Source organism: Camelina sativa, chromosome 17 (assembly GCF_030686135.1).
Source record: "Camelina sativa cultivar CO46 ecotype springtype chromosome 17, ASM3068613v1".
NCBI lineage: Eukaryota > Viridiplantae > Streptophyta > Magnoliopsida > Brassicales > Brassicaceae > Camelina > Camelina sativa.
Genome location: NC_141896.1, coordinates 34365213 through 34496189, shown reverse-complemented (window position 1 = coordinate 34496189; position 130977 = coordinate 34365213). Strand labels below are relative to the sequence as shown.

Sequence of the window (130977 nt, the reverse complement as noted above, 5' to 3'; positions counted from 1 at the left end):
AAAATTTCATACTTTATATTAAATAGAACCCTAACTACACTACAAATGGAAAGATAACAAAAACTGGTTCCACTAGAATTTGTAAATGCTTATCAACACTATTTAAACCAAAATATACATAAAAGATGTATGTACAAATCCCAAAGAAAAAGTACAAAATTATTGTAGCTTTGGAGCTTTCGCTTCTGTTCTGGAGTCTTTTGATTCATTTAAAATAACCAGTGACATTTTTGTCTCTCATTTGTCAGCAGTAAATACGTTAGCTATAGGCTCTTCCATCAACATGGAACCTCAATGAATTTGATTTCACCCACTTGCCTCTTTGTTGAAAATATTTTCTGATATTTTCACAAACATTAATTAACTAGAATTCTATATATTCTTTATCTAGGAAGAGTCTCTCCTCTCTCCCCCTCCACTCTCCTCATCCATAGTTCTCGCCAAAAAGGTGTGACAATTTATTTATATTTTCTTATTAATTCTTTAACAATAAATATAGAGCTATTTAATAAAATTACCATGAACAGTAATTTTTTAAAAGAAACTGCCACATTACCCATTTTTCCATAAGTGCCACAACATTCATTTAAAAACACATTTATAGCTTTGCATCAAAATGTGTTTTCACTTGCACGCCCAAGAATAAAAAGCAATGGGAAAACAATTATTTCACGTGAAGGAGAAGGGAAAAGGGAAAAAAAACTCAAGCACATCTTTTTGTCTTCTCATTCATCTTTTTCCGCGTTCATTTTTTTCTCCGTGTTTTTGGTTTTCTCTGAGAAATTTTCAACAATATTAAATTAATTTTAACTTATCTATAAAATTATGGTATATTTCATTCTCTCTTTTATGAAATATTGTGCAAAATAATGAGGACAAGTGAAAAAAATAAATAAAAAAGTAATAATATAGAGAGGAAAGAGAAAGAGTTCATGCTCGTGCATTCAGCTGCAAAAATCCAAGCTTTTCTCCAAAGACAAACTTGTCAATCATTCTCGCTGCAAAAACTAGTTTATGGCATTTTTAAATAGAATTTAATAATGTGGCATTTTTTAAAAGTTTTTTACAAAAGTATCATTTTGGGATAAAAGCCTTTTATTTATTCTCTTTGGAAGTGTTTGAACCATAAAATTTCATACTTTATATTATATAGAACCCTAACTACACTACAAATAGAATGATAACAAAAACTGGTTCCACTAGAATTTGTAAATGCTTATCAACACTATTTAAACCAAAATATACATAAAAGATGTATGTACAAATCCCAAAGAAAAAGTACAAAATTATTGTAGCTTTGGAGCTTTCGCTTCTGTTGTGGAGTCTTTTGATTCATTTAAAATAACCAGTGACATTTTTGTCTCTCATTTGTCAGCAGTAAATACGTTAGCTATAGGCTCTTCCATCAACATGGAATCTCAATGAATTTGATTTCACCCACTTGCCTCTTTGTTGAAAATATTTTCTGATATTTTCACAAACATTAATTAACTAGAATTCTATATATTCTTTATCTAGGAAGAGTCTCTCCTCTCTCCCCCTCCACTCTCCTCATCCATAGTTCTCGCCAAAAAGGTGTGACAATTTATTTATATTTTCTTATTAATTCTTTAACAATAAATATAGAGCGATTTAATAAAATTACCATGAACAGTAATTTTTTAAAAGAAACTGCCACATTACCCATTTTCCATGAGTGCCACAACATTCATTTAAAAACACATTTATAGCTTTGCATCAAAATGTGTTTTCACTTGCACGCCCAAGAATAAAAAGCAATGGGAAAACAATTATTTCACGTGAAGGAGAAGGGAAAAGGGAAAAAAAAAACTCAAGCACATCTTTTTGTCTTCTCATTCATCTTTTTCCGCGTTCATTTTTTTCTCCGTGTTTTTGGTTTTCTCTGAGAAACTTTCTACAATATTAAATTAATTTTAACTTATCTATAAAATTATGGTATATTTCATTCTCTCTTTTATGAAATATTGTGCAAAATAATGAGGACAAGTGAAAAAAATAAATAAAAAAGTAATAATATAGAGAGGAAAGAGAAAAAAGAGTTCATGCTCGTGCATTCAGCTGCAAAAATCCAAGCTTTTCTCCAAAGACAAACTCGTCAATCATTCTCGCTGCAAAAACTAGTTTATGGCATTTTTAAATAGAATTTAATAATGTGGCATTTTTTAAAAGTTTTTTACAAAAGTATCATTTTGGGATAAAATCCTTTTATTTATTCTCTTTGGAAATGTTTGAACCATAAAATTTCATACTTTATATTATATAGAACCCTAACTACACTACAAATGGAAAGATAACAAAAACTGGTTCCACTAGAATTTGTAAATGCTTATCAACACTATTTAAACCAAACTATACATAAAAGATGTATGTACAAGTCCCAAAGAAAAAATACAAAATTATTGTAGCTTTGGAGCTTTCGCTTCTATTGTGGAGTCTTTTGATTCTTTTAAAACAACCAGTGACATTTTTGTCTCTCATTTGTCAGCAGTAAATACGTTAGCTATAGGCTCTTCCATCAACATGGAACCTCAATGAATTTGATTTCACCCACTTGCCTCTTTGTTGAAAATATTTTCTGATATTTTCACAAACATTAATTAACTAGAGTTCTATATATTCTTTATCTAGGAAGAGTCTCTCCACTCTCCCCCTCCACTCTCCTCATTCATAGTTCTCGCCAAAAAGGTGTGACAATTTATTTATATTTTCTTATTAATTCTTTAACAATAAATATAGAGCTATTTAATAAAATTACCATGAACAGTAATTTTTTAAAAGAAACTGCCACATTACCCATTTTTTCATGAGTGCCACAACATTCATTTAAAAACACATTTATAGCTTTGCATCAAAATGTGTTTTCACTTGCACGCCCAAGAATAAAAAGCAATGGGAAAAAAAACTCAAGCACATCTTTTTGTCTTCTCATTCATCTTTTTCCGCGTTCATTTTTTCTCTGTGTTTTTGGTTTTCTTTGAGAAACTTTCTACAATATTAAATTAATTTTAACTTATCTATAAAATTATGGTATATTTCATTCTCTCTTTTATGAAATATTGTGCAAAATAATGAGGACAAGTGAAAAAATAAATAAAAAAGTAATAATATAGAGAGGAAAGAGAAAGAGTTCATGCTCGTGCATTCAGCTGCAAAAATCCAAGCTTTTCTCCAAAGACAAACTTGTCAATCATTCTCGCTGCAAAAACTAGTTTATGGCATTTTTAAATAGAATTTAATAATGTGGAATTTTTTAAAAGTTTTTTACAAAAGTATCATTTTGGGATAAAATCCTTTTATTTATTCTCTTTGGAAGTGTTTGAACCATAAAATTTCATACTTTATATTATATAGAATCCTAACTACACTACAAATGGAAAGATAACAAAAACTGGTTCCACTAGAATTTGTAAATGCTTATCAACACTATTTAAACCAAAATATACATAAAAGATGTATGTACAAATCCCAAAGAAAAAGTACAAAATTATTGTAGCTTTGGAGCTTTCGCTTCTGTTGTGGAGTCTTTTGATTCATTTAACATAACCAGTGACATTTTTGTCTCTCATTTGTCAGCAGTAAATACGTTAGCTATAGGCTCTTCCATCAACATGGAACCTCAATGAATTTGATTTCAGCCACTTGCCTCTTTGTTGAAAATATTTTCTGATATTTTCACAAACATTAATTAACTAGAGTTCTATATATTCTTTATCTAGGAAGAGTCTCTCCTCTCTCCCCCTCCACTCTCCTCATCCATAGTTCTCGCCAAAAAGATGTGACAATGTATTTATATTTTCTTATTAATTCTTTAACAATAAATATAGAGCTATTTAATAAAATTACCATGAACAGTAATTTTTTAAAAGAAACTGCCACATTACCCATTTTTCCATAAGTGCCACAACATTCATTTAAAAACACATTTATAGCTTTGCATCAAAATGTGTTTTCACTTGCACGCCCAAGAATAAAAAGCAATGGGAAAACAATTATTTCACGTGAAGGAGAAGGGAAAAGGGAAAAAAAACTCAAGCACATCTTTTTGTCTTCTCATTCATCTTTTTCCGCGTTCATTTTTTTCTCCGTGTTTTTGGTTTTCTCTGAGAAATTTTCAACAATATTAAATTAATTTTAACTTATCTATAAAATTATGGTATATTTCATTCTCTCTTTTATGAAATATTGTGCAAAATAATGAGGACAAGTGAAAAAAATAAATAAAAAAGTAATAATATAGAGAGGAAAGAGAAAAAAGAGTTCATGCTCGTGCATTCAGCTGCAAAAATCCAAGCTTTTCTCCAAAGACAAACTCGTCAATCATTCTGCTGCAAAAACTAGTTTATGGCATTTTTAATTAGAATTTAATAATGTGGTATTTTTTAAAAGTTTTTTACAAAAGTATCATTTTGGGATAAAATCCTTTTATTTATTCTCTTTGGAAGTGTTTGAACCATAAAATTTCATACTTTATATTATATAGAACCCTAACTACACTACAAATGGAAAGATAACAAAAACTGGTTCCACTAGAATTTGTAAATGCTTATCAACACTATTTAAACCAAAATATACATAAAAGATGTATGTACAAATCCCAAAGAAAAAGTACAAAATTATTGTAGCTTTGGAGCTTTCGCTTCTGTTGTGGAGTCTTTTGATTCTATTAAAGCAACCAAAGACATTTTTGTCTCTCATTTGTCAGCAGTAAATACGTTAGCTATAGGCTCTTCCATCAACATGGAACCTCAATGAATTTGATTTCACCCACTTGCTTCTTTGTTGAAAATATTTTCTGATATTTTCACAAACATTAATTACCTAGAGTTCTATATATTCTTAATTTAGGAAGAGTCTCTCATCTCTCCCCTCCACTCTCCTCATCCATAGTTCTCGCCAAAAAGGTGTGATAATTAATTTATATTTTTTTATTCATTATTTAATAATAAATATAGAGTTATTTAATAAAATTACCATGAACAGTAAAAAATTTAAAAGAAACTGCCACATTACCCATTTTTTCCATGAGTGCCACAACATTCATTTAAAAACACATTTATAGCCTTGCATCAAAATGTATTTTCACTTGCACGCCCAAGAATAAAAAGCAATGGGAAAACAATTATTTCACGTGAAGGAGAATGGAAAAGGGAAAAAAACTCAAGCATATATTTTTGTCTTCTCACTCATCTTTTTCCGCTTTCATTTTTTTCTCCGTATTTTTGGTTTTCTCTGAAAAACTTTCTACAATATTAAATTAATTTTAACTTATCTATAAAATTGTGGTATATTCATTCTCTCTTTTATGAAATATTGTGCAGAATAATGAGGACAAGTGAAAAAAAAAAAAGTAATAATATAGAGAGGAAAGAGAAAAATAGAGTTCATGCTCGTGCATTCAGCTGCAAAAATTCAAGATTTTCTCCAAAGACAAACTCGTCAATCATTCTCGCTGTAAAAGCTAGTTTATGGCATTTTTAAATAGAATTTAATAATGTGGCATTTTTTAAAAGTTTTTTACAAATGTATCATTTTGGGATAAAATCATTTTATTTATTCTCTTTGGAAGTGTTTGAACAATAAAATTCTATACTTTATGTTATAGAGAACCCTAACTACACTACAAATGGAAAGATAACAAAACTAGTTCTACTAGAATTTGTAAATGCCCATCAACACTATTTAAAACAAAATACACGTAAAATATGTATGTACAAGTCCCAAAGAAAAAGTACAAAATTATTGTAGCTTTGGAGCTTTCGCTTCTGTTGTGGAGTAGTTTGATTCTTTTAAAGCAATCAGTGACATTTTTGTTTCTCATTTGTAAGCATTAAATACGTTAGCTATAGACTCTTACATCAACATGGAATCTCAATGAATTTGATTTCACCCACTTGCCTCTTTGTTGAAAATCTTTTCTGATATTTTCACAAACATTAATTAACTAGAGTTCTATATATTGTTTATTTAGGAAGAGTCTCTCCACTCTCCTTTTCCACTCTCCTCATCCACAGTTCTCGCCAAAAAGGTGTGACAATTAATTTATATTTTCTTATTCATTCTTTAACAATATATAAATAGCTATTTAATAAAAATACCATGAACAATAAAATTTTTATAAGAAACTGCCACATTACCCATTTTTTTCCATGAGTGCCACAACATTCATTTGAAAATACATTTATAGCCTTGCATCAAAATTTGTTTTCACATGCACGCCCAAGAAGAAAAAGCAATGGGAAAACAATTATTTCACGTGAAAGAGAAGGGAAAAGGGAAAAAAAACTCAAGCACATCTTTTTGTCTTCTCACTTATCTTTTTCCGCTTTCATTTTTTTCTCTGTGTTTTTGGTTTTTCTCTGAGAGACTTTCTACAATATTAAATTAATTTTAACTTATCTATAAAATTGTGGTATATTTCATTCCCTCTTTTATGAAATATTGTGGCAAAATAATGAGGACAAAGAAAATAAAATTAATAAATAAAGTAATAATATAGAGATTTTAGTTTTTCTCTGAGAAACTTTGTATAATATTAAATTAATTTTAACTTATCTATAAAGTTGTGGTATATTTCATTCCATCTTTTCTAAAATATTGCGGCAAAATAATGAGAACAAGTGAAAATAAAATAAATAAATAAAGAAATAATATAGAGAGGAAAGAGGAAAAAAAGTTCATGCTCGTGCATTCAGCTGCAAAAATCCAAGATTTTCTCCAAAGGCAAACTCGTCAATCATTGTCGCCGCAAAAGCTAGTTTATGGCATTTTTTTTATAGAATTTAATAATGTGGCATTTTTTAAAAGTTTTTTACAAAAGTGGCATTTGGGAATAAAATCCATTTATTTATTCTCTTTGGAAGTGTTTGAACCATAAAATTTCATACTTTATGTTATAGAGAACCCTAACTACACTACAAATGGAAAGATAACAAAACTGGTTCCACTAGAATTTGTAAATGCTCATCAATACTATTTAAAACAAAATACACATAAAAGATATATGTACAAGTTCTTAAGAAAAAGTACAAAATTATTGTAGCTTTGGAGCTTTCGCTTCTTTTGTGGAGTCTTTTGATTCTTTTAAAGCAACCAGTGACATTTTTGTTTCTCATTTGTAAGCAGTAAATACGTTAGTTATAGACTCTTCCATCAACATGGAACCTCAATAAATTTGATTTCACCCACTTGCCTCTTTGTTGAAAATCTTTTCTGATATTTTCACAAACATGAATTAACTAGAGTTCTATATATTGTTTATCTAGGAAAAGTCTCTCCACTCTCTTCCTCCACTCTTCTCATCCACAGTTCTCGCCAAAAAGGTGTGACAACTAATTTATATTTTCTTATTAATTCTTTAACAATATATATATAGCTATTAATAAAAATACCATGAACAGTAAATTTATTTAAAGAAACTGCCACATTACCCATTTTTTTCCATGAGTGCCACAACATTCATTTGAAAATACATTTATAGCCTTGCATCAAAATGTGTTTTCACTTGCACGCCCAAGAAGAAAAAGCAATAGGAAAACAATTATTTCACGTGAGGGAGAAGGGAAAAGGGAAAAAAAACTCAAGCACATCTTTTTGTCTTCTCACTTATCTTTTTCCGCTTTCATTTTTTTCTCTGTGTTTTTCGTTTTTCTCTGAGAAACTTTCTATAATATTATATTAATTTTAACTTATCTATAAAATTGTGGTATATTTCATTCCCTCTTTTATGAAATATTGTGGCAAATGAGGACAAAGAAAATAAAATTAATAAATAAAGTATAATATAGAGATTTTAGTTTTTCACTGAGAAACTTTCTATAATATTAAATTAATTTTAACTTATCTATAAAATTGTGGTATATTTCATTCCCTCTTTTCTGAAATATTGTGGCAAAATAATGAGAACAAGTGAAAATAAAATAAATAAATAAAGTAATAATATAGAGAGGAAAGAGGAAAAAAAGTTCATGCTCGTGCATTCAGCTGCAAAAATCCAAGATTTTCTCCAAAGGCAAACTCGTCAATCATTGTCGCTGCAAAAGCTAGTTTATGGCATTTTTTTATAGAATTTAATAATGTGGCATTTTTTAAAAGTTTTTTACAAAAGTGGCATTTGGGGATAAAATCCATTTATTTATTCTCTTTGGAAGTGTTTGAACCATAAAATTCCATACTTTATGTTATAGAGAACCCTAACTACACTACAGATGGGAAGATAACAAAACTGGTTCCACTAGAATTTGTAAATGCTCATCAATACTGTTTAAAACAAAATACACATAAAAGATGTATGTACAAGTCCTTAAAAAAAAGTACAAAATTATTGTAGCTTTGGAGCTTTCGCTTCTTTTGTGGAGTCTTTTGATTCTTTTAAAGCAACCAGTGACATTTTTGTTTCTCATTTGTAAGCAGTAAATACGTTAGTTATAGACTCTTCCATCAACATGGAACCTCAATGAATTTGATTTCACCCACTTGCCTCTTTGTTGAAAATCTTTTCTGATATTTTCACAAACATGAATTAACTAGAGTTCTATATATTGTTTATCTAGGAAGAGTCTCTCCACTCTCTTCATCCACTCTTCTCATCCAGAGTTCTCGCCAAAAAGGTGTGACAACTAATTTATATTTTCTTATTCATTCTTTAACAATATATATATAGCTATTTAATAAAAATACTATGAACAGTAAATTTTTTAAAAGAAACTGCCACATTACCCATTTTTTTTCATGAGTGCCACAACATTCATTTAAAAAAACATTTATATCCTTGCATCAAAATATGTCTTCACTTGGACGCCCAAGAATAAAAAGCAATGGGAAAACAATTATTTCACGTGAAGGAGAAGGGAAAAGAAAAAAAAAAAACTCAAGCACATATTTTTATCTTCTCACTCATCTTTTTCCGCTTTCCATTTTTTTCTATGTTTTTGGTTTTCTCTGAAAAAATTTCTACAATATTAAATTAATTTTAACTTATCTATAAAATTGTGATATATTTCATTCTCTCTTTTATGAAATATTGTGGCAAATTAATAAGGACAAGTGAAAAAAAGAAAATAAAAAAGTAATAATATAGAGAGGAAAGAGAAAAAAGAGTTTATGCTCGTGCATTCAGCTGCAAAAATCCAAGATTTTCTCCAAAGACAAATTCGTCAATCATTCTCGCTGCAAAATTTAGTTTATGGCATTTTTAAATAGAATTTAATAATGTGGCATTTTTTTAAAGTTTTTTACAAAAGTGGCATTTTAGGATAAAATTCCTTTATTTATTCTCTTTGGAAGTGTTTGAACCATAAAATTCCATACTTTATGTTATAGAGAACTCTAACTACACTACAAATGGAAAGATAACAAAATTGGTTCCACTAGAACATGTAAATGATCATCAACACTGTTTGAAAGAAAATACACATAAAAGATGTATGTACAAGTCCCAAAGAAAAAGTACAAAATTATTGTAGCTTTGGAGCTTTCGCTTCTGTTGTTGAGTCTTTTGATTCTTTTAAAGCAACCAGTGACATTTTTGTCTCTCATTTGTTAGCAGTAAATACGTTAGCTATAGGCTCTCCCATCAACATGGAAACTCAATGAATTTGATTTCACCCACTTGCCTATTTGTGGAAAATCTTTTCTGATATTTTCACAAACATTAATTAACTAGAGTTCTATATATTTTTTATTTAGAAAGAGTCTCTCCATTCTCCTCCTCCACTCTCCTCATCCACAGTTCTCGCCAAAAAAGTGTGACAATTATTTTATATTTTCTTATTCATTCTTTAACAATATATATAGAGCTATTTAATAAAAATACCATGAACAATAATTTTTTTTAAGAAACTGCTACATTACCCATTTTTTTCCATGAATGCCACAACATTCATTTAAAAAAACATTTATAGCCTTGCATCAAAATGTGTCTTCACTTGCATGCTCAAAAATAAAAAGCAATGGGAAAACAATTATTTCACGTGAAGGAGAAGAGAAAAGAGAAAAAAAAACTCAAGCACATCTTTTTGTCTTCTCACTCATCTTTTTCCGCTTTCCTTTTCTTCTTTGTGTTTTTGGTTTTCTCTGAAAACCTTTTTACAATATTAAATTAATTTTAACTTATCTATAAAATTGTGGTATATTTCATTCTCTCTTTTATGAAATATTATGGCAAAATAATGAGGACAAGAAAAAAAAAGAAAATAAAAAAGTCATAATGTGGCATTCACCTACAAAATTTCAAGATTTTCTCCAAAGACAATTTCATCAATCATTCTTGCTGCAAAAGCTAGTTTATGGCATTTTTAATAGAATTTAATAATGTGGCCTCTTTTGAAAGTTTTTTACAAAAGTGGTATTTTTGGATAAAATCCCTTTATTTATTCTTTTTGGAAGTGTTAGAACCATAAAATTTCATACTTTATGTTATAAAGAACCCTAACTACACTACAAATGGAAAGATAACAAAATTGGTTCCAATAGAATTTGTAAATGCTCGTCAACACTATTTAAAACAAAATACACATAAAAGATGTATGTACAAGTCTCAAAGAAAAAGTACAAAATTATTGTAGCTTTGGAGCTTTCGCTTCTGTTGTGGAATCTTTTGATTCTTTTAATGCAACCAGTGAAATTTGTGTCTCTTATTTGTCAACAGTAAATACATTAGCTATAGGGTCTTCCATCTGTTGGAACTGTACTTTTGACAACATGGCTATAGCCAACTTTCCGGTGACTTTTCTGGTGACGTCCGTCATCGGAATGACCGGTTTAAAGACTCTTTGGATTCCTTGTAATGAGCACTATAACATAGTGTAGTTACTTGTCAAAATCGAAGTTATAATGAATGAGAAATTAATCTCCAAAGTGGTTAGCTTGAAAGCTTATAACTATAAAGCTTTGCGTTTGTTCCACGTTGGAAGATTGGAAAGTTTTCCCACTAATATATATTATTATGGGATGAGGATATTACGTTGCATGGACCGGACTTGGTTTAATATTTTGGAGTAAATTTATTTGCAACTTATATTACATTTCATGTTACGTATGTCGCATGTAATATTCAAAAATTTTATTTGCAAAGTCAAATTGAGTTTGTTGTGTTTAAAAACAAAAAAAGTCAATGTCTTATCAACTCAAACGGAAGAATAAGTCGCTCCGGAGATCTCGCCAACGTGTGAGACTTGATCGCATCTCTCCTCTCCTCAACTTCCCAAGATATCAGTCCACGAGCCCAAATTTTGTGGAGAGCATCTCGTCCTCTCCATATAAATACATAGCTCTCTCGTTTCATTATTTTCACGCTTGCGGAGAAGCAAAACACTCTGAAACAAAATCCAACTCTCTTTCACTACAAAAATGTAAGTGTTATCGTCAAGGGTGTATCGTTTGCGCCAACGTTCGTTTGAGTCCGTAATCAAGCATTGTGATACGGTCTCGTCTTGGTTGTATCCTGGGATCCATGTACTCGTTAAACTGCCACACTGCGAGAGCTACTTTGGGTTAAGGAAAGAGATCATATCTCGCCTCCGAGAATCTGCTTCTTCTCCTTTCTTTTATCGTTTTACATAGGTGTTATAATCGTTATCTCATATTTGGATTTTCGCGGTCCTACAGTCTTAACCCAAAGTAAAGATTCGTTTTCTATATATAGTTTAAAACGGATCTTACAACGCAAACAGTTGATAACGATTAATGCCGTATTGTAAGCGATGTTTAAACGTTTTATGTGAAGGCCTTCGGGTGTGTTTCGCAAAAACGCTTCAAGATTCTTGAGATTTTAAAACAGTTTCCATGAAGACCATGCATGTGGTAGTTTCGTGAAACAATTTTTTCGAGCAATCAACAATTGGTTTTTCTACAATAGCTTTAGTGTAGACGTTGTATACGTACTATAAAGCTATCTACAGAAAATAATTAATTTTAGCAAATTAAATTAATTTAATTATTCAATTATTTAATTGCTAACTCTTGATTAATAATTATATTTGTTCACAAATATTGACATATTTTTGTCTTTTATGAACAGATGACTAACGGTGTTGAAAACAACAACAACAGAGGTGCTGAGAAACTTCGTGAGTCGACAACCCGACCCGGGAATGGTCCACCACCTGCTCCTCTCCTTCCAACCGAGCTGAAACCGAGCATCCCGAGCTCTGCAGTGACGCCCAACAAGTTTGATGGCACAAACTTTGAATCGTGGCAACAAAAGATGCACTTCTTCTTGTGTACACTCAACCTGCATAAGTTTCTCACCGAGGATGCTCCGACACTGCCTGTTGATAACAACGACGTGCATGCGTTGGCAAGTGTTGATGCATGGCATCACTCAGACTACTTGTGCAAAAATGCCATCCTTGTGAACATGGAGGAAAAACTGTTCAAATAATGTTGATTATGGTGTTGTTTTGATCAGATGTTGTTATGGAAATGGTTTATATATTGCATTGTCCTTCAAAATAGATATTAAATCTGAAAACTCACATCCATGTTCCAAACATCTCCAATCCAAACATAATACAAACATCTTTCAGTACCAAAAACCACCCAAACATGAACCAAGTAACAACATCCACAGAAAAAAAATCTAAAAGAGACAATATGGTTTGGCTTCGCTCTTCAAACATGCAACTAAATCTACTCCCATTGACTACTCCTTTGTGTAAGTGTGATTGATTCTGGTCCCTGTGATCCATGAGTAGTCTTCTTTTTATTCTTACTCTTCTTTGTTTTCTTAGTTTTCTTTATCTTCTTCTCCACAGGTGCTTGAGAAGATGATCCAATAGTCTTCTTTCTCTTCTTACTCTTCTTACTCTTCTTCTCCATATGTGCTTGAGATGATGAGCCAAAATGCTTAAACAGAAAACAATACACTTAGAAACAGACCAAGTATAAGCAGATATTTAGACATTTAGAAACATACCTCAGCAAACAAAGTAATACTCATCTGAATTCTGTTTAATCTTCTTAGTCTTCCTAGCCTTCTTCTCCTTTGGGATTTTTTACAACCAGCTGCATTATGTCCTGCTTCACCACATGATTTACAATGCATTGTCCTTCCTTTCCTTCCTAGTTTGAGTATGTCACCTTTTGCTTATGCTTCTTTTTCTTTGGTGACACTAGTGCACCTTTGATTCGCTTAAAAGTCTTCTTTTGCCCTTTCTTTTTCCCTGGTTGAATTGGGTATGGTGGTGCCGTTAATAAGACATAGTCATTGGTCATCCAATACTTCTTTCCTCTAACTGGCTCAGGTCCTATACCTCACCTTTTCTCTAATAAGACATAGTCAATGGTCATCTAATATTTCGCCATGTAAAATTTGTCTACCACTAGGAAAAATAGATCTAATGTTGTTGGAAATGATTCTAAATCTTGTCGCCTTCTTGAAATCCACATACTTGATAATTTTGGCAAAGATTCTCTATGATCGTTTACAAAGATCCAATGTCTTCTCATCCATTGTTGTTTCCATAACGTATTATGTTTCCAGTGTCTCCAGAAACTACTTAGAAGTCTAGCCAACCAAATAAAATCCAATTGGAATTGTGGATTTGGCCAATATTGAAAAGCATTGACAGTTGAAAGGAACAACATGACAAATCCTTCATCTTCTTCTCCACCAAGTATTTGACCAAAAGGGTTCTGGACGCATTCATGACTTGACTTGTTTACACACGTGACCAGCTTTCTACATTTTTCATCTCCTTTGAAGGTCTTGGTTCTCTCACGGATGATTTCATGAGTAGGACCATCATACAATACTTTTGCAGAAACATCGTTAATATGAATAACAAGATCCATCAACACCATCTCCAGAAAATAGAGGGCACAGTTTTCAACAAAGATTGTTAACCACTTATGGACAGAGAGATAGAAGCCCATGTCCATCGGGTAGAGAATTAAGCAACACTTGTAAATAAGATCCTGCCATTGTTTCACTCCACCATCTCCAGTCTCGAGATTAGATAATCCCAGATACCAGATGTAACGCCCCAACCGCCACCTCTTAGTGAGTCCCATGTCCAATCCCAGTCCATGGGCTCACCTTCCTTAATGGGCCTCACGTCCTCTCACTAGGACCGTGAGCACATCAATATCTGACGGTCGCTTTGCTACGTCTGGGAGGCTTTAAAGACTTGTTACCGTCCCTACAAATCACCACATGATATTTCCCTGTGTTTTGTCCTCACAAGCACAATTCCGACATTCACTTCCCGGAAGGTCACCCATCCTGAGACTACTCCAGCTCAAGCACGCTTAACTCTGGAGTTTTCTCAGGACCCTTGACCGAAAAAATAAGTGCACTTTGGTGACGTAGGTGGCCAAATCAATTCTTTTAAAACTCTCCGCAAGTCTCTGAAACCGGGATGTCACACCAGATCTGGGTTTAAGAAACCTGTTTCAATTTAGAGACATTGACATTAGAGGCAATCACACGATTATGGCGCGATCGATAAGTATCAAACTTGAAACTATGGAAGCCGCTTGGAAAATTCTTCACCGGAATGGCGCCGACACTGTTTTGATACCTTCGTCGGATTGTGGTCGGAAAATAACTCACTCGATAAGAGAGGAGGACAATGAACCATTGAAAACTCCATATCGATCCATGTAATTTGAGAATCATCTTGCTAGATTGTTGATTATCAATTTAGAGAACAAGAAATAAAACAGGAAATAAAACAGGAAATAAAGAGAAAAAGAAGCTGACCGACGCTAGAAAAACTGGCGCCGGTCGGAATCAGAAGAGACGAAGGAAAGAGATTGTTTAAAGGGAAATCGCTGGTTGAATCGCTACTGGCAAGAGAAAACCGTTTTTTACACGAGTATACATGTTTACATATTTTTGTAGGAAAATTCATAGAAAAACGACATGTTTTCTTGTAGTGCATATTATATATTACTATTAAACACATGTCATATTTGGTGTCGATCTTTGTAGTTTTTTTATTTATTTAATGTTTTTTTTAGGTGTATAAGTTTTTTCAAAATGTTTGATTTGTCATTATATATTGTATATATTTTCAGTGACTATTATACTTCACGAAACTTAGATTAGTACCATTAACGTTAATTCATGGTGCACAACATTAATTTCAATCATAGTCTTCTATTTTTTTAAATTATTTTTTGACTTTTAGATCACAATATTAGTTAAAACAATAACTTCATAAGCTTTTTTCATACCACAACTAATATAAAATTATTCTCCCAATTATGTCTCTTCTACTTATTATTTTGTAAAATAAATAAAAAAATGATTTCCGTAGTTAAGGACAATCTATGATGTTAATGAAAAACCAAAATAGACTATTATTTTTTAGATAAATTTACAAATATTTGTCTGTTTCCATCATTTTATTTTTCAACGTGTTTTTTTTTAATTTGATTTTGACTAACTCAATTAACACCATAATTTTTGTTATAGGGCGAGACTTATAGAATCAGAACAAAGAACTTCAAAGAAAATAAGAACAGGATATAAAAGAATAACTCTCTTTTATTAATCTTTAGGAAACTCTCTCAAAACCTAAAACTCTCTCTTGTTCTCTCTCAAACTCATACATAATGCAATATCTCTGCATCTCCTTTTATATAAAACCTTTGACAATATTCTCTTAATAAAAACAGGAAAACTAACTTATTCTAGATATCTCCTAGAACTCCAATATGTATATTTAGCTTTTCTCCTAAATATACTTTTCTTGGGCTTCAAGCTATTTCAAGCTTAACCCAACATTCTCCCTCTTAAGCTTGAAATCTTCTTCACTCATATCCTTCAAGCCAATGAGCTCCCTCATTTCTTTATGCTTAATCCTTCCACGTGTTTTTGTTAAGATGTCCGCCCTTTGCTCTTCTCCAGGAACATGCTCAAATTCAATTTGTCCATTCTCAACACATTCTCTTATGAAATGGTACCTTGTGTGTATGTGTTTGCTTCGGCCATGGAAAACAGGGTTCTTGGTGAGGGCAATTGCTGACTCATTATCGATATGGATAAGAACCTTTTGTCGTGGTAACTCGGTGATCTCGCTGAGCAAATCTTGTAGCCATATCGCCTGTTTTGCCGCCTCTGTAGCTGCCATAAACTCAGCCTCACATGATGACAATGCAACCGTCTCTTGTTTCTGAGAACACCAAGAAATCAAACTCCCTCCAAGGTAGAATACATGGCCGGTTGTGCTCTTACCATCATCTGGGTCCACATTATGACTACTATCACTAAAACCAAACAGTTTTGGAACTGTGGAAATGGATCTTGTGAACTTGAGTCCTAATATCATCGTTCCCTGCACATACCTTAAAACTTGCTTCATCGCCGCTCCATGGGATTCCTTAGGATTATGCATATATCGACTTAGTACTCCTACACTGTAAGACAATTCTGGTCTAGTGTGAAGCAGATAGCAAAGACATCCCACAATTTGTCTATATCTCGTGGCGTCAATGTCTTTCTCCTTCAAAGCTTTTGACAGTTTGAGTCCAGCCTCCATAGGTGTATGCGTCAAGTTACACTTTGACATTCCAGCTTCCTCTAGGATTTTAGATGCATATCGCCTTTGACTCAATGTTATTTCATCTCTGTTTTGGCATACTTCAATCCCTAGATAATAAGTCAACTTACCAAGGTCACTCATATCAAACCTCGATGACATCTCTTTCTTGAAACCTTCTATAGCCTCGACATTGGTTCCCGACACAAAGAGATCGTCAACATAAACCGCAACCAGAAGAGTATCTCGATTCACCTTTCTCCGATAAACCGAAGGTTCCTTTGAACAGTGTTTGAACTGAAGCTCATAGAGAACCTGATTCAGCTTATCATTCCACGCTCTCGGAGCCTACTTGAGTCCATATAATGCTTTGTTGAGTCTATAGACTTTTTCTTCACTTCCTTTTACAACAAAACCCTCCGGTTGCTTTACATAAACAGTCTCCTTTAAATTTCCATGAAGAAACGCCGTCTTAACGTCTAAGTGATGGATTTCCCACCCATTTGCCGCTGAAAGACTGATGAGGAGCTGTATTGTCTCAATTCTTGCCACCGGAGCAAAAACATCTTCATAGTCGACCCCATATCTTTGTACGTATCCTTTCGACAAGTCTAGCTTTGTATTTATTGATGCTTCCGTCGAAATTCCTCTTCAACTTAAAAACCCATTTTAAACCTATTGGTTTTGCTCCTTGTGGAAGCTCAACAAGATCCCATGTATGATTCTTTGTGATCGAATGAATCTCATCTTCACACGCACACATCCATTGCTCCGATTCTCTTGCTTTTTCGAAGTTATAGGGTTCATTGTTGAGACACATTAACAGATGTTCTCCTTCTTCCTCGGCAAGTAACACATAGTCACTGAGATACTTGGGTCTACGTGTCTCTCTGTGTGACCTTCTCAGATCAACTACTCCTTGATCCTCATCCTCACTACCATCGACCATCGTCTCTACTCTCTGTAGCATCTTCTTCGATACTTCCAATCTCTCTTGTAACCACAGTCTCTGTTTGGTCATTGTTATCTGCGGTTCTACCTGCTTCATCAATTACTGCTTCTCGACGGACTTGTTATGTTTCTTGAATGTCGTGGTTCCCATAAACTCCAAAACTGATCGTAAACTCTCCAGCTTTATTCTCCTCAGCCATGTTTTGATTCCAGTTCCACCCCTTTGTTTCATCAAAAATAACATCACGGCTTACCACTATTCTCCGGTTTTGTGGATCATACATCCTATAAGCCTTTGATCCTGGTTCCGTACCCAAAGAGACCAACATTCGCGTTCTACCACAAGTTCCTTTTGTAGCATGGACTTCATAGTTTCATAGTTTATGTGACCCAACCTCGCATGCCATCTACTTGAATCACTTGTTGTCACAGAATAAAGACACATTGGATCCTTAATCGCCATTGTTACCTTGTAAAGACGATTTCTTGATCTCACTGCCTTGATTAGCAACTTTCCATCTTGATCATGCATAGTTAAGTTGTCACCTATCATTTGTATGCCACATCCACACTCAATAGCTTGTCCAAGACTAACAATGTTAAATTTCAACCCCAGAATGAAATACACATTGGTCATTGTTCGTAGCTCTCCATTCCTATCAACAAATTCAATCGACCCCTTTCCTTTGATGTCTATTCGAGAGTCATCACCAAATCTCACTTTTCCCCAAACAGATGTGTCTAGTTTCGAGAAATATCTTTGGTCCCCAGTCATATGGTTGCTAGCTCCATTGTCTAGGTACCACGTATTTTCGTCTGCACTATTCGTTTCATACTTGCTTGGCACAACCTTCTCTTCATTGAGATATACTACCTCGTGTATCATAAGTTCGTCGGCTTCCCTTGTGCTCTTGTTATCACTCTCTTGTGCTTCTTGAAGTTTCAGCATTCGATCAGGACAATTAGAGGCAAAGTGACCAGCCTTATCACACCGATATCAAACTATTCTTGAAATATCTCGTCCTCCATTATAGCGTCCTCGACCTCTTCCTCTACCGTAAAACCGTCCTCCTCGTCCTCTGCCTCTATACTCTCGAGTGAACTCACGCTGCTCATGAGGTGATTGAGATTCCATGTTAGCGTACATCAGTTTACCCTGTTCTTCTTGAGCTTCCTCTTCTTTAGCGATGCGTTCTTCATAGGTTTTGAGACGTCCAACAATGTCTTCGAAGCTAGTGTTCTTAAGGTCCAAAACTTGTTCAAGCGAGGCAATGATATGTATATATTTTTTGCGGGGAAGACCCTTCAAGAATTTCTTAACAAGATTATGTTCCTCAATATCCTCTCCAAGTGATGCCGATTTTGAAGAGATTTCAGATAACTTGCCAGCAAAGTCATCGATAGTCTCGGTATCCTTCATCTTCAATCGATCGAACTCAGCCATCAAAGTCTGCAACCTTGCCTCCTTAACACGTTCTGCTCCCATGTGCCTTGCTTTAATGGCTTCCCACACCTTCTTCGCCGAGTCTAGCTCTCCTACTTGTAGAATAAGTGCCTCCGGGATTGACTGGAACAACAAGGCTGTGGCCATGTTATTCTGATCAACATCTCCTGTTGGATCTTCGATAATATCCCAGACCTTATGAACTTTAAGTAGGATCTTCTTGCGCATAACCCATACCGTGTAGTTGGTAGAGGTTAGCATAGGACACTTGATCGAAGGTGAACTTCCTTCCTTTAGGCTTGCCGTCGCCGTGTTTGATGCATCCACAATTTCTCCCATGATGTCTTACGAAAACTTTTGTAGCTCTGATACCAAATATAGAATCAGAACAAAGAACTTCAAAGAAAATAAGAACAGAATATAAAAGAATAACTCTCTTTTATTAATCTTTAGGAAACTCTCTCAAAACCTAAAGCTCTCTCTTGTTCTCTCTCAAACTCATACATAATGCAATATCTCTGCATCTCCTTTTATATCTAATATATTAAAGGAGAAGTCGAGAGGGCTCACAGCCAATCTCACAAAATTTGACCTCTCCTGCCCTTAATGAAAATTACCCCTGAAAAATTTTCGGACAAGCTTTTGTTCTCTATTTAGGTTGTTGAAACGCACCACATTCATCCTCAGACTTAAGATTACTAATTTGCCATTAATGAGAATCAATATTGGACCTTTTTACCCTTTTTAAGTCTTCATTTAAAATAAAATAAAAACAAAAATTAAAAAAAAAACGAATTTTGTTTTACAAAATCGGAAATCTAATATATTTACACAATATCTCTTTTTTAAAAAAATAGAAGATAAATATTAGAATATATTACGAATATTTGTTTAAAGAAAATTTCTATTTTTAAAATATTAAAATGGTAAAGATAATTATGACGATTTTCCTTCTAAGCTATATATATAGAGGCTCAGCCAAAACAGTAGAAGTCGGATTCATTAAGCTAAACATATATTTTGAGATTATAATGTTTCTTTTGTATTATTTTGGTTCTAATGAATCAACTTTACTATTGTGTGATTTTGATTTTTTTTTTCATGTTGATGTACTATCCATATGCTTTGGTGCTTTGCATGATTAATTTTTATGCTGCTATAATTTTTAATTATTATGTTGAATCATATCAAAAGTTTTACTCATTTTGTACTGTTTGGCTGTGTTTTAGGTTTACCTGCCATGGACCATGGATGGTTTTTTGTATATCAAAAACAAGATTGGATGAACAAGTTGATGAAGCAAGCAAAAAAATCAAATCGGTAAAGTATTTTTAAGAATTGTATTTTTTTTATATAGTGGTGATTGTTATTCAATTTTATTCTCTTGGTTAAACATGATCATATTTTTATTCCATGATTTTTTATTCTACAAGAAAATAAGCAAAGACAACTTTTGACAATTTTATATGATTCATCTCATACTAATTTTTATGTTTTTTTTTGTAGTGGTTGTTTGGAAAGCAAGATCAAGCAATCATAGACTTTGTCTATGGATTCTCCATCTTTAAAAAATATAGGTTGTATTATTTTCTATATTTTGTTTTGTAGTTTAGTAATTTGAAATAAAATTTTATATGTAACCTAATACATATTTTTTTGTTTCAGTTGAATTCATCGATGATCATTGATCATAATTGTGGATCTACAAAACTGAATATAATGAAATTCAGGTATTAATTTTTACTAATCTGAATCTTCATTTTTTAAAAATAATTTTGTTGCTAATGTTGTTTTTGTAATAATTATAGTTGCAGAAAAATTATGGTGGATTCTGTTCATAACAAATTTATGGTAATTTTTAAAAAACTTGGATTTCTCTCTATTTACAAATAGATTTAAATTATAATTCTATTTATATGTAACCTATTACATAATTTTTTTTTTGTTTCAGTTGAATTCATGGATGATCATTGATCATAATTGTGGATCTACAAAATTGAATATAATGAAATTGAGGTATTAATTTTTGCTAACCGAATCCTTAATTTTTTAAAATAATATTGTTGCTAATATTTTTTGTAATGATTATAGTTGCACAAAAATTATGGTGGATTCTATTCATAAAACAATTATGGTAATTTTCTAAAAACTTTGATTTCTTTCTATTTACAAATAAATTAAATATTTTTTTATGATTAATATTTAAATAAATATTTGTGACTAATATTTGTGACGGTTTGATTTGGATAGAAGGAATTGAAAATCTTGAGAGGATATACTACAAATATCCATTTAATTTGATGATATGACACAATCTTTTGTGATCTCGACAAAATCTCATAGGATTGATGTAAATCTACGGAAACCCCATGTTATTCCGGCTAGATACTCTATCACCAAAAGGAGGAACAAAGATTCTAAATAAGACAAAAGGTCCTGACAATTAAAATTTATATATATTGAAAATATAAATGAGTAATTTTAACAAATGATTTTTCTTTCACTTTAAAAAATAAACTGTTTAAAAAAAACGAATTATTATTTTTTAAAAGAAAATTAGAAAATCTCAAAAATAAAATAATCAAATCCCATTTTAAATTATTAAAAATGGAAAATAAATACTATTTTTGAAGATTAAATTATAGCTTTTCTTTTAGTTAATTCTTTTCCATTTACATTTTTGTTGGAATCCTTTTTAGCCTTATAATTAATTTACTTTTTGGTTTGTTAAATTAGTTGAACTATTATTTAAAAATATATTTGCCCACACAAATTTATAAAAGAATTGAATTAGTGATATATTTGACCACAAAAAAGTTTAGACAATAATTCTTTTTAAAAAAGTTTTTTCCGGCACAAGTTAAATTGTTATTTGGTTAATTGAATGTAATTTATTTTCGCAAAACAAAAATATAAATAAGTGTTTAACTTTACTGTTGTAGGTCTAATGTTGACACATGCTCAGATTGAAAATATATGTTTAACTGAAATAGAATTGATGTTGTGATCGAATGAAACGTCTCTTACGGCGTTTGAGAAAATGTCTAAACCAGATAATAGTATGATGAACACAGGTGTAAATAGGCTTATCGCAGATGAGAGAGTATATAAGCCTTATAAACAACAGGAATTGTACAATTAGTTGTTATCTATGCTAACTGAGGAGCAAAGACGTGTTTATGAAGAAATCATTCACTCTGTGAATCACGATAAATGTGGTATGTTTTCTGTTCATGGATTTGGTGGTACTGAAAAACTTTCTTGTGGACTATTCTTAGTGCTGATATAAAGTCTAAAGGTAATATTGTTCTGAATGTTGCTTCAAGTGGTATAGCTGCTTTGCTTTTGGAAGGTGGTAGAACGGCTCATTCAAGATTTGGTATTCCAATCAATCTTAATGAATATTCTGTGTGTACTATCGTTGCCGAATCGGATCTTGCTGACTTAATTAGAGAAGCAAAGCTCATAATATGGATATTGAAGTAATAATTTTAAGAAATACTAATATTAAATATATATCTAAAATTCCATCTTTAATTTTTTATTTACAGGTGAAGAGAGCCGATATCTTAGGTCTGATAGTATTGAAACGTCAGATACAAGTGCTCATGATAATATGATCTACACTCAGAAATTTCTAAACAGTATACAAGTTTATGGATTGTCAAGCCATGTTTTAACGTTGAAAATAGGAGCACCTTCATGTTGCTAAGGAATATAGATCCTAAGGGAGGTTTGTGTAACGGTACAAGGTTAATTATTACTCAGATGGCCAATCATGTAATCGAAGCAAGAATCGTGACAGGAAAAAAAGTTGGTTATAGAGTACTTATCCCTAGGATGTATGTTAGTCCACCTGATGCAAAGTTTCCCTTACGTATGAGGCGACGACAATTTCATGTTACTGTGGTGTTTGCAATTATTATAAACAAAAGTCAAGGTCAGACGCTAGAACATGTTGGATTGTTTTTACCGAAACCGGTTTTCACACATGAAGAGCTTTATGTTGCCTTCTCTCGAGTCACAACCAGAAAAGAATTCAAGGTGTTAATTACAGATAAAGATGGAAAATGCCAGAATAAAACTTTTAATGTTGTTTTCAAAGAGGTATTTGAGACTGTAATGATGGTTTGTAGTTGGATAATTGTTTTGGATATTTAGACTTGAATTATATTTCTTCTCTTAAATATAGTGATTTTTAATATCTTTAACATTACCTCTATTTTATAGTCAGATATAGACTTTCACATTGGAGAAAACCATTTTCTAATTTAGACTTATTCTATACTATAAAATAATAGATAAATACACTGTAGATGGTCTAAGAACATATTATTTAAAATTTTCACATGATTATATTTTATTTGGTTTCAACAATGTTGTTTGAAAACATATAATTGTTAGCTGTATCATAAAGTGTATATATAATTTTACATCATATCTATTAACTACAAACTTTACCTTTAATCTGTAATTATATATACTAGAATTTCAGCACATACGTTATCGTACGGGAAAATGAAAATTTAAAATGACTAACTTTATGGTAATTCTTTAACTGTATAGTATAAAAATTCATAAATAATGACTAAGATTAATCAACCAAATAGTTAAAAAAAATATTAATTGTATATATAAAATGAAAAATTGATTCAGTGAAAATAAGAGAATAATGTTAAACATATATAAATCTAAGTTTACTGAATCATACTCAGATAATCAATTTTGAAAGATATTAACATTAAAAGAAATTAATCATTATTCTATCAAAATTTATAAAAAATAATAAGAGAATCAGGGAGAAAGAGCTACAGCTGCAACAAACTAAATTGACTAAAAAGATAAATCTATAAAAAATTAGAAATCACAATTAATTACCTAAATTAATACTTGGAAGATCAATACAGGTAGATGGAAAACGACACCAAATAAAAGTTAGATGAATAAATCAATAAATAAAACAACTCAAAAAAATTTAACTAAAATGAGTGAATCAATGTTGATTAATAAATTGAAAGAAAATAATACTTATAAATTTTAAATTTGGAGGTGTTAAACAATACTCAAAGAACAAAAACTCTTTTCAAAGTCCTTAATATATATATGTCCATAATAAATGTGAACATTGAAAGTTGTGAATACAGCGAAAAAACACAATTGTTGGATCAAAATATTACAACTTTAAAGATCATTAATAAATCTAAACGGTTAGATGAGATAACAAAAACAATCTTATCCCTTATATTTAAATTGACACCTAAAAGTGAGTTTCCTATAATATATAAACATATAAATTTATAAAAAAAATTAGGAATCACAATCAATTACCTAGATTAATAATTGGAAGAGATAATTGATGCATGAATAAATGGAAAACGACACCAAACAAAAGTTATATGAAGGAATCAATAAATAAAACAATCCAAATTTTAACAAAGATGAGTGAATCATGTTGATTAATAAATTAAAAGAAAATAATACTTATAATTTTTAAAACTTGGAGGTGTGAAATAATACTCAAAGAACAAAAACTCTTTTCAAAGTCCATAAAAATCTGTATATATATAAAAACAAAAAGGTGTGAAAACAAAGAGGTGTGAAACAAAAAGGTGTAAAACAAAAGATGCGAAAACTAACAAGTGCAAAGATTGAAAGCTAGGGTACGACGAAGAAACACAATTATTGGATTAAAATATTGCAACTTTATATAAACAAAAAGGTATAAAACAAAAAGGTGTGAAACCTAACGGGTGCCAACATGGAAAATTGGGGATGCGACGAAGAAACACAATTGTTAGATCGAAACTTTGCAACTTTTGAGATCATTAACAAAGGGTGAGATAATTAATAATACTCAAAGAACAAAAACTATTTTCAAAGTCCATAAAGATATGTATATATATATATAAAACAAAGACGTGTGAAGACAAATAGGTGTGAAACAAAAAGCTGTGAAACAAAATGATGCGAAAACTAACAAATGGAAACATTGAAAGGTAAGGGTATGACGAAGTAACAGAATTGTTGGATCAAAACATTGCAACTTTATATAAACAAAGAGGTGTAAAACAAAAAGGTGTGAAAACTAACGGGTGCCAACATGAAACGTTGGGGGTGCGATGAAGAAACACAATTGTTGGATCAAAACTTTGCAAATTTTGAGATCATTAACAAAGGGTGAGATCAATAATGATACTCAAAGAACAAAATTGTTGGATCACAATGGTTGGATCACAACTTTGCAAATTTTGAGATCATTAACAAAGGGTGAGAGGTGTGAAACAAAAAGGTGTGAAACAAAAAGGTGAAAAAACTAACAAGTGCAAACATTGCAAGCTAGGGGTACGACGAAGAAACACAATTGTTGGATCAAAACATTACAACTATATATAAACATATAGGTGCAAAACAAAAAGGTGTGAAAACTAACAGGTGCCTACATGGAAAGTTGGGGTGCGACAAAGAAACACAATTGTTGGATCAAAACTTTGCAACTTTTGAGATCATTAACAAAGGGTGAGATCATTAATAATACTCAAAGAACAAAAACTCTTTTCAAATTCCATAAAAATTTGTATATACATAAAAACAAAAAGGTGTGAAAATAAAGAAGTGTGAAACAAAAAAGTGTGAAAACTAACAAGTGCAAACATTGAAAGCTAGGGGTACGAGAAGAAACCAATTTTTGGATCAAAACATTGCAACTTTATATAAACAAAATTATAAACAAAGAGGTGTAAAACAAAATTTTGTGAAAACTAACGGGTGCCAACATGGAAAGCTGGGGGTGCGACAAAGAAACATAATTTTTGGATCAAAACTTTGCAAATTTTAAGATCATTAACAAAGGGTGAGATCATTAATAATACTCAAAGAACAATTTTTTTTCTATCAAAGTCCATATAATTCTGTATATATATAAAAACGAAAAAGTGTGAAAACAAAGAGGTGTGAAACAAAAAGGTGTGAAACAAAAAGATGTGAATACTAACAAGAGCAAAAACTAACAAGTACAAACAATAAAAGGTAGGGGTACGACGTAGAAACACAATTGTTGGATCAAAACATTGTAACTTTTTATAAACAAAGAGGTGTAAAACAAAAAAGTGTGAAAACTAATGTGTCCCAACATGGAAAGCTGGGTGTGCGTTGAAGAAACACAATTGTTAGATCGAAAGTTTGAAATTTTTGAGATCATTAACAAAGGGTGAGATCATTAATAATAGTCAAAGAAAAAAACTCTTTTCAAAGTACTTACAACTCTGTATATACATAAAAACAAAAAAGTGTGAAAACAAAGAGGTGTGAAACAAAAAGGTGCGAAAACTAACAAGTGCAAACATTGAAAGCTAGGGGTACGACAAAGAAACACAATTGTTGGATTAAAACATTGCAACTTTATATAAACCAAAAGGTGTAAAACAAAAAGATGTGAAAACTAACGGGTGCCAACATGGAAAACTGAGGGTGCGACGAAGAAACACAATTGATGGATCGAAATTTTGTTAATTTTGAGATCATTAACAAAGGATGAGAACACTAATAATACTCAAAGAACAAAATATTTTCAAAGTCCATAAAAATTTGTATATATATAAAAATAAAGAGGTGAAAAAAAGGTGTGAAACAAAAAAGTACAAAAACTAACAAGTGCAAACATTGAAAGCTAAGGGTATGACAAAGAAACACAGTTGTTGGATCAAAACATTGCAACTTTATATAAACAAAGAGGTGTAAAACAAAAATGTGTGAAAACTAACGGGTGCCAACATGGAAGTTGGGGGTGCGACGAAGAAACACAATTGTTGAATCGAAACTTTACAAATTTTGAGATCATTAACAAATGGTGAGATCATTAATAATACTCAAAGAACAAAAACTCTTTTCAAAGTCCATAAAAATATATATATAAATATAAACAAAAAGGTGTGAAAACAAAGAGTTGTGAAACAAAAATGTGTTAAACAAAAAGGTGCAAAAACTAACAAGTGCTAACATGGAAAGTTGGAGGAGTGTCGAAAAACACAAATTTTGGATCGAAACTTTACAACTTTTGATATATATCGTAGAAGAATAAATCATCCCATCTCTTTCGGTAAGTGTTTTGTTAATTAATTTAATATTGATATGGTACAATCTATGAGTATAGTTAATTGTAACTTTGTGTTCGGGAATCTATAATCTTTATAGGATTTGTTGTAACTTTGTGTATTGGCCCCTCCCTTAGAAAAGTATGAATAAACTTTTACAAAATGTAGATTTGCAACACTTTGGAAAACTAAATTCTATCTTTTCCCCAAATTAGATGTTTGTGGGTGTATAGTAGATGTGGAAGATAAAAGAAGACCTTAGAGTGCCATTAAACGTAATGAATTTGTTTTCACGTTGTTGAATTTCAGGTAAAAGACATTTACTCTACCTTTAGGACAGTTACGTTTTAAAATTGTCTCTATTAAGATTTTTTTATTAATTTGATAAACATGTAGGAATGAAACTGTGAAGTGTCGTGTCAAAGATAACTACGCTTATGAATTCATGTCTAAATGGCAATCACACAGGTGCCATCTCATATACAAATCCGAACCTGAGTCTTGTGTAATGCGGTTTGTGAAAGTCGGAGAATATGAAGGTATGTAACATAAAATAGTTCTGATATAATCATCATAAGGTAACCAATATATTCACTCTGCAAATGTTTATAGGTGCACCATGTACCGAAACCACATTGGCCTCTTCGAAAATCTTTATCAACCACAGTTCGAAAGACTGGTAAGAGTTGATTATGTAAAAATAATTTTATACACTTTATATATGATTATGTATGATGTTAAAATATTTTTGTTTCAGACACTTAATATATTTACAGGTCTGAGTTTGCTGGACGTTATTACATAAACCATGTAATGGAGCATCAAAGTGAGAGCTCGGAGACTCAGTCTTAAAGAATGGACACAGAAATGAAGATACAGTGGCTTCATGAACTTTTTGTATATGCAAACTTTAGTATAATTTTGAATGTTTGTAGTACCAATCACAATGGTCTAAACGAATGTATATTTATGGGTTGCTTAAAATATTATTTTAATGGTCTAAACAAAATTACATATTATATTGTCTCAAATTATTATATTAAGGTAATTAAAATTAACCGTAACAATTGTATTTGGCTCATTTAAAACTTTGTTACGGTCAATTTGGGCTTAAACTTTATAAATAGACTTTAAAATTTCAATTAAACTTTAAAAGTGAACTTTAAATTTTCAATTTATATTTTGCATATGTAGAGTAATACTATAAATAAACATTTTAATAACTATTCATTTTATTATTTTAAAAAGTAAAAAAAAAATATTTAATACAAAACTTACAAAAAAATAATATATGCCTGAACATATGAATATAAAAAATTTAAAAAATTAAACAATTTTAAAATATAATAAAATTTTGATTCAACATTTTAAAAAATTAAATTAATTTTTTTTTTCCTATTCAGTTCCTGCCCGCACAAGCGTGCGGGTAACTCACCTAGTAAAACATTAGACAATATTCTCTTAATCAAAATAGGAAAACTAACTTATTCTAGATATCTCCTAGAACTCCAATATGTATATTTAGCTTTTCTCCTAAATATACTTTTCTTGGGCTTCAAGCTATTTCAAGCTTAACCCAACAAGACTATAATTTATGAAACTGATATATCTAAAAATGGTACTGAACCAAATCAAAGAAAGAATTCTATACACAATTTTATTCAATATATGTCCTCTGGAGTGATTTAACAACTCTTACAATTAGAAATATGATATTTTCGTCCAATTAAATTATTTTATAAAATCCTTCTAATGAATTTGTCGATGTCAATATCTGTGTTAACATAAGCTGATGTGTATTATATATTTGAATTTGATTGGATTATCCTTTATACTATAGCACAAGTCACAATGTCACAGGACCAATCATCTTAACATTTTATTCAAAAAGTAATAATAACAAAAAGATTTTTACCTAATTCCTTTTCAGTTTCAGAGAACACGTACGACTTCTTGTTTATATGAAAAGGAAAATCTTAACTTTTGATAGAAATACCTAAAATTTCTCATCACTACTTTCACGATCTCTCTAGAAGACTAGAAGTCGATCGGTTTTCTATTAATTTAATTCCAAACTGAGAAAATGCTGCACATTCTTACTTCTAACATGTATTGTCGACTTCACCATTCTTGTATTTTCACTTCTTATGGATATGTAATTTGTGAGGCTCTCTCCCATTAAAGAAAATGTTTCAGGTAAAAAGTCATGCTATTTTTTTATAGTTGATACTTGATATTATTCAATATTCATCATCAGTTTGTTTATTTTTGTTTGTTTTAATTTTGTAGGATGTCAATTCCTTAGGAATTTAACGATTGTAGTATAAAGAAAAAACACTCAAATTCATCCATGTTTTTGCGTTTCTCAATGTTTTTTTTTTTTAAATGATGGAGGAGATGCAGATGGAAGAAATTAAGGTAGTACTAACTATGTTTACCTTTTAGTAATAATCTATAGGTAACAGCTTCAACGTTATACTCTTATGGGTCCAAGTGTATTGGTGCAAAGCTAAATAATATATGCTTGCTTCAATGTTTGAGAAGTGAGAGCATCTGACTTGACAGTTAGCCCTGTACATCGTCTGACCAAGGTGACAGCTCGTCACACCCTAACCACAGCCATGGACATGACAAGCTAGGCTGGTTTCTTATTGTTATTTTTTTATTTTTATAAGTTCCCGCTGCATGTTTCAGATTGCTGAAATGTATCAAGCACCAGAGCACACAATCAACCAAGCAACCAAGGCAAAGGTGAAGACGGTTGAACCAACTGTGATTCGTTGTCAGAGCATATTTCCTCGGATGTTCTGCATTGTTCCTGGATAGCTAATGATTCACATTTGCGTGTCTTGTAAAACTGTTTCTAGATTAAGTTAGTTAATAGGAGGTTCCGGACAAAACTTCTGTTTCATTGCCAGTGTTAACCCATTGTTAAGGGGGTTTACCAAGAAAGTAGTGAGTAGGACTCGAGAAGCAGCAGACAGTCTGATGTGATGAGTCAGTTCCAAGTCTTGAGGAAGATGATTATCTTTCTTCTGATTCTGATATTGAATCTTAACGCAAGACAAAAGAGTTCACAAATCTATCTTAAGAGAATCTATGCACTAACTGTCATGATATATATCATTGGTGAAGAGCCGAAGGAAGGATGAATGATCTTTACACCAAGGAACCAGTAGTCTCGATACAAGGATCAGCTTATTCAGATAAGCCCAATCTCTCAAAGTATTAGCAACCAAGCGAGCCTTTACAAGCAATTCCCAATTTACTATCAGAATAGCTAAGTTTCATATAAAAAATGAAGAAATTTACAAGCAATTCCAGGGTTATTCAAGATCATACCACAACTCTTATATATCTGAATCTTTCATATAACAACAAAACATAACAAGTTGAAGCCATACATCAAAGAAAAAGAGACAGGTAAGCTTCTCTAAATCGAGAACTTTTCTTGTATCTTTTCAGCAACTACAAAGCTCTCCAATTGTTTTTATGTCCGGGAACGAATCTTGTCGATTTGAGATTTCGCGGAGTCAAGCTGTTTCTGCGCAGAGGTTTTCGCTTTCTCAGATGTAGTGAGGAAGAAGAGGTTGCAATTCTTCTGGTAGACGCGTCGAGAAGAAGAGAGACTGCTCAATTCATCCAACGAAACCTCTTGTCTCTTTATCTCCTTCTCTAGTTCGAATTCGCGACCAGAAGAGGACGATGAACTAGTCGCCATTGTTTTTTCTTCCGGGTGCGGCTGCGAGGGGACTGCGAGACTAATTTTGTTCTTTTAGGTTTCTAGAATAATAAATCGTAAGATTATAAATGCCACGTCGGACAATGTTTTTATTATATTGAATTATTGATGATGATATTCACAACATCCCACATCGGAAGAAACGTATGAGAGGAGAGGTTTTGTTCGGGTATAAATAAAGAGGGTTTGAGATGTTTAAAACTCATCTTTGCGCTTGGGGCAATGACGCAGCTTATGAGGTTCTAACCGAGGCGCGTCTATTGCTGGTTGAAAACTATTTCCAAACCCCCTCCTGGGCCTAAGCTTGTCTTGGGCCTTCGAGAATTTCTGGAAGGGCTCCCTTCGGGGTAAAGACCTACAATACTCTAGTTTAAAATCTTTTTGTTCTATTAATGTTTTTGTTCTGAAGTTAGCCTATTTATGTTTCTTACCCTCTGGTATTGTGGGTTTCTTAGATCGGTGTCGTTGAGGTTAATTATACTGGTATTTATTTAGTTAATTATAGGGTTGCCGCTATATTTTCTAACCCATACCTTTCATCTCTTTAGAATACATCCCAAACTTAATCCACTCTACATAAAACAACATGTACTTTTAAAAACATCTAAAACAGTACCCCTCTAATTGAGATAGAAAATAACGATCACTAAACCCGATTAAACCAACTAATCACGATTACACGTTTGACTCAAAACACATGATATATGAGAAGACGATAAATAACAATTAGAGGAAGAATCAGAACATTAGCTAGTGTGTGATCTTTGATCTAACAATAAGTGAATCTCAGTGGATTTGAAGAAGATAAACACTATAGTAGCCAGATCTGAGATCTTGATCTAACTACTAAGTATAGTCCAGTACCGATTGTCTTATGATTTTATCATTGGTACTGGGCTGTAATTAGTAGTTAGATCAAGATCTCAGATCTGGCTACTATAGTGTTTATTTTCTTCAAATCCACTGAGATTCACTTATTATTAGATCAAGATCACACTAGCTAGTGTTCTGATTCTTCCTCTAATTGTTGTTTGTAGAACAAAATTTATTTATTTTAGTTACAGTCAACAAAACATAAGAAAAAAAACACAAAAGCACCTTAATTATACTATTTATATATCAGAATAACATGAAGCAAATCTAATTTTTCCCACACCAAGACTCGCATAACATCAATGGTAAACAAAAAAAAGAAAAGAAAAAATCACTATAACTATTACAAACAGAGTATATTTTGTTTAGTATATTATTAACTCAAGCTGGCTGCTCCACTTTGTTTTCTCGCTCCTTGCAGGCGAAGAAGCTTATATTATTAATTTGAACTTCAACATGCATTATATATCGGATAAAATATGTACTAAATTTTTTATTAAATTAAAATAATATAAATTAAATAGGTATGAGATTTAGTATAAAATGTATATTTGTTGTGTAAGATATATATATATATATATATATATATATATATTACAAGAAAAATGATTAAATTACCTTTTTGCTTAAAAATAGAAAAGGGTTAAGGAAATTAGACAAGTAATTTATATAATATTACAATTAAGAAAATAATGCATTTAATTATTAATTCTAAATACTCATCTCTATATCTAAACAAATAAAGCAAATAACTGTCTAATATTTTTTTAAGATAATAAAAAAGGAGAAAAAAGAAAAAAACTAAAAAAAAAAAAAAAAATTGTTTATATATCCGATCTTCAATCTCTTTTTCTCCGGCTTGTGATTCTTTGATCTTTAATCTTCTTTTATATTCAACCTCTGATTGTTCTTCTTCTTCTATTGATTCTACATCTATGGACAGTAGTCCTGGTCCATCTGTGAGTATTTCCCCTTACAATGGTAAATTTTTTTAAAATTTTTTTGTCTTTTATAGGTAGTCGGATTTTGTTTTATATGAAAGGGGTGTACTAGGATTTTTTTAATTGTGCACTTAAATTGAACTATTTGCCATGGTAGTTGTCAAAATCAAGGATTTGAACTATTATCAATCAATATTATATTTCTAAACTTCCAAATAATATTATTTTGTCACACAAAATTTTCATTACAATATTTTGAAATAACCTGCCATACTTTAATACCTAGTATTTATAAAAGATTAAGATAAATGAGTTTAGCAAAAGAATTTAGTTATTATTTTTAACTAATTATATATATCTTGTAAGAAATTGATATGAAATTTTAAACTAGGCAACAATTTTATTGTATATTCAAATATAATATATTAATATCCAACACTTAAAAAATAAATTACAGAATCTTCAATAAAAATTTCAAATATAATTATAATTAGATCTAATATCACTAACCTTTGACCAAAAATACAAATAAAAACTAATTAACTTTAACAAAATACTTAACTTTCCAATTTTTGTTTCTTATGTTTTAATCTATATATAAAAGACATTACATTGAAAGATAACTACAATTTTATATAATAAAATTAATGTTAAATAGCTTATATTATTAATTTGAATTTCAACATGCATTCTACATTGGATAAAATATGTACTAAATCTTTTATTAGATGACAATAATATAAATTAAATAGGTATGAGATATAGTATAAATTGTATTTTTTGTTGTGAAGAGATATATATATATATATATATATATATATATATATTTATTTATTACAAGAAAAATGATTAAATTACCTTTTTGCTTAAAAATGGTTAAATAAAGAAATTAGACAAGTAATTTATATAATATCATAATTAAGAAAATAATGCATTTAATTATTAATTCTAAATACTGACCAACGAGCCAAAGTCTTCTAGACTCACTGTACAGGACTGGTGTTTTCAGGAATCCACTGCACCACTGTACGCCATCTAAGCAAACTGAAGTAGAGGTTCAGTTCCAGGAACACCATTATTACAAATTTGTTCCAAAAATCGTACGTCTAAGCAATTGATTGGTACTCCTACGTGTAATGAAGGGGTCTAACGCATGAAACGGTGCTATAGAGTTTTCCCAACATTTTTTGATACTGACACAAAAAAAATTCATTCAGCATAGAGTACATATATAAACAATCCAAAGAGGTGTTGTTTCTTATCCGAGTTTCAAGAGGCTACAAACAAACAAATGGACAAGAATAAGGAATAGAGCTGGGTTTGAAACGTGGGATTAGTGCCTCAGGTAAGAGCAAACGCGGGTTTCACCTCCCTTGACACCTCCGCAAACGCTTTAACCAGAAAGTTTCTCACATGGTGCAAGAATGACAAAGGAGAAAAAATGAAACAAACAAATCGGAGATGTAGAAAGAACGGTGATCCCGTCTTGGAAACGCTTTGTTTTTTTTTTTCTTGGCTTAGAAGCATTTTCTGTGGACAATGCCTGGACCAGCCTCATCATACTCAGCCTTAGAAATCCACATCTGATTAAACACAAAAAAAACAACCAATAAGAGGACTTTTCTACATTTAAATCAACCGAGTGCGGGAGGAAGCTAAAAATGAGAAATGGCAGTCCCCAAATTTTACCTGCTGGAAAGTGCTGAGAGAAGCAAGGATGGATCCACCGATCCAGACACTGTACTTCCTCTCGGGTGGTGCCACGACCTTAATCTTCATGCTGCTTGGGGCAAGAGCTGTGATCTCTTTGCTCATACGGTCTGCAATACCTGAGAACATAGTTGTACCACCACTGAGCACAATGTTACCGTAAAGGTCCTTCCTGATATCCACATCACACTTCATGATCGAGTTGTAAGTTGTCTCGTGGATCCCTGCAGCTTCCATTCCCACAAATGATGGCTGGAAAAGGACTTCTGGGCACCTGAATCTCTCAGCACCGATCGTGATCACTTGTCCATCGGGTAATTCATAGTTCTGCTCGATGGAGGAGCTGGTTTTTGAGGTCTCCATCTCTTGCTCATAGTCCACAGCAACAAAGGAAAGCTTCTCTTTGATGTCTCTCACGATTTCCCGTTCTGCTGTTGTGGTGAACATGTAACCTCTCTCGGTAAGGATCTTCATAAGGTAATCAGTGAGGTCACGACCAGCAAGGTCAAGACGAAGGATAGCATGTGGAAGAGAGAAACCCTCGTAGATTGGCACAGTGTGAGACACACCATCACCAGAGTCCAACACAATACCTAAAGAAAATCATATTTCACTGTGATCAATATAACAAAATGATTAAAAAAAAAACAGACAACAAAAACTAAATCAATAATGTACTAACCGGTTGTACGACCACTGGCGTAAAGGGATAGAACAGCTTGAATGGCGACATACATAGCTGGAGAATTGAAGGTCTCGAACATGATCTGAGTCATCTTCTCTCTGTTGGCTTTTGGGTTAAGAGGAGCCTCGGTAAGCAGAACCGGGTGCTCTTCAGGAGCAATACGGAGCTCATTGTAGAAAGTGTGATGCCAAATCTTTTCCATATCATCCCAGTTGCTAACAACACCATGCTCAATCGGGTATTTCAATGTGAGGATACCTCTTTTGGATTGTGCTTCATCACCAACATATGCATCTTTCTGATTCATCCCAACCATGACACCGTGATGTCTAGGTCGACCAACAACACTGGGGAAAACCGCCCTGGGAGCATCATCTCCAGCAAAACCAGCCTGTACCAAAGAGTATTGTATAATCCACAAAACTTAACAAAAAGTGAGAGAATCCACAAAACCTGAAAAGTAAAGGAACGGAATCAACTAACCTTGACCATTCCAGTACCATTGTCGCAGACAATGGGTTGAATATCATCAGCATCGGCCATGGTTTATGAACTGCAATAAAAAAGAGGCAAAAGCTTGATTAATCAAAGACAGGATTCACAATCTGTGTAAGATTCAGTTCAGTGTAACTATCTTTCATCATTAACATCATCATAAAAGCAGATTTGAAGAATCCATACTCATCGGATGATAAAATTGCAAGGATTCAGGTATCAGATGATCAATAGGTTTCTTCATCGTCAAAGTAAAATCAACAGATTCCGAAGTCAAACTTCAACAAACATTTCAAATTTCAGATTTCTATAGACAAAAGGAAGTCAAAAGAATCCGGATCCGAAGCAAAATACAACAAGTAAATCAACTAAGATGAAGTCAAACACCAATCGTTGAGCTAATCGGAGCCAAGATCAAAACATTTTCCAATAGTTTGACCGATCTAAACTCCAACCAAAAATCAAATCCGAAGTAACTTCGAATCGTAATCGAGATCCAACACAACAAGGAGCAAGTAGTAGATCGGAGGATTCATTTACCTTAAATCGGAGGAGAAGATCGAGAGATCGAGGAAGAAACAAGAACCAATACGATGAGGATCTGGCTCACTCTCTCTGTCTCTAATCACCGGAAAGTACAACGGCCGATGAAGAGCTGAAGACGACGAAACAATTCAAAGAGGGGAGAAGTATAATGTGTTATTTCAACTATTTATATAGTCGGGCTTTATCTGGAAAAAAAAAACAATTTTATTTTTGGAGAAAAAAAAAACAAATCATTTCGACCATAAAGAAAAAAAAAATAATAATAAAAAAAAAAAGATAACATGACCTGGCTGTTAGACAGCCTTTTAATTAAGAATTTTTGGAAAGTGTTTGAGAAATATTATGAACCGTTGGATTTATCAGATTGACTGTGATGATAGGGCTTATGTGACAGCTTCATTAATGCATATTCCAATTCTCAAGTCGGCGAGTCGAGGAGACAACGACGATGGTCATGTTTTGGTTGTTTTGGTAATAGAATAATTCTTGATTTCAACAAATATGATTACTATATTGAAAAAAGAGAATTGTTTCTTTTTCTTTATTTTTTCTCTGAAAGAATTAAACAACTTTTTTGATTTTTTTTTTTTTTAAAGACAAACAAATAAAAGAATTGTGCCACTGCCATGTTATATTTTGTGTCCAAGACTCACATCCTCTAAAACATAATTCATACTTTATATATATATATATATATATATATATATATATAGTTTTGTTGTAATTTGTAAACGTAGTTTTAAATAAATAATTTTTTTTTTTTTTGCACATGGTCAAGTTATAAAATGTAAGACACCTGAAAAAAAAAATGAATTGATCCATAACGTTATACGCATATGAAGGCAGTATATGTGGGTGCTACTAATCCACCACAACTTGCTTATTAGTAAATTGAATAGACTAATTTTGATAAATACGAAATGATACGAAATTTTGACCAAGAAAATAAAATAAAATTAGAAAACTGATTAAAAACAATACTGATATAAGAAGTTTGAATTTGATAGCAAAACATCGCGTCCCATGCCATCAGCTGGCCTGATCACATATTGTTATATATATATATATATGTGATTTCATCTTTTTGTCACAAGAAATATAATACAATAGTAAGAATTCACAAATGGTTTATCTCTAATGATTTCTAACCAGCAACACATCAACATGTCAACATAAGAAAGAAAAAAAAACGAATTCTTCTGATGCGAGCGTTTCTTGCAAGGATGTATGCTTTGTTCGTTTCAAAAACTACGCTGACGTCCCGGAATAAATAAAATGCCTACCTCTCCAAGTTACCTATGCTCTATAGAAAGGAAAAGGCCAATCATGAATCATCCATTCTTGAAATCATTTTTATTAAATCTTGTGAGTTGTTAATCAATAGTAATAAAATGCATGGTTGAAAGAATGGTGATGTCTGATGTCTTTTAGACACCACAAAGCCATATATCAAACTATGAAGTTCGAGATATAGAGGTGAAAGACTCTGATAGCTTTCTTGAAGTCCTGAGAAGTCTTGTACCATTATGTATTGTAGAATCTAGCCTACATGCCACATGGATTAGAGATAATATATGTTTTCATAAAAGATTAAACGCACCATTTAAAATGATAGGGTAATATTAGTAGATAGCACAAATATGGAGTAAAATAAACAAAATACTACAACAACATTTTTTCATAGAAAAATATCATAGGGCCCACGTTTTTCTTGGAGTAAAAAGACATAATCACCATTTTTTGTTTTAGTGTTAGATAGAAAGAGTGAAAGATTTGGTGAAATTTTTTAAAATAGCATGTAATATTTATATTTTCCATGTTATAGTGAACTAAATAGCGTTTAATTGTAAATCCAAACCGAAATATAATCTCGTTTTAATTGTAAAATCTAAACTCTAACCATCTCATTTGTGAATCCAAACTGACATATAATTTCATTCTAATTGTAAAATCTAAACTTTAACCATCTAATTGTGAACCCAAACCGACATATAATTTCATTCTAATTGTAAAATCTAAACCCTAATCATCTCATTTGTGAATCCAAACCGACATATAATTTTGTTCTAATTGTAAAATCTAAACCTTAACCATTTCATTTGTGAACCCAAACCGACATATAATTTCGTTCTAAGAAAATGACATGTTTTTTTTTGTTTTTGTTAAGAAAATAAGTAATTGTGGTATTTTAAACAAATAACATGTAATATATAATGGGTATAAAAGTAATTGTACATGAAAAGAGAGAATACACTCTGACAAACACTGTACAATTGTGGTATTTTATTATGTTGTGTTTTTGTGCTATCTAATGCATATTCCCAAAATGATATCACATTCTTATATATATTGGCAAAAATACATCACTTTATACAGGTTTGTGACTTTTATCACAATGTTTTTGTATGTATTTATGTTTCACAAAAAGTATAGTTTTGTATTTACAAAACTTTAGCTGCACATCTATTATTCAAGATTAGTCTTCTGCTAATCAAACTTAAACATGTGTTAGATAAAAGTATATATAAAAGAAATTTTAAATTATAAACAATACTTATAAATTATAACAAAACAGATTTATATATCTATATAGTATCATCATATGTTATTTATTTTAATTACAAACACAGATTATTAAATTATTTGATAACATAATTTATTTTGCCAACAGCTACAACATTATTAATCGTCATATTCTTTAAAAGTTAGGCATGCATTGCATATACTCGAATATATAAAGTTGATTAGCCTAAAACAAGACAAAGCGGTACACGTCAGATAGACGAGGCAATACTGGCTAACCTATGTGGCGTATTTTGTCTTGGCTTTTCAGTTTTAAGACATTACACACAAAAGAAAAAAGAAAAAAGTTTGTTGGGTAAAATACCCACTATTATAAAATTTGGGATAATTGAATATATGAACAAATAAATGTGTTCTTATTTTAATTTTAAAATATTTAATTAAAGCACACATTTTTTGTTTGGTTAAGTTATGTATAAAATCATATACCATATTGTGTTATCACACGAAATTTTCATAACAAATCCTTAACTAAAACCCCAAGTTTTTTTTTTTTTTGTTTTTGGTTTCAAAATCTAGTATGTTGGTCCACTAACCGGAACAAACCGATTAAAAACCGGAAAAAGGAGCTGTCAACAGGATAGAAAACTCTAAAGTCAACTTTATGATCCACCTGAACCGCACATGCCGAGAGGAAAGTTGTGTTGTACTTGTACCTTAAAGGAGTAAGAACGTTGTGCCCCATGATCATGAACCTACTTCTAATTCACATTGCTCATGTCATTAAATTGCGACTCTAATTGATATTTGATACAATAATAGATATATGTTGTATGACAGGCCACGTTATGATACTTTTCTTCTTAAATTCATAAATTGGTTTAATAAGTTTATTTTTCCTTATTTGGTTGTAAATATTTTCTGGTTGTGGCTCACCACATTCATTATGCCCGAATATAGGTCATGATAAGTCACATTACCATCAAAATCATTCTTGTCCTAATGAATTCTGAAATCAGTCATTATGTTCTTACATGGTTAACATGGTGAATATGGAAGAGTCGAGTTCATTTAATTTTTTTAGTGATTTACCTATGTGATATTGCGTATACGAAAAAATTGGAATAACACAAAATTTTATATGAAAAATTGAGTTCATTCAAATATAGTCAATTATATTAGGTTGAATAACCCCACCCACATGGCCACATTAACCAACATGAGCCGAAATATTAATCAGATTTTTTCAATTAAAAACGAAAAGTTGAAAATTCTGGGCTTTGGTGGGCTACAGACTAGGCTATATATATATATATATATAAATAAGCCCAAACAAACCTGACCCGGATTAGAAACTATGGATGATCCGATAACTCAATACTGAAATCATTGGCGCCAACAAAGTGAACATTGCAACTTCGTCGTCTTCAGAAGAATCTGAGGTCTTCGTCTTCGTCAATGAGTGCGGTAAGAACTTTCCCCTTTTACACATACTTTAGTACTCTGGGTAATTTGTTCACAGCTTCGCTTGAATTTCGTATGACATTGTTCTCGAAAATTTTATCTCTTAAATTGAGATTCACTCCCACACTGTTCTGAATGAAGCGAAACTTTATATATATATATATATATATATTTTTTTTTTTTTCAATTTTATTTGCTACTGTTCGCTTCATGTTCATTGTCTAATCCGAGAAGATTAATTTAATTTGGTTGAAGTGAAACGATTCCCGATTTGTTGGTATCACTATCTAGGGTTTTCAATTTAGTCCGTACCACTATACTCCTTGTTTTGTCTTAGTTTTGCTAAATCATTTCAACTCCAGATTCCAAATCTATTTACTGATCTTGGCATGTGACAATACTGGTTGTTAAATTATTGTGGTCACTCTCAGTTCCCTTTTATCATTCTCTTCATGTGAATCAGTATAACATCAAACCACCCCTTTTTAGTATTAATTTGATTTGACCATATTATGGTGGATTCGTGCTCGGACCCTCCTTACATTCGCTTTATACCGTTTGTTACAATATAGCGAGTGGAAGAGGTCGTCGAACTATTGTTTGTATGGGAAACTCTACATGTCAGGTTCCAAAATATCTGTCTTGTGTTGTGTGTAAACTGGTCTATTTTAGTGGACCTTTCAGGTTTGTGCAGCGTTTTAGTTCTTCCTCTGTGTTGTTTAGTGAGTTTTTTTTAGTTATCAGTAAAGTTCTGAAGTAATGTTACATGTCTTCAGCTCTTTATAATCCATTTTTCATGAATTTGGTTTAGTGAAACTGATCTTGGTACTTGACAAAGCACATATGCTGGTTGTTGATTTATATTGGCCACTTGAGTTTCTTTTATCATTTTCATCATGTGATCAGTATAACATCGAACCACCCCTTTTAGTATTATTTGATTTGACCATATGGTGGATTTGTGCTCAGACCCCTCCCATTCGCTTTATGCCGTTTGTTATAGTACTTGTGACCTCTCTTTTTTCTTAAATCTACCACTTGTTTTTCCTTTCGGTGGATTGGATTAGTGCATGTTTCTCTCATTTGTGGGCCTTGACATTTTTTTTCTCTGGGGCTTCGCGTTGTCACAGTTCTATATGGCCTGATTATCATCATATACTACAACTTATATGTGAAGACTCTTCTACTTCTGGAAGGGTACATGATAATATTATAAGCTTTATATAAAAGGGCAGTAATCCTTTTGATAATCAGTAAAAATAAGCTAGTGGCAGAGCATATAACTTTTATAAACCTTGAAACTTCTTAATGGTAAAGATTAAGACATTTCTATTAGTTGACTAAGTGTATTGCCCACCTCCACTAGACTATTGCTTTAAGGCGTTTTAAGTGATTTTCCTTCTCATCATCCTGTACATTGGAGTTTTGAATTGTTTATGTTTTCCGTTTTCCAATGTGAGTTTTTGCAGATCTAAGAAAAATTTGCCGTTATCTAACACTTTTTCATTGGCTTGTAACTTTGAAATATAAACATTTAGGAGTTCAAGATATGAAGAAAGTAACAATTTTCGTAATATTTACAACTTTACATTGGAAATGCTAAACTTGTTTTTTAAGTGTAGACCGCCTGTGATCTCAACTAGTTCTACTTACATAGTGGTTTAATTCGGTTTGAAACATAATTGCTACAATATCTAGGTGACTAGTTCACCTAAAACAGCGTAGCCATCTCTCCGGTTGTAGTGGTGCTATTTGCACAATGATGCTGTCTTGTGGTGGTTGAGTGGAGTTTAACGAGCTTGTTTGGCTGCAATCGGCGATCTTCTCGCATGTTTGGATGAGGCAGTGCCTGCAGGTGGGACAGGACGAGTGTGAACTAAGCCACTTGTCTATACACCGGACGTGGAATCCATGGTGGCATGTTGGCAGCAGCTTCACACGCTCTTCGGAAACAAACTCTGAGAGACATATGGCACACTCGGTATCTAGACCAGGCAGATTCAGTTCAGTAGAGTAACTTACTGTCTGGAAACTCTTCAAGGCTTTTCGTTTGACTCCTGTGTTTGTCAAGCGAACAGATTGGTTGTCACCAGCTTCGGATGGTACTAAATTGGAGCACCTCAAGGCACATCTTATTATAGAATTGAGTCCAAGTGAGCAAACGAGTGCACATAAGAGGACTGATAGGACCATAACAACATTTGCATCAAAGTTGTTATCACCTACATATGGGGATGGTGCCGGAGTTGGTGACTGATCACGGGAATGAGATAGTAGTTTTCTTGAATAAGAACTTCCAAGAATTTCTTGAAAGATCTCAGTTGGTTTCATGGTGGGAATGGAAATGGTAGTTGACATGGTAACTTAGTTTTAAGATAGATGATGGGTGGCTTTCTGGGTTTCCGTTGGAGCTTGTTTATATAGAGAAATGTTTGGAGGTTGTTTATATAGAGGAAAGGTAAAGTTTCAATTTTTAGATATTTTAATGAGGAATTGTTTCTTTTCTTATTTCATTTGTTTTCTTCTTTAAATTATGGTTGGATGAATAACTATAAAGATCAAGCTCATATTAAGGACCTTTACCTTTAGTGTCTAATATTATTAAATCATTTATAGTGTTAATATGCTTTGCTATAGAAAATGGGTCCATCATACCAGTTGCTGCAATAGTAGTGCCATGTGGCTGTGGCCTTAGCAAATCAAATCTCCTAGAATTGCTTCCAGGGACCCATGAGCTTTTTCACTGGAGCAGCCAAGAACTTTCCCCATCTTAGCAGCATTCAGATAATAATATCTCCTGGCTCATTTTACTGAGATCTCAATCTGTCTTGGTATTGAGGCTTCTATTATATGTTTTATTCTTCTGTTTGGAGAGTTTATCAAACTATGCCACAAACATTAGATTCTGTTGTGGTTTTGAAGAATACCTTGTTTTGTGAGGCTTCTTTTGAACTTCCTGTTCCTTTTTAGTTATGCAGGGTCAAGTCTTCCTTAGATAGTTCTGTCCCAGTGATATCTGTATTTTAGCTACAAAGAATTTGGCTCGGTTTCAGGCATCACCCTGATGTAGTGTTTCATATAGGAAAGTAAGCAAGGTTAGATTTACCTTTTTTTGTTTTCTTTTTCTTTTGTGCTATTTTTTAACAGTGGTGGATCTTAAAAGCTTTGTTAAGTTTTGTGCGGTCTTGAAGGTGTACGGAAGAAATATTTCCATCTAGTGAATTCTACTTATGTTAGGGGAACAGGAATCCACCCCATCTGTAGTAACTCAAGTTGTCCATAAGAGTAGCCAAAAGGACAAAGCCTCTCCCAATCAATCTTGTTAAAGGCTACTTTTATCAAGAAAGATCACTTTCATAGCATTAGTATCCACCTCCTGCTTTTTTTTTTACTAAACAGTTTTTCTCTCTTTATCTTTACATAACTTTGTTTTAAAATCAGAGGTAAAGCAATTGGTCCCACGGCTGAGCAAATAAAAAATGATTCTTTTTTGTTTGCTTTATCAGTTATCGTCTTTCATTGGTTGCAAATTGCGAGGGAAATCTACATGAATCTAGTATCAAATGTTTTTCTTGTAGCTCCAAATCAAAGCAAGATTCTCCGAAAGTTGCTTTTGTAGAACAGTTATTTTTTTCTTGCTACTTTCCTAATAGCTGGTTTAGTGAAACATTAGATTGGCGAAGATTGTGTATCTTTGGGATAAAAAGTTGATGTTACATAGTAGGAGATGCCTCTTTTCTATCTTTTCTCACCGGTCTTATTCGGAAATGGATTCCTTTTTTATTTTGTCTGTGCCATTAGGTTACATATAACTGGTACCTTCTTTAAAGCAAATCAACTTTACTTTTGTTGTGTGCTAAATTGATTCGTTTGCATGGAATATCTTAGTTTGATACTCATATCACTTTTTGATTGATTTTTTGTTTTGTTTTTCAGGACTACAAAACTGCAGGGGTAACATGAATGAAGGTGTGGAAATTGAACAGAATAGAAAGAAACATATCAAGGTCATCACGCGACTTAAGGTGAAATAACACAACTTGATGCATTCATTATGAGAGAATGGTTTGGATCCAATGGGGTTTAAGGGGCATGGGAAAAGTTTCAGGAACATTATAATTAAAAAGTTCTGTTTTGCTAGAAACTGGAAATACTGAAGCACAGAGCTTTAGTCCTGTCTCTTAATCATTTATCTACCATTATTGACTTTCTTTGGTGGAACCTATTCTTTAATCATTTACTCGTCAATGCCATTTCTCAGTGTTCATCTTTTAGTGCACTTTTGGTTAGATATATATTTTTTCATCGTTCCTACTAAATATCTAATAGATATGTGTTAACTGTTAACTAAACATATGTTAAGTAAATATCTATTTGTTCATCGTTCCTAGTAACTATTCATTTACTAAATATCTGTAAAGTGTAAAGTAAAATATTTATTTGTTCATCTTTCGTAATAAAGAATTCTTTTTCTGTTTAGTAAATATCTATTTGTTCATCGTTCCTGCTAATATCTTTTTATCATTTTTTGTTTGTCTTGATCATGGTATGTGTGTCCGTGTGGATCGGTTTTGAGGCATATAGATAGATTAAGTGGGTCGTGTCAAGTGGATAGATGTATTTTTTGTTCATGAACTTCGTGCATTTGTCACTATCAAGAATACATGGGATAAGGTCTGGAGCGTAGTTGCATCTCGTAGACTACACTTGGCATTCGTGATCGGGAAACCATTTATTCTGTCTAGTGACTTTTTTGGTTCATTGTACTGATATGACACATAAGAATATATGACTAGCACTTATCAATCTTTGGTTCTAGTCTTATAGATAAATCTTGATGTTTTTTGGATAAGATTGCAAATTCACATTCCACTGTAAAAATAACTTTGCAAAGAACAGTTTGGTGAACTCGTGAGACATATTCTCTCTATATACACTTTGCTACATGCAAAAAAAGAAAGACATAAAAAAATTAGAAGTATCCTTTGGAACCCTCTATGTCATAAGACATAATTTGTGATCAGATGTAAAAATCTCCTATCTAACTAAAAAGCACAAATTCTGAATTTATGATGGTTCCTGGCTTTCTTGGCATCTAGTTGATTTCTCTAAAAGTGTTTACTCTTCCTTCAGGTTCGAGAGGAGCAATCCTGACAATTACACTCTCTATGACACTCTCTATGGGTGCTGCCGCAACTGAATCAGCTTGGCTGAAGTCACCTAATATCTTTTGGCATGTGTCAACCAGACAGTGTCTGCAATTCGGACATGTTAAATGATGTTGAAGCCACTTGTCTATGCAACGAACATGGAACCCGTGGTTGCACTTGGGGAGCAGCCTGAGCTGTTCACCGGAAACAAAATCTGACAAACAAATGACACACTCTTCGCCAACCCCCGGCAGGTTCATCTCAGGTGAGTAGCTCACAACTGGAAACATTTTAAGAGCTTTCTTCTTGATTCCTTTGTTTGATGAACGTCGTCTTGCTGAAAGACTGGCTATAGGCTCAGAGATCATGTAACGTGAAGAACGTCTGGATGCACAGTGAATGATGTAATGTAGCCCGAGGCAGCAGATGATGCCACAAACGAGGACTGAGAGAAGCATCAAGACATGCCCACTGAGGTTGTTCTCATGGGTTATGAGTGGAGATGGTGCAACCGCAAACGCTTGTTGAGTGTTGTGGTCAAATGGGTTGTGGAGAAGCAGCTTTCTAGAGACAAAACTGCCGAGGAATTGTTCTTGGAAGGCTTGAGCTGAAGAAGGTAACTCTGTTGCAGACATTTTTTACTCTTTGAAAGAGCTTAAGATCAAAGTCTATTCTATATGCTTTGCTTGGCTTTGTTTGCTTATTGCTTCTTAAAGGTTTGAGGAATTCAAAGTGGTCTTATATATAGCTTGAGATGCTTATTGATTACTGAGTGGGGGCAGAATTTTATAATTGGACACTATAATTTTTGTTTATAAAAAATGGGTTTTGTTCTTCTTTTCTTTTTTTGTCCAATGAGACTTGGGACCCAGAATGAGGTTATTTAAATTCAAAAATCATTGAGTGCTGATTGTGCCATTGGCTCATAGTTCCTACAACCCCCAGATGCTTGTGTAGGTAGGTACTATCACTTTTCCAACGTTGAATTTGGAAATCATTTATTTATGTCTCACTTTAAATTAGGAAAATTTTCTATTTTTTTTTTTGTTATATCATTTTTGTCTTCTGTTGATTCTTGATAAGCTAGATTTTAATTTACTTTCATTAATATATGATCTTGAGTTTGGGGAAAACATGCAAATTCTGTTTAGTAATTCCAAACATGCAAGTATCTAAATGTCTGCATATAAATGGTTCTCTTGAGGTAAAAAAGAACATGAAAAACAATGACAACTCGAATATTTTTGGGAATACTCAAGTAAGAGTTTTGCTGCATATAGTCTTGTCTTTAATCATCTATGTATCCATTATTATTTTCACTCTATGACTTTCTTTATTCATTTACTCTTGAACGCCAATTCTCAGTGTTCGTCTTTCGGTGAACTTAAGTATTCATAGTTCCTACTAATATCTACTAAATATCTGTTAAGTATCTATTTATTCATCGTTCCTACTAAATATCTGTTGAGTAAATATCTATTTTTGTTCATTGTGCAAGGATGAATAGGCACAGCCTATTGTGTACAGCTCTTTTGCTTTTTAACGGTATGTCGACGAAACTTTCTCCATTATTTTATTAGCACTGTTCTGAATTATAACTACGATATTTCTTATATTACAAAAAGGTTAGACATGAATCTATCTTACTGATCGATGTCTTTAGTCCAACAAGTGGCCCGGGATTTTCTTAAAGCACTAAGATAGTCTTTTAAAACATTATCTTCCAACGCATCTCATTTGTCCTCTAGTGCTTCTGTCTTTAATCACTGTTGTTACTTTTAACGCTGTTAATAGTAGAGCATATAGTAATGGGACTTGAATGGTAGCGGAAATCTGAACATCTTTTGTTTTAATAACATCTTAACATCTGTTGATGTCCTACGGTTGTTCCAGAGTAGTTTATTGAAAGCAGAGTTATAGATTGTTGAGAGAGTAGTTTAAACCATTAGTTGTTGCAGTAAGGTCATTACTTATGCTAAATCTGCGATTTATCGCCGAGAAAGTTGTACTTAAAAAATAATTTGTTGTAGTTTTCACAATCTCAATAGCATATTTACCAGATATTATCTGATACCATCTGATATTCCTCAGATACGTGTAATGGACATATGTTACCTGTAAACCACAGTCTTCTGTTATTAACCAATAACTCTTATTTTTTGTGGACATCCGCAATTTTTATTAAGCTTCCTTTTTTTTAAGTGGGGCTGTGCTTATTAATTGAACTTTTCAACACTTGATGTACATCTTATCCAATCAGAAATGCCTAGGATCTTAAGCCCTATCTGCAGCATCATTTGTTTATAACATGTGTTTTGTTTTGATAACCTTGTTTGTGACATGTTGCTCCCTTTTTTTTTTTTTTAACTGTAGGATCTCCAAAATCTCGTAGTTAGAACATGTGGTCCTTACCTCAATCAATATTAGTTATTTTTTAACAATAGGTTCTTGATACCAACTTGTTTAGCTGGTTGTGAATCACCCAGTGATCAGGATTCCGAGTTTGGTATTTGGTGAAAATCGATGAAAATAACTAAGATATCAACTGGTATATATAAATATCCCTATATCTAGTTGAACACTTCATGTATTCATTTTTTATTTTATCTGCACTATTTTTTTTTCTTGTCATAGAGATAGAATCCAGTTAGGCCAACTTTGTAGTTTTTCTTCTGTTTTCACACTACGAGATAGCACTGATACTGTACAATACCCAAGATGTGCGCTTGTTGTGGAGAAAAAAAGAATTATAAAGTATATTACATTAGACAGAACATCACTATGATACGATACAAACTTTAGTACCAATATGATAAGATAAAGTGTGAGTGAATTTTGAGGCATCAAAATATATCAACCCTCAGATGGAGAGGCTTGTGATGAGAATCATTTGGAAGTTTAACCGTGTTTGGTTTAACAATGGTGAAGGATTTCTCACTTATCTTACTTCACACCCTCTTTTTAGATTTTGGTGTGGGACTTATGGGGATGGATTCTCTCGACCAGGATGGTAACTACAGATCAACTCTACATTTTTGTCAGTGTACCATGGCATAGATATGTCTGGTGTCGAAGTTAGATCCCATAAGATGGGTACATGACTGGTGGTTGAGCAACTAGGAAGACAAAGTTTACTGTAACTGAACTTGATATCTTACAAAACTATACATACCCCCAAAGTAGCTTTCAGGTCCGAATTTTACCCAGAAACTTAGGTTGGTTGGGTCCGTGTTCCTACGGCAGAGTAGATTTCGTTATCATTGTCGGGAAGGATCATATGAAATGTTATTTGCTATCTCGGTGACTCATGTGTGTTGATCGATTTTGAGTTATATGGGTTGTGTCAAGTAGATACATTCATTTTTTGTTCACCAACTTTGTGCATTTTTCTGTATTAAGCGTACACGTGATGAGGTCTGGTCTGTAAATGCATCTTCTATAGGCTAGACACTGCTTCTGTGCATAAACCTTGGCATTCATTACTTGTTGAGGTCTGGTCTGGTCTGAAACCATTGGTTCTGTCTAGTGACTTTTTTGGTTCTCTGTAGTGATTGATTATAACTCATAAGAATATGACTAGCACTTATCAAGCTTTGGTTGTAGATGATTCTTAATGTTTTTGGATAAGAATGCATAATTCACATTCCACCGTAAAAGATAACTTTGCCAAAAGAACTTTGTTGAACTCGTGAGATGCTATTGGAAAGTGAGATATATCATATATTCTCTCTGTATACACTTAATGCTACAGGCAAAAAAGGACATTAGAAAATTAGAAGTATCCTATGATTTTTTTCTATTTTAGGAAACCCTTCTATGGCTAAAGACATAAATTTTGCTCAAGAGTATAATATCTCCTATCTAACTGCTGACAAATTCTTAATTGATCATGTTTTCTACCTTTCTTACAATCTAGCTGCTTTCTCTAAAAGGGTTTTCTCTACTTTCAGGTTCTAGAAGACCAACCCTGACAATTACACTCTCTGTGGGTGCTGTCGCAACTGAATCAGCTTGGCTGAAGTCACCTAAAATCTTTTGGCATGTCTCATCCAGACAGTGTCTGCATTTGGGACAAGTCAAATGATGTTTAAGCCACTTTTCTATGCAACGAATATGGAACCCGTGGTTGCACTTGGGGAGCAGCCTGAGTTGTTCACCAGAAACAAAATCCGACAAACAAATGACACACTCTTCGCCAACCCCCGGCAGGTTCATCTTAGGTGAGTAACTCACAATTGGAAACATTTTAAGAGCTTTCTTCTTGATTCCTTTGTTTGATGAGCCTCGTGGTGTTGAAAGACTAGATATAGGCTCAGAGATCATGAAACTTGAAGAACGTGTGAATGCACAACGAATAATGTAATGTAACCCAAGGCAACATATGATGCCACAGATGAGGACTGAGAGAAGCATCAGAACATTTCGTCTGAGATTGTTCTCATCGGTTATGAGAGGAGATGGTGCAACTGCCAAGTCTCGTTGAGAGTTGTGGTCAAATGGGTTGTGCAGAAGAAGCTTTCTAGAGACATAACCGCCAAGTAATTGTTCTTGGAAGGATTGAGCTGAAGCAGGTAACTCATTTGCAGACATTTTTTTATTCTTTGACAAAAGCTTTAAATCAAAATGTCCTCTCTCTGCTTTGCTTTGCTTTGTTTGGTTATTGCTTCTTAAAGTTTTGGGGAATTCAAAGTGGTCTTTATATATAGCTTGAGAATGTTACTGGTTAATTAGTGGGGACAGGAGAATTTTATAATTGGACACTAATAATTTTTGTTCTAAAAAGTGAGTTTTCTTCTTCTTTTCAAATGAGAGTTGGCAGTATTTGGGACCCAGAAAGAGCTTATCCAATTCCATTAAACTTTGAGTGCTGATTGTGCCGTTGGCCCAGACCACCTCCTACCACAAGATGCTTGTCTTGGGAAATTGATTATGAAATTAGTTCTTTTGTTGTCACTTTATGTTAAAAACTCTGTTTAATATTTTGTCTTTGTGTTGATTCTTGATAAGATTGATTTCTGTTTACATATATTATAATATGTTTTTAAGTTTGTTATTCATTCTTTTTATATATTCCCAAGTAGCTACATGGCTGCATATAAATGGTTCTGTTGAGGTGAAATAACGAGACTTGGTGAGAATACTCAAGTAATAGTTTTGTTGGATGCTATCATGATGTAGAAATGGTTTGGACCCAATTGGTTTTAATCCTGAGAAAAGTTTCAGGAACATTACACTTTGCCTAGAAAGTTGAAATACTGAAACAAAGAGCTTCATCATTATTGACTTTCTTTGGTGGAACCTACTATTTAATCATTCATTCTCCAATGTTTGTTCTCAGTGTTCATCTTTTAAAGAACTTTTACGTAAATTTCTATTTATTCATCGTTCCTGCTAAATATCTTTTTCTTTGTTCGGTTTTGACAATGTAGGGAATCTTATTTTTGAGAATGAATAGGCACAGCTTATTGTGTACAGTTCTTTTGCTTTATAACGGTATGTTCTCTAATTTTATTATTAGCACAGCTCTGAATTATAGCTACTATGTATTATATTAGAAAAAGTGTAGACATGAATCTTATCATACTGATTGAGGTCTTTAGTCCAACAAGTGGCCCGGATTTCTTAAAGCACTAAGATAGTATTTCTAAACATTATCTTCCAAAGCTATCATTGTCCTCTAGTGCTTTTGTTTTTACACTGTCTTACTTTTTAACTCTTGTTAATAGTAGAGTAGATAGTTCTCACCCAGCAAAAGAACATTATAATAATTGCAAATAGGAATTTAACTGGCAGCAGAAGTTTGAACATCTTTAGTACCTTTACTATGATTATTTGGTAAATTGTATTGATGTCCTACGGTTGTTCCAGTAGTAGTTTTATGGCAAATTTCTAGAAAGCCTCAAAATTGTTGAGAGAGTTGAAGAATTTAGACTAGTAGCTTTAGCTTTTTTAGTAAGGGCATTACTTAAGCTAGATCCGCAATTTATCACGAATAAAGTTGTACTTAAGAGTTAAGAATCACTTTATAGCAGTTTTTACACTCTCAATGGCATATTATTGGATATGATCGCATATCCCGCAGATGCTTAATGGAGATATGCTACCTGTTAACCACAGTCTTATGTTATTAACCAATAACCCTTCCTTTTTGTGCACGGCCTCACTCACTATTAAATTGAACTTTTCTACACATTATTTGTGTCTCATCCAATCAGAAATGCCTAGGATCTTAAGCCTTATGTAAACCATCATTTTTTATGGCTTGTCTTTTGTTTCGATAACCTTGTAATATGACTTGTCTTTTTTGTTTGATAACCTTGTTTATGACATGTTGCTCCCTTTTAAATTACAGGATCTACTAAATCTCATAGTTCATGCGGTCCTTTAACTAAATCAGTTATTCGTAGTTTTTTTTTTTAGAATGGGTTGTGGATTCGGACTTTGATATCTTGAGAATCTATGAAAATGACTATGATATCAAGTGGTATATCAAGTTGATCACTCCATATATTTGCACCATTTTATTTATCACAGAGATAAAAGTAGCCTTATCTCGGTTCATTTATCATATGACAATATCTTCCACTAGGTAGTGTGCATACCCACAATGAACACCTGTTGTGGAGAAAAGTAATAGAGTGAGTATACTAGATCTAAACAGAAGATTCACCACAAACTGAGACAAACTTGAGTACCAATTTGATAAATGTCAGAGTAGAGTAAATTTTGAGGCATTAACCATAAAGAGTAGAGTAGGAGACGCATGTGATGACAATAATTGGATGTTTATCCCCACTTAGATTTTTTTTTTTTTTTTGTGACCTGTGGGTATGGATTCTCTCAACTGGGATGGTATCTACAGATCACCTCTAAATCTTCGATAGTATATTGTGGCATAGGTATGTTCGGTGTCAAGGCTATATCCCATAGGATTTGGTTTATCACTTGACTGGCAATCTTACAAGACTGTGTTCCTAGCTTTTAGTTCTGAATTTAGCTTTTGGTTGGTTTTAGTTATTGTGGGTTGGGTCCATATCACTTTCCTCTGGTAATGATGGTTTTTTCTTTATCATTACGGTGAAGAATCCTCTGGTTTAATCTATCTTGATGACCCATGTGTGGATTGGTTTTTAGGCATATAGGTAGTGTTTTAAGTGGGTCGAGTCAAGTGGATAATGCATTGTGTTTCACCAACTTTGTATATTTATCACTATCAAGCATACACGCGACCAGGTCTACGTCGTATATGGTATATGCATCTCTTAGATAAAACACTACTTCACACAATCCTTGGCATTCATTACCAGAAACCATTTTATTCTGAGTAATGATTGTGACACTTGAGAATATATGACTGGCACTTATTAGTCTTTGGTTATAGTTGCTTCTTAATGTTTTTGGAATAGAAAGCATAATTCACATTCCACTGTAAAACATATCTTTGCAAAAAGAACTTTGATGAACTCGTGAGATATATTCTCTCTGTATACACTTTGTGTTACAGGCAAAAACGAAAGACATAAAAAAATTGAGTTATCCTGAGTGATTTGTTTTTTTCTCAAGTGGCTAAAGACATGATTTGTGATCAGATCTAAAAATCTCCTACCTAACTAAAAAAGCACAAATTCTGAACTTTTGATGGTTTCTGCCTCACTTGGCATCTAGCTGCTTTCTCTTAAAGTGTTTACTCTTCCTTCAGGTTCTAGAGGAGCAATCCTGACGATAACGCTCTCTGTTGGTACTGCTACCACTTGATCAGCTTGGCTGAAGTCACCTAAGATCTTTTGGCATGTCTCAACCAGACAGTGTCTGCATTTGGGACAAGTCAAATGATGTTGAAGCCACTTGTCAATGCAACGAACATGGAAACCATGGTGGCACTTAGGGAGCATCCTAATCTGTTCACCGGAAACAAAATCTGACAAACAAATGACACACTCTTCACCAAGCCCTGGCAAGTTCATCTCAGGTGAGTAACTCACAACTGGGAACATCCTAAGAGCTTTCTTCTTGATTCCTTTGTCTGATGAATCTCGTGATGTTGAAAAACCAGAGATCGGATCGGAGATCATGAAACTTGAAGTACGTCTGAATGCACAACGAATGATGTAATGTAACCCGAGGCAACAGATGATGCCGCAGATGAGGACTGAGAGAAGCATCAGGACATTCCCACTGAGGTTGTTCTCATGGGAATTGAGAGCAGATGGTGCAACCGCAAAGGCTCGTTCAGTGTTGTGGTCAAATGGGTTGTGGAGAAGTAGCTTTCTAGAGACAAAACCGGCAAGGGATTGCTCTTGGAAGGCTTGAGCTGAAGAAGAAGGTAACTCATTTGCAGACATATTTTACTCTTTGATGAGCTTTGGACCAAAGTCTCTTCTTTATGCTTTGCTTAGCTTTGTCAGGTTCTTTTGCTTCTTAAAGTTTTGGGGAATTCAATGTGGTCTTATATACAACATGAGATGCTCACTGATTAGTGAGTGGGGACTGAGAATTTAATAATGGGAGACTAATAATTTTTGTTCAAGAAAGTGCGTTTCTTATCATTTTTTTTCCCAAGTGAGTCTTGAGAGCTTATCCAATTTCATGAATCCTTGAGTGCTTATTGTGACATTTGGCCCATACCTCTCCAACCACAAGATGCTTGTGTAGGGACTCTTCACTTTTCCAACATTGAATTTTAAAACACTACTTTTTGTCTCACTTTAAATTGGGAAAAACTTTGTTTTATCATGTTTGTCTTGTGTTGATTCTTCATAAGCTGCATTTTATTTTATCTCCATTATTCAATGTTTTTAGTTTATTTACTTTTGATTTTTGTTTGTTATTTTTTGCCAAGGGGAAGATTTTATTGTATCTTCTTCACAGTTTAATGCTTTGCCGACAATATGTGGTGTTGTAAAGCAGTCTTTGTGCTTTAGCATTCGTCTTTCTTTGTTCTTTCCATGTGTATATGTTTTTCTTTTGATAAAGGGTTTCCATGTGTATATGTTTTCTTGCTTGATAATTCAGTTTAGAACGTGTAATGTTTTGGTACTTCATTGGAAGAAAAAAAATGCTAGATCCTTCTATTCTTCTGAGTATTCTTAGCTTATAATGATCTCCTAAGCGAAACTTACAAGAGAAATTTTAATAAAATAACAATAGATTATGTATAGTACATTAGTGAAAATCATATCTATAAGATCTTACACACAAAAAAAAAAAAAATCAAAATTAAATTTCTATTTTTAATTTATGAAATTGTGTATTTAAGTGTAGACCAAGAAAATAAAGTTACTAAAAGAATAAGAACTCATAACAAAAAAAAATAAAAATATAATATAGAGAAAAAGTTGTTTTTGGTAAGAAAGATATTAGGAAAAGAAGATAGTTTTTCTCACAACAAAATCTTTCTCTAGAAATAGGGATATGTTGTGATTTCATAGACAATCAAGTCTTGTAAAAGAACATGATCGTTACAACATGTATTGTAATTTCAGCTTGAAATAAGAAGAAATCTTATATGTTGAAAGAACATCATCGATACATCTGTATTATGTTTTCTTGATTTCTTAACATCGATCGAATTGTCCTAGTTTTTATTGGATTTATGAGATGTAATGTAACTATCAGATCATAAGATCTTTGTGGCTTTTTCGATATGTTTACTAAACTATTATTCTCTAGGTAATATTTGGAAGATCTATTTTTCCTATTTTGTTATTTCCGAAGCATCTAACTGTCTGCATATAAATGGTTCTGTTGTTTGTTTAAATGTTCTTTTTTTCTTGGTCGGCGTTTGTTTATTTTTGTGTACCTTTCAAAAGGAGAGGAACGTGCGTGTATATGTATAACTTATACGTCTGGATTTGAACTTTGTCGCTTTCTTCTCCTAAATCTCCACAACCTTAACAATAAGTCCCATGTTTCTTAGTTTTTTTTTATGCTACTTTATTTATATTTCATGATCATTTTGAATATTATAAAATTCTTAAAATATATATTTTTGGAATTTATCTCGGAGGGCTTCTGTCCTATCCTATGGCAGATTATATAATCCTTGGAAATTATTAGGAAGTTCCAATCCAACTTAGAGTTACATCTTGCAAAAAACAATTGAAAGTAAGTCTCTCTTCACTTGAAAAAAAAAAAATACTAAAGCTAGCTTTGACTAAAAAGAATCATAAATCGCTACTTGTCAAGTTTAACAGTTGAACTATTTGGAAATAGTGGAACAATGGAACATAGTAAGGAGGACTTATAGTTCGGTTTTCGATAGTATTATTGCGAAATTCTGAGAGTAAATCATTTTAGTATATGGATACATCTTTGTGAAAAGTTATATTTATATGCATACTAGAAGTTATCCCGTGCTACACACGGATTTAGCTTACATTGTTTTTGAATTTTAGTAATTTGGATATTATAGTTCTTTTATTTGTTTACTCAGCAATTGTTATTTTAATAATTTTTAAAATATACTGATCATTTCAATTTTTTTTGGGCTCTTTTGTTTAGTGTTAGTTGAATTTTCCTTTTATATATAGTATTAGAGTATTTCAACATGTGGAGAAATTTTTGATTACATAGTAGTGTGTTTATTGTGTTTTATCTCTTTAGACTTTCAACACATATTAAGCATTCTCCATCTTTTTATTTTCTCTCTTGCATTTGCACAAATTATATTACCACTGACATCTACAAAAACATGAAATTTTGGAATATAACTTACATGAATACAATATAAATATGAAATTTAGGTAAACAACAATGCACTTAATAAATATATTTTACCAGCTAATTTTCGGTGAGGTAAAAAATGCAATCACATCCCTCAATATAATTTATTCTTTATACATTCTAATACAAATTAAAATTGTTTTTACGAAATTTTAATAATGAAAATGAATCCAAGTAAATAAAGTTATAGAAAATTACTCAAAATTTGGTTGAGTATAAAAATGCAATAGTTTTGTTCCATCGCCGAAATGGATTTTTAGATCTGTCTATTTAGCTTTATCATAAATGCAATTGAATAAAACAAATATTTATTTTGTCGTAGCTACTTAGAATAAAAACCACATAATATTATAATATCAAATGTCATAATAAAAAAGTTTCTTAGGAAGTAAAATATTAATGTGAAAGTGGAAAATGTTATGAGAATTTTTGTTGATCTTTTCTTTTTAAGATGGTTAATTCTAAAGCTATTTGATACTAAGATTCCTAAAAATATATGATACCAATATACAATTAGCATATATTACTCAAAACTATAGAAGTCAAATTAATTAGTAAAGAAAAATGCAACTCATATCATGCTATGATATAAAAAGACATCACAATCTTAACAACATGATTTTTAAGCATATGATAGTAACATTACAAACTAAATTTACAATGCAGAGACTCATATGCATCGTCTAATAAGAAAAAGTTTTAGTCTACTTTACAAACTGTTAATTGTAATATAGCAAATTTAAAATGCTACTAATAATCTTAATATAGTGATAATAATGCACTATTATAGAGAGACAAATAATAACAAAAGAAAAAAGCATTATTGTATGTGCCTCCTCTAAGATGGTACCGGCAAAGACATCATTTACAAAATCGCTATCGAAATGAAATAATAGCGTTTTTTCGTGTGCTAAAAATACACATATTTTTTGTAGTGATGTTGAACATACTAAATCATGATAGTTCATTTTTTCATGATGTAGTAGTATTAACATAACCAACAAACACGACAACCCTAGAGTAAATATAAAATATGGTTCAAGGCCCAGACTGAGGCTCAACCCATATGGTAAACAAATGAAGCCAAGCATTAGGGCATCAAATTTTTTGGACCATACTTTAGACCAAATGTTTTTTTTGTCTTTTATGTAGAAAAAAAAAATTATAAGTTCAGTTATTATTAGATTTTTTTAATAAGTTCAAGTTTTATATAAGAAAAACATATATTTTTTATGTAGATATATCCAATTTATAGATGAAGTTTGTTAGGTTTATATAAAAAACTATTTCGTCTTTTGAACTGTTGGTGAATGAGCATTAGATTAATGTTAATTAAACCATTTTTTGATGAATTTTAAAGTAAATTTTAATTTAGAAAAAAAAATTTGAAACTCTAATAAAAAATTTTCTATATTCGAAGAGTGTTAAAACAATAATGAGTTATTAGGCGATATAATTTTTATTTTTATATAAATATTTAAATAAATATGAAAACATTGAAAAGACAAAAAAAATGTGAGCAAGCAAAACAAACATATTTCGGTTTATGGACTTAGAAACTATCTTATGAAAATAATTTTTTATATTATATTCTTATAATTTTATTTACGATAATGAAAATGGTTTTTTAAAAAACAAATTGGCATATATCATCCAAAATTGCCGGACTGTTCCATGGAGATTAGGAAATACATACATAAACACTTTAATGAATAAGTAAATTTGTCAAACATTCTCACATTATATTTTTCTGATGTAGTTTTAATGCAAACAACAAAAATGATAATCTGCAACAAAACAATTAAAATTATTCAAGAATACGTATTGAAATATGGAAAGATATATAAAAATAATAAAATTCTTCATAGGAACCTAATGACTGAAATTAAATAATCATGACTGAAAAAATTCTCTTAAAATGAAAGTAATTAGGGACTGAAATTTAATTTTATGGAAAACGGATTGAATTCTAATATTATGGAAAACTAATTGGTAATATCTAATGGGAAATAAATGAGTAAGCAATTATCAAATTACTTACATAAAATATCCCACCATTAGATTATATAAGATTAAAGGCCAGAAACTAAACCCAATAATAGAAACCCAGAAATTTAAATTTGAGTCAGAAATTTATGAATTTTGTTTTTGTCAATAAAAGATCAGCTCAAACGAGCCAATTGGGTGGAAAATTGTTTACAAACAAAACATGGTGCGAAGAGGTACGCGCTTGGCGTGCCAGAGAAATTTATGAATTTATAAGAGAATTTTGAGAACATGTAAACATCTACAATCTAACATAATTTAGATTCCTTTATTGCTTATGAATTATTTATAAGATTGAAACCCATAAATAATTTTTTTACATAATTTAGAATCCGTTCTTGCCCGTGAATCATACATAAGATTGAAACATATTTTTATAATTTCAAAATAACTTATAATTAGATTGTTCTTAGGATGAAACCATAAACTGATAAATGGTGGGTTTAGATTGGAAGAGGCCTAATTGAAAAAGGGAAGAAGAAAATGTTAAGAGTTTTTTTTTTTTTTTTTTTATAGGCTTTTAGTGAATTAGGTCCAATGTTTTTTATAGGCTGTTAAGAGTTTTAATGCAAACGCCAATGTTTTTTTTTAAAACCTTTTTATTATTATAAATAAAATTATAAAAAATATAAAAAATTATTTTTATTATTTCCATATTGTAGTTCGTTTTGCTTGCTCACATTTTACATTATATTTTTCTGATGTAGTTTTAATGCAAACAACAAAAATGATAATCTGCAACAAAACAATTAAAATTATTCAAGAATACGTATTGAAATATGGAAAGATATATAAAAATAATAAAATTCTTCATAGGAACCTAATGACTGAAATTAAATAATCATGACTGAAAAAATTCTCTTAAAATGAAAGTAATTAGGGACTGAAATTTAATTTTATGGAAAACGGATTGAATTCTAATATTATGGAAAACTAATTGGTAATATCTAATGGGAAATAAATGAGTAAGCAATTATCAAATTACTTACATAAAATATCCCACCATTAGATTATATAAGATTAAAGGCCAGAAACTAAACCCAATAATAGAAACCCAGAAATTTAAATTTGAGTCAGAAATTTATGAATTTTGTTTTTGTCAATAAAAGATCAGCTCAAACGAGCCAATTGGGTGGAAAATTGTTTACAAACAAAACATGGTGCGAAGAGGTACGCGCTTGGCGTGCCAGAGAAATTTATGAATTTATAAGAGAATTTTGAGAACATGTAAACATCTACAATCTAACATAATTTAGATTCCTTTATTGCTTATGAATTATTTATAAGATTGAAACCCATAAATAATTTTTTTACATAATTTAGAATCCGTTCTTGCCCGTGAATCATACATAAGATTGAAACATATTTTTATAATTTCAAAATAACTTATAATTAGATTGTTCTTAGGATGAAACCATAAACTGATAAATGGTGGGTTTAGATTGGAAGAGGCCTAATTGAAAAAGGGAAGAAGAAAATGTTAAGAGTTTTTTTTTTTTTTTTTTTATAGGCTTTTAGTGAATTAGGTCCAAAGTATAAATGAATTTTGTTAATTAGATCCAAACAACAAAAATGTACAGGTGTCAGATAGATAATAGGCCAAGTGTCATTTTTTTAGCAAAAGTTGAGAAAAACCTTATCATATTATATAAGATATATCATTTAGTGGAGGTCGGAATAATGCATATCACTTTTAACCAAGATTATATTTGTCACACACTAAATTTTGATTACTAAGCAAACTAATGCATACGCTTTTTCAATTAAAAACTATATACTAGATGGAAATGATTAGTGATTGAAAGACTTGGAGCTAGTGTTAACGAAATTTGTGGACAATAATTAGCCTACCAAAGGAGAACAAGTATGGGATCCTTCTTCTTTTTTAACTCTCCTTTACACTTTTTTTTTGCACTTTCAATTATTTTAATTAGTGATAATGTAGTAAAGCTATAAGAAATATTTAACTTCTACATTGATGCGCCGTGACAAGCTAAATCCTGGTATTTGTTACCTCCATCGTAGAATAGAATCGTCATAAAGATTTTGAATCTCACATAACCACATGTTTTAATTGTCATACACATAAGTAACGATCAACTTGTTGAAAACTACTCTCAAAAGAAGAAGACCACATACTTAGAATAGTACTTGTTGATCTTGTTTCCCTTGTTTTATTTTTATCTTCAAAATTTGAACTTCTTCGTTTTATTTTCTTTTTATTGTTTCTTCTTAGAGGTTTTTTTTCTCTTATTTTATTTATGAACTCCTCACTTCTTAAATACTTTAATTACCCTATGACTTGTGATTACACTATAACTTCTCAAAGAAAAAAGAAAAAAAATTCTTTCTGCATAATTTTTTCTCTTCTAGCACCAAACATTTCAAGGTGATGACTCTATTTTTTCCATAGATTCACAACTGTTGATATGAGAAACAACAATTTAATGAATTCGAATAAGAAACAAGATCTGGACAGACTTTCGGTTGAAATCGATAAAAACAAAGAAGAATGACGAACTGGATTTGTATTGATTTAATCTGTCGTACTTAGTAAAAATTATATGTGTGCTTTCTTAATCAACACTCAAATATTTAAACAGAAAATGGAGAATGTCTAACTTTAAATCGACATGTGTTGCCTAACTTTATTGCTTCAAATCAATCAGCTTTTGTGAAGGACAGGTTGTTAATGGAGAATGTCTTGCTGGCATCGGAAGTAGTCAAGGATTACCACAAAGACTCTGTTTTCCCTCGGTGTGCTATGAAAATCAACATCTCAAAAGCTTTTGATTCTGTACAATGGGATTTTCTTCTGAATGTGCTTAAGGCATTGCATTTTCCGGCTACTTTTGTTCATTGGGTCGAGTTATGTATCACAACGACATCTTTTTCCGTTAAAGTGAATGGGGAATTAGCGGGTTTTTTCAGAGTAAGCGAGGATTAAGACAGGTTTGTTCCCTCTCTCCTTACTTATTTGTTATATGCATGAATGTCTTGTTTGCCTTGCTGGATAAAGCTGCGGTTGAGCGGCGGATTGGTTATCACCCTAAATGTCAGCGTATTCAGCTCACTCACTTATGTTTTGCTGATGATCTGATGGTTTTTGTGGATGGACAAAAGTCTTCAGAGGAGGGGATTCTTCGAATTTTTAATGAGTTTGCTGCTATATCATGTCTCCGGATCAGTGTGGAGAAATCCACTCTCTATATGGCTGGGATCTTTGACCAACACCGTATAGACATCCTACAACACTTCCCTTTTGCACAAGGTCACCTGCCAGTCCGATATTTAGGCTTGCCTCTGCTTACTAAGCAAATGTCTCTCGCGGACTGTCTTCCGCTTTTGGAAAATCTACGCTCGCGAATGTCTTCTTGGCGTACACGCCACCTCTCCTTTGCGGGCCGCCTACAGCTACTCCGTTCTGTCATTGCCGGCACCTTGAACTTCTGGATATCCGCTTATCGCCTCCCCAATGAATGTATCAAGGCCTGCAAAAAACTCTGTTCTTCATTCCTCAGGTCAGGACCAGAGCTTAATGCAAAAAAAGCAAAGGTCTCTTGGATGGATGTCTGCAAACCATTTGATGAGGGGGGACTTGGCCTGCAATCTCTCCATGTAGCTAATAAAGTGAGTTGCCTTAAGCTTATCTGGCGGATACTGTCGGGGAAGGAGTCTCTCTAGAGTCGATGGGTCTCAGAAATGCTGCTCAAGCGCCAGTATTTTTGGGAGATAAAATCCACTACCATACAGGGCTCCTGGATGTGGAGGAAGCTTTTGAAATACAGGCACTTGGCTCAACAGTTCTACAAGGTCGACGTGTATAGCGGTCAATCCACATCATTCTGGTACGATAATTGGAGTCACTTGGGGTGCCTCTATGATGTTATGGGGTCTTGTGGACGTATTGCACTTGGTATCTCACCTCAGGCAAAGGTTCCGTCAGTCAAGGCAAGTCACCGACAGAGAAATCATCGCTACACTACTTTGAATGATATTGAGGCCCTCATAGCCAACTTTGTACTTGTCGAGGCTCCTGATATTTCCTTATGGAAGGGGTCCCAAGATGTTTTTCAAGAGGATTTCAGTACCAAGGACACCTCAGTTCATGTCCGTAACCCACAGCAGAAAGTAAGTTGGAGCAGTGGAGTTTGGTTTGCCAAGGCAACACCAAAATACTCTTTCATTACCTGGTTGGCAGTTAGAAATCGACTATCGACTGGTGATCGTGTTGGTCGCTGGAACACAACTCACAACGTTGACTGCGTCTTCTGTGGTGCAGCAGAATCCCGGAATCACCTCTTTTTCTCTTGTTCATATACAAGCTCTGTTTGGTCAGCCTTGCTCGCTCAGTTTCTCGACCATCAATTCACAACAGACTGGAACCAACTCCTCACTCTGCTCAATAACCCCAACTACACGAGGCACCGTATATTCATCTTACGGTACTGGTTTCAATCTGCAATCTATCATGTCTGGCAGGAGCAAAACAAGAGGCGGCATGGGGAGCAACAAACTTCCTCTACTCAGCTGGTAAAGATCATTGACAAAACCATTCGGAACAGATTTATTGCCATTCGCAATCAGGGTGACTACTCCTATGATGATGGCTTGGCACTGTGGCTTGCTGCGCATCCATAACCCTCTCTATCTTTAAACTGAAGTTTCCATTTCACTATTCAGCAACAATTGATTAATAGTCCACAGTCATTGTAAAACAGTCTTTTGAGTTTGAATTAATTTTACATTCAATTCAAAAAAAAAGAAAATGACTTCGAAACTATCTCCTCAATCTCCTCCGAAGATCTCGGCCCGTGATCACGAGATCTTCTCTCAGACTTGACTCGGCGTCTCCCCTATCCGATCCTTCTTCTTGGGCTCGTAGCAGGCCCATTACCATAAGAGACAATTATTCTTTACTGGGCTTCTCCTACTGGCCTTGTGATCGTCGAAACCCAACACCAACAACAACCTTACCAATTTGTGAATGTATGGTTTGATTAGTAATTTATATTATGGCATAATGACGTAGCCCAGCTAATAGCGGAATAACGTTTTCTAGCTAACATCATATACGACTGTTTTATAATTATTTTCATGTGCTAACTATCTAGAAATATTCTTCAATCAAGATATACTCAGATTTTTTATAGATGCGGGTCCTACAGATTAACGTAGTTGCTTTTTTTAATTGTTTTCGTTTACTTTTTCAACATATTACTTATATAATATATTTAGATTAGTTTAAATTTTAAATAATGAAGAGGGTTAGATCATGATATAAACTGATTTTTTCCTTTTGTCGATAAAAATTTATCAAAATCATAACAGGTATCAAAAGTATAGTGTTTCCAATTTACATAAGTTAATGTTTATATTTTTAACTTAATCCGTATTAATAGAATTTATATATATATATATATATATATATATATATATATATATATATAAAATAAGAATACATTTATTCATATATCAACTCACAAAATCTCAATCTTATAATAAAGATATTTTTATCAATTAGAATAAAAACCTATTTTCGTCAATAGTATTAATAAAGCAATTATTCATAACAAAAGTATTAGATTATAACATATGGTATTTGAATAAATAGAAATCCAATCTTTCTTATACAAAATTTTAACCTTAATTTTTCAAAAACATCTACACAAAATATTTTATTAGAAAATAATAATTAATAATTTTGACCAATCATAATATTAGTTTTCCTTAAATATTTATTTTGAATCATTCAAAATAAAAATAAATATAATAATCCACAGAAAACTATTAAACCCCCGCTGTCTAAACAGTGCAGCCATGCATGTTACAAATTTTTGTAACAAATTTTTTACAATTGATTTTCTAAAAGATTTCGCCCATTCACAGATTAATTCAAAATTTGAGAGAATTTGATATATATAATTTAATATAATGAGATGATTAAAAAATGGACTAAATTCTCTTTCATAGGAGAGGTAATATATTGTCTTGTCACACTAATCAAAACATATCTATACTTTACGGGTTAACTTATTTGATACTTATAAATATTCAAATTTTATGATTTTGCACTGAGCTTGATGAGTTTTAGTAACAGTGATATTTTGTTATACTCCATTTTACCTCCCACTCATATAATTTTTATTCACTTTAATTCATTTTTACGTTGACTCAATACCGCTACAATTAGTAAATCGGATCACGCGTAAATAAGGGTTTTCTTGATTCTACCAATTATAAAAAATTTAAACAATTATACCCAAAAGCTAATAATGGTAAGTCGTTAAGTTTATTGTACCGACTATAGTCGAAATCGGAGTATGAAACTAAGTAAATTAAATTTATAAATTATAAAATACGTAGAATAAATCAAATAAAGATACTACTATTATTTTGTAACTAATAAATCAAAATTTACGTAAATAATTTCCTGCACTGCACAGTGCGGGTTATCATCTAGTGTAGAAGTAAAAAGTTATCATGAAATGAGTGCATATTTGTAGTTTATGCTATATTGCAGCTTATGCATATGTGTAGATATAATTTTTCTTTTTATTAATATATATATGATTTTCAAGTATCTAAGAACAAAAGAACTTGAAGAATAAGAACACCTCTCTTATTATTGATTTAGAAAACTCTCTCAAAAACTAAATCTCTCTCTCAAGTCTTATGGAACACCTCTCCATAGACTCCTATATTTATAGGTTTTAACTTTTCCTAAACCCTATTAGAATTAACATATTACAACTTATTAATCTTATGAACTTTTCCTTTTTCCTATCCTATATCTTTTGACAATTTCCTAGGAGATAGCTTCTTCCACAAGTTGGAATCATCCAACAAAATATTCCTAAATGAAGTTTATGTTTGTCTTTCCAAACAAGAATGGTTAACTTCTCTCATGTATTTGCTCAAACACACTCGCACGATCACACATTTGAAATAATATAACAAATTAAAGGAGAGTATTGTCTAATATAGTTGTCATTTTGATCCTGGCATACCACTAGACTTTTTTTGAGCTCTCACGGAGTATATACGATCACTTCTAAAACACGCTCAAACGATCACACTCTTCTTGCAATAAACCAACGTTGGATACGAGTACGACACTACTACGTACATTGTCATATTAAACATTTGTATAAGATCTCCACTTTTTCTTAGGCACTTTGTAAAAAGGACATCATGATAATGATTTATATAACAGAGAAGGATTTTGTGGTGAGAAAAATTATGTTCTTTTTCTAATATCTTTCTCACCACATAATTTTCCTCTAAATTATATATATTCATTATCATGCACTTTTTATTCTTATAGATATGAGTTCTTGTTTTTTAGCTAACTTTCTTTTCTTGTCCTACACTTAAAGATAAAATTTCATATATTAAAAATTGAACTTTGATATTGAAAAGTTGTGTGTAAGATCTTATAAACATATACTTAGTCGTGATACTTAATTAAGGGTTTATCTATCTTAGATAAAACAATATTGTCTAACGCCAAACATAATAAAACGATATAAGTCATGCACTCTTATAGACCTCCTGTTCTCCAGTTTGAGCACTAGCTATCAAGTATCAACTACCTTTCGACATTAGATACTTTACTGTAAGTATCGATTTATTCGAACGTAGACTACTTAGTTTAGAGACAACTGAACTGAAACGATTCAGATTTATTCTTTGGTACATCACGAAACAAGCTCATAATAATTTTATAATAACTTAGAAATATCTAAGAGTATGTTATACAACGAAAATACTTGGGTTCACTTTATGAGTGAACCCTTTTGTTCACCTTTTTTTTTCAACCAATCAGATTATGTCACCTAATAAATAGAAAATAATTTTTTTTTCTATTTTTAAAAAACTAATTATAAATTTTGATTTGCAATTTTATATGTCGGTTTAAGTTTATAAATAGAGTTTATATTTTACAATTAAATGATATGATATATCAATTTGAGTTTATGAAGAAGAATTATGGTTTAGTTTGGGTTTATAAATTAGAAAAAGATTAGAGTTTAGATTTATAATTAAACAAAATTAAAATGATGGTTTAGGTTTGGTTTTATAACTAAATTAAAGAGGGGAGAGGTAAGGGTTTAGATTTTATAATTAAACAAAATTATATGTTGATTTGGACTAACATATTAGAATTAGAGTTTAGATTTTACAATTAAAATAGATTATTATATGTCAGTTTGGGTTGACAATTGAAAATTAGATTTTAGATTTATAACTAACCGAAGTTACATATTGGTTTGAGTTTATAAAGGAGAATTAAGGTTTTAGAGTATCTAAAGCATAATACATTGGAGAAACTTTTAGAGTACCACCTTGAAAATAGTTTAATTTAATTTATTCAGTTGATGACACGTGTTAATTATCAATAACATATTATTTCTCAATATCTATCTTATTTATTTATTTAAAATTTTCAATGTCTATTAAAAAATTTCGTGTATATTTTCTTTATTTATGTGTAAATACTATATCATAAACTAATTTAAATTCAAGATTGGTATTATTTATATCCATTTTTACAAATAATATAAAAAAGAAAAATTCTGAATTAAAAGCAATACTAATATTGATCTATTTAATTATTATTAGCGTTTGACATATCTAATTCGACTAATAGAATAAAGGAATAGATTTTAAAAATTACTGTTGGACAAGTAGAATAACTCTAGTAAAATAATTAGAGCTAAGAAAAAAAACTTAAGCAAAAATAAATGAAGAAGCCTAACGAGTTGGCCACCCCACGTTTTGTTCTTGCCAACTGTGCTAAATTGTATAAATTCATATTTTTATATTAATGAAATCTATATATCCCAAAGATCATCTAGATTTAGTTTAATTCAACCGTGAATAGTTTTTTAAAGAAGAATAAACACTAACCTTGATCTATTGCTTGATTAGGCTTGATGATGGATTCAAGTCTCCAAATGATTTTCTCTTTGATATATCATGGTTTTTAGGTGTTTTTAGTCATGATATAGGTCTTAATTATAGAGTTTTTTTTGTTATTTTTAGAGTCTTTTGAGTCTTTATAGGATTTAGCATGGATGAAAGCATAATAGAGTTAAATATGAAGATTTGGAGCTTAATCAAGCATCGAGGCTGAGCTGCAGAAGTTGGAAGACATTGTTAGAAGAGTGCATCGATCGACACAACATATGCATCGATCGATGCTAGGCCAAAGTCAAAATCGGAAGTTTTCTTCACAAGTTTTGAAGATTTACAAAGCTGCCCCAAAGTTTTCCCTATTTGCATCATTAGTCCCTGGCCGTGTTTAGGAATATAAATAGGATTTTTATGGTCATTGTTAAGACCTAAGCTTTATTTTTCCCTGCAACTTTTGAGAGCAAAACCCTGAGAGATTTTTAGAGAGCTTTTGGAGAGAAGAATCAAGACTCCTTCAGAGAAGATTCAGAACTCTTTTTCTTCTTCTTTTAATCTCTTAATGCTATCTATTTTATTCATGATTTGTGTTCTTACAATTATGTCTCAGTAGATCTGCTTGTTAGGTTTAGGGTTTCTCATTAGGGATTTCATGGATTGTTAGATTGATTAATTGTTTAGGATTCATTATCTTTCTTGTTCTTCACCATAAGTTGTTCTTAATGCTAGATCTTTGATTAGCCATCTGGATTTAGATATTAGGATTATTGATTGATATGAGAATATAATTGATTTTCCTGATAAAACCTTTGGTAAGCAAAATTACTTTTTGCAAAGAGATTTGAATTATTGATTTTGTGAACTTATCTAAACATGATTTTATTGCTGGTTTTTAACTTGAATTTTGCAAAGAGATTTGGATTTTCTGGTTTTAAAACTTAGATAATATTTGCAGTGAGAACTGATTTATTTATAATTGTGTTTAGAGTTCAAGAATGGTGCTTAATTGTTGAATCCTGCTTGTTTAATTAATTGATCTAATTTTCCATGATTTCCTGAGAATTTCCCTAGGTCTTGCGTTTTTAATTCCTGAATTTACAACACCTTTTAATTCTGTTTCTGCATTGTTTTTAAATTAATATTTTGATTTAGCATAATTAAAAGATTCATATTGTGTGAACTAGAGTATCTGTGGATTCGATCCCTAGAGTATTACAACTGCAAGGCTGTTAGTACCATAGGGTATTACAATTTGAGCATATCAAATTTTTGGCGCCGTTGCTGGGGACTCTTTTGATTCACCATTAGATTAAAGTCTTTGATTTTGTCTAGATTTTTATTTTTCTGTTTTACTCACACGCTTTTGTTTCTTTTCTCTTGTGTGTTTCAGGTACATGCCTAAGCCTAGCACCAGGAAAAATCCTACTAGTCTAGTTGTGAAGCTTACAAACCAAGAGTTAGGACAACTAGAGCGTGCAAACACAAAAGCAGCCAAATCAGTGAAGATGGTCAAAACACTCATATTGAGACCTGATGAGGCTGGAGTTTTGAGGGATCAAGAGGGTCATGCGTACAACGAGCAAGGGCAGAAACTTGATGCTGAAGGACGAGTTATTCAGGAAGAAATCGTCGTGGTTGAGGATGATGCACGTGGCGTCAAGCTACGCAACGACGGCATCGATCGACACAACCAAGAAGGCGTCGACCGACGCAACATTGGCGTCGATCGATGCAATGCCAGAGCCGTGGAAGGTCACAATCCGGTTAGATGGAACAACAATGGAGAGCTTGTCAAGACTCTTGCAGACTTAAACAGGATAGACTTGTTCTATGAGAACCGATCTGCAATTGTCCCTCCTCTATTCCCAAGGAACGATTTTGAGCTGAAGCCTGCCTACTTTGCTCTTGTTGGACAAAGACCATTCCAGAACTTGCCACATGAGAAGCCTCTAGACCACATTGAGCACTTCGAGGACATAGTTACAAGCATCAAGGCTAATGGAGTCACTGAAGACTATTTATATTGCAAGCTTTTCCCCTACTCTCTTGCTGGGGAAGCTTCTCATTGGCTAAGGCAACTCAAACTAGGATCTCTGACAACTTGGCATGACATCAAGGTGGCATTCTTGAACTACTTCTATGATGATGCCATGTCTGATGAGCTGAGGATCAAACTCTCTACCTTTAGACAAGGACCTGCTGAATCTTACAAAGCTGCTTGGGTGAGGTTTAAGGAATACCAGAGAGATTGTCCGCATCATGGGTTCTCAGAAGTGCAGTTGATCAGTATCTTCTTTAGCGGGATTGACTGGAGGTATCAGATGGATTTGGATGCTGCTAGTGATGGGAACTTCAAGACAAGGTACCCACATGACGCTGAGAAGTTGATAGAAAGGCTAGCATCAAGCAACAGTACCAAGAATGCGGATTTAGAAAGGAAAAGAGCACATGAGGGTTATGATTCGAATCAGCTAGCTTCAGTTTATGCCAAACTGATTCAGTGCACAATCTTCTTGTTGGAAAGAAGTCAGTCCACTTTGCTGAAGATGTTGAGGTTTTTGAGCCATAGCAGCAGAATGTAGAAGAAGATGTCAATTTTTTGTATGGAGCTGGATATCAGAAACAAAAATTAGGCAACCAGCAGGGCAGCAGACCTTACAATGGGAACTCTTCAAGCTACACTCCTAAGCCGGATTACCAGAAGCAACAACAGAACACCGGCTTTACAAGGACCTATGGTAATTCTTCTTATCAGTCTCCACCTCCACAGACTTCTGAGAGTCGAATGGAGGCCATGCTTGATCAGATTCTTCAAGGACAAGAGCAGTTGACAGTGACATTCAATGGGAAGATTGATAATGTCTACAATGAGCTGACTGGGAAATTTGAAGCTCTAAACACTCATGTCAAGAAGCTAGAGAATCAAGTAATTCAGACTGCTGGGTCTGTTAAAAGACAAGAGGAACTTCTTTCTAGAAGAACTGAGAACCCCAACCATGCTTGTAATGCGATTTTGGTGAAGGAAGTAGATGATGATACGGTAGTGGATGTTGCATCGACCGATGCAGCTGCAAAGCATCGATCGATGCAACCCTCAGTGGTCGTAGAAGAGTTGACTTTGCGAGACAGTATCGACCGATGCAATTCAAGTATCGACCGATGCAATGTCCAGGCCGAGAAGGAAGTTACGAAAGCTCCAATTCCAGTTGCTGAGAGAGTGTACAAGCCTAAGGTTCCTTTTCCCAAGCCTAGGAGATCCAAACAAGAGATTGAAGAAGCTAGATGCAAAGCTATGATGGACAAGGTAATGATTGAGATGCCTTTGATTGATGCAGTCAAGTTTTCTCCTGGGATTAAGCGATATGTGAAGAGAATGGTCACCAATGGTTTGAGTCCTGAGGAAGGAGCACTGCTTACAAAGGATGTCAGCTCAATTCTGTTGAAGCAGCCTCCACAGAGCAAGAAGGATAAGAAGCAGGAGGTGGTTGTCTCTAAAGAAGTAAGTGCAGTGATTCAGAGTAGGATTGCAGAGAAGTTACCAGATCCTGGAAGTTTTGTGTTAGATTGCTCTATCTCCAAAGGAAGGTTTCGTCACTCTCTTTGTGATCTTGGCTCTAGTATTAACTTGATGCCACATTCTGTTGCTGTGAAACTTGGGATGACAGATTTCAAGCCAACTAAGATCTCTCTTATCTTAGCTGATCGATCTCGCAGAATTCCTGAAGGTGTCTTAGAGGATGTTCCAATCAAGATTGGAGATTGCATGATTCCCACTGACTTTGTGGTGCTGAAATATGACCAAGAGCCTAATGATCCTCTCATCTTAGGACGCTCTTTTTTGGCTACAGCTGGTGCAATCATAGATGTGAAGAAGGGACACATAGCTCTGAATGTAGAAGATTTGATCATGAACCTTGAGATGGACAAGCTGAGAAGGGTTCCCACTATTGATGGTCAGACATTTTCTGTGGAGATTGCTTCTGATGATGATCTGATCATAGAGCTTCATGAAGACATTACTGCTGGGTATGTCAAAGAGTTTGAGACTGCTGAGAAAGTGAATAAGCAAGCTGTTGAGATTGAATATTGGAGTGGAGATCATCTAATCAGTACTAGAGATCATGATGAGGTTCTGATGCATGACAAGTTGCTGGTAGATGACGTTTTGTGATAGAAACACGGATTTCAGAGGTTAGTTGCAGAATCTTGGAAGAAACCCGAGTTGCAGGCCAAGCATCGATCAATGCAGCTGTTGCATCGATCAACACTCCTTCCAGAGACAGTTCAGACTTGTCCAAAATCAAAGATTCTCGAGTTGATTCCTTAGCTGCAAGTCCTAGACTAGTTATGAAGCTGAAATCTCACAATTCCACAGTCCAGAACCCACAGGTAAGGCCAAGGTATGCATCTCCTTCTCCCAAACCTTCTCCATTCATCAATAAGAATTTGAAAGGTACAAAAACTGTTGTGCAGTTAACCAAGCCGCGAGATTATCGTAGAGCGCTTGTTTCTTCTGTTGATGATTTTGCAGGACTTAAAAGAAAGCCAACCATACCTCAGTCCCGCCCGGGTCCTGTTCCTCACATCCTTGGCAGATCTCATGCACATACTGCTTATACACCACCTTGGATGAAGAGGACATCCTCTCAGAAGCATTCATTGTCATGTTCCAATCCACCGGATGCCTGAGATCCGACACAGTCAAGCTAATGACTGAAAACAAGCGCTTAGTGGGAGGCAACCCACTGGTAGGTTTTTCTTTTTCATTTTTCTTTTGATTTTCATTTATTTTTATTTTATTCGCCAATCTCTTACTTGATAGCACTGGGGACAGTGTTGTTTAAGTCTGGAGGAGGCAGTTACTAACTACGTTTTTGTTTTTGAGAGTCAAAAAAAAAAAAATGGTTTTATTGAGTCAAAATTTTGTTGGGAACTATGACTTTTCTTTTTAGTGTACTGCCTTGGTTGATTAATGCTGCAGATTGAATCCACAAATCCGACTAATGAAAAATCCAATGGCTGACCAGTGAACCAGAGACATCCGAATTTCCAAGAAAATCCATAAAAGCTTGAGGTAAGTTATGTACTTTTTTTTTTACCTCATCAAGGAGATTGATTTTCATAGAGCTTGACTCCTTGTTCATACCTGACAAGTAAGACTTCAGAAAGAAAATGATACTCCTCTCCCTTATTCAAGTTAAATCTTGAGAGCTTTGTTAAAAAAAAAAAAGAGAATAAAAGATGAGATGATTTTGATCAGTTTAGAGAGGTAGGTAAATTACCTGTGACCTCATTATTCTACTCTTGAGTCAAATGATCACACAAACCTTGGAAGCGAGGGGTAGGTAAATTACCAATGACCCCATTATTCGCCTACAACTTAGAGAAAAGAAAAAAAAAACAAAGCAAAGCTCTAAGGAAGATAAAAAAAAAGAATAAGTCTGGGGGAGAGAAAGAGTACCACATGTGGTAAAAGATATGTCTTGCTTGATATGGTATTGTACGGGAATGAGTCTAGAAGGTTCTTGATATTGATCAAATTGATGAGACTCACCGATGAAAGCTTGATACAATTTCCCTTAGGATTGGACTCTGTTGAAGGCTGATAACCGAGTGACAGGTGATGTGGATGGAATGTGATGATGAACGGATGGTTTTGGGTGATGATGTGTGAAGATCGAAGGAAGAAAACAATGGTTTGATGGAGATAGATGTTTAGGTGGTTGTATGGAAGAAACAAGTGAAGAGTTTCTATGTCACAAAGTGTTTAGAAACCCAGAATTCAAGAACGCATTCAAGAAATCAAATTGAGGAAGAAAGATCAACAATTCATGTCACAACATCATTCTTCGCTAAAGAACAAAGGAGGCGTGGCTGTGGGTTTTATAATTTACCCTAGGCTCGACACTCCAAACAGCAGGAAGTTAAAAATAAAACAACAAAACGTTTTAAGGAAATAAGAAAACAGCAAAACGTCTAAGTGACCTGTAGTAGTACAGAAGTCACTTGAACTAGTATAGAAGTACATTATTCCCCATTGGTAATGACTTCTAGATAACTCGACGTAGTGATCCATTTGCCTCATTAAAAACCATGCTGAGAAAACCCATTGGGACAAAACTCAGCTATGGGAAAAAGAGTACAAACTTCTCACCTAAGTTACCTAGTCATCATTACCGGGTTAAGTCTTCAGGTTGGATATGTTGAAGACTTGGATCCTTGGTAGGTTGAATGACCCGTCACTATGAGTGCATGAGCTTTCTTGGCCCTCTCCTTAGCTCTTGAACGAGTGATCCTTCCCACCACCTCCGGTTGCTCTGCAGCCTCTGGCTCCTTGCTTGCCACGATCATATCAAAGCTTAATGGAGGAAGTGTTGGAATTTGGTTTGAATTTGGGATGCTATGAAAGTCAACAGAGAAGGACATGGTGGTTAGATTTGGATTTATCTGCTAAGCATGTGGATTAAGGTTTGGATGATCATGGCATTACTTTGAAAAGAAAATGAGTTTCTGTGTTTTCAAACCTCTTTCACAGGTCTAAGTTTATGTTTTGCTTGAGGGCAAGCAAAGGCTAAGTCTGGGGGAGTTGATATATCATGGTTTTTAGGTGTTTTTAGCCATGATATAAGTCTTAATTATAGAGTTGAGTCTTTATAGGATTTAGCATGGGTGGGAGCATAATGGAGTTAAATATAAAGATTTGGAGCTTAATTAAGCATTGAGGCTGAGCTGCAGAAGTTGGGAGACATGTTCAGAAGAGTGCATCGATCGACACAACATATGCATCAATCGATGCTAGGCCAAAGTCAAAATCGGAAGTTTTCCTCACAAGTTTTGAAGATTTACAAAGTTGCCCCAAAGTTTTTCCTATTTGCATCATTAGTCGCTGACCATGTTTAGGAATATAAATAGGATTTTTATGGTCATTGTTAAGACCTAAGCTTTATTTTTCCCTGCAAATTTTGAGAGCAAAACCCTGAGAGATTTTTAGCATCGATTTAGCATGAATGTGAGCATAATGGAGTTAAATATGAAGATTTGGAGCTTAATCAAGCATTGAGGCTGAACTGCAGAAGTTGGGAGACATGTTCAGAAGAGTGCATCGATCGACACAACATATGCATCGATCGATGCTAGGCCAAAGTCAAAATCGGAAGTTTTCCTCACAAGTTTTGAAGATTTACAAAGCTGCCCCAAAGTTTTCCCTATTTGCATCATTAGTCTCTGGCCGTGTTTAGGAATATAAATAGGATTTTTATGGTCATTGTTAAGACCTACGCTTTATTTTTCCCTGCAACTTTTGAGAGCAAAACCCTGAGAGATTTTTAGAGAGCTTTTGGAGAGAAGAATCAAGACTCCTTCATAGAAGATTCATAACTCTTTTTCTTCTTCGTTTAATCTCTTAATGCTATCTATTTTATTCATGATTTGTGTTCTTACAATTATGTCTGAGTAGATCTGCTTGTTAGGTTTAGAGTTTCTCATTAGGGATTACATGGATTGTTAGATTGATTAATTGTTTAGGATTCATTATCTTTCTTGTTTTTCACCATAGGTTGTTCTTAATGCTAGATCTTTGATTAGCCATCTGGATTTAGATATTAGGATTATTGATTGATATGAGAATATAATTGATTTTCCTGATAAAACCTTTGGTGAGCAAAATTACTTTTTGCAAAGAGATTTGAATTATTGATTTTTGTGAACTTATCTAAACCTGATTTTATTGCTTGTTTTTAACTTAAATTTTACAAAGAGATTTGGATTTTCTGGTTTTAAAACTTAGATAACATTTGCAATGAAAACTGATTTATTTTTAATTGTGTTTAGAGTTCAAGAACGGTGCTTAATTGTTGAATCCTGCTTGTTTAATTAATTGATCTGATTTTCCATGATTTCCTGAGAATTTCCCTAGGCCTAACGTTTTTAATTCCTGAATTTACAACACCTTTTAATTCTGTTTCTGCATTGTTTTTAAATTAATATTTTGATTTAGCATAATTAAAAGATTCATAAATCTATTGTGTGAACTAGAGTCTCTGTGGATTCGACCCCTAAAGTATTACAACTGCAAGGCTGTTAGTATCATAGGGTATTACAATTTGAGCATATTAGTCCTCCTTTTATCTTTCTCTCTTCTGAATCCTTTGATGGAAAATGAGTCCACACTCTTCTCTCTTTTTCATATATGTTCAGCGCAAGTTATTGTGGTATTTATAATTGTGTCCAACTGACACAAATGAACCCACGTAACTATTCACAAAGATCACATACAGTGACCAGTAGTCACATATATACATATAGCTAGGTTGTTATATTTACTATAGTAACCACCATATAATACATGTAAAAATTAGTGACGGAAAAACATAAATAAATAATTGAGATAAAGGAGGAGGAGGGTGCACAAAAAAAAAAAAGGAGGAGGAGGGTTATCAATACACTTGAATTCTAGTAACTTTAACCAAAATCGATTCATCACGGTGTTGTTTTTAATATTAGAATACAAAATATTAATATAAATTTGAACTTTATAATTAAACCGAAAGCCCGAAAGACATATAGACCACATAGAATATAAAATATTTTTTTAGATTGTAGCTCAGATAGCATATCGATCAAGACAGATATCTTTTCTGTGAGGTAAGACCATATAATGATAGTATACAAACATGGAAATTTTATATATGTTTTTTTTTTTGTCTCATTGGATATAAATTATTATATCTAGACATGTACGACAGGATAACATTTTTGTACAATTTATCAAAAGGATAACATTTTTGTACTTTTGACTCTAAAATTTTCTCCAATGTATTATGCTTTAGAAACTCTAAAAATTTGTATTGTAAAAAATTGAGTTATTATACATATATTATATTTTTACTCTATTTTAAATAAAGGTAACAAATTCTCCTTTTGAGATACTTTTTTTAGAAATATTTATTTTTTTGAATATTTTCATTTTTGTCATCTTTTACATAATTACAATATCTTAAATTAGTGATAATTTTTTTTTTTAGTTTGGGTTCTCTATTTTATATTTAGAGTATAGTTTTGAGGGGGTAAGGTTTAGTATTTGGTGTTAGAACTTAGAATTTAATCATTTTATACATATAAAAAAGTAATTTTGAAAATAGACAACATAGTAGGGTATTTTTTTGAAAATTGGCACTTTTGAAAATGGGCACTTTTGAAAATGGCCCAATATAAAGTGGATTTAGATAGCATTTTACTCTATAACATAGTTTTAAAAGAAAATATAGAAGTGGGGTTGAAAATAGGCCTTAAAACATAATTATTCCATAATTAATAAAGATTAGGAAGACATGTGTAATTTGGTCTATGGTATTGATTTACTGATTTCCAATATTATCCATATATAAAGTAAATATCTAGTGATTCACACCATATATAAAGTCGCATATATATTATTCTCTTACAGCCTCGAATTTCCCAATATACCAAAGAATCTCCTAAAATAAAACAGCCAAGTAAGGGATGTCAAGAAAATAAAATATGCATGACAGCCTTTAATGAAAAGAGAAGGCCATATCACATATATGATAAACTTGGATAAGTGAGTTGAGGATCCAGTGCATAGATGTTAGAGGCTTTTCCTAGTTCTTCATTGCTCGTCAAGTAATTAAACTGAGAAGAAGACTGCTGTTGTTGAGGTTGGCGGGGTTGATTGTCAAAATAGGACACATGAGGCAGAGAAGGATTGGTTATGAACAGGTTTTTGTTCATTGCCAAGTAACCTTTTTGATACTCATTATTCTGCTGGATCGGGTTCACGGCTCTATTTAGGTCATTCTGTTGGATCGAGTTCAAGGCTCCATTTTGATATTGATTCTGCTTCATGGGGTTCACGGCTCCATTTTGATATTGCTTTTGCTGGATGGGGTTCACAACTCCCATTTGATATTGGCTCTGCTGGATCGGGTTCACGATTTCATTTTGATATTGCTTCTGCTGGATGAGGTTCACCTCTCCATTTTGATATTGGTTCTGCTGGATCGGGTTCACCGCTCCATTTAGATATTGATTATGTTGGATCGGGTTCACAGCTCCATTTTGATACTGATTCTGGTGGATCGGGTTCAAGGCTGGACCATTCCTAACATACTGTGATATGCCTGTGTGGACATTGTTCGGACCTTGGAGAGATGGAGCTGCTACATACTCAGTGGACCAACCAATTATTTGCGTCTGTTTAGGAATTTGTTTTTCCTCAAGATAGATACGGTGTTTCTGCACAACAACACAGATCATGCGGAATTTGTATTACTGGTATGTGAAAGAAAACCCTAGTTCAATGATTCCTTGTCATGAAAGAAACAATTTTTTTTTTTTGTGTGTGTACCTGAAGATGGCTGGCCACATTGTTTCTAGTGAGTCCTTGGATCTTCATTCCTTGCAAACAGTCGAGAAGCACCTTTGGATTAGCTTCTGCATTTTGATTCAAACAAAACACGATTAGAACAAGAAGAACAAAAACATAAACAATCAACATATATATTTAAAGACTAGAGATTAAGAAAGAGTTTGTTTACGTACTTTCAATACCACCATTTATTTCGATGGCTTCAAGAAATTTCTTGTGAAGATCTTTGGTCCATGTCATCCGTTGTTTCCGTGTCTTTTTCCATACTCTCTTATCGATGATTTCTACGCTGTCACCATTGTTAGAATCGTCGGTATGAACTAATTCTTTCTCTTCAGCCCTCATACAAGGTTTCTTGGCTGCCCTTTCAATGCTTTGTTCACCTTTATCTTGGTTTATGGTTTTGGAATAGTAGTTTTGTTGGGCTAAACCGTTGATCTGAACCGGATTGAATTGAAATGGTTGATTTGCTTTGTTCCACGTCATCCATGGTCTTGTTTCCACTCTCTCTTCTTTCTTACCGATGTTTTGTTCACAACTATCTTGGTTTCTGGTTTTGTGATAGTCATTGTGTTGGTTAAAAACATTGATCTGAAGCAGATCTGATTGAACTCGTTGAAGTTCTCTGTTCCACGTTATCAATGGTCTCTTTTCCCCGCTCTCTTCTTTCTTACCGATGTTTTGTTCTTGGTCTACGATCTTGGAATCAACTTTACGTTGTCTTGATCCATCAGACTGAGCCAGATCTGATTGAACCGGTGGACTTATATTGCGTTTAGACATCACCTTCTTGCGTACGATGTGTTGCCATAGATTGGCTATTACATCTTCTTGAACCGGTTTCAAAACATACTCACAAGCACCGTGTACTATTGCTTTCATCACCGATTCTGTTTGATTATCATCAGACATAACTACACAAAGATCAAACAGAAATTGTTAGTTTCGTTTATAAAAAAAAACTCTCTTTCATTTCGTTCTTTAAAGTAAAAATTAGTTTTTGATTAACATACTCATCACAGGTAGATCCATCTTTGAAGCAATGCTCTTGAGAGCTTGAAGTCCATCAATTTTTGGCATATGATAATCCCAAATCACAATATTAATGTCATGTTTGCAGCTTGTCAAAAACGCAAGAGCTTTCTCCGCATCCGTCTCAATAGTCACTAGACACACACAAAAAAAAAGTTATATAAACCCTAACCCTAACAACTCTCCAGAGCCCAAACCGATAAAGTTAGAGAGAGAGAGAGAGAGAGAGAGAGAGAGAGAGAGAGTTACCTTGATAGTCGTATTGTTGTCTCATGATTCCTTTTATATTGAGTAAATTGGTGAAATTGGTGTCAACGACAAGAACATTAGTATTGGCCGGAAACTGGTTGAGAAGAGAAGTGATTTCAGAAGTATAATCAACTTCATCTTTACTTCTATTTGCCACCAACATTAAAATTAATTTTGTAGATATTGATTTAAAAGTGAGAGATTTTATGTGTAATTTGTGTATGTTGAAGTTGTTTATATCTTATTACAATAAGTGATGCCTTTTATATTACAAAAAATGTAAATCTTATCTACAAGTTTTGACAAGTGTCAAAATACATTGATAGAAATTAGTTTATTTTTCAACAGGTGGTACATATTGTGTAAATGAAATTGGAATAAACTTTTTTATTAAAGAAATACCAAAAAAAAAAGAGGAAATAACTAAAAATTGCTTATTCACTTATTGGGCTGAAACTAACATTCATATATGACCATTTACAAAAATATTTATTTCCACAAATTAGCTAGAGAGATTTGCTGGGGCTGTTTTTTTACATGTGTATGAGGCAAATACAACGATGACAGAGCAAACAACTAATTGTGGTGATCAGACCACATCACCAGAGTTAAAATTACACAAGCTCAATAGATTTATGGTTTCAGCCAAGGTGGCGATTGGCGAAGACTATACTCTACACACGTTACACGTACGAAATCGTGTACTTTTATATTCAGACTTATCTTATCTCATCGATCATGTTTTTCAACTATAACTGAAATGTAATTTAGATTTTACATATTAAGCTGGAAAATGATGCCTAGTGTCTTTTTTTATAACTAGACTGATATAGTGGATTATTTGTCATTCGTGTAATAGTTTTAGTTCAAACAAGATTCATGGGTTCAGAATGCATATCATGTAATTCATGTATTGCATATCAATGCATGTATTGAACTAAAAGTACCATGCACTTCGTGTAGTTACTATCAAATAAAATATCCACCAATAATCAAGAATAAGTTATAACAAAAAAAATAGTTGTATTGTTCACAAAAATACATTTCTAGTGTACTTGATGAGAAACAAAAACTGCAAACATCATACATGTGATATTTTCTTTGATAATTAATTTTATTTTTTAAAATAACTATATATATCGTATTATTATAATAAATCGTAGAAATTGGCTTAAGTTATTGTAAGCCAATTTAGAATGAATGACAAGAGGCTATATAAAATCTTATATATAATAAACAATAACCGATTTTTTAAAAAAGTAAAAAATCTAGTTACAATAATGAAATAAAACTCATAACATGAAAACATGTCAACAGAGCCGGCGCTACATTTTAGAAGGCTACTAGCCACCATAGAAAAACCATTTTATAAGAATAATTTTGAAAAACCATTTTATAAGAATAATTTTTAGAGTAAAACACAGCACAAAAAAAAAAAGTATAAATTGACTGCTTGAAGATTCAAACCTGGTGGTAGACGATAATCACTCTCAAATCAAGCACTACCACACTGGACAACAGAACAATAACAATGTTTTGAGACCAAAACTTATTTATATAAATTTTCGGTCGCAAGCAGCAGCTTGGCTCGCTTGTACTCGTGACCGGCTCTGCATGTCAAACATGTAAAAATTGGTTGCATGGAATCAGAATTTGGTACGTGGAAGCGATATTATAAAAAATACCAGTTATAAAACACATATGTATATACTTAACTGTATAAATTATTTTTGACTCTTAAGTTATTATCAAAACAGAGGTAAATAATGAACGAAAGGAGATTCTGTAAAACCCTATTATAAATTTATAACTAACAATATTTCTTAATTATGAACTATCAATTTTTTTTATTTTATCAAACTCATAGATTAAATAGAAAATAATTTTACACTCCAGCAGGGGAGGAAACAAGCAAAAGAGCAGACTTCGCAAGTGAATCTGTTTCAAAATTGTTTAAATAAGGGGTATAAAGAAGAAAGAGATAGAGGAGAAGGTTGGCTTTAGACAAAAAATTTCATACATTATTCTTTTGAGCTCTCGGACGCTACCTACCATTGTTCTTGTGTAGCTGGATAAGGACTTGAGAGCCCGAACAAATCACTAGGGATCAGATTTGAAAGAGATGAGCGATTAAGGTTACTTGAGAAAGTGCACTACGAATCACCAAAGCTTCTTTACCAAGGCAGAAGAAACATACTTGCATGTTGCAGAAGCTTGAGTGACCCGAAAACCATCATGGTTCTTGAGGATATATCCACCCTTTTTCCACACACACACACCTGAGATTGGATTCAAAGCATCATCCACATAACAAACATGAGCATCTGGGACGTTGGGAACAGTTAGGGTGGATGAGAGTTGTGCATTCATAGGAGGGATAGAGAGTTGAGCGTCCTGCCATTCTCTTGCTTCCGTGATTAAGCTATCAATTTTTGTTTTTTGTTTTTGTTTTTGTGAACGATTACTTAGGGTAGCTCAAACTCCATTGAAAGAGGAGACGTTACAAGAAGATAGTGTAGCCTTTGCTACAAAATCTGCCTCCTAATTTTCTACACGTGATACATAATGAAACGAAACATAGAGAAAGTTGGTATTACACTCTCTGATATCTGCCAAGATACCGTCGAGCTCGTTCTCATAGCCGTTAGCATTGCAAAAAACAAAAGTTCTTGACAATCAGCAAAACAAGCCATGATGCGTTGGAGAAACAAGTAAAGTTCTCTCGATGCACTTCTACCTTATGTGGTGGTTGCTGGATTGGTTGAGAGTTTTTCACCAACGCATCTACAACTTCTTAACAAACACCAAAACTGATAATCATGACTGGCCCCATAGGCAGGGCCGGTCCTAAAACTTATATGGCCTAAAGCATTGTTTATAATAAGATGATTTTATAATTTTAAATATATATTAGATTCTTAAAATTATTTTTTTGCACTATTTTTAATTTATATATTATTTTAGTAAAAAGTTTAACTAGTTCGAGTACATATAAATTGTTTTACATTTTTGCTATCGGTTTCCATTTCTTTGTCAACAATATTAGTTAGTGTTTTTGTTATCATCATTTCTAAATAAAAATTAAAGATAAAAAAAAGTGATTAACAAAAAAATGGAGAAGAAAAAAATATAAGAACGGTCGCTAAAGTCTAAGAGACAATATTGTATAAAATAAAGGAAAAAAATAAAACAAAATGATTAATGACCCATACACTCATGGGATTCGAACTGTGTGAGTGTTGTTGAAGTTCCCTACGTCTGTATTATTGCCAGTAGACCATAGAAAACTTTTGAAATGTAGCCTTATTATTTTGGTTTTAATATGTGGCCTAAAGCGAATGCTTCACTTGCCTTATGGACGGGCCGGGCCTGCCCATAGGGCCATAGGCCATAGCCACATAAAAATTGAGCTATCGAGTGAATTTTGCTGAAGAAAATAAACGAATAAAATTCAATACCAAAAAAAAAAAAGAAAAAATGAAGTTAAATCCATAACATGAAAATTTGTTGATCACGTAAAACTCATTTAATGTTCGCTTAAATTTTATAAAAATACGAGATGATATATATACTTCAAAAGTTTGTGATAGTTGGAAAACTATCCAATCACCAAATGTAAAAGTATATGTATCTTAAATATACTACTCCCTGTTTTACAAAAAGTGTCATTTTAACATTTTTCATATAAATTAAGAAAACATTAAAATATACATATATACCTTTATTTAATAAGTTTTAATAGGTTAATTTAGTTATAAATTAAAGATAAAACTAGGAAATTTAATTTAAAATATATATTGGAAATATAAAATAGTGTATTGAAATTGTAAAGTGACACTCTTTATGAAACAAAAAAAATTTCTAGAATGATACTCTTTGTGAAACAGAAAGAGTATAGTATATACTACATTTGTTAGAATTGAATATCTTAAATATACCTTTTTTATTAATTTTATCTGTATTATTTTACTAGATAAGAACTCCATCAACATAAGCTTGATGGAGATGCTCTAGTATGCAATTATGCATCAAAAGAAAGATAGAAGAGTAATTTTCCTGCAAAATATAGTCTCAAGTCATTTATTTCAACGACTAAAAAGATATGATGATTGTATTGAATTCATCAAGCCTTTTCCGTGGTTGACCTTGCAGTCTTGCCCCAAGTTCGACAGTATTAGAGTATCTCCATCAAAGCATCTTAGTGAATATCTTACAAGTTGCTTAGCAAAAAGCAGATTAATTATAATGGAAATAATATGATTTTGCTAAAGAATCGATTGTTAGCTTAGATGTTTTAGGATCATTAAGAACCATGGGTGTGTTGGTTTGTGATTGGTTGGAGTTAAAAAAAAAAAAAAAAATTCTTTTTCTTCTTTCCCGATTTTAGTTTGCTCTCCTCTCTCTCTCCTTAATCGTTTCTCTGTCTCTCCTCTCTCGTCTCTTCGATATCTATAGATCAGAATGGAAAAGCTTGAGAGAAGATGTATAACACTGGGCAAAGCGTCTTTCACCGGCGATATCATCATCTCGATCGATTGCGGCACTATCGACGGTGGCGGTTCATCAATTGGAGAGGGTTTTTGCTTCACCAAATCAGAGATTGAAGTGGTCCATTCTCGAATTGATACTGGATTCAGGGCTTTTCGTGGATAGTATATTGTAGGATTCACTAATTGTGACTTTTTTGGCAAACCACCTTTGAAATCGAATTAGAATTACCTACTGGAAATATCTGATTCTTACTTGTGTATCTTGAATTCATCATAACTGAGAACTGATTGATCTGGTTTATCTCGAGTGGTGTTTTTGAACTCATGTTGCAAAGCTTGTCCTGGCTGTGAAGAAAAAAAACACAAGTTGAGTCTAATGACGTTTGTTTCATGTAAATCGATTATGAAGAGCTTGTTGTTGTTTGTTTGACGCATGGATTTTGCATATGTCATAGTCTTGTTTTGAGCATTTGAAAGTTCATTATATCTCTCTCCCTGTCTATCTTTCTCATAGTCGTCTGAGACTGATTCCAGTTGTGTTCTCTTCTTTAGTTTGGATTTCAGAGTCATTACGATGGCGCCATCAACAACCAACCAACCGTCGAACTTATCCAAAGAAATGATCAGATCAATCCAAGACAATTAACCATGAGTTTTCATTTTAATAATCTATATGTTTTGGCACTTGAATTTCAATATAACTGGCCTCTCTTCTATTTCTCAAATATTTAAGAAAAATATTTTTAAGAACCTCAAATTTAACAACCTTCAATGAACCTATGAAATATTAAAGTTTCTTATGAAGTTCTTAATTTCACTTTTTTCAAAATTAAAAATAAAAATCTGTATTAAGATACTTTACTTAAGATGCTTTGATGGAGATACTCTTAGGTTTGTCATATAGCCTGTTCACATGGTCAATCTGCTACATTTCATAATTTACCTTTTCCAGTTAAGGCTTTCCACAAATTCGTTTCTATAAAGACTTACCTACAACTAGGCCTAGGCCGGAGCCGGATATCCGGCCTTTTTGATGGTATCCGCATCCGTATCCGATCCGGCCGGATACACAATTTTACTCTCCGAATCCGGCTCCGGAAAACCGGATATCCGAAAATCGGTTATCCGTTATAATTTTGGTTATCCGCCAGTTATCCGTAATCCGTTTAATTTTGTTATATGGGCTTTAATTTGAAAACCCAGTTAATATAATGAGATAGAGATGGAGAGGTTGTGCGGTTATTTATAGAGAGGAAGTGGAAGCTTTTTGTTCCTTTCAGCCGATGTGGGATAATTAAATGACAAAGGGAGTGAGATTGTGGGAGTTGGAAGGTCCCACATCGATAAAGCCAAATATTTTCCTCTCACCTGTGTTATATATTATATATACGTGTCTCTACCCATGGTAGGTAAGTGCATAAATATACATATATATTAATAATTTATATATATACTAGATTTTGACCTGTGCGCATGGAATTATTATTTGTGAAATATAATATAATAAAAGATATAATATTAAGTAATTTTTACAAATATAATTTGGTTTTAGCAATCAATTTATATATTACTACTAAAGTTAACATAAATATGTTAAAAGTAATATATTGGTAAGTACTTTAAAATATAATTTGATTAAATTTTTATAATTTTTAATGTTAGTCTAGTAATAAATATTAAAAAATATAAAAGTATTAATTTTATAATCATATAAAACTAAACTTAAAAGTATTATAAAAGTGAAGATACCCTTTATAATATATTAATAACTGGTCGATTTTCAGACGATGTTAAAATGATAAATTAATACTACGCTAATTATTACTACAAATGTCGTATGAGGTAGATACCTCTAAGTGGAGTAAGTATTTGATTTACCTAGACTCAGCTAAGTAATTTGATACATTTACTTTTGATAAATAATACTACACTAATTATTACTACAAATAATACTACACTAATTATGTGAGTTAGAGGAACTATATTTTCGGATTGTTATTTTTGAAAACTCGTTTGGGTATACCATTAAAATAAATAAAATAAAAGGGGATTAGAAAAAAAAAATCAGAGAAAAGAATCACCACTTACCTCTTAGCTTCACCGCTTAATTGGGATGTCATCCACCGCCGCCCACACCTTCCTCTCTCTTTCTCCACTGTTCTTTTCCCCTCCTATTTTGTCTGATCAGATACATGAGCTGAACATGTATTCAGCAAATTTTTCATCTTTCCTTCAATATCTAAAGAGCCCCAAAGCCTCAAATTTGTCAACGAAGTAATTGAGTTGAGGAACTCCTATTTTATTTGCGACTCTCGACCACGTGATGGGTATATCTTCTTCTGTTTTCTTCTCTTATATGTTTACTTCGATTTCTACAGTTATCAATTTTCTGATCTGTGACTGTTCTCCGAAATCTCAATTTTATTGTATACTCGATTTGGTTTATTAGATCAGAACCAATTTCACAATTCAGTTTTGGTTTCAATTTTATTCAACTTATGAGTCTCTAATTTTAAGTTATATTTTCTTCAGTTTCTTTGTGTAGCTCTTATGTTTGTAGATGAAATCTTTCAGTCAATTAGTTCTATTGCTAACTCTAAGTATTTCTTGTTTTTAGTTATGTGGATATTGGACAGATTGTGATTCAAACGTTAGACAAAATGGTTCAAGTTATAGCTCTCCCTTATAGCTCAAGTTGACGACGGTATAAATCTTGACCTTCAAACTCCTCAAGCTATTCTCTTTTAAGACGCATTAAGACTGATAAACAAATATGGTGCAACCAAATCACAATATCTTCAGGGGATGCAGTTGATATTGGAGTGGACATGCCATTGATATTATAGCAGCATCATTCCATCTCTAAGGTACTTATCGTTAATTGCTTTAAGTTTTTAAAAAGTAGCTACAAATTCGAGTAAGAGTCATGATTTAGCAAAATTATAAACATTAAACAAAAACAAATAAAACATAGAAAAAAATAAAACATAGGAACATATTGCATTGATAGATTATTCTTCTTATTGAAGAACACCTAGAGCAGAACATGCATCTCTACACGTTTGATATAAAATGCCATCAACAGTACGTAAATCTTCAAAACTTGTTGCACCTCTTCTATGTGTTAAAAGGATTCTCATGTAAAACTGATCATCATTAGCTGTTGACCTAAATTGCATCTGAGTAACAGCTGACTTTCTTTGACGCCTAGTCCACTTTTTAGTATTTCTGTTCCAAACAAAGTGTTTAGGAAACTCAGTGTAAGTGAGCTGTTTCGCTTCTGTGCTGTGTGTGTTCATCTGCATCCACTCCAAAAGTTGAGAACCATGAGAGTAATAGAGAGACATCCTGGAACTGGAAAAAAAAATTATAATAAGTATAATGTTAAGTAAAGATAAACAGAATATAATAAAAATGGAGAAACTAATTGATTCAATAACTTCTACAGACGTTATCAGGCGGTGACTATCGATCCCAGAGAAGTGAAAGAAGCAAAGGAACTGAAGACAGATGATCAGAATTGAGAATACTGTAAGTACAACTAACCTGGAGTTAAATAGGAGTAAATCTTGCCATGATCTTTGCTTCTACGTAGTGGTGTTAGTGTCAGTAATTTACGGGATTTTGGTTATAGGATTATTAGTATTTTTCTAGTTTCACCTTCTTGGAAGTGAATAAAATACGACATGTTTTTCATTAATATTTTAAAAATTACGAAATATATATACATATAGCACTTAAAGAACGACATTCCGTTTGATCCTACTATTCATGAAACTGAAACTTTAAATTTGGTTGTTTAACATTACAAAAGCTAAAATAAAATAAGATAAAGGATAATCCATAAACAAACTTCATGCTGTTTTCCAAGGTTCCACTGCCACACTCCTTAAACATGAAAAACATAAAATTGACAATTAGATAAATGTAAAGCAATGTAATTTTTTAGGTTCAATAATTTGTGTTATATAAATATATAAGAGTAATATAAGTAAAAATAATGTAGTACCTGAATATGAGTCATCGTTATCTTATTTGTTGAAAAATCTCCTTAAAAACAACATTTGTTGTTTTTGTTTCTCTGTTCCCATCCTCATCAACAATTAGGATCTTCAAACCTCTTCTGCTTTTCACTCTTGACACGGCGACGTACAGTTGACCGTGAGTAAAGACCGCTCTTGGCAAATAGATCCCAACATGAGATAAACTCTGACCTTGGCTCTTGTTAATGGTCATTCCAAAGCACGGAGAAATAGGAAACTGAGTACGGCGAAATTTAAAAGGCAACTTCACATCTGTAGGTGTTAGTGCCATGCGAGGGATATAGACTCTGTCTTCATCATTGTTACCTTCGTCGTTTAGGCCGATGACTCTTGCTTCAATGACATGTTCTCCCAACTTTGTTATCTGCAATCTGGTCCCATTACACAATCCATTTTTCTGGTCAATGTTTCTTAAGAGCATAATAGGAACTCCTATCTTCAACTTCAGGACATGGTTCGGCAATCCAGAACATTTGATTGAGTTTAGGAATTCAATAGAGACATTCCCATCTCTGATAGTAGAAGCATCGGTTGGGCAAATTTTGTCACAACTATAATATTCCTTTGTTTCTCCTGGTAGAATATCCATTATATGATTGTTGATCTCCTGAACAACCTCATTGGTAGGACATAAGATTGCCCGCCCCTTGAAAAAATTCACATCTTTGAGATTTTGAAGCAAAGATGGATAAATAGCATTCGTGATTGAAACTATAGGGTCAAGATTATCCATAAGAAGCATGTCACCTGGAATATCGATCACAGCTTCACCATTATTTGGTTGAGAAAGCTTTCCATCTCCTAATTTTAGAATCCATTCCGAGAATTCTTTGATGGATTTAATCTCAGCAGGATCTGAATCAATAGTTAGACGCATGTTTTTTGTGAGATGAAGAACAGAGCAAAAACGCCATAATGATGAAGAGGTTAGAGAAGCTTGAACAATTTGGCCTCTACTCCCTTTAGCAATAACTGGAAGCACTTGCCGAAAATCACCACCAAAAACAATTGTTTTCCCACCAAATGGAGTATCAAAATTATCAACATTAGCTGCTCTTGCTATATCTCTCATACTTCGATCGAAAGCCTCAAAACAATGTTTATGCAACATTGGTGCCTCATCCCAGATAATCAACTTAGATTCCAAAAGCAATCCCGCTAGATCACTATCAGCAGCAATATGACATGTTGAAGTTTCGTGGAGCTGTATTGGTATTGCAAACCTTGAATGAGCAGTTCTTCCTCCTTCCAATAATAAGGCAGCCATTCCACTCGACGCAACATTGATCACAATTTTTCCTTTTGATCGTATATAAGACGTCAGAGTCTTCCAAAGAAAAGTCTTCCCGTACCTCCAAATCCATAAACAAAATATACACCTCCATAATTCTTTTCGACTGAACCCAGTATTCTGTCATACACATTCCTTTGTTCATCTGTTAGACTTGGAAGCATCTTCTGATGGTCTGAAGCACACTTTTCTGTGTCATAACACAACTCTTCTGCAATCAATCTGTTCGAAGAAGATGGGATATTGTTGTTTACAGGATATGGAAGTGAAGAATAAGTTTTGAGGCTACTTCCGTTGGACTGTAACAGCTTTTCAATTTCAATCAAAGCTTGATTCTTTAACTGATCTGATGTCATTTCGAGACCTATGAGTTTTGAATAAATTGTTAGTGATAAAAAATTCTTCATCACCAAAATATAAACTTAAATTTTAATGAACCTTACCTGGTTTTTCTTGTATTCTTCTCTGCATGTCTAATATGTCTTCTGCCAGTAAATGCCATGTATTTAACCAAACATGATTAGGTGATGAGAAACTCTCTGAAGTCAAGAGCCTCACAAATAGTTGACGCATGTACTTAGCTGATCCCCATTGGCTTGCTTCTATGATTGTATCGATATACAATTGGTCATCTTCTAGGAGACCAAGGGCTGCACATGCATCTTGATACCTTGGATACAAAATGCCGTCAACAGTACGTAAATCCTCAAAGCTAGTTGCACCTCTGACCACAGTTAGAAGGATTCTCATGTAAAACTCATCACCAGCAGATGGTGAGATAAAATGCATCCGACCAACAGCTGAATTTCGTTTACGCTTGGTCCATTCTCTTTTGGTTTTGTTCCAAACAAAGTGTTTAGGAAACTCAATGTAAGTCAGTTCTTGTGCTTCCGTATTGTGTTGGTTCATTTTCATCCACTCTAAAAGTTGTGATGTGTGATTCCTCGGACGTGTCAAAACATCATCAACATCATCTTCATCCTCCATTGTTATATTTTGCTCCCCTTCTAAATGAAATGACAATCTTTGCACAGTTGTGCTGCTGTGATGAAGGTCAAACCCCCACATTCTCCATGTTGCTTCAACAGGCGATACATACCTTTTTTTAAGAGTAGAAACATATAAGTAAGATTTATGTTAGTGCTTTGAGGCTAACCCAAAAAAACGTAGGTAATCAAATAGTAAGATAATTAAAATTACCTGCAATCGTAGTATTCCTTTATTTCGTCTATAACCTTTACAGTACCTTCCACATCATCTGTTGTGGTGATTGACTCAACTGATGCTGCTGTAACTCTGTCGTTACCTTTGTTTACATATTTGAATAAATATTTGATTGCTCTTGTTTGGTTGCACCATTCTACATTTATATGGGCTTGGTACTTTAGAAGTAGATAAGGATTGTAAGGAATTACAAACCGATTATCCATGAGAATTCCATTTTTTTCTACATATCGCCCATCGTCTCTTCTCCTGTACATTGGGTAACCATCCTTGTTGATATACGTCTCTGTGCAGAATTCTTTTGGGAAGTGTTTGGTGCATTTTCCTTTTTCCATGCATGGTGAACGTGGTTTTACTAACCCACATGGACCATGGATCATAAGTTCTTTAACTACTCCATGAAGAACAGGGTTAGTAGCTTCATCAGGGATTTCAGCACATATGACTTGGTCAATATCTTTTGTAGTAGGCAGTTTTGAACCACGCTTTAGCCATAACAAAATATGAGCATGAGGTAGACCTCTTTTTTGAAACTCGATCGAATATATCACTGTTTATAAACATTTGAAAAGAGAATGGATCAAGAAAAAAAACAATTATGAACATAACCAGTTAGAAACATAAATATAACATGTAGGTTACCTGCGATTGATGGACCAAAAAGGTTTTTGTTATGGATGTCAAAGATGAGATTATCTAACTTCATCTTGAATATTCGGGAGATCACATCAGCCCTGTCTTCTGTTTTTAGGGCCCTTGCTTGTAGATGTCTTGTAATCTCTGGCCATTTAGGATTGCAAGTGAATGTAATGAACAAAGTCGGGTAGCCAAGGTTTTGGCAAACTGCCATTGCATCCCTGTATTTTTCTTGCATATATCGTGCACCTCCCACAAAAGTTGATGGTAAGAGAATTCGCTTGCCGCACTTATCAGCATCTTGATTTCCATTAGCGGCAGAAGCTGCAACATTTTTGTACTTATCTGCCCGCAATAACTTTTGATTTAGTCTAAGATATACTATTCTTTCAGCCTCTATCATTGTAAATCCATCAACCAAAAACTGCTGAAATAGTTTCCCAGAATGCAGAAGAGGATTAAACTGACCATGACGTTCAATGATTTTATATGCGAAAAACTCTCGCATACTTACTCGAAACCGTGGATTTTTGGATGTTGTGGTGGTCTTTTTTAGATGGAGATCTATATGATAACCGTCTTCTCCGTATGGAAACAAAAGAGGATACTGTAAAGGAAGATATGCAGGGTGAAGCTCACTTATTCTTGCCAATTGCTTACTCTTTGTTTCGACAACAATATCTCTACCATCAAATTCAGTGTCAAAATCTCCAACAAATAATGCGGCAACTTCAGAACTTGTTGGGAGCGTATAAGTCTTGTCAAGGACTTCACGGCCAGAAATCAATACAATCTTAACATTAGATGATTCTAATGAATCCCCAAAACGATCCCTTGCAGTTCGGAGTATCTTACAGTATGGATTGCATTCATCTAGCATAGATTTCATTGCTTCAACAATATCAGCTCTTAGTGCTCTGGATTCTGAGGTAGGTGTTCTTCGTTTAGAACTACATAATTGAAGAAAGAAAGTGTAAAAGTCAATGAAAACATTAATATAGTTAACGTAAAAGTTTAGAGTAAAATAATATGATCCATATTGCTGCACTGTTAAGAATTAGTTAGCATATTTACCTGAAAGCTGTTATTCTGTTTTTTACTTCATTTTCAGTATCAAATATATACAACTGGGCAAATGCAGGAGAAGTGCCCTGAGTAGGTAGCAAGCTGCCGATTTGATGAAAGTTCTGTCCATGAAGTCGAAAGATATAAGGTCCACGCCGTTGTTAACTGATGTATCAATTTGTCCACCCATAGAAGTAAATGCAAACATGGAATTATATGCCCTAATGTTCTCTCTGAAGTTGATGCTAACACTGTCAACGCCAAATATCAGGTTGAAAAGGACTGGAGGTAACATAGGAGGGGACGGGAGTTCAATTTTTCCGTGCATACAACAGAGTGAAAACTGTGGAGGTATACAATTTCTTCTTTTGTTTATACGTTCATTGTACCACATCAAAGCATTACAATGTTGACACAAATAAATTGCATCGCCATAGTCTTCATAACCTGTCAAATAGTAACAACATTTTGAACTGGACTAAATATACTGTGAACCGTAAAGATGTTGTAAAAATTGCATAAACAGTATAGCTTACATATTTGGCTAATATCTGATAGAGTGTTTCCTTGAACTTGTTGAGTATTTGAGCTGCTACATCTGGATGGACCTGAGTAATTAATAATGAAGTAAGGTTCTAAATTAAGACTGACTTTAATAAAAAGTTTTGAATAACATCGCTCATCTTCCGTTTTCGTTTTTGAATCCTTTATAATAGTAATACTTTTTCTATAGAATTCATACTACTAAGATATACTGGAGTTGTGTAGCAGAAAAGGTAACTTACGGTTTGTTATGTCACTTAGAGGCTCATTTGACTGAGTATATCTGGACGACGCAAAAGAGGAGGTAGCACTTGAGACTGCATTTTCTGTTGCTTAGGATAACAGTTTCAATAGAAAAAGTTTGATTAGATACTCTGTTTTTAATTTAGTTTACAAAAGTATTTCAGAATAACAAATTTACCATCGATTTTATTTGCTTTTCTGGTGTTAAGGATTGACACATCATTCCCTTTCCTTTTGATAGGATTCTGGCTATTTATTTTGGGAGCTTCGTAAGGATGCCTTTGATGCACATGAGTTGGATCATTCTCTGCAATTGTCATACCATGTCAGTAAAACTAAAGAAGATATGTGAAATATATGGAGAACTATATTTGTACCATCACTATAGATTTGCTTTCTCTTTCTGGTGTCTACGTATGCCAACTCCTTCCCTTTCCTTTTGTTTGGATTGTCACTTTCCATTTCCACAGCCTTGGTACAGATCACTTAGACGTTGATGAATAGGATCATTCTCTGCAAAATAAATATTTTCTTTGTTGTAAATCTACAGAAGATATGTAAAATATTTAAAATTATGTAAAACATACATATTTTCTTACTATGAAGATAGGTGGTGCGAGAGAAAACTGGAAATAAGAGATAGTTTGTATTGTAAGAAAAGAGACGCTATATTGATGGGTTGAAAACTTGTAACTGGGCGGTTAAAAAGAGGAAATGGATCTATTTCGTGTTTAGACAGTTTGAAAAAGGTAATGGCAAATAATTCTTTAGTAAACGTAAGACAGAGCATGTAAGTGGAGCACGGTTCAGTTATATGGCATTTCAAAATTATTATTTTGAGCTTTTGGTTCTTACTGAGAGCTTAAAACTTATTCTACGTATGTAAATGGAGGTACAATTTTTTTTTTTTTTTGCTTAAAACAACATTGGACATATCTGTTTTTATAAACCATTACTTAGAGCATGAAAAAAAAAACGTGAATACTTTACAAACATTAAACATTCAGAAACAATAATTAAGTAAACTTATAAACAAAAATAAGAGTCCAATATGGATTTGCTTCCACATCTATCAATGCAACTTAGCGAAGCTCTTTGGTGAGATGATTGTGCAGGTTATCTTCAACGTTACTTCACTCTTCTTTGACAACAACATCATGTACAGTTGTTGATAGAAATTTGTGGTTCAACAAAGCTGTAGAGTCAAACCTTGTGAAGGGATTTATATCCAAACATTTGTGTAGAAAATCTTGTGCATCTGCAGATAACGTAGAAGGTATTGAGGGTTTGAAACTGCTGTGGGCGATGAAATCTTCCAGTTTCTTTCTGTCTAGAACCTGAAATTCACTCCAAGGCTTCTTCCCAGTTAACATCTCCAACACAGTGCATCCAAATGACCAGATATCAGCAGCATAATCCAAAAAACCTTCTCTTAAAACTTCAGGTGACATGTACAATAATGTTCCTCTTTTATGACCACTACCATCTCCATACTCAACTGAACTCTTTCTTAATGCTAAACCAAAATCGGCAATCTTTGGTTCAAAACAATTAGGCATACAACTGTTTGGTTGAGGCGTAAGTAAAATGTTGCCAGGCTTAATATCACAATGTATAATCTTCTTTGAGTGTATGTAGGTGATACCTTTGAGGATCTTTGTAGACAATAGCTGAACATCGCTCTCCACCATCGGCTTACCTCTAAACTTGAGAAAGTCTGCAATACTTCCTCCGGAACAGTATTCAAGAATCAAATTGTAGTCGCTTCCGTTTGCTGGAGATTTTGTCATCGTTATTCTGCTACCATAGCATGAAATAACATATGGAGATGAAAGACTTTTGAGGATTCGTTCCTCATCAGAAAGGCTTGATGAAAATGTAATCGGTGAGCATTTGATGGCCATCTTTGGAGGCAAACCATTAGTGTCTACATCGTTGTTTAGCTTGGCTAAGTAAACAAAACCATGAGCGCCAAGGGAGTGACAACGTATCCATATAGAACCATCAGGAGATTTAACTGTTTTTGGGCGTTTGGAGACAGTGGCTTCAAATGCTTTACGACTTATGACCTCTAGGCTGCTACCAACTTGATCAGAAGGGGTTGTCGGAGGAGTAACAACTTCAAAACTCCTCGATAGTTTGTAAACGGCAGCTTCAAATGTTCTTCGACTAATGATCTGTAGGCTGCTTTCACTTCCAGTTTTATTTGTTGGTGGTGCCGCGACAATTCTTTTTATTTTATTGGATGCGATCTCCAAAGAGTTGTCAATATAGGCTTTCATCTTAGGGGTGGAAAAGAAAGTTGAAAGAGGTCGATGGAGAAAGTAACTGTAAGTAGAATTTGAGAAATGGAAAGAAAAAAATGGAACAGAGAGAATAAAAGAAGCAGAAGCAGAGGCGAAAATGAGAAAGAGAAATTATGAAAACCGTGGTAAAATATTATTAAACATAAATTAAAACGGTTGCCAAAAGAATCTGTAAATGATTCCACGTTGGTAAAAATCGGCAAAGCATAGTCGTGGTGTTGTGGTGGAGTAAATTTAGGGATTATATGTATCAAGATTTTTTTACCATTTACTTTGTCTAATAATGCACAAAAGTAATATGATGGAGGATATCATTTGATTTTGCAAGCATAATGTTTGACGTTTTACAACGGCTTCTGGTTTTGGGAGCATATATATCTCGAATGTTTAATGTTATTAAGTGGGAAATGCCGCATAGTTAATAATTTGAGTTTTTAAAAAAACAATGACCTCTTTGAAACATAAAGGAAATAGAGAAAAGATAATGCATAAATAAACAATAACATTAATCAGCATAGTGGAATTACATAAGTAGCTACAAACGTTAAAGTAGAAAAAGTCATAATTAAAAAAAACGAAGCAGAAAGGGATGATTTACATTCATGAAAATGAAAGGAAACTGACATAACATATCACAATGTCTTTTCTTTGGAACCAACTTTGTTGATGCTTTTTACTTGGAGTGATGATTCCTTGTCTTTACAAACTGTAGCATCCTAAAATTTGTAAAAGAACTTAATTCATAATCTTTCAATGACAATTTGAGTATTAAATGTGTTCATATGTTGTAAGGTACCTTAGATGTTGATTTTTGCTTGGTTGATGATTCTTGAACTCCATCACCATCATTACGTAATCGTTTTGTGGTTGGAGTAACAGGAGAAGAAAGACCCAAGTCATTATTATATGTTTCTGAAAACGGATTTTCCATCTGCAATTGTGGGAGAAAAAGTTAATGTATGACATATATAGTAATAAGAATGAAGTATGTAAAAAGCCATAGGACTATATAACCTGAATAGCGTTTGATGTGCTTGAAATGATCGAAACTTCAGATTGAGTACTCTCCTAGTACATGTAAACCGAGTTAATAAGGATGTGTTCATCCTTAACAGCCTAGAATATTATAAATACAGTAAAAACTTTTGTATCATACCTTGAAGATCAGATTATCTTGAAATTTCTGAATAGTTTCTGGTTTTTCAGTGAGTTTTACAACTTTGAAACTTGAATGTGGATTCTTCTTTTCAGTACCGTTGACATGAACAATCCAAACAATGTTCCTTCCATGTAAACCAATGAGATCTTGAGGTATTTCACCTTGGCGTTCAAACTACAGAAACAAAAATAGATAAAGAATATTTGGTTATAAGATGAAAGTTAACTCTTTAATAAAAAGACATTGTATAATCGTTCACCACACCTGAACTTGCTGTTCAAGCAATTCATAGGCAGACTTATGTAGAAGTTGGATAACTTCCCTATCAAACAATATGAAGGAAGCGGTTGCAGCAGTATGATCAACAACTTTGACATGTACTTTGTACCTGAAAAGAAGATAAAGAAGGTTATGTATTTAGTCGTTCTGATATGGGAGTCTCATCCTTTAATAATTTGTTAATGGAAAAAATTACCTTATACTTGTGGAAGTTTCTTCCTTGTTGCAATGATGGCATGAATACTTATTGAGGTCACATTCCTCTGTTTCTGGGTTAAAATAGGGCATGGCAGTCTTCAAACAATGTGTGCAGCCAACATAGTACCAATCAATTTCCTTTCGAAATTCCAGTATTCTTGCAAAAGTAACGCAAGTTTTTTCCTGAGAATTTTAAAAATCAGATTAGTATATATCAATCAATTTATATAAAATAGAATATGAAAACAAATACCTGAGAAGTTTTAGTAATCTGATCAATAGATTCCCACCTACTTAATGGGAACGAATCTTCAACTTTGTTGCTAAGATCAGGTTTCATTAGTGGAGAAACTGTTATAACATCATTAGAATCCCTATTACCCAGCCTGTAATGTTTTGTATAAAAAATATAGAAGAGTTGGCAACTTATTTCCGTATAAGAAAGAATTTGGTTACTTCATTAAACTAATAAACAGACTTACTGCATTTTAAATTCAACAATCTCAGATAGGTCTCCATCAAGGAACAACTTCGTAGAGAATCTAGAATTTTGAACAGATACTATACCTATGCATAAAATTTGTTTTGTTAAATGGTCGGATAGAAAAGAGTTTATTAGAGAATGGAAAATTACTAATAAGATTGAGTTTATTACCATTAAATTTTTTGGTCCTCATAAGACTCCCCAGTAGTATTATAGGACCTGCAGCTTTTTTGGTAACGTAAGAATGTACATCTTCAGCGTGATTCTCCCATAAAGTACAGTCCATGATAGTCCCACTACAATAGACATAAAATAATTGAAGGAAAGTGATAAAGGTAAAAGTAAAAATATATAAACAGAGACATGAAGAACCGTCTTACTCACCTTAAATCTCTTAGTTGAATATCCAACAACTTAGACTGTTGTCCAGAACATTCTTTCTGAGTAATCTGACTCATAGCAACAATTTCTCCAATAATATCTGGGAAAAAACATTATAGAAGCAGATTATATGTAGTGTATGTGTATATCAAGGGACAGTTGTGGATCGGATTGTTAGTATGAACCTTACAGATAAATATTGAGCTGCATATGAAAACCATACTATATTTGATAAACTATTTTCAAACATGTAGAATAGCAGAATTAACATACCAAAGAATGCATCGTCGACATTAGATAGTGTTGAAATCTCTGAAAATGGATAACAATTGAACCGAGATATTCTTGGGATCTCATCAGAGGGCTTCACCCATGTAGTAAACATGAAATTAATCTTGTAAGGATGTACAGTTCCCTTGTAGTCACCAAGGTTATCACGAACTTCAAAATTCATGATCTCACAAAACCTTCCTTCCACCATTTCTTTTTTGAACTTTCGAACTAATGTGTTCTTCACAGATGCTTGAATTCGATCTCCCTGGGCAAAAAAAAAAAAAAAATTATGTCAAGATTGTTTTCCAAAAAGGATAAAATGTAAGAAGAATTTTACAAAATTAAGAAGACTAACCTTTGCATCCACAAGAATTGCTTCAAGACCCAGAATAACTCCAGGTTTTTCTTTTGGAAAATAATTCCATGTCCTTGCTATTAGAACTTGGATCTTCCATTCTTTTTTCAAAGAATTTAGATTTGAGAGAGTACTAATTTCCAGAGGCATCTCAAACGTGAGACTACAAAAATAAACCAAAACCAATAATTAATATGAATTGAAGAAAAAATGTATGCATATGAACAAATGAAAAAGATATTTACCAGCGTGGTGATTCACAATCCGTGATAAAAAACAATGAAAAGTAGATAGATACAGAGAAAAATTAAGCGTGAATAAACTCATTTTGAGTTTATATAGAAGATAGATTGGTAGTAAACCACCTTGATCGTGGAGCTGTTAGTGGAGTAAAATTAGGGATCTAGATTTTTATTTTTTTGTGTGTTTGTCGATGAAACGATAAAAACGGAGGAGAAAGAATTGGTTTTTTTTTGTTATAGGGTTTTCAATGTTTGGGCTTATGGGTTAGTAAATAAAAAAACCCATTAAGAGTCCAAAAAATTTTCAATTATATTTGTTTGGTAGCAAGTTCGTTATGTTTCTTTTTTTTTTTGCCGAACTACATGTTAAAATTTTTTTTCCCGAACTGTTTTTTTCTCCCACGATCGTGTCTTGTTATTTTTGGTATTAGATTTTTTAAATAAATTAAATTTGGCAAAATATACTGATGTGGCAAGTTTTTATTGGTGCAGTGACTTGTGAATTATAAGATAAAGGATATGGTATATTGGCGGATCCGGATATCCGGCCCAAATTATTTTTAGTATCCGGATCCGTATCCGTATCCGGCCGGATATACAAATATAATATCCGAATCCGGATCCGTTTTACCGGATATCCGGTTTTTCGGATCGGATATCGGATTCGGATCCGGATATCCGGCGGATCCGGTTAGTTGGTCTCAGGGCTACCTACAACTACAATACAAATAATTTAATTGCTTTAGTAAACGCGAAAACGACGTCGGAACACAAACACTATCCATTTACGAAAAGCTGAAGCAAAGAGGATCAAAAACGATGGAGGGTCCTCAGCCTATAGTGATGCTTCTTGATGAATACAAAGCTAAATCGAAGCTCAGCGAGAGTTTAACCTCTACAGTTTGGTTAGCGAAGCACAAATCAACCGGAGAAGAAGCAGTGATGAAATGTTTCGATCTCTCAAAGCTCAATCGCAATCTCCGTAACTCTTTGAACAACGAGCTCGAGTTCTTATCTTCCGTTGATCATCCCAATATCATCCGTCTCCTCCAATTTTCCCAAGTACCACACAATTCAGATCTGTTTCAATTACGTGAAATCGTTTCCTCTTTAATTTTTTAATTTTTGGGAATTTTGTGTATATAATTTAGGATGAGGAGTTTGTCGTAATGGTTTTGGAGTATTGTGATGGAGGAACGTTATCATCGTATATTCAAAGTCATGGGAGAGTTGAAGAAGATATCGCCAAGAGGTTTATGAAGCAAATTGGTATCCTCATGTTTTTTTTTTTTTTACTTTACTTGTGTATTTTTTTTTTTTTTTGCTTCTTGTAAGTTGTAACAGATTTATCAATGTTGTTTTTTTACGAAGGAGCTGGTTTGGAAATCATTCATGATAATCACATCATTCATAGGGACTTGAAACCTGAGGTAAGATTTAATAGATAATTATTGGATTTTTGAGTGTTTGATTTGTGTATTGTGATTTATAGTATTTTGAAATTGGGAACCAGAACATTTTACTTGTTGGGTCTGGTGATGAATTGGTGTTGAAGATTGCTGATTTTAGTCTTTCAAGGTATTTTTTTTTTTTTTTTAAATGAGATAAAATATGCTTATGGAGTGTTTTATAGCATTTGAGGTGTGTGTTTTCATGGTAAAAAGCAGAAAACTAGTTCCAGGAAAGTATCTTGAGACAGTTTGTGGTTCTCCGTTTTATATGGCTCCTGAAGTTCTTCAGTTTCAGAGTTACAATGAAAAGGTGTGGACATTGTTGAATGGCAGTAGTTACTATTATGTTCTGTTCCATTGAATGGTTTTGCAATGGTAATTCACTTTAATAAAAACACATTACAGGCTGATATGTGGAGTGTAGGAGCAATCCTTTTCGAGCTGCTTCACGGGTATCCACCATTCCGCGGTACTAACAATGTTCAGGTGAGAGTACTATGTAGTATTCTTTGATCCAAAAGTTCCAATGCTAGAAAGTTAACATTTTAACGCACTAACCAATAGGTTCTAAGGAACATCAAATCTAGTACATCTCTTCCCTTCTCTCGGCGAATTCTTCAGCAATCGCATCCAGATTGCATCGACGTCTGTTCAAGGTTGCTTTCTATTAACCCAGGTACATAATAAAGATCTCATCCATTTGCGGGTACTTTTGTGTATACACATCGCTATCTACTCAATCAGGTCCTTGATTATTGTATTCTGCAGTTACACGTCTCTCTTTCAATGAATTCTACAAGCACAAGTTCTTACGGATGTGATTGTCTTCTTCTATCCAATGAGGGTATTTGTAAAGAGTCTGTCAAGTGTCAACTTGTGTAAGAAAGAATCTTCTGTAAATAGTATTTGTGACTTCTTATATAAAGTCAAATCCAAAACCCAAATCATACCCAAAGGGCCTTAATCCAAAAGCCTACTAAGAAATATAAACCCAAGCCTCTACCGATTAAGAAAAGAGCCTCCTTTGCCGGAAAGAATTAAATACAGATGGCTCCGACGAAGAAAGGAAAGAAGAACAATTCGGCCGGATCAACGACGGCCAAATCCACCGCCACAGAATCATCGAGTTTTCCGACGTGTTTGCGCCAGCTTACACCTTCCTCCGTCGCCATCACCATCCACGCGAAGCCAGGTTCCAAATCCGCCTCCATCACCGGTATATCTACACTCTTTTCATCACACTTTTATTTATGTGTATTCGATTTGATTCTTATACTTAATTGGTTTCTCTGTTTTGAAATCTGGAGATGTGAGCGAAGAAGCGGTGGGCGTTCAGATCGACGCGCCGGCAAGAGATGGTGAAGCTAACGCTGCTCTTCTCGAGTACATGAGCTCTGTAAATTCTCTTACTCTCTTTTTCGCAGATAAAGTTTTCAACTTTCAAGTTCGTTGAAGCTGTTTAATACTCTGGTTGCTCTCATAGTTTGATAATGTGATGTAGAATTGTGTCTCTGTAATGTCTTTGATGAAATGATTAGGATTTCTCGTTGAGCCATTGGTCATATAACAGTTAACTTGGAAAGGACATGTAGTTTAGTTGTTGTTATGATCGAGATTGCAATGGGTATGTATGCATGCACTGCGTTTGGTAGTGAGAAAATTGTTTGTCTGTTGATCTTGAAAGTTAAAAGAGGTGATGAATCTTTCTTCCAACATCCTCACTTCTACAAAATGTTATCTTTAACAGGTATTGGGAGTGAAAAGAAGACAGGTCTCACTCGGTTCAGGATCCAAGTCTCGAGATAAAGTTGTGATTGTTGAGGATATGACACAACAAAGCGTTTTCCAAGCTTTGTCCGAAGCATCAAAACCTGCCTAATGATCCCCTCAAGCCTGTAACTTACATGGAGGAACCAAAGCACCAAAAGCTAAATGGTTATTGGTCACTAAAGGTACGAATGCTATAAAGATCTTCAGGATTTGTAATAGAGATCGTTGTTGGATGTTATACTATAATGATTATATGCAATGTAAATCTGTAGACTGACTATTGCTTGTTATTTATCTAAGTTGTCCCAATTGATCAGAGAATGATTACTTTTACCATGGATTTAGGATTGTTTCTATGTGATTGTTGATCCTTATATGTATAAATTTAAGTTTGGATTTAAGATGTTCTTTTTTTTTTCATTTTAGGTAGAGTTTCAGGATTTGTTATAGAGATAATTGGTTGGATTACATGCCTTATAAAATCTTTAGACTAAGTTGTGTTTAGTCTAGCCCACTTGTTCTGAAGTCATAGAGATTACTTTAACTGTGTATTTAGGATGATTTCTTTATGAACTAGTTGATCCTTATTTAGTCTTCGATTCACTTCAGTGGAAGCTGTGTATATTTTTAATCGTTTTAATTTGTGGACCAAAAGAAGATAAAAATGGGCTCTGGAGAAACACAAACCTTTACTTTCTTAAATCTTTCAGATCAGAAAGAATAGCAAAGCAAACGTATAAGTTCATAAAAGTTTTTGAAAGTCGAATTTTTAACATTTTATGAATCGAAATAGTACAAACTAGAATATCAAGTTCTCTCCATCGATCAAATACTATAAGATTTGTGCGTATAGGTTTTAAATATAAGTGGTTGCATATTCCTTACAATATGAATTTTAATTGATTAAGTTATGCGACGACGCGTGCCCATGCAGCTTGAAGTCACTTTCAATGATCTCATAAAATAAAAAGATCATATCTTAGAAGAAAAAAAGCGAATATTTGTCCGTTCAGATACCGATCAGGTAAACGATGCTTAAAGCCACCAAAAGGGATTCTAAAGTAATCATTTGATTTCACTACCAAAAATAAATTAATCATTTGTTTGGTTTTTCAATTTTTTTTTAAAAAAGAAAAAAAATCCATTTGATTGATTTTTAAATTAAAAAAAAAAAGAAAAAAAAATCCATTTGATAAACTCTAATAATCATAAATTGCATCACCTAACCAACAGACGATTGACTCTCAAAAGCAAAAAAACTCAATTCCTAATTATCTTCAAGACTAATTAGATAGTAAACCGTGCAACAACACAAGATAAATTTTTGTTTGAGAGATTACATTTGTAAATATATTTATTTGGTATACATTTATAATACAAACTTATATTGGTTTGAATTCATCAAGTTTATGAAAGTTTAAAATAGTAATCATGATTAATATGATGGTGGGTCTCGATCGAATGTGAGCCAAATTAGTGATCGGTTAGATTTCTATCAAAATGTTGAATCATCAAATCATAAAAAATTGCAAAAAACTAAAATTTCATGAACCGGGTAAAACCCATCCGCTAAGCCTTCTCGCATCGAGTTTAAATATTTTGAGCCGCAAAATATCTTTACATCCGTCTCGCTTGAATTTGTAAGATTCGTGGGTAACCACATGCATTTTAATAAATAATATTTTCTAATAAATAAAAGATGTTTAAAACTTAAACTTAATTAATATTAATAAAGTTATTTTAAACATAAATAAAAATATCTTTCTAAAAGTTTTTAATTTTGATGATTATGTTATATATATATGTATATATTACAAATTTAATTTATGATTTTAATACTATATATATATATATTTTTTTTTTTTCATAAGTCCGCGAAAAGTCTTCAAATCCAGGGGAGTTCACTGGGAAAAATATACAATTATCATCGAAAGTTTTAAAATTTAATTTAGTTATCAAAATTTTATGATCTTTTTCTCTTACCCAAAAGCTTGAAGACAAATAGAATATTAATGTTTATGATATTTATGTTTAATTTTTATAAATTTATGTATGGAAAATTAATGTACTTATATATGAAAATTAATTAACATAATTTAACATATAAGTTACGAAGCTATGTGAACGCGATACATCAGCTTTTTCTTTGAGAATGCTTCTCTATTGATATATATATAGGGGATGTAAATATATTCCTTTTCAGTTATCCATTATTATCGAATTACACGAAAACAAAATAAACGTTTAAATACATTTTTTTTGTAATCTTAACCTTCTTTGGTATTTTAATATATATATATATATATATATCTAAATTTTGTAATCTAAATTGGTATGAAAACCAATTTATTAAAAGATTAAATAAAAAACTATTTAAATTTTAATTTTTTTAAGAAGTGTAATATACATTCACAGAAAATGTAAAGATATGAGTCCTATCTTGTTTAATTTTGTATTTTATTTTGCTGATTTATTGATAAATATTTTTTTGTAGTGTTTGGGAACAGTTCTGGGTATGTATATTATTTGTTGAATATTATTGGATGAATAACTATCTCTGCTAATATAATTAGACATTAGATTTTTAAAAAATTTAAATATGTTTTAAAAAGTATAAGTTAAAAAATATTGTTTTGCATGATAAAAAAATTAAAATAACACATTTGTTTGTTGTTATTGTTTTTTTAAAAAATAAAATAACATATAGTTGTAAATAATAAATTAAAATGAAGATAGATAGATAATTAAATGGATCTCGATTTTTCTGGTGAAGACACATCAGCTTTTTCAAAAAAATATATTTATCTATTAATATATAGGAATATATAGGAATAGGTATAAATCAAGATTCAAGAGGCCCATATTTTTAAAAAGTAAATAAATTGCATGATGAATTGTGGATAATTATTATAAAAAAAGTTACATGGGCTAGGTTATTAGGAAGACTTTTTTGTTTTTGTTTTTAATATATAAATAGTTTGGAGACAAAATCAGGTGGAACCAAGTTTCGTTGTTTGTGTTTTCGATTGAACAACACTTGTTATATCTTTGGCCCTCGTCTCTGCCTTTTCTTCTATCGATTTAACAAATTAGGGTTCTTTGTTTTTGGTTAACGTAAAAATTAGGGTTCTCTCGTTGTTTCTTCTTCTCGTCTGAAGTTGGCTTATAAACTTAGAAAACAGAACCAACCTTCCATTTTCCAGGTAATTTCGTATCTCATAGTCATCTTAATATCTGAGTTTTGATGGAAAATTCCCTTCCTACCATGAGCATGTATGTCGCTACGTCTTTGTTTATGTTTATGTTTTGCATTTTTTTTTTTGTCATATAGCTAGAAGAACTTTGGTTTTGAAGAAAGCTAATAATAAAGAAGATTAATAAGATATGGAAGGTTCAGAAGATGCTTCTGCAATTGTAGAACCTCCTGACCCTGAAGTTCTTGAAATCGACCCAACTTGTCGATATATTCGGGTAACTAATCCATTATCACCTCTTGCATAATTGTTCAATTCTTTTGTAAACATGTTACAAAATATTAGGTTCAACCAAAATTCCCCTGTTTCTCATTTTTTTGACCAAATTTAAATGTGTAAACCTTTCAGTACAAAGAAGTAATAGGCAAAGGCGCCTCCAAGACAGTGTATCCCTTTGTTCTGTTTGTTTTACATAATCTCTGTTTTTTTTCCAATATCTATTGTGTGATTAGACATCATATATATATAGTTTGTTCTTTTGAAGCTATGAGAGAATCTTGAATTCATTATTTCTTTAACTTTCTTGAACAAAATGATCAGTTTCAAGGGATTCGATGAAGTAGATGGGATTGAAGTTGCATGGAATCAAGTAAGGATCGACGATATTTTGCAGTCACCAGATTGTCTAGAGAGGCTGTATTCCGAAGTACGACTTTTGAAATCGTTGAAGCACAAAAACATTATCAGGTTTTATAACTCGTGGATCGATGACAAGAACAAAACGGTTAACATAATTACCGAGTTGTTCACTTCAGGAAGTCTCCGACAGTATGTACTTTTTTTTGCTCATTTTGCTAGCTGTTTTGTTATCTCGCTGCTGCGAAAAATAGGGTTTTTGGAGAGTTGTGATTAAAGCAGTCAAGTTTTGGTTTTCTTAAAGGTACCGTAAGAAACATAGAAAGGTGAACATGAAGGCTGTGAAGTGTTGGGCGAGACAGATCTTAACGGGACTGAAATATCTACATAGTCAAGATCCGCCGATTATACACCGAGATATCAAATGTGACAACATTTTTATCAACGGTAACCATGGAGAAGTGAAAATAGGAGATCTTGGTTTAGCTACTGTCATGGAACAAGCTAATGCCAAAAGTGTTATTGGTATGATTTTTTGTCTTTATATAATCCGCAAATTTGCTCCTATTTCTTTGCCTTTTAAGGATGAAACTGAAAGTGCTATAACCAACAGGAACACCTGAGTTTATGGCACCTGAGCTTTACGATGAGAACTACAACGAGCTCGCTGATATATATTCGTTCGGAATGTGTATGTTGGAAATGGTGACTTTTGAATATCCTTATTGTGAATGTAGAAACTCTGCTCAAATCTACAAGAAAGTTTCATCGGTATGTTCTACATTTTCACATTATGTACCACCATTGGTTATTTCGTACAAACAAGATTTAATCACTTACAATGGTGACTTTTTTTTTTTTAACTTAGGGGATAAAACCAGCTTCACTTTCTAAGGTTAAAGATCCAGAAGTAATGAAATTTATCGAGAAATGTTTGTTGCCAGCTTCTGAAAGGTTATCAGCAGAGGAACTTTTATTGGATTCATTTCTCAATGTGAATGGTTTAGTTATGAACAATCCATTACCGCTTCCCGACATTGTAATGCCCAAAGAAGGATCTTTCGGAGAACGTTGTCTTATGTCTGAAGGACCGCCTAATGCTCGGAACAGACCAATGTCAATGAATATCGACGAGGATAGTAACCTTCCTATTGTTATTTCAAGCAAAAATTCAGGATCAAAGTGTGTTGAGGTTAGACGTGCAAAGCGAGGCAACTTCTTTGTCCTCAAAGGTGAAGAAAATGATGAAAACTCTGTCTCGCTAATTCTACGTATAGTCGATGAAAATGGTTAGTGTCGTTTGCGTTTATTTGTTACAATAAATTTTATGAAAATGTTTATAAAAATGTCATATACTCATATTGAGTTTTAATTGTTTCTTGAGTTCAGGGCGTGTGAGGAACATACATTTCCTATTCTTTCAAGAAGGTGACACTGCTTCTAATGTATCGAGTGAGATGGTTGAACAGCTCGAGTTGACGGATCAAAACGTAAAGTTCATAGCGGAACTGATTGACGTATTACTTGTCAGTTTGATACCGAGTTGGAAAACGGATGTAACGGTCGATCATCTTATTCATCCGCTACAGAACCAGAGCTCCAAGGACAATCATCAAAACGGTGCAAATTCTCAAGCTGGTGAATCCATTAGTCACTCTTTGTCCTCAGATTACTGCCCACGATCCGATGACGAGGCAGACCCGACCATAGCTGTGGAAACAGAAGATCAAGAAGTAGAGAAACCAGGAAGCTTGGAGGAAGAAGAAGAAGATGAGAGGTTAAAGGAAGAGCTAGAAAAGATAGAAGAACGGTTCAGAGAAGAGATGAAAGAGATTGCGAGGAAAAGAGAAGAAGCAACAATGGAGACAAAAAGTAGATTTTTCGAGAAGAAGATGAAACACCAAGTTGAGTAAAGTAAACAACAAGAGAACAAACACTTTGGTTTTGGATTCCTCTGTTCTGCTTTTTTTCTCTTTTTCCATCTTTTTATTATTATAGTTTGGTCAAAAGAGAAAAAGCTTTTGTTGTTACTTGTTTCATTGCAAGTATAGCTCCAAGATAAAAAAAAGAGTATTTTCTTATGGTAATTGGGATTTTACATTATTTTCTAATGTTCTGCATTGTGACTGTTTCGGTTCATCAATATACATTAGTAATTTACAGAGAAATATAAAAAGAACTAATTGTGAATGTTATTTTTTCTAGTCCTATCCGAGTCCCTTTTTCAGGGAAAGAAAGTTTAAGGCAGAGTTTGGTTCAGTCATGGTCGTCCTCAATGGAGTACTTCGAGAACAAATGAATCTGATAAACTGTTGAAAAATGCTTTGTTTATTTGTTTCTTCCCCAACAGGGTATCTCATATTCCTGAACCTGTCTACACAGAGTTAGTCAACTCGATCAAGACACAACTATATCCAGATGAGCTACTCGCTGGCTTTGTTACGTGGCGTGGTCGTATGGTCATATTGCGTATTCTCTGTCTCACCTTCATCGCGAGGATTGGGAGTCTGGCGAACAAATTATTCTCAACTCTAACGTAGTTTTTTTTTGAAAAAACCATTGAAAACACTCCTCAATCTTTTGTTTGACCTAACTTGTACATTTTGTTTTTTTTTTTTTTTAATTAATAAAATTTCTGGTTTTATCTTTTATGTATTCCAACTAGACGATTACATAGGATTAGTTTAGAAACAGAGGTGCCACAACAACGATAGCGAGAGCCGAGCTGAACATACTCCGAGCAAGAACGAAAAGAAAAAACAGGGAAAAGAAAACATACTAGGGATAGAAACCTCCGAACCAAATAGCTAGAATGCCTTGGAGTTTGGTTGAGCGTTCACGAGCGAGGCAGTTGTTGCGGATTCTCCTATCCAGATGAGGTTATACATTTTGTCTTACGATTAGGTGACGATATTTTATGCATTAGCAATGGCACTGCGTAGCAATCCTCATGCTTTGACTATAGGAGCCCCGTATCTGAGGTATACGCAGAGTTGGTATCAAACAAAGCGCTTTGACACTAGTCTCATTACTGTTTGGATGACTGCTCAGGTTCGCGTGATTCCCATTATGTGAACTAGGACCACGACTAGACTAGTGTCGAATTTTTTTTGCCTTGTTTTATGTGACCTTTATTTATATCTTCAATGTTAGCAAAACGTGGACAGGCCTCCCAATATAGTGTACATGTAGGCTTGTATGTATGGGGCTATGGGTGTATACCTTGTTACCACTAGTCAATAGCAGGAACCGTCGCTCAAGGGTTCTCATCTTGCAGTTGGTTCACAAGTAAGTCTAAAGTTTTTTTTGTCACCTCCTCTGGTATATATATATATGCACAACAATCATCTGTTTCTTTGTTCTTGCAATTTTCTTTTCAGAATTTTGGCCAAACCAGGGGCTCACACCGAACTTGTAAGTGCTCCTGTTTGGAAGGGACAGCAACTCATTCCACCTCCTTCATTTGAGATCCTGTTGCAGCTTACATTCCCTGCTACATCCGCAAGAGAAGAGGTAAGGAATAGTAGTAGTATTGGAATTTATTATACAACAAAACCTTGAATTTATTCTTCTTCCCTCTTCTCTTCTCAAAATAGAGTTTGTAATCTGTCACCGTTGTTGTAGGAAATCCTGTTTTAGCCAAGGAAGCTGCTGCAATTGCTATCTGGTCTCTGGCTAAAAACATTTTTTGCTGGAACCACTTGAACCTAGAAGCTAGTGTTGCTATTCTTGGAATGCTTGTAGCGAAATGGAAGGATCATTCCCACAAACTATTATCATCTACGTATGCTACGTTCACTCTCAGTCAAACTATGAAGAGCTTCAGGCTAAAGGTAATGCATCTAATTTCAACCTTAACCCAGTTGTAATTTCATCTCTGATTTAACCTGTGATGTTTCTAGAATAAAAATGTCAATGGTTCTCTTTACAAAGAAGCTGACGAGTCTTGCAAAGTGATATTGGGAGATTCTCCCGTGGAAATAGAAGCCTCTTTCTAGGTATTCAAATGGACCGTTAGATAGGCTCATATTTATGTAAGAGTGTCACAAAAATGTGACTCAGTTTCTCTGAGTATTAAAATGGACCGTTAGTGTCTAGGAAAATGTGACTTAGTTTTGTGTAGCAGGGGAATCGGACCTGAAACGTAGTAACATCTTAGTCCCGCTCCCTACCACTCGACCACAAGCGCCCAGAATTATAATTTTACTTTAAAATATATTTTAAAAGTGAGAGTAAAACTTAAAATATATCTCACATCGTAGATGGTGAATATGTGTTAGCGAATATATGAATCATACAATCTTTTTTCTAAAACATTCTATTAGTCAATCTCTAAAACAAATACTTTCTTTTAAAATAATTCTTTGGTTCACCCTAAGGACAGTCATATTTGTTGAATGTCTTCTAATTTAAAAGAAAAAGAAAAATTAAGAAAAATAGGTGAGAGAGTGTGATAATGTCTCTGTACAAACACATTAAGACACACCCAAACCCTCATCTGCCAGATGTTTATTTTTTAATAGTTTACATTTCTAAATAAATCAATTATATTAAAATATTAATATTGTTAAAATTTGACCCCCATTTCATGGTATTACCGATGGGAATGGTCTAAGGTGAACCCCTATGTTCACCTCTCCTTATTTTAACCAATGAAAATCTGACATGTCATAATATTTAAGAACCTATTCAGTCACCTACTTATAAAATAAGAAAACAAAATCTTTCTACATTATTACTCCCTCTGTTTCACAAAGAGTGTCATTTTGGCCTGATTTTTTTGTTTCAAATTAAATGTCATTTTAGATTTTCAATGTAATATTAAGCATAAATTTCCAACTTTAACCTCATATTCATTGAAGAATATCAAGAGTCAATATCAATTTTAAGGGTATAAGAGATATTTAAATATATTTTCTTAATTTGTGTGTAAAGTGTCAAAATGACACTTATTATGAAACAGAGGGAGTATAAAATTAAAAACTCAAACCGCTCTTTTATAAACCCAAACCGATATATTATTTCATTCTAATTGTAAAATCTAAACCCTAACCATCTCATTTATAAACACAAACCGACATATAATTTCATTCTAATTGTAAAATCTAAACTCTTACTATCTCATTTTTAAACCCAAACCGATATATAATTTCGTTCTAATTGTAAAATCTAAACCCTAACAATCTTATTTGTAAACCTGATATGCTCAAATTAAACCCTAGAGCTACTCTCTCAAATTAAAAGATCACTGCAGTATTTAGGGGTCGAATTCCACAAGGACTCAATTCTACACAATAAATTATAGAGTTTTATAATTAAGCTAAACAAATTAATTTGAATTTAAATAAACAATGCAAAATATTAAATAAAAGCTTGTGAAAATTCAAAGGATTAAAAAGCTAGGCCTAGGGAATTTCTCAGGAAATTACAAAATATTAAATAAATAAATAAATAGGATTCAAGCAATTAAGATCAGATCTAGAACTCTAAACACTTTTGTAAAATAAATCAGTTCTCACTGCAAATATTATCTAAATTTAAAACCAGAAAATCCAAATCTCTTTGTAAAATTCAAGGTTAAAAATCAGCTTTAAAAACAAGTTTAGATTGTTCACAAAATTACTAAATCAAATCTCTTTGCAGAAAGTAATTTTGCTCATCAATGGTTTAATCAAGAAAATCAATTATATTCTCATATCAATTTATTTTCCTAAGTTATTAATTCTAGGTGATCAATCAATAATTAATATGAAGAACAATCTATGATGAAGATCTAGAAAGATAATGAATCCTAAATAAATAGATCTAATAATTCATAAAAACCCTATAAAAAACTCTGAACCTAACAATCAAACTACTCAGACATATTCAATGAAAAACAAAACATAATTCTGAATAATATGCAATAGAAATTGAAAGAGTAAATAAGGAGTTTAGGAATCTTCTCTCTACAAAAGAATTCAGATCCGTCTCTCCCAAAGCTCTCAAAAATCTCTCAAGGTTGCAGAAAATAAAACTTGCTAGAATAAAACTTAAGGGTTTCTCAAACCTAAAAACACTATATATATGTCCTAAAACACATCAGGGACTAGTCTTGCAATTATGAAAAACTTTGGGCAACTTTTGTAAATCTTCCAAAACTTGGGTCTTGAGTCGGCAAACAGGGGTATCGATCGACACCATCACTCTTGATTGATTCCAAGTTGATTTCTTCTGTTCAATGTTCCAAAAATGATCCAATTTGCTTCACTTTGCTTCATCCGTGCCAAAATCCTAAAAAACCTGAAAAGACTCTCAAAGAACCTAAAAACAGATCAAAAGACTCCTTATATCATGGTTAAAAACCACAAAAACCATGATATATCAAAGCCCAAACCGACATATAATTTTGCTTTAATTGATATGTTTAAACTTTAACCACTTCATTTGTAAATCCAAACCGACATATAATTTCGTTTTAATTATAAAATCTAAACCCTAACCACTTTATTTGTAAACTCAAACCGACATATAATTTTGTTTTAATTGTAAAATCCAAACCCTAATCACCTTATTTGTAAACTCAAACCGACACATAATTTCGTTTAAATGATAAAATCTAAACCAAGCCAATATTTAACTTTCTTTAATTAAAAGTATACATAATTTGTTTCCTTAATTTGTTTTGCTTTTAATTTAATTTTGATTTATATTTTAAATGAAATAATGTATAGAAGATTCTAATTGGTTGAAAATGAAGAGGTGAACATAAGTATTTTTCCTTTTTTAATCTTTGAAACATTGATTTGTATTGTTTTATTATTAAAGTTATATCATTATTGGATTTGTATATGTGTCAATTCAACTTATTCAAAATAGAAGAATTCCTTACCACAGTTTTTTTCTACAAAAATAACAACTTTTTTTCCCCCAAAATTTCATCAAAGTTTTATTTTATTTTCAAAAATATCACAAGCACACAAAAAGAAAAAATTCAACAATGTAGAATTTAGTTAATTTTTTTTGATTGGGTTGACTATTTCTGATTTAGGGTATATAGTTTTTAAGGGGTAGGATTTAGTATTTAGGATTTAGTATTTAGGATTTAGAGTTTAGCTTTGAATGTTGAAAACTTAGTTTTGATTTTGTGATATTTATGGAAAACATATTTTAATGGTACTTCTGAAAAATAAAATTAATAATGGCACTTCGAAAAAAATCATTTTAGTGGTATTTATAAGAATTTATCTCATATAAGTTATTTATTATGAATATAAGTTAAATTTATGGTTTTACTTAATGAAAATATGAGATACCAAGCTAACATTAGTTTTATTTCTAGAGAATTTAAAACATTTTAAAGATAATAAAATTATATATATTAGGTAAATAATCGTGAATAAGAGTTAAACAATGTAATTAATAATAAAACTAAAAATAAAATAAATAAAATTTAGCATATTTTTACTCAAAAATAGAAAATACGTCAAAATAAAATGACAAACCATGTCAATAATTTATTTATCAAGTTAAATTATTATTGAGAACTTGTTAGAAATATCATTTTTGAGATACTCTTTTCAAAAATATCCCTTTTTGGCCATCTTCATTTTTGTCCTTGTTTAATTTTTAATAAGTATTTTACCCCGAATTAAAAATATTTTAGTCAACAAAATTTTCCCACCAAAAAGTTTCCAACATATACTCCCGCCAAAAAGTTTATTGCCGCAAAAAATTTATAAGGCTTTTATAAGGTTTTAAACGACTTATAAATATCTTTAAGACATGTATAAAGTTTTTTTAAGTAGAGATTTTATAGAAACCTTATAGAAGTCTTATAAAAATTCTTATGAAAATCTTATAAAAATCTTATAAAAACCTTATAAAAATCTTATAAAAATCATAGAAAACTTTGTAAATGTCTTATAAAAATCTTATAAAAACCTAATTAAAATGTCTTAATGTTTTAGACCAACGCAACGAGTATTCCATACCCGTAAACCAAGATAATGGCGAGGAAAACGTCGGTGAGAATATAGAGGGAGCGGCAAAGGGACCATGGACGGGAGAGATTCAACCGGTTCAAGTAGATCTCGTTCAGGTCAATGTTAACACAACAACTATTCCAAAACCATAAACCAAGATAAAGGCGAACAAAAACATCCATAAGAAAGAAGGGAGCGGGGCAAAGAGACCATTGATAACGAAACATCGGTAAGAAAGAAGAGATCATGGAAACGAGACCATGGATGACGTGGACCAAAGCAACTCAACCATTTCAAATTAATTCAGTTCAGATCAACGATTTAGCCCAACAAAACTACTATTCCAAAACCATAAACCAAGATAAAGGCGAACAAAGCATTAACAAGGCAGCCAAGAAACATTGTATGAGGGCTAAAGAGAAAGAATTAGTTCAGACCGATGATTCTAACAATGGTGACAGCGTAGAAATCATCGATAAGAGAGTATGGAAAAGGACACGGAAACAGCGCATGACATGGACCAACGATCTTCACAAGAAGTTTCTTGAAGCCATCGAAATTAATGGTGGTATTGAAAGTATGTAATCAAACTCTTCTTAATCTCTAGTCTTTAAATATATATATATATATATATATATATATATATCTTGATTGTTTATGTTTTTGTTCTAATCGTGTTTTGGATCGAAACGCAGAAGCTAATCCAAAGGTGCTTCTCGACTGTTTGCAAGGAATGAAGATCCAAGGACTCACTAGTCACAATGTGGCCAGTCATCTACAGGTACAAAAAAAAATTGTTTCTATCATTGTTGGTGCGGGGATTGGCACCCCCAACATACCGGTATAAACCAATAATTAAATCAATTATCTAAACCGGGATTTCGGACATAGAGATGAATTCAACCTTTGAATGAAGGCCCAGTGAAGTCAAAAGCCCAGTTCAGACGCAGGACGCCGACCTTTCAGGTCACCCGGCGGCTGACCTAATAAAGAAGAAGAAATTTTCCTAATCACGGTCAAGCTGATTAGGAAAATAGATATATTTTGTAATCTAAGGCAAAATATAAATAAGGGGATACTCCCTCATTGTAAATCATCCAGCAATTAATACAAAAACCCTAAATTCATCTTTATTCTTGTGCAAACCCTAGCTTGTTCTTCAAGAGATTTACTTTTTCCTTGTTAGCTTTAATCCGATTTCTTAGAGAGAAAGTGTTATTAAATTTGTTTCCCCCTTTAAACAAATTCATTGTGTGAAACTCAGTTTCTACAATCATGACAAGGAATCATTAAACTAGGGTTTTTTCACATACCAATAATACAAATTCCACATCAACTGTTTTGTTGTGTAGAAACCTGAGGAAAAATAAATCTCTCAACAGACGTAAAAGATTGGTTGGTCCACTAAGTATGGAGCAGCTCCATCTCTCCAAGGTTCGAACAATGTCAACAAAGCCGTATAACAGTACGTTATAAAATGTCCAGCCGTGACCCCGATCCAGCAGAATCACTATCAAAATGGAGTCGTGAACCCGCTCCAGCAGACTCAATATCAAAATGGATCCGGGAAGCCAATCCAGCAGAACCAATATAAATATGGAGCCGTGAACCTGATCCAACAGAATCAATATGGGTAGTGCGGAAATTAGCACCCACGACATACCGACCTAAACCAAGGATAAACCGAACAATTTTGAAGATTAACTAAACAGGGGTCCGACGAAGTCGCCAGACTGACCTCAAGGACCACCTCCGAGTCCGACCTCACTTGCAAAAAGAGAATTTTAACTTATATTCAATCTGAGATTTAAGAAAAGTAGACTTATCTTGTAATCTAGGTCTTCATATTAATAGAGAGATTCCTCCTCCATGTAATGATCATCCTAAAATTATACAAAAAACCCTAGTTCTTAAATTGAGAGAAAACCTTGTTCCTCAAGAAATTTCAACTCCTTTATATTCAAGCTTTGAATCTTGTTATTGAGAGAGATTTGTGAAGTGAATTTGTTTTCCCCCTAAACAAATTCATTGTGTGAGTCCTACCTAGGTTCAACAAATATCAAAATGGAGCTTTGAACCCGATCAAACAAAATCAATATCAAATTGGAGCTGTGAACACGAACCAGCAGAATCACTATCAAAATGGAGTTGTGAACCCGATCAAGCAGAATCAATATCTAAATGGAGCCGTGAACCCAATCCAGCAGAAGCAATATCAAATTGGAGCTGTGAACCCAAACCAGCAGTACTAATACCAAAATAGAGCCGTGAACCCGAGCTAGCAGAAAGATCAATATCAAAATGGAACCGTGAACCCGAGCCAGCAGAATGATCGGTATCAAAATGGTTATTTGACAGTGGACAAAAACCAGTTCATAACCAGTCCTTCTCTGCCTCGTGTGTCCTATTTTGACAATCAACCCTGCCAGCCTCAACAACAGCAATATCAGTCTTCTCCTCAGTGTAATTACTCTATGAACAACGAAGAGCCTGGAAAAGCCTCTGACATCTATGCACCGGATCTTCAACTCAATTATCCAAATTTACCATATATGTGATATGGCCTTCTCTTTTACTTAAGCTGTCATTTTTTTTTTTTCACATCCTTTACTTGGCTGCTTTATTTTGGGAGATTCTTTGCTTTATTGAAAAATTCAAGGTTTTGAGAGAATAAAATATATGTGACTTTTAATTTCTTGTGTGAGTCACAAGATATTTTACTTTTGGCAAATAAAATTAATACTGGTACTTCGAAAAAAATTATTTTTAGTGGTATTTATGAGAATTTCTCTCATATATATTATTTATTCTGAATATAAGTTAAACTTATGGTATTACTTAATGAAAATATGAGATACCAAGCTAACATTATTTTTTTCTAGAGAATTTAAAACATTTTAAAGATAATAAAATTTAATATATTAGGTAAATAGTCGTGAATAAGTGTTAAACAATGTAATTAAAATAAAAATAAAATAAAATAAAATGAAGCACATTTTTACTTAAAAATAGAGAATACATCAAAATAAAATGACAAACCACGTAAATAATTCATTTATCAAGTTAATTATTATTGAGAATTTGTTAGAAATACCCTTTTTGAGATACTCCTTTTCAAAAATATCCCCTTTTGAACATTTTCATTTTTGCTACTTTAATTTTTATTGACCTATTTATTCCGAATTGAAAAATATTTTAGTCAACAAAATAAATAAAAAATTTTCCACCAAAACAATTTCTGACATATTTTCCCGCCAAAATATTTTCCACTGAAAAAATGTGCAAAGCTTTTATAAGGTTTTAAACGATTTATAAATATTTATAAGATATTTATAAAGTTTTTATAAGTAGGACCTTATAAAAATCTTATAAAAGCCTTATAGAAACCTTATAAAAATCTTATCAAAACCTGACAAAAACATTATAAAAATCTTATAAAAATTTTATAAAACTCTTATAAAAATCTTATAAAAACTTTGTAAATGTCTTATAAAAACCTTAGAAAAAACTTATAAAAGCCTTATGAAAACAGAATTAAAATGTTTAATGTTTTAGACCAACGCAACGAGTATTCCATAACCATAAACCAAGATAATGGCGAGCAAAACATCGATATGAATATAGAGGGAGCGGCAAAGGGACGATGGACGGGAGAGATTCAACCGGTTCAAGTAGATTTCGTTGAGGTCAATGTTTTAGACCAATACAACAACTATTCTAAAACCATAAACCAAGATAATGGCGAGCAAAACATCGATAAGAAAGAAGGGAGCGGGGCAAAAAGACCATTAATAACATGGAGCAGATAAATCCAACCAGTTCAGATCAATGTTTTTGACCAGCACAACCACTATCTCAAAACAAGAAACCAAGACAGTGGCGAACGAAACATCAGTAAGAAAGAAGAGATAGTGGAAACGAGACCATGGATGACGTGGACCAAAGCAACTCAACCATTTCTATTTAATCCGGTTCAGATCAACGATATAGCCCAACAAAACTACTATTCCAAAACCATTAACCAAGATAAAGGCGAACAAAGCATAAACAAGGCAGCCAAGAAACCTTGTATGTGAGGGCTGAAGAGAAAGAATTAGTTCAGACCGACGATTCTAACAATGGTGACAGCGTAGAAATCATCGATAAGAGAGTATGGAAAAGGACACGGAAATAGCGGATGACATGGACCAACGATATTCACAAGAAGTTTCTTGAAGCCATCGAAATTAATGGTGGTATTGAAAGTACGTAATCAAACTCTTCTTAATCTCTAGTCTTTAAATATATATATCTTGATTGTTTATGTTTTTTTTTCTAATCGTGTTTTGGATCAAAACGCAGAAGCTAATCCAAAGGTGCTTCTCGACTGTTTGCAAGGAATGAAGATCCAAGGACTCACTAGAAAGAATGTGGCCATTCATCTTCAGGAACAAAAAAAATTGTTTCTTTCATGACAAGGAATCATTGAACTAGGGTTTTTCCACATACCAATAATATAAATTCCACATCAAATGTGTTGTTGTCGTTGTTGTTGTGTAGAAACACTGTATATATCTTGAGTAAAAACAAATCCCTCAACAGACGCAAAAGATTGGTTGGTCCACTGAGTATGGAGCAGCTGCATCTCTCCAAGGTTCGAACGATGTCAACAAAGACATATCACAGTAAGTTATGAATGATCCAGCCGTGAACCCTGATCCAGCAGAATCAATATCAAAATGGAGTCGTGAACCCGATCCAGCAGATTCAATATCAAAATGGATCTGGCAAGCCAATCCAGCAGAACCAATAACAAAATGGAGCCATGAACCCGATCCAACAGAATCTGTTGATGCGGGAATTAGCACCCACAACATACCTACCTAAACCAAAAATAAACCGAATAATTTTGAAGATTAACTAAACCGGGGAACCCCATTCTAAATCCAGCTAAGTGGGCCTGTAAAATGCAAGTGCAACCATTTGTAGCCTTACGTTGAATGATTACAAAAATGTGATTGAACAAGTTGAACAATTTTCCTTTATAATTTGTTCATTTTTTTCTTTATAAGTTGAACAAGTGCAACCATTTGCACAAACTATTTGTAATCTCATAATAGTTTTTCAACATTTTCAACTCACATGGTGTAAATTGGTTGAATATTTTTTTCAACCTCTTCAACTTTTTTAATTGTGCAACCATTTATGGAAATTTCACCTTTTGAGTTAAAAAGGTAAAAAAAAAAATCCACACCCTTAAAAATTATTTTGTGTTTGTGCTATTTTTTGGAAAAATAATAATTTTATGGTATTCTTGGAGAAATAAACAAATTAGTTGTCTTTTTGGAAACATTAAAGTTTGATATTATTAGGAATTCCTCTATATATTATGAGAATAAATTGTAATTCGTATCAATTTATGTTTGTACTTTGATAAAATCTAAAATTGAATTTAAATATCTTTAATAAATTATATTATTATAATTTTCAGTTTTGATCTCTATGTTAAGCTCTTTTGAGCATTAATCTATCTTGCCTAGTAATGTCAACCATTTTCTAAGTTAATTACCCACACTATCAACCTTTTTGATATTTTAAGTGTAATTACCTCTTCTTTCTTTTTTTTTGGTCAAAGAATTTTTCCAAAACCTCTTTTTTGTTAAGCTCATATACAAGTACTAGATTAAAACCCATGCTAGAGCACGAGTTGAAATTCATTTTATTTATATTATATTTTTTATATAAAATATAATTTATGTTATTGTTTTTAAAAGTTTTTTTGGATAAAACATTATGCAATAAAATCACATGCTAAATATGAAGGCTTAAAAATATCTATTTTGTAAGTTTTATATTGTTAATGATTCTAGATAAGTACCCGTGCTATAACACTGGTTAAATTTTATTTCATAATCTATCTTTTAACCCAATATTTAACTTGTAACCAATCAATCTATCAATTTCGTAATCTATCTTTGGTTAACGTTGTGGTCTATCGATAAAATCTGTGGAAAATAAATTTGTAATATTGTGTTTAAAGATCTTTGGAAACAACGTGATATATGACTAAAATCTTCCAAAAATACAGTTTTGAATATCTATTATTTTATTTGTTACCATTAATATATCAATTATCAGTTTATAATATCCCAAATATTTAGGTGTAACCATTCATATTAATATATGGATTAATCTATAACCTATCTATAACCTATTTGTAATCATTTATAACCATTTATTAAAAATATAAAGTCTACAAAAACTATGTTGTGTACTTCTCATTTATTAAAAAGGAGATAATTTTTCATCTAAGTTTCTGTTGTAAACCGGCAATATTTACTTACGAATCAATATTATTTTTCAAAGTATAAAAATTGATTAAAATATGGTTAATTGTTTAGTTTAAGGAGAAACAACAACAAAAGTTTCAAAAAAAAACTCGAACACAATAATGTGATATTAATTTAAAATAAAAATAAATAAATAATGAGATATACAGAAGTAGACTCGTACAGCGTTTCGCGTTTGTTGCTAACGCTAACGCGGAAAAAGCGTTTCGCTTAGGCGTTTTTGTTGGAAGAGTAAAGCTTACAGTCGGGATCATCGTCTTCCTCTTCCAAATGAAAGCTGAGATTCAGATTTTTCTCCAGTCCGCCATAGATAATGGCAACTAAGGCGGCTTCGTCTTCGAGCCTCCCCAAATCTGGAGCCATCTCCAAAGGCTACAATTTCGCTTCCACTTGGGAACAGGTAAATCAATCGCACAATCTGGATATGGATTCACTGTGGCCTGGCCTCTTTTTCTTCCTCATATAATGTTGTAATGTGGTTAACTTACTTCCAATTGCAGAGCGCTCCTTTGACTGAGCAACAACAAGCAGCTATAGTTTCTTTATCACACGCTGTAGCTGACCGGCCATTTCCTGCCAATCTTGTGAGTCTGGTGTTTTCATTTCTCCATGTTTTTGAGAATGTTTTCCAAATTATTGTTTAGGTTTTGATGTCAGTTGTTAGTTCCATGGTTGTAGGTACATGAGCATGCAATTCACAGGCCAGAGAATGGCTTGTCTGTCTCAGTAGAGGACACAAATTTGGAGGATTCTGGTGCAATTGAAGCTGTTTTGGTTAATACAAATCAGGTGATTTGATAAAAGTTCTTATGCTGTACTATAGGAGTTGCATTTGTCTTTTCTTGCATCTTCCTTTTGACGTATTTTGTTTTTGTTACAGTTCTACAAATGGTTTACTGATCTTGAATCAGCGATGAAGTCTGAGGTTAGTGATGTTCGTTTTGTAAGTAGGTTCAAAGTTAGGGAACATTACTTGGAAATGTGTCTAAATGATTTGTTCTGACATAGACAGAGGAAAAGTATCGGCACTATGTCAATACTTTAACTGAGCGCATCCAGACGTGTGATGATATACTTCACCAGGCAGGTTTCCATTAACTGAGCGCATTCCTCTGGTCTTGCTTTGCCAGTAAATTGTAAGACATCTGCTTCATTATTGACCTTATGATTTCTCCTGTGCAGGTTGATGAGACGCTTGACCTATTTAATGAACTGCAGCTTCAACATCAAGGAGTAACAACGAAGACTAAGACTCTTCATGATGCATGTGACCGGCTGGTATTGTTTTCTCTGTCTTTTTATGCAGTCAGATGATTACCTCTTGCCTCTTGCACGTTTTCCCGTCCTACGTGCGATATTTAATATCGAAATGACAACGAAAACTGACTTTCTATTTGACTGTTGTAGTTTGCTTGCCTGAGCTAATTTTCACTTTCTTTCACCTTTTCTAGTTAATGGAGAAACAGAAATTGATGGAATTTGCAGAAGCTCTAAGGAGTAAGCTCAACTATTTTGATGAATTGGAGAATGTAAGATTAAAATTCTGGCCTACCAACATATTTTTTTGCCACATGTCAATGTATCAGTGTGTAGTTGAATGAGGTCGTCCTCTTGTCTTGCTCATTAGTCATTATCATTATGTATTTTTTAGTTTTGGCTTACCTGGGGTACTTCAGTTCATAGTGTATGTTGCCTACTGAATCCTGGCTGTAAATTTAAGAGGAAGTACCTCAGCAAGGTCTTAAAATGCTCTAATATCTCCTTCCTCTTTCTTTTTTTTTTCCGCAGATATCCTCCAATTTTTATTCTCCAAATATGAATGTATCAAATTCAAACTTTCTCCCACTATTGAAAAGGCTTGATGAATGCATATCGTGAGTAAATGATGTTGCATTTAATATTTTTACTTTCACTACCTGGTTTCTAGAAGAATGTCGCACCGAAGCTTTTCTTCTCCCTTGAACTAATTATAATGTCTCGAACTCTGTAGGTACATCGAAGATAATCCTCAATACGCAGAGTCGAGTGTTTATTTGCTCAAATTTCGTCAGCTCCAGGTACTATGAAGGGCCTTCCCTTTCTCTCTCTCTTTCCCCCTTTCTAACTCACAGAGAGAGGTGTGGATTTACCATTCTTCGCATCCACAGATTCATACACTGTTTCCAGAATTATACGGGAGATAAGTACCTTCTAATTTGTTCTAGAGAAGACTAACATATACAATTTTTACAGTCACGGGCCTTGGGCTTGATACGAACTTATATTCTTGCAGTGCTCAAAACTGCTGCTTCCCAGGTAATTTTCTTTGTAATATGTCTCTATTCTTGCACAGCTTAGACACAACATGTCTATAGTTCTTGTGACTATGTACTTTCATATATATATATTGCATATCATGCATGTAATCTATGCAGGTAGAGTGAATTATGTAGTTATGCGTACTTAACTTAAGACATACATCATGTCTGTTTTCAGGTTCAAGCATCATTTCGTGGGCCAGATGGAAACAAAACATCTGTCTCAGAGGGTGTCGAGGCATCTATTATATATGTTCGCTTCAAGGCTGCTGCAAGTGAGGTGATACCTTTTGGCTTTCTTTAAATGTCAGTGCAGAAATACTAGGGTCAGAATATTAGATAAGAGAACAATGAGAAATAGCTTTTGTAGCATCATTCAGAGTCAATTTGCTAGTTTAGTCTCGACATTATGACTTGGCTGTATTTTCTTTCTTTTGACATTGAACGTCGAAAAAACTATTTGTCCAGCTTAAACCTGTATTGGAGGAAATCGAAAGTAGGTCAGCAAGAAAGGAATATGTTCAAGTCCTTGCAGAATGCCACAGACTATACTGTGAACAACGGCTCGCGCTTGTGAGTTCATTTTCTGGAATTCAATATGGTTTAGTGTATGTCTGCTAGTAAATAGAATTGACTGTTTACTCTTCATTTCGCATTATCAGGTCAAAGGCATAGTTCACCAACGGGTATCTGATTTCTCCAAGAAAGAAGCACTGCCATCTTTGACTAGATCGGGTTGTGCATATCTGATGCAGGTATATGAATTATGAAGGAAAGTTAAGGGATGAATACCTTGTTTTATTCACTAGGAGCTGTACCAGTTTAGTAGAAAAGGGTCGTATCATCATGAGAAATAGAAACATATAAGAAAATTGAGAATGTTTATATAGCTGTTAATCTGTGCGATCTCAAAGGTCAGACGAAGGTCTGTTTGAGAGAGAGAACGGCTGGATTATTTAGCTTTAGCAACTGAGGATTTTAGAGGTCGTTGATAAACTTGGTTTTGCAAAATATGAAATTAGTGCACCACACTTCTTAACCTCCATTATGAATTTCAGGTTTGTCATATGGAGCATCAACTGTTTACTCATTTCTTTCCAGCATCATCAGAAGAAGTTTCAAGTCTGGCACCTTTGGTGGATCCTTTGTAAGTTTATATGGTGCCGTGCTTTCACCATCACTGTTTCTGTTCAATTTAAACCTAAAATGAACTTTGGTGCCTTTTATACTGAGATACAAACAGCTGATACCAACTGAATTATTTCGAGCCATAAGCATCTAATATTTTTAACTTAGTAATTAAGAAGCCACGTTTATTCGACTTCTCGTTCTCTTACACCATATTGTTAACTGTTTTCGTTTGTTATATCTTATTTTAGTGCATTCAGTTTATCATATTTGCTTGTCCCCGAACAGGTCCACATACTTGTATGACATTTTACGCCCAAAACTGATTCACGAAGCAAATATCGATCTTCTTTGTGAGCTCATTCATATCCTTAAAGTTGAAGTCTTGGGGGAGCAGTCAGCTAGACAGAGTGAACCCCTTGCTGGACTGCGGCCTACATTACAAAGAATTTTGGCCGATGTCAATGAGAGGTTGACTTTCCGTGCCAGAACATATATTCGAGATGAGGTACAGCATTGGGATAGTTTTCCTACAAGTTCTTTACCTTGGCCTTCATTTCCATATTTGTGGTCTTCTCATTAGCGATTATGTAGAAACAGTGAACTTTGTATGCTATCATCACTAAGACGAGTCACCCTACTATTGATAAGATGAAACTGTTATAACTGTGATACTGAAAGACCTTTAAATGGAGAAAATTTGCTACCGTTGCGGCTGTGTTATCCGTTTTCGTAATAGAAGACTTTGCTTTTCTTGAGCTGCTCTGATTGAATCCACTTCTTACTTCTGTAGATCGCAAATTATATTCCCTCTGACGAAGATCTGGATTATCCTGCAAAGCTGGAGGGATCTTCTCTTAATACAACATCTGAAACTAATCTAGGGGTAAAACGAAATTCTCAAATTATTCCTATGGGTTTGGTAATCTTTAGCTGTATACTTATATTCTAGGATGCAGGATGATGAAAACGCTGATGTATTTAAGACTTGGTATCCACCTTTGGAAAAGACGCTCTCCTGTCTATCTAAATTATATCGATGCTTGGAGCCTGCAGTCTTCACTGGATTAGCTCAGGCACGACTATAAGTAACTTTATTGCTTCTCATTCTGTCAAAGAAAACACACCAATTCATGTTTAGGCAAACTTGGCTAATAAACCATATCTTCTGTTCCACAGGAAGCTGTAGAAGTTTGCTCTCTGTCAATTCAAGTAAGCAAGCTAAACAACCAGATTTTCCCCGCCTTGATATTTGTTCCTTATTCAGTTTTCCTTATTTTCAATGACATTATCAATTTTAAATTACACGAAGATGTGCCATATTCTTGTTAAAAAAATTTGTAGTTGTTTTTTGGTTGATTCTAAGTACCAAACTTTTACATCTGCTCCACGTTTTCAATAGTTGTGATGTCCACATTTTGTCAAATATGCAACAGAAAGCCAGCAAGCTTATCATTAAGCGATCAGCTACAATGGATGGCCAGCTTTTCCTTATCAAGCATCTTCTTATCTTGAGAGAACAGGTTAGGGCTAAATCTATCTTTTGTTTGCTTCTTTTGCTATTAAGTATTAAGTCAATGAAGTATTGTTTGTTTCCAGATTGCGCCTTTTGACATTGAATTTTCAGTCACCCACAAAGAGCTTGATTTCTCTCATTTACTGGTTAGTTCTTCGACATTCAAGTCTAATTTGTATAATAACCCTTTCTTTCTCGCCTTTGAGAGGTCATTATTTTGGTGCACGTTTCATTCTTTGCTGATGAATTTGCTAACTTTCTCTGATTATTCATTTCAAAAATGTGGTTAGGAACACTTGAGAAGGATACTTAGAGGTCAAGCGTCACTTTTTGACTGGTCTAGGTCAACCTCCCTAGCAAGGACCCTGTCACCTCGAGTTTTGGAAAGTCAAATAGATGCCAAGAAGGTTGGTGATTTTCTCTTCCATCCACAATCAATTGCATATGTTCTAAATGATTACATAAGTTTTTCATTCAGATGTGTTGATCTCATTTTACCTTGAGCATCTTTCTGCATGACTCATGTACAAAAAAAAAAAAATTAATTATAAAGTCTGGGTTATATTTCTGCTAAGACAGTTCTCAAGAGATATGGCAAGTTTTTTTTGTTACTTTGTTGGTTGTATCTTGCTTGCCTGGACGTCTCATTCTATGCCTGGGTCCTTGCATTACTTGTTATGATAGGGACTGATGCGTAGACCTTTATTTTCGCAGGAACTGGAAAAATGTCTTAAGACAACTTGTGAGGAGTTCATCATGTCAGTCACTAAGCTAGTTGTGGATCCTATGCTTTCATTTGTGACCAAGGTTGGTTTCTCCTTTCCTTTATTCTGGGAAACATGTTTTTACAAAGTTTCCTTAAGACTCTAGATGTGTCCTCGAAAAGGTTTAACTCAGTATCTTTAGCACTGTTTGTTATTAAATACAATGCACCGATAATAAGAAGATGATCTGTTTGTCTAAAGAGTTTCCTCTCCTAATGGACTAGCATAATAGTTTTGTTTTCTTTATACATTGTATAATTGTATATGCAGGTCACAGCCATAAAAGTTGCTCTTTCCACTGGAACTCAGAATCAAAAAGTTGATTCTGTCATGGCTAAGCCGTTGAAGGAACAAGCTTTCGCTACACCGGATAAGGTGGCTGAACTTGTTCAAAAGGTATGAGATAGTCTAGAGATGGCAGTCATTTATTGCTCCCTTTTAATAAGCTCTGAAGGATGCACCTTCCGTTTCTAAGCCATGATACTGAAAACTCTGTTCATAGGCAGTGTAAGCCTCTAAGTACCAACGAATATAGATGCAAATGATAGTATAATACCTTGAACACGTTGTGGTTCCTTAGGTAATTTTCTTATTGTTTGAACCGATATAAAAATAGAGAATCAGCGTAGGTAATATATAACCAACCCGCAATGGCTTTTTGCATGTTTAAGTTTTTATTACCTTAATAACTCAGAATGCAAAAGCAAATCTCTCATATGCTGCATTGGCATTTAACCAGGTATATGCTGCAATACAGCAAGAGTTGCTTCCGATATTAGCAAAAATGAAACTCTATTTGCAAAACCCATCAACAAGGACCATTCTTTTCAAGCCAATCAAGTAAGTCCATTTCTCGGAATTTTATCAACCATATCTTTGGCTGGTTTGCATATCTGTGTTACGTTCCTAATCCCTTCGTAGCATCCAAATCTCTTGCTAATTTGAATACGAAAAATGCATGATCTATGTTGCATATGTTTTGTATTCAGGTCAAATATAGTGGAAGCTCATACCCAAGTGGAGTCCTTGCTCAAAGCTGAGTACACAGCAGACGAACAAGCCAGTATCAGTATGATATCCATTCAGGATTTGCAAACCCAACTCGATAATTTCCTTTAAAGTCATGGCTCAATGGAAATACCCATGTTTTTGATGTCTTTACTCTTTACTTCCTCGGATTTTTATTTAAAGATTTTTAGACTTCTTTGTTAGCTACTTTACAAGAGTTCGCTTTGTATTAACATGGTGTTTATATTAGCATGGTATGATGATAGTCTCATGTGCCAAATTAGAAGTAAACTTTTTAATAATGGAGTGGTTTTTCCATTAATAGTCCACACTCTAAAACTTGATATTACATCTTCTTTCTCAATATATAAACGCGGGAAAACAGTCTTCGACCTTAATAATTTTTTTAATAAACAATCTGATCTGATGCTAAATCAGAATGTTGTTTGTAAAATGACTTGTTACTGATTATTTTCTAATTTTTTTGGTCAAGAACTCGACATTCATAACATTCATGATTTAGTTAGCAATGTCAGGATACTTACTTTATGCCCTATCCAAGCTTTATCTGGGCCGAGTTGAGACCTACTAAAGAGAATTTCAAGCCCAATATAACAACAAAACATTACCTGAAGAAAAAAGATGAGGAAAGAAAAACAATCTCAGAAATCAAAATTCAGATGGGAAGGAAGAAGGGATTGCCGGAGTTCGAAGAGTCGGCGCCGGATGGATTCGATCCGGAGAATCCGTACAAGGATCCGGTTGCGATGGTTGAGATGAGAGAACACATTGTTCGTGAGAAGTGGATCCATATCGAGAAGGCTAAGATCTTGCGTGAGAAGGTCAAATGGTGTTACCGCGTCGAAGGCGTTAATCACTACCAGAAGTGTCGCCATCTCGTTCAGCAGTATCTCGACGCCACTCGAGGCGTCGGTTGGGGCAAAGACCACCGTCCTATCTCTCTTCACGGTGAGCTTGTTTAAATGCTTTATCGAGTTTCTTAGGGCTTTTTTTTTTTGCTTAATCTTTGAAATTTGAACTAAGTTACTCTTACTGTCTTGTATGATGAAATCAAATGTGGCTCAATTGATTCACTTTATATGGGATTTGAATTTGTTGTAGAATTGGTCTCAGACTCTCTAGTAGTACGGTAGTACCTAATTCTTTGGTTAGGTGTATGTATTGAACTATTTTTTTTTTGGTTATATTTGTTTTTGTGAAACCAGGTCCCAAGCCAGTAGATGTTGAAGAAGCTGAATAATGTTGTCAGCCTGATTGATCTTAGGTAAGGTAAGTAGCTGGTGTTTGAGTTAAATAGTGTGTATTTGCTTGCAAGAACTTGATCAGTGCTTTACTTGTTAATAATCTGGAAGTGGAAGAAGAAGAAAGATTAGACATTTTTTAGCATTTCTTGTGTGGAGTATTTTACTATTAACTGAAACCGGGTTGTAGTATTTTCTGTTGGGAGAAAACTAGAACATGGACTTTGGAATAGTTGTATATATATGAATTGATGAGGTCTTAGAGTGACTCAGTTTTGTGGCGAATATGGACGCATTGGTGATTGTTGATATCATCAATTTGCTTGCAGTCACGGTAAAAGTTAGGCATGGATTATATCACTGGTGATTTAAGAGATAGGACATGTTTTTGGACTGTTTAGACCATCTCCAATGTATATCTCTATTTTTTTTTCTAAAATAGAGTAACTCTAAAATAGAGCATTGTTTTCCTCCAATGTATTACTCTATTTTAGAGTTGAAAATAGAGGTAGTGTAAAAAAATAGAGATGAGAATAGAGTTACTCTATATATAGAGCAATCCTATCATTTTCTCTATTTTAGAGGAAAATATAGAGTAGGGTTGGAGCAAATGTTGCTCTATAATAGAGTTTTTACTCTAAAATAGAGTGGGGTTGGAGATGCCCTTAGAAATGAATTGGTACTCAGTTTTTGGGACATTAGGGGAGATATGGTTGATTTTGGATGCCATTCTATTTGCAATGGTGCTGTATCTTTACGCTGCAATAGAGCTTAGCCTAGTCATGGATTTTCATTGACGATTAAAGAGATGAGACATGTTTTAGACGAGCATCTAGGTGTTGATTGATGAGAACGTCTAATAATGTTCTACTAGGATTGTGGCTAATATAGATTGATAATTTTATTTGGTTGTTTTGGTTTTAAAGATTTTAAAGGTATCTTCTTGCTCCAATGACACAGGTGAGTGAAAGCTTTGATTATCGGACGTAAATGGAGTCTATGTCGCAAGTTAATGAGTCCATGAAAAATTGTTGCTTGATTTGTGCTTTTTGTTTTCGTTAAACATATTTACTAATTGGACTATTCACTTCCAATTAGTTAAACCTCAGGTTGTTATCAAATTATTTTTGCTTCCTTGTTGTACATTGATTCCCTGTTTACTCCAAATAATGAAACTCTCAAGTACCTTTTACCAAGTGATTGTAGCCGCTTTCTTATATTTTATTTACACATTGTCTGATGAAACAAACGAAAAGAGTAATTGTAATAATAACTCCATAGTCTCCCTTCATTTGAGAACTGTAGGATTAGTTATCTACAAAACATCTTAGTATTGTCTATAATGGATTGCTAATAGAGATTATTATTAATCTCTTAGTAGTTCAAACTTTTGTGGAGTTTGGTATCATATGTTAAATGGTGATAAAGACAGGTAAGGACCACAGACAAACTGAGTCAGAAAACAAAAGACAAACAAACAAAAAGATAAAACTTAGAGAATGGGTAAGAAAGAAAAAAACCCATAAAAGACCCAAAAACATAATCCAAGTCTGACCAATACGATCGCAAAGATTTGGATCAACTTCGGTGCATGAGGCCAGATCATCAGTACAATGTCTTTGCCCTTTGTACAAAACAAAAAAAAAAATGGGTATGGCCAAACTTCAATAATACACCATGTCTTTTACCCCTTTTCAAATTTCACTACATTTGCTTAAAGACTTAAATAAGTATGTTCATCAGCAGGTAATCTTAAGATTCAACAATATTAAGGTGTATATAGGACAAGACTCAAGAACTTAAGCTAACGAGTCCATACTGACATAAGAAAGAAGTGTCAGTAAAAAATCTTCAAGAGACTTATATAGGAATTGTCTTTGTGTATTCCCATTGAAAAAGTTTATTATAAACCTACCTAAGAAGAGTCCTTTGTCAGTGCCCATTATTCTCCATCCTTCTTAGCCCTTGTCTTCTTCATTGTCTCCTTTTTCTCACTTTAAGATCTTTTTCGTTCTTAGCTCATGACAAGTCACCAAAATATCTAAACTATAAGACCATTACTGTTTTGTGACCTGATAACGCCACTCTCTTCTTCTAATTTGATTTCCTTTCTTAACTCTGCTTCATGTTTTATGCAGATATTATGATTCCGAAGTACCAAGAAGATGTGAAGCAGCCACGAACTTGCGACCTGTGTCTGAACAAACACGCGGTTTGGTACTGTGCATCAGACGATGCTTTCTTGTGCCATGTTTGCGATGAATCAGTCCATTCTGCAAACCATGTGGCGACAAAACACGAGAGAGTTTGGCTTAGAACAAATGAGATACAGAACAATGTGCTCCAAGGAACAACATCACACCCGGTTTGGCACAGCGGGTTCAGAAGAAAAGCAAGAACACCTAGGTCCCGGTGTGAGAAAAAAACACAACAAAAGATAGATGATGAGAGAAGAAGAGAAGACCCTCGTGTTCCCGAGATTGGAGGCGAAGCAATGTTTTTCATACCAGAAGCAAATGATGATGAAGATGATATGACTTCTCTTGTGCCAGAGTTTGAGGGATTCACAGAGATGGGCTTCTTCTTGAGCAACCACAATGGTACTGAAGAATCAACGAAACAATTCAACTTTGAAGATGAAATCGATGCAATGGAGAGTCTGTATAACAATAAAGAAGAAGAAAAAGAAGAAACAGCTAAAACCAATGGAGTTGAAGCATGTCCTGGACAATCTTTGATGAGCTGCAAGAAAGATTATGACAATGTCATTGCGATTTCAGCAAAGACAGAAGAAACTGAAGATTACGAGGATAATGCAAGGCAGGGGAACATGTTACTTAGACTGAATTACGAAAATGTTATAGCAGCTTGGGATAAACAAGAATCTCCAAGAGAAGCAGCAAGAAACCAGACTGAGTTGTTCAACACAAGTAACTTCCAGCTAGTTCCTCCAGTAAGAGCTCTTAGTTAATCTAATGAATTCTTACAAAAATGTTATCATAGAAAAGACTTCTATTGTAATGCTTCTTGATTTCAGGGGATAGAGGAGAAGAGAGTAACCAGCAGAAGTGAGAGAGAAGCTAGAGTTTGGAGATACAGAGATAAAAAGAAGAATCGTTTGTTCGAGAAGAAGATAAGGTATGAGGTTAGAAAGGTTAACGCGGACAAAAGACCGAGAATGAAAGGTCGATTTGTCCGGAGATCTTTAGCCACCGAGTCTTAGGATATCAAATGCTCTCAGTTTCTGCTTTGTGCGAATTCTCTTCAAATAAAAAAGACGACTACAAAGACACGGAAGCTAGTCCAAAGGTACAAAAGCTCGTGTGGAACATACTTCGTTCTTGCAAGAGTTTGATATAGGTTTTAAATGTTATCCCAAACTATAACATGTTTACAACTTTATTCTTAATAAAGTTAATTATTTAAATTTTCATACTAGTAAAAAACTTCTCTTTTGTATTCAAACAGTAACAATTTTTTTTAGAAAAGGTCAAGTGGTAAACACAAATTTAGGCGAATTACGTATATATATAATACTTTGTAAACACAAAAAGGTCAGGTCAGAACAAGACGTTAAACAATGTTTTCTCGGAGCTCGACACTTTCTTCCAGAATGTGTTCGATGATCATCTCAAGTCACCTTGAACTGGGCAATGACAGAGCTGATCAGAAATGAGAAACCCAAGAGTGATGAAGAAAGTGCAAGACGAGATTAGGACAACACTTGGGGACAAGAAACAGAGAATCACAGAGCAAGGTCTAAACCAAACTTAACTACTTCAAGCTCATGGTCAAGGAGACATTTAGATTACATCCAATAGCTCCACTATTACTCCCAAAACTATGGGAAAACCCAGATGTGTTTATCCCTGACAAGTTTCTTGATAGGTCCATAGATTACAGAGGACTAAATTTGAGCTTTTACCATTTGGTTCTGGTAGAAGGATATGTCCAGGGATGACGAAGGGGATCACC

At 33.2% G+C, this 130977-nt stretch overlaps 17 protein-coding genes, 2 long non-coding RNA genes, 2 other non-coding genes and 2 pseudogenes across 54 annotated transcripts in view; 12 read left to right on the top strand and 11 right to left on the bottom strand.

Moving 5' to 3' along the window:
• Window positions 1-30254: 30254 nt before the first annotated feature.
• LOC109130038 (Prefoldin chaperone subunit family protein) lies at window positions 30255-30788 on the bottom strand. The gene has a single exon (XM_019239228.2). The coding sequence runs from the start codon at window positions 30709-30711 to the stop codon at window positions 30481-30483; it is 231 nt and encodes a 76-aa protein (XP_019094773.1). The 5' UTR covers window positions 30712-30788; the 3' UTR covers window positions 30255-30480.
• Window positions 30789-30936: 148 nt separating this feature from the next.
• LOC147924715 (U4 spliceosomal RNA) lies at window positions 30937-31087 on the top strand. The gene has a single exon (XR_015588035.1). It is a non-coding gene; the product is annotated as a U4 spliceosomal RNA (small nuclear RNA).
• LOC109129954 (syntaxin KNOLLE-like protein) lies at window positions 30990-33622 on the bottom strand. Its single transcript, XM_019239009.2, has 2 exons — window positions 33539-33622; window positions 30990-31097 (listed from the first exon to the last, which is right to left on the bottom strand). Exons 1-2 carry the CDS (start codon window positions 33620-33622, stop codon window positions 30990-30992), a joined length of 192 nt encoding a protein of 63 aa, XP_019094554.1.
• Window positions 33623-34042: 420 nt separating this feature from the next.
• LOC104758225 (actin-8) lies at window positions 34043-36314 on the bottom strand. Its single transcript, XM_010481059.3, has 5 exons — window positions 35977-36314; window positions 35425-35494; window positions 34939-35332; window positions 34236-34849; window positions 34043-34129 (listed from the first exon to the last, which is right to left on the bottom strand). Exons 2-5 carry the CDS (start codon window positions 35482-35484, stop codon window positions 34064-34066), a joined length of 1134 nt encoding a protein of 377 aa, XP_010479361.1. The 5' UTR covers window positions 35485-35494; window positions 35977-36314; the 3' UTR covers window positions 34043-34063.
• A 3546-nt stretch (window positions 36315-39860) lies between these two features.
• LOC147924714 (uncharacterized) lies at window positions 39861-44222 on the top strand. The gene is made up of 2 exons (XR_015587273.1): window positions 39861-39972; window positions 43906-44222. It is a non-coding gene; the product is annotated as an uncharacterized LOC147924714 (long non-coding RNA).
• On the bottom strand, window positions 41520-42442 carry LOC104758220 (RING-H2 finger protein ATL78). Its single transcript, XM_087496190.1, has one exon. The coding sequence runs from the start codon at window positions 42325-42327 to the stop codon at window positions 41677-41679; it is 651 nt and encodes a 216-aa protein (XP_087352316.1). The 5' UTR covers window positions 42328-42442; the 3' UTR covers window positions 41520-41676.
• Window positions 44223-44868: 646 nt separating the features above from the next.
• LOC147924713 (E3 ubiquitin-protein ligase ATL76 pseudogene) lies at window positions 44869-45841 on the bottom strand (annotated as a pseudogene). Its single transcript, XR_015587272.1, has one exon. The product of XR_015587272.1 is annotated as an E3 ubiquitin-protein ligase ATL76 pseudogene (transcript).
• Window positions 45842-48816: 2975 nt separating this feature from the next.
• LOC104742449 (E3 ubiquitin-protein ligase ATL76) lies at window positions 48817-49791 on the bottom strand. The gene has a single exon (XM_010463460.3). It carries the CDS (start codon window positions 49707-49709, stop codon window positions 49032-49034), a length of 678 nt encoding a protein of 225 aa, XP_010461762.2. The 5' UTR covers window positions 49710-49791; the 3' UTR covers window positions 48817-49031.
• Window positions 49792-52559: 2768 nt separating this feature from the next.
• LOC147924712 (RING-H2 finger protein ATL75) lies at window positions 52560-53634 on the bottom strand. The gene has a single exon (XM_087496189.1). It carries the CDS (start codon window positions 53459-53461, stop codon window positions 52781-52783), a length of 681 nt encoding a protein of 226 aa, XP_087352315.1. The 5' UTR covers window positions 53462-53634; the 3' UTR covers window positions 52560-52780.
• Window positions 53635-59865: 6231 nt separating this feature from the next.
• LOC147924711 (uncharacterized) lies at window positions 59866-62528 on the top strand (annotated as a pseudogene).
• Window positions 62529-68962: 6434 nt separating this feature from the next.
• Window positions 68963-69069, bottom strand: LOC147924710 (small nucleolar RNA R71). Its single transcript, XR_015587944.1, has one exon. It is a non-coding gene; the product is annotated as a small nucleolar RNA R71 (small nucleolar RNA).
• Window positions 69070-76137: 7068 nt separating this feature from the next.
• On the bottom strand, window positions 76138-78706 carry LOC104759859 (putative two-component response regulator ARR19). The gene is made up of 5 exons (XM_087497093.1): window positions 78472-78706; window positions 78204-78356; window positions 77364-78104; window positions 77170-77255; window positions 76138-77057 (listed from the first exon to the last, which is right to left on the bottom strand). Exons 1-5 carry the CDS (start codon window positions 78632-78634, stop codon window positions 76359-76361), a joined length of 1842 nt encoding a protein of 613 aa, XP_087353219.1. The 5' UTR covers window positions 78635-78706; the 3' UTR covers window positions 76138-76358.
• A 6249-nt stretch (window positions 78707-84955) lies between these two features.
• LOC104758218 (uncharacterized) lies at window positions 84956-92607 on the top strand. Of its 25 annotated transcripts, XR_015587556.1 has the most exons (11): window positions 84973-85288; window positions 85579-85665; window positions 85764-85828; window positions 86410-86492; window positions 89814-90033; window positions 90271-90422; window positions 90549-91084; window positions 91297-91414; window positions 91492-91571; window positions 91954-92067; window positions 92248-92607. It is a non-coding gene; the product is annotated as an uncharacterized LOC104758218 (long non-coding RNA). The 25 variants fall into 25 exon arrangements; XR_015587548.1 differs by lacking the exon at window positions 91954-92067 and having other exon boundaries at window positions 89814-89929; window positions 91297-91368; XR_015587545.1 differs by lacking the exons at window positions 89814-90033; window positions 90271-90422; window positions 90549-91084 and adding an exon at window positions 91802-91847 and having other exon boundaries at window positions 91267-91368; window positions 92025-92067.
• Window positions 92608-93139: 532 nt separating this feature from the next.
• Window positions 93140-94288, bottom strand: LOC104759858 (mitogen-activated protein kinase kinase kinase 20-like). The gene has a single exon (XM_087496910.1). It carries the CDS (start codon window positions 94286-94288, stop codon window positions 93140-93142), a length of 1149 nt encoding a protein of 382 aa, XP_087353036.1.
• Window positions 94289-94794: 506 nt separating this feature from the next.
• Window positions 94795-97943, bottom strand: LOC104758215 (replication protein A 70 kDa DNA-binding subunit C). Of its 2 annotated transcripts, none has more exons than XR_015587329.1 (13): window positions 97687-97943; window positions 97442-97604; window positions 97087-97351; window positions 96817-96913; window positions 96604-96728; window positions 96431-96515; window positions 96239-96334; window positions 95947-96131; window positions 95736-95859; window positions 95469-95645; window positions 95327-95380; window positions 95109-95243; window positions 94795-95028 (listed from the first exon to the last, which is right to left on the bottom strand). XR_015587329.1 is itself a non-coding variant. In XM_010481050.3 (13 exons), exons 2-13 carry the CDS (start codon window positions 97589-97591, stop codon window positions 94945-94947), a joined length of 1614 nt encoding a protein of 537 aa, XP_010479352.2. In that variant the 5' UTR covers window positions 97592-97604; window positions 97687-97943; the 3' UTR covers window positions 94795-94944. The 2 variants fall into 2 exon arrangements, 1 of the variants encoding a protein (XP_010479352.2); XM_010481050.3 differs by having other exon boundaries at window positions 96202-96334.
• A 461-nt stretch (window positions 97944-98404) lies between these two features.
• Window positions 98405-100078, top strand: LOC104779234 (serine/threonine-protein kinase ATG1t). 4 transcript variants are annotated; one of them, XM_019238721.2, is made up of 8 exons: window positions 98405-98745; window positions 98835-98952; window positions 99055-99113; window positions 99197-99261; window positions 99351-99444; window positions 99540-99620; window positions 99699-99810; window positions 99903-100078. In XM_019238721.2, exons 1-8 carry the CDS (start codon window positions 98503-98505, stop codon window positions 99953-99955), a joined length of 825 nt encoding a protein of 274 aa, XP_019094266.1. In that variant the 5' UTR covers window positions 98405-98502; the 3' UTR covers window positions 99956-100078. The 4 variants fall into 4 exon arrangements, with proteins under 4 accessions (XP_019094266.1, XP_087352122.1, XP_019094265.1 ...); XM_087495996.1 differs by having other exon boundaries at window positions 98429-98745; window positions 99176-99261; window positions 99348-99444; XM_019238720.2 differs by having other exon boundaries at window positions 98430-98745; window positions 99348-99444.
• A 103-nt stretch (window positions 100079-100181) lies between these two features.
• On the top strand, window positions 100182-101225 carry LOC104758212 (uncharacterized). The gene is made up of 3 exons (XM_010481047.3): window positions 100182-100350; window positions 100442-100530; window positions 100882-101225. The coding sequence occupies exons 1-3, from the start codon at window positions 100182-100184 to the stop codon at window positions 101011-101013; spliced, it is 390 nt and encodes a 129-aa protein (XP_010479349.2). The 3' UTR covers window positions 101014-101225.
• A 2618-nt stretch (window positions 101226-103843) lies between these two features.
• Window positions 103844-106910, top strand: LOC104758211 (putative serine/threonine-protein kinase WNK7). 2 transcript variants are annotated; one of them, XM_010481046.3, is made up of 8 exons: window positions 103844-104107; window positions 104236-104375; window positions 104507-104544; window positions 104699-104926; window positions 105039-105259; window positions 105348-105505; window positions 105603-106023; window positions 106124-106910. In XM_010481046.3, exons 2-8 carry the CDS (start codon window positions 104289-104291, stop codon window positions 106645-106647), a joined length of 1677 nt encoding a protein of 558 aa, XP_010479348.1. In that variant the 5' UTR covers window positions 103844-104107; window positions 104236-104288; the 3' UTR covers window positions 106648-106910. The 2 variants fall into 2 exon arrangements, with proteins under 2 accessions (XP_010479348.1, XP_087349728.1); XM_087493602.1 differs by lacking the exon at window positions 104507-104544 and having other exon boundaries at window positions 103897-104107.
• A 1026-nt stretch (window positions 106911-107936) lies between these two features.
• On the top strand, window positions 107937-108732 carry LOC147924709 (uncharacterized). Its single transcript, XM_087496909.1, has 4 exons — window positions 107937-108022; window positions 108115-108257; window positions 108359-108567; window positions 108637-108732. The coding sequence occupies exons 1-4, from the start codon at window positions 107937-107939 to the stop codon at window positions 108730-108732; spliced, it is 534 nt and encodes a 177-aa protein (XP_087353035.1).
• A 4230-nt stretch (window positions 108733-112962) lies between these two features.
• Window positions 112963-115256, top strand: LOC147924708 (putative two-component response regulator ARR19). The gene is made up of 3 exons (XM_087496908.1): window positions 112963-113275; window positions 113394-113479; window positions 115071-115256. The coding sequence occupies exons 1-3, from the start codon at window positions 112963-112965 to the stop codon at window positions 115254-115256; spliced, it is 585 nt and encodes a 194-aa protein (XP_087353034.1).
• Window positions 115257-119165: 3909 nt separating this feature from the next.
• LOC104758209 (conserved oligomeric Golgi complex subunit 3-like) lies at window positions 119166-126062 on the top strand. 3 transcript variants are annotated; one of them, XR_015586153.1, is made up of 26 exons: window positions 119171-119427; window positions 119528-119611; window positions 119706-119816; window positions 119908-119952; window positions 120036-120110; window positions 120210-120305; window positions 120479-120556; window positions 120816-120901; window positions 121018-121084; window positions 121260-121322; window positions 121503-121604; window positions 121793-121897; window positions 121987-122079; window positions 122383-122471; window positions 122741-122960; window positions 123246-123338; window positions 123412-123528; window positions 123632-123664; window positions 123889-123975; window positions 124052-124114; window positions 124259-124375; window positions 124683-124775; window positions 125003-125128; window positions 125472-125572; window positions 125722-125957; window positions 126025-126062. XR_015586153.1 is itself a non-coding variant. In XM_010481042.3 (25 exons), the coding sequence occupies exons 1-25, from the start codon at window positions 119341-119343 to the stop codon at window positions 125849-125851; spliced, it is 2361 nt and encodes a 786-aa protein (XP_010479344.2). In that variant the 5' UTR covers window positions 119166-119340; the 3' UTR covers window positions 125852-126062. The 3 variants fall into 3 exon arrangements, 2 of the variants coding, with proteins under 2 accessions (XP_010479344.2, XP_010479346.2); XM_010481042.3 differs by having other exon boundaries at window positions 119166-119427; window positions 125722-126062; XM_010481044.3 differs by having other exon boundaries at window positions 119187-119427; window positions 119692-119816; window positions 125722-126062.
• A 59-nt stretch (window positions 126063-126121) lies between these two features.
• On the top strand, window positions 126122-128198 carry LOC104758208 (NADH dehydrogenase [ubiquinone] 1 beta subcomplex subunit 10-A). Of its 2 annotated transcripts, none has more exons than XM_010481040.3 (3): window positions 126122-126709; window positions 126967-127025; window positions 127963-128198. In XM_010481040.3, exons 1-2 carry the CDS (start codon window positions 126289-126291, stop codon window positions 126999-127001), a joined length of 456 nt encoding a protein of 151 aa, XP_010479342.2. In that variant the 5' UTR covers window positions 126122-126288; the 3' UTR covers window positions 127002-127025; window positions 127963-128198. The 2 variants fall into 2 exon arrangements, with proteins under 2 accessions (XP_010479342.2, XP_010479341.2); XM_010481039.3 differs by having other exon boundaries at window positions 126967-127030.
• A 552-nt stretch (window positions 128199-128750) lies between these two features.
• The window catches only part of LOC104758205 (zinc finger protein CONSTANS-LIKE 8), a 2432-nt gene continuing 205 nt past the window's right edge, over window positions 128751-130977 (top strand). Inside the window, exons 1-2 of the mRNA XM_010481036.3 lie at window positions 128751-129955; window positions 130040-130977. The exon at window positions 130040-130977 is cut by the window's right edge and continues 205 nt beyond it. Coding sequence (XP_010479338.1) covers window positions 129128-129955; window positions 130040-130225 — 1014 coding nt within the window. The 5' untranslated portion in view covers window positions 128751-129127 and the 3' untranslated portion in view covers window positions 130226-130977. The remainder of the gene's footprint in view (window positions 129956-130039) is intronic.

Coding starts and splice junctions, on each gene's coding strand:
- LOC109130038 (XM_019239228.2), bottom strand. CDS start 30,711: ATGGCGACTAGTTCATCGTCCTCTTCTGGTCGCGAATTCGAACTAGAG.
- LOC109129954 (XM_019239009.2), bottom strand. CDS start 33,622: ATGGTGTTCCTGGAACTGAACCTCTACTTCAGTTTGCTTAGATGGCGT. Junction 31,098..33,538: donor TTCCTGAAAACACCAGTCCT/GTACAGTGAGTC, acceptor ATTTTAAACTAG/AGTATTGTAGGTCTTTACCC.
- LOC104758225 (XM_010481059.3), bottom strand. CDS start 35,484: ATGGCCGATGCTGATGATATTCAACCCATTGTCTGCGACAATGGTACT. Junction 35,333..35,424: donor ATGGTACTGGAATGGTCAAG/GTTAGTTGATTC, acceptor TCTTTGGTACAG/GCTGGTTTTGCTGGAGATGA. Junction 34,850..34,938: donor CGCCAGTGGTCGTACAACCG/GTTAGTACATTA, acceptor GATTTTCTTTAG/GTATTGTGTTGGACTCTGGT.
- LOC104758220 (XM_087496190.1), bottom strand. CDS start 42,327: ATGTCAACTACCATTTCCATTCCCACCATGAAACCAACTGAGATCTTT.
- LOC104742449 (XM_010463460.3), bottom strand. CDS start 49,709: ATGTCTGCAAATGAGTTACCTGCTTCAGCTCAATCCTTCCAAGAACAA.
- LOC147924712 (XM_087496189.1), bottom strand. CDS start 53,461: ATGTCTGCAAATGAGTTACCTTCTTCTTCAGCTCAAGCCTTCCAAGAG.
- LOC104759859 (XM_087497093.1), bottom strand. CDS start 78,634: ATGTTGGTGGCAAATAGAAGTAAAGATGAAGTTGATTATACTTCTGAA. Junction 77,256..77,363: donor AATAAATGGTGGTATTGAAA/GTACGTAAACAA, acceptor ATCAAAATGCAG/AAGCTAATCCAAAGGTGCTT. Junction 77,058..77,169: donor ATGTGGCCAGCCATCTTCAG/GTACACACACAA, acceptor GTTGTTGTGCAG/AAACACCGTATCTATCTTGA.
- LOC104759858 (XM_087496910.1), bottom strand. CDS start 94,288: ATGAAAGCCTATATTGACAACTCTTTGGAGATCGCATCCAATAAAATA.
- LOC104758215 (XM_010481050.3), bottom strand. CDS start 97,591: ATGCCTCTGGAAATTAGTACTCTCTCAAATCTAAATTCTTTGAAAAAA. Junction 96,335..96,430: donor ATTGTTGAATTTAAAATGCA/GTAAGTCTGTTT, acceptor AAAACATTACAG/GCTGGGTAATAGGGATTCTA. Junction 95,860..95,946: donor GAAACTTCCACAAGTATAAG/GTAATTTTTTCC, acceptor TCTTCTTTTCAG/GTACAAAGTACATGTCAAAG.
- LOC104779234 (XM_087495996.1), top strand. CDS start 98,503: ATGGAGGGTCCTCAGCCTATAGTGATGCTTCTTGATGAATACAAAGCT. Junction 98,953..99,054: donor GAGGTTTATGAAGCAAATTG/GTATCCTCATGT, acceptor TTTTTTACGAAG/GAGCTGGTTTGGAAATCATT. Junction 99,811..99,902: donor GTTGCTTTCTATTAACCCAG/GTACATAATAAA, acceptor TGTATTCTGCAG/TTACACGTCTCTCTTTCAAT.
- LOC104758212 (XM_010481047.3), top strand. CDS start 100,182: ATGGCTCCGACGAAGAAAGGAAAGAAGAACAATTCGGCCGGATCAACG. Junction 100,351..100,441: donor CAAATCCGCCTCCATCACCG/GTATATCTACAC, acceptor TGAAATCTGGAG/ATGTGAGCGAAGAAGCGGTG. Junction 100,531..100,881: donor TTCTCGAGTACATGAGCTCT/GTAAATTCTCTT, acceptor TATCTTTAACAG/GTATTGGGAGTGAAAAGAAG.
- LOC104758211 (XM_010481046.3), top strand. CDS start 104,289: ATGGAAGGTTCAGAAGATGCTTCTGCAATTGTAGAACCTCCTGACCCT. Junction 104,545..104,698: donor AAAGGCGCCTCCAAGACAGT/GTATCCCTTTGT, acceptor CAAAATGATCAG/TTTCAAGGGATTCGATGAAG. Junction 105,506..105,602: donor TCTACAAGAAAGTTTCATCG/GTATGTTCTACA, acceptor TTTTTAACTTAG/GGGATAAAACCAGCTTCACT.
- LOC147924709 (XM_087496909.1), top strand. CDS start 107,937: ATGGGGCTATGGGTGTATACCTTGTTACCACTAGTCAATAGCAGGAAC. Junction 108,023..108,114: donor ATCTTGCAGTTGGTTCACAA/GTAAGTCTAAAG, acceptor TTTTCTTTTCAG/AATTTTGGCCAAACCAGGGG. Junction 108,568..108,636: donor TGAAGAGCTTCAGGCTAAAG/GTAATGCATCTA, acceptor TGATGTTTCTAG/AATAAAAATGTCAATGGTTC.
- LOC147924708 (XM_087496908.1), top strand. CDS start 112,963: ATGACGTGGACCAAAGCAACTCAACCATTTCAAATTAATTCAGTTCAG. Junction 113,276..113,393: donor AATTAATGGTGGTATTGAAA/GTATGTAATCAA, acceptor ATCGAAACGCAG/AAGCTAATCCAAAGGTGCTT. Junction 113,480..115,070: donor ATGTGGCCAGTCATCTACAG/GTACAAAAAAAA, acceptor GACAAAAACCAG/TTCATAACCAGTCCTTCTCT.
- LOC104758209 (XM_010481042.3), top strand. CDS start 119,341: ATGGCAACTAAGGCGGCTTCGTCTTCGAGCCTCCCCAAATCTGGAGCC. Junction 121,605..121,792: donor TCAAGGCTGCTGCAAGTGAG/GTGATACCTTTT, acceptor CTATTTGTCCAG/CTTAAACCTGTATTGGAGGA. Junction 123,665..123,888: donor TTTGCTCTCTGTCAATTCAA/GTAAGCAAGCTA, acceptor AATATGCAACAG/AAAGCCAGCAAGCTTATCAT.
- LOC104758208 (XM_010481040.3), top strand. CDS start 126,289: ATGCCCTATCCAAGCTTTATCTGGGCCGAGTTGAGACCTACTAAAGAG. Junction 126,710..126,966: donor CCGTCCTATCTCTCTTCACG/GTGAGCTTGTTT, acceptor TTGTGAAACCAG/GTCCCAAGCCAGTAGATGTT.